Source organism: Lipophrys pholis, assembly GCF_963383615.2.
Source record: "Lipophrys pholis genome assembly, chromosome: 19".
In the NCBI taxonomy this organism is placed as follows: domain Eukaryota; kingdom Metazoa; phylum Chordata; class Actinopteri; order Blenniiformes; family Blenniidae; genus Lipophrys; species Lipophrys pholis.
The window spans coordinates 2538517-2664160 of NC_137647.1; the positions used below are offsets into that span (position 1 = coordinate 2538517).

General features: G+C 44.3%; 10 protein-coding genes across 12 annotated transcripts; 6 read left to right on the forward strand and 4 right to left on the reverse strand.

Moving 5' to 3' along the window:
- Positions 1-2814: 2814 nt before the first annotated feature.
- On the forward strand, positions 2815-4239 carry LOC308124361 (somatostatin receptor 3; the record flags this gene model as incomplete). Its single annotated transcript, XM_080487286.1, has 1 exon — positions 2815-4239. One exon carries the CDS (start codon positions 2815-2817, stop codon positions 4237-4239), a length of 1425 nt encoding a protein of 474 aa, XP_080343412.1.
- A 3073-nt stretch (positions 4240-7312) lies between these two features.
- On the forward strand, positions 7313-15570 carry eif3d (eukaryotic translation initiation factor 3, subunit D). Its single transcript, XM_080487973.1, has 16 exons — positions 7313-7408; positions 8511-8636; positions 8885-8930; positions 9399-9535; positions 9619-9704; positions 11026-11098; positions 11781-11896; positions 12862-12994; positions 13094-13241; positions 13390-13520; positions 13598-13683; positions 13756-13885; positions 14399-14541; positions 14619-14811; positions 14907-15000; positions 15321-15570. The coding sequence occupies exons 2-16, from the start codon at positions 8514-8516 to the stop codon at positions 15332-15334; spliced, it is 1653 nt and encodes a 550-aa protein (XP_080344099.1). The 5' UTR covers positions 7313-7408; positions 8511-8513; the 3' UTR covers positions 15335-15570.
- A 1943-nt stretch (positions 15571-17513) lies between these two features.
- On the forward strand, positions 17514-42147 carry radil2a (Ras association and DIL domains 2a). The gene is made up of 16 exons (XM_080488564.1): positions 17514-17745; positions 20167-20472; positions 20550-20785; positions 22613-22944; positions 24820-25524; positions 25615-25652; positions 27010-27182; positions 27387-27499; positions 31343-31562; positions 32105-32277; positions 34544-34688; positions 35102-35268; positions 35353-35677; positions 39910-40031; positions 40108-40247; positions 40750-42147. Exons 1-16 carry the CDS (start codon positions 17621-17623, stop codon positions 40886-40888), a joined length of 3459 nt encoding a protein of 1152 aa, XP_080344690.1. The 5' UTR covers positions 17514-17620; the 3' UTR covers positions 40889-42147.
- Positions 42148-44371: 2224 nt separating this feature from the next.
- Positions 44372-53715, forward strand: LOC308124251 (serine/threonine-protein kinase SBK1-like). Its single transcript, XM_080487169.1, has 4 exons — positions 44372-44583; positions 48090-48316; positions 51065-51267; positions 51680-53715. The coding sequence occupies exons 2-4, from the start codon at positions 48145-48147 to the stop codon at positions 52502-52504; spliced, it is 1200 nt and encodes a 399-aa protein (XP_080343295.1). The 5' UTR covers positions 44372-44583; positions 48090-48144; the 3' UTR covers positions 52505-53715.
- A 2890-nt stretch (positions 53716-56605) lies between these two features.
- On the reverse strand, positions 56606-63985 carry LOC308124149 (uncharacterized protein). Its single transcript, XM_080486978.1, has 8 exons — positions 63660-63985; positions 62324-62811; positions 60008-61603; positions 59643-59736; positions 59299-59348; positions 58735-58794; positions 57928-58014; positions 56606-57786 (listed from the first exon to the last, which is right to left on the reverse strand). Exons 2-6 carry the CDS (start codon positions 62807-62809, stop codon positions 58762-58764), a joined length of 2259 nt encoding a protein of 752 aa, XP_080343104.1. The 5' UTR covers positions 62810-62811; positions 63660-63985; the 3' UTR covers positions 56606-57786; positions 57928-58014; positions 58735-58761.
- Positions 63986-65118: 1133 nt separating this feature from the next.
- Positions 65119-90404, reverse strand: LOC308124611 (uncharacterized protein). Of its 2 annotated transcripts, none has more exons than XM_080487706.1 (22): positions 90047-90404; positions 88319-88396; positions 87749-87814; positions 86158-86309; positions 85993-86077; positions 85103-85232; positions 82279-82372; positions 77480-77585; positions 74524-74622; positions 73908-73964; positions 72471-72539; positions 72227-72316; positions 71711-71820; positions 70668-71154; positions 70269-70361; positions 68062-70191; positions 67832-67979; positions 67368-67476; positions 67005-67164; positions 66820-66921; positions 66120-66206; positions 65119-65527 (listed from the first exon to the last, which is right to left on the reverse strand). In XM_080487706.1, exons 1-22 carry the CDS (start codon positions 90170-90172, stop codon positions 65387-65389), a joined length of 4719 nt encoding a protein of 1572 aa, XP_080343832.1. In that variant the 5' UTR covers positions 90173-90404; the 3' UTR covers positions 65119-65386. The 2 variants fall into 2 exon arrangements, with proteins under 2 accessions (XP_080343832.1, XP_080343831.1); XM_080487705.1 differs by having other exon boundaries at positions 77480-77588.
- Positions 90405-93367: 2963 nt separating this feature from the next.
- LOC308125213 (splicing factor U2AF 65 kDa subunit-like) lies at positions 93368-104421 on the reverse strand. Its single transcript, XM_080488776.1, is given in 11 exon segments — positions 93368-93594; positions 94118-94360; positions 95109-95232; positions 95234-95391; positions 98701-98780; positions 99504-99642; positions 99835-99951; positions 100101-100252; positions 101349-101452; positions 102747-103008; positions 104364-104421. Coding segments are annotated over 11 exon segments (1560 nt in total). The 5' UTR covers positions 104413-104421; the 3' UTR covers positions 93368-93462.
- Positions 104422-105403: 982 nt separating this feature from the next.
- On the forward strand, positions 105404-110283 carry LOC308125214 (dehydrogenase/reductase SDR family member 7C-B-like). Of its 2 annotated transcripts, XM_080488777.1 has the most exons (8): positions 105452-105573; positions 106929-107016; positions 107399-107564; positions 108333-108445; positions 108568-108778; positions 108864-108956; positions 109529-109684; positions 109765-110283. In XM_080488777.1, exons 2-8 carry the CDS (start codon positions 106963-106965, stop codon positions 109977-109979), a joined length of 1008 nt encoding a protein of 335 aa, XP_080344903.1. In that variant the 5' UTR covers positions 105452-105573; positions 106929-106962; the 3' UTR covers positions 109980-110283. The 2 variants fall into 2 exon arrangements, with proteins under 2 accessions (XP_080344904.1, XP_080344903.1); XM_080488778.1 differs by lacking the exon at positions 106929-107016 and having other exon boundaries at positions 105404-105573.
- Positions 110284-110796: 513 nt separating this feature from the next.
- LOC308124150 (protein NATD1-like) lies at positions 110797-112327 on the forward strand. The gene is made up of 3 exons (XM_080486979.1): positions 110797-111007; positions 111516-111634; positions 111926-112327. The coding sequence occupies exons 1-3, from the start codon at positions 110848-110850 to the stop codon at positions 112052-112054; spliced, it is 408 nt and encodes a 135-aa protein (XP_080343105.1). The 5' UTR covers positions 110797-110847; the 3' UTR covers positions 112055-112327.
- A 3755-nt stretch (positions 112328-116082) lies between these two features.
- LOC308125139 (germ cell-specific gene 1-like protein) lies at positions 116083-123934 on the reverse strand (the record flags this gene model as incomplete). The annotated part of the gene is made up of 5 exons (XM_080488661.1): positions 123401-123934; positions 121907-121954; positions 120147-120299; positions 117363-117474; positions 116083-116386 (listed from the first exon to the last, which is right to left on the reverse strand). The coding sequence occupies exons 1-5, from the start codon at positions 123702-123704 to the stop codon at positions 116083-116085; spliced, it is 921 nt and encodes a 306-aa protein (XP_080344787.1). The 5' UTR covers positions 123705-123934.
- Between the last annotated feature and the right edge of the window lie 1710 nt (positions 123935-125644).

The following is a 125644-nucleotide window of genomic DNA, read 5'->3' on the forward strand; positions in this document are numbered from 1 at the left end:
ATCGATTAGAGCGACGTGGGAACTCTTCCTGTTTGACCTGCTGCAAGCCGTCCGTCCTAAAGTGTGAGTCATGGTCTGTCCTCCGTCGCTCTGACTGTTTGTGCTGGACGCCCGGAGGATTAACCTCCAACTGGCATTTTCACTCTTTGCGCGTTAAAATACCTCCTTCATATTTCCAGACGCTCATTCTGCCATGTCGGGAGTTATCATGACACGTAACAGGATGCAGACGGGAGACTGGAGCTTTCTGGGTCACATGCGGACGTTTGCCCGACACTTTGCCGCTCCGCTGGACGATTCCCAAAAGTTAATAAACAATAGCTTCCACGGGCCAGATGTCCTGTTTTACTTTATCCTGAAGAAAAAATATCAAGTATCAAAAGCATGTTGAGTAAAATTAGAGATGTACATTTCGTTCATTTTAGTAAATTTGTGTAGAGTCAGAAAATGTACTTAATTGCTGACAGTCATGTTTTGTTTGTTTGTTTTGTTTGTTTGGTTGGTTGGTTGGTTGCTTCGTTGGTTTGCTGGTTGGTTTGTTGTTTAAAAATTTAGGATTTTAAACAACAAATGTCACCAGAAATACCATGAGTTGTCTGAGGAAGCCCAAAATAATGAAAGTAAAAGAGGTTTTGTAGTTTTGCTGTAACACTGAGGAGATCACCAGAAAATGTCTCCAGAAGTTCGGGGCTTTTGGTGAACGTGAGAACATTCTCCTGACTTCCTGTTATCCCTTCATAGAGAGCGCCTCCACACCTCCACCTTCATGGAGAGACACTCCATCTTCTCCACCCACTGCTGATTCCACTGTCTTTGCACCTGTATATATTTGTGTGTTTTATTTAAAGTTTGTTTTATTCATCCCCATTTGTTTTCATTTAGGTTACTTCCCAGTAGACATGTGTCTGTGGGCCCAGCATGGTTAATGGCTGGAGTACCAGGGGACCAAGTGGGCAGCCTACATGGGACCCTAATGGACAAACCGAGGCCCCATATAGGTTCACGTATGTGGGCTTCCTGTCTGGGTCCCAGTTGGGTCCATAATGGGAAATGTTTGCCGACATGGGGCCATTATGGAAGCCGAGGGCAAACCAACATGGCACCTGTATTTTTAATTGCCCCCTGTGGACAATTAAGGTTTTCTGAAATCTGAACTCACCCAGTTTATAGCCGCTGTCGTTTTCAGGCTGTTCCACTTCTCATCCCACCGTAAACCTCAGATATCGACGGTGGAGTCCAACTGTTGGATTGATGCTTTTTGTAAAGTTGGATAGATGCAACGCTAGAATTTGATCGTTTTCTCAAGGTGCTATTAACAAGAATAAAGTCAGAAGTCCTGCAAACACACACAAAGAAAGAATGAACGTACGTAGGTGGCAAGTTTGCTCTTCACCATTAAACAGGCTTTTTTACACCAGAGTTGTTGAACAAAACGTGAATAAAAAAAAGAGAAAAAGTTTTGCATTGGAATCTTTTTTTTCTCTCAGCCTTGAGGGAGAGAACGACTGTTTCTGTGAGGAAGCTGCTCGAGCAGAGGTCTGCAGCCTTCATGACCAAAAGAGCCGTTTTCACGATTTACCACCAAAATAAAATTGGTCTGCAGCTGCAAAACATGCTATTAATCTAAGAAAAACTAATCAAAAATAAATTGTCATACATAGAAAAATACATCAATGAAGTGTCACGGGCACAATTCAAATGTATTTTAAATTTCTTTTTTGCTTTTGTGGCCATTTTTAAATGTTTTTCTTTAATGCTTTAGTCTTTTTATACATCTTGGCTATTTTCTTTTTTTCCTCTTTAGCTTTTCAGCTGTTCTTAGCCGCTGCACCTTTCCTAATGATGTAGTTTTATATCATGGATGGTTTTATAAAGCAGTTTAATACAAGCAATGATTTTCTTTTTTCCTTTTTGTCTTCATTTGTCTTTCTTTTTCTTCTATTTCTTGTTATTTGTTTTCCTTTTTCTTCTCTTTCCCCTTTTCTTTTTTCTTCTTTTTTCTTCTTTATACCTTTTTGTCTTCTTTTCTTTTTCTTCAATTTCCTTTGATTTGTTTTCCTTTCTCTCTTTTCTACCCAATTTGCTTATTTTTTCCTTTTTATCTTCTTTAATCTTTTTTCAAATTTCTTTTCCTTTTTTTTCTTTTTTCTCCCTTCTTTCCTTTTTTTAATTTTAATTTTAATTTTCCTCACAGCTATAGCTGTCATTGATGTCTTACCTTATTTATCTGTATCTATACTGGAGATTTGACCATTTTTGAACGTCACTGTGGAATTCAAGTGAAATAAACGTGAAAATAAAATGTTTTCTTACAAATAAAGTGCTTGAAAGCTTCCTGGAGCCGCTACAGAGCACCTGAAGAGCCACTGTGGCTCCAGAGCTGCAGGTTCTAGAGGTTCCGCACTATTTTCTAGCACATTCTGTGGACTGCCGGTACTTTTTATTTGGCTCGAGACTGAACTTATTTCGAGCACGGTGTGTTTTGTTGGTTCCTTTGACCTTGACGTCTTTACTTCTCCCCTTGTGTTGGTTGTTAATCGTTTATTTGGTAATTACCGCTCCACCTTCAGGGTTCTATCCTTTCATGATTTTCACTTTGAGATGAAGCTTTCAGCGCACGTGTTCAGACATTTCCATTAGACAAAGACATTTTAAGTGACGTCTTTAGATTTCCTCAGAGAGCAAGTGAATGCGGACTCTTTCAGCCCCGTGACGTTTTCTTTTTTTTTCTTCTCCGTGTTGCAGAACAGATGGGCGGGAGCTGAGGCGGCAGAAGGACGAAGCGTCGGGAAGAGCTCATCCCCGCTTGACAAGATGACGGCTGAGACGTGGGAGAACGGCAGCTCTGCCAGCCCCTCGACGGACCTCCCTCTGCTCCTGCTCATGTTTAACGACAGCGATCTGAACACGACGCTCCTCAGCACCGCCAACGCCACCGTCCCCGACGCCGCCTCCGGCCCCAGCGTGGAGGGCGTCCTCATCCCGCTCATATACATCATCGTGTGCATCATTGGCCTGGGCGGCAACACGCTGGTGATCCACATCGTCCTCCACTACTCCAAGATCGAGTCGGTTACCAACATCTACATCCTGAACTTGGCCATCGCCGACGAGCTCTTCATGCTCGGCCTGCCGTTCCTGGCGGTCCAGAACACGCTCCAGTCCTGGCCCTTCGGCTCCTTCATGTGCCGCCTGGTCATGACCGTCGACTCTATCAACCAGTTCACCAGCATCTTCTGCCTGACCGTGATGAGCATCGACCGCTACCTCGCCGTCGTGCACCCCATACGCTCCTCAAAATGGCGGCGCCCTCAGGTGGCCAAGGTGGTGAATGGCACGGTGTGGGCTCTGTCCTTCCTGGTCGTCCTGCCGGTGGTCGTCTTCTCCAACATCCAGAAGGTGGGAGGCACCTGCAACATCGCCTGGCCTCAGCCCGCCAACATCTGGAGCGCCGCGTTCATCATCTACACCTCCACGGTGGGCTTCTTCTGCCCGCTGCTCATCATCTGCCTCTGCTACCTGCTCATCGTCTTCAAGATACGCAGCTCGGGCAAGAAGGTCCACGCCACGTCCACCAAGCGCAGGAAGTCGGAGCGCAAGGCCACGCGAATGGTCGTGATTGTCGTGGCCGTCTTTGTCTTCTGCTGGCTGCCTTTCTACGCCCTGAACATCATCAACGTGCTCCAGTCGCTGCCGCCGGAGTACCAGGGTCTCTACTACTTTGTCGTGGTTCTCGGATATGCCAACAGCTGTGCCAACCCCATCGTCTACGGCTTCCTGTCGGACAACTTCAAGAGGGGGTTCCGAAAAGCTCTGTGCCGCTCCACCCGCAAGGTGGAGAACCACGAGCCCCTGGAGCACCAGCAGCCACAGGACGAGGGGCGGCGGGCGCTCATGCCCAGGGAGAGCCTGAGGCGGACCATCAGGGATGAGGAGGAGGACGACGAGGACGCCTCGGAGATGACAGAGATTTACAGGATCGCCCAGAACGGAAACGGCGGCTTCCAGCCGCAGAGTTCGCAGCCGCCATTCTCGGAGAAAGGTCCGACACCGGGAGCCACCGAGCTTCCGTCCTCGGACAGTAAGGACGGCGGCGCGGACGCCAGGGACAAAGACCCCGTCAGCAGGCCATCGCTGACCGTCCCTCTGCTCCTCAACGGAGCCAAAAATGGCAGCGTTAAAACTCTGCCCGAGGAAAACCCGGAGCAAAACAGCTCGCTGGAGATCAGCTATTTATAGTGCGAACAGGAGACTCCAGGCGAATCCACAAAGAAAAAAACAAATCCTCACCGAACACTTTAAAAACAAACTCAAACGAGCCTTAAAGTGGATTTTTCTGATCAATTGAATTGGTGACTACTTATAAATGTACATACCTGTTGATACTTGCGTGTGTGAATGTACAGATCTGTGCCTTTATTTAGTCCAATCGCTTTTTCTTTGTTGTATCGTGACCCTGTGTGACCCATAATGTGACGATCGTTTGCTCAGGTTTCGCTGTATTTACGCTTGAGTCTGACCTCAGCTGAGGACGACGCAGCCGCTCAATGTGGAAAACAGAAATTCTCTCTATGTACCAGTAACGTTTTGTCCATTAACATCGCAACACAACTCTGCAGAATGCTGGTTCAGTCAATAAACGTGTCTGTAAAGCAGCTCTCAGATTGTAAAGACAGAAACAAATGAAACATTGAATTATTGGTAATAGCCTGATCAGCTGCTTCTCTTTGAACCGAGTCGTCTGAGAAACTCAGTGCGGACTGACTCACCAGGTGGTTTTTATTCTGGATGCTCCTTCTGCCTGCGATTCAAGCTGGATTTCAAACATGGCAAAAAATAAATACTTTTAATTTTGCACCTAAATGTAGAGAAGAGCATAAGTAAATAAAAACTATTTGAGTTCAGCGATGTGACACAAATACAGTTTGTTATAACTTGAAATTCTGCTATTAAACTGATGTTAAGGCAGCGTTTACACGACAACGCGAAACACAAATTGTTGAAAATGCCTCCATGGAAAAGGGTGAACATGCAACTTTTGGTAAATGCACTGTCTCCCTGGATAGGGGGGGAATTTTACTCTTTGAGAAGGCTCCATCTCTGTGGAAACGAGGGCAAATCCATCTTTATGAAAACATTCCAACTCCGTCTCTGTGGAAACGGGTGAAAACACAACTTTTTGTAAACACACCATCTCCGTGAAAAAACGGGTGGAAATGCAACTTTTGGTAAAAGCTCCATCTACGCAGAAATGGGAGTAAATGCAACTTTATGTAAACGTTCCAACTCTGCCTCTGTGGAAACGGGTGAAATCAAGTTTTTGAAAAAAAAACTCCCACTTCGTGTAAAACGACGAAAACGCAACTGAAAAATGCAAACTCTGAATTCCTGCTCCTGGTCACCACATTGGTAGTAACTAGTCCTTCTGCACATGCTCAGTAGAGACCATCAGATCAAAGTTTCCTCCGTGGTTTCATCACTCCCAGTCCATGTTCTCCTGGGACTTGGTTCTTTTATTTTGACAGTCACCATAATAACAATCAAACTTGGTGTTCTGTCCACTAGAATGTCCGTGTTCTCCCGTTGTTAATGTTTAGAACTCATTGTTCTCTGCTGCATGTGTGTGTGTGTGTGTGTGTGTGTGTGTGTGTGTGTGTGTGTGTGTGTGTGTGTGTGTGTGTGTGTGTGTGTGTGTGTGTGTGTGTGTGCTTTCCTTACTAAAACAGCAGCACCAACTAGTGGCCCAATGTGTTAACTACATCGTTTTCAGTGTTTCTTCAGTTTCTGTGTAAGCTGACATCGTTTTCTTAACGATGCCGCGTAAAAGCCAAACTTTTCTGAAACTAAACCCACCTACAATGAGTTTCTATTTGTTATGTGTAAACAGGCCTCAGCTCAGTTATTGATCGCGTCCTGCTGAGGTTCATTGAGGAGTCGGGAGCCCCGGTGTGTCTGCTGTGGGTGGGCCGGTTTATATTTAGCATCCTGTAAACACAAAGCTCAGCCTGCTGCTCTCGTGTCTGCTGCCGCTCTTCAGCCATCACGCCCACGCACCCACCGAGGAGCTGCTGGCTCTCATTACAGACACATTAAAGGGGGATTTGCCCGTATCATAGCTTATTTGCCCGGCCCCTGGGGCAGGTGGAGATTGTCTCGGGCTGAGAGGAGCCTGAGGGGAGTGTGCTACGTCTCTTTTCTACAGTTAGAGCGTGGCTCTGCTTCTAATTGTGGCTCTCGCTGCTTCTCGGAGAGGTGATAAGTCAGCAGACCTGCAGGTGGCTTCGCTCTGCCTGCAGACGGTCACCCACGAACAACATGGAGCAGGACTCAACTTTTCTCTAATTGCCTATTAGTCACTTTTATTTAGGCAGGAGAAACTATGGAAACCCACAGAAATCCATTCAAACACACACACACACACACACACACACACACACACACACACACACACACACACACACACACACACACACACACACACACACACACACACACACACACACACATTACAAAGCTCACTCTAACAGCCTTCATTATCCCGTTGCTCATTTGAAAGTGCTTTATTATTAGTGCTTTATCAGCCTCTAATTCAGTTCTGATGGGCCCCTGTCCTGCATGTTTTAGCTGTCTCCCTGCTTCAGCATACCTGAATCTAATGATGATGTCATCACCAAGGTTAGGAAAATGCCCAATAACAAGCCCTTCATTGCATTCAGGAGAGAGCTAAAACATTCAGGACAGGGGCCCTCGAGGACCGCGTTTGGACACCCCTGGTGTAAATGTTGGTGTTAACGCAGCAATCAGCTTCCTGATGAAGACTGTTTCAGCCTCAATTGGATTGGGTGGAGAAATGCAAGTTAATCTCATCTCAACGTCACATTAACACTGATTTTTGTTGCAAAGGGGTAAATAAAGGCACTAAACTGCAGCTGGGGAATGAAAATAAACAATATAAAGGCTTGATATCCAAGGAAGCAAAAGATGAGAAAAGAAATAATCCAAAGAATATCGGAAAGAAAAAGACAACAAGAAACTCCAAAATAAGGACAATTCTTCATCATATACAGCAGAGAAGAGAGAGAGGATAGAGAGAGAGAGAAAAAGAGATGAGAGAGAGAAAAAGACAATTATCTCTAATAATAATAATAATAATAATAATAATAATAATAATAATAATAATAATAATAATAATAACAATAATAATAATAGTCCATAGTTTTAAATAAAGTATTTTATGTGATTATTTTAACCCTTTCGTCGCCGGACTGTATTTCTCGCCGTACTGCTCCTTTAACGTGACGTCAGTTCCGCCCTCCTCTTCCTCTCTGACCGGCGCCTCGTCGGATCTTCACGCCTTTTGAGAACCGGATTAAAAACCGAAGAAAAGAAGAGTTTCCCCCCTCTCACGGTAAGTCCGTGGCGATGTGTGCACGGGGACGTTGAGCGCGTGTGTTTTCAGTCGGACTTTGAGATACAAAGGAGATAAAAACGTGTTTGTGTGGACACGTCCTCCCGGTTAGCCTCGTTAGCTCAGCATGCTCACTCGACCACCTGGTTTGGTGGATGGTGTTAGCATTAGCCGTCAGCAGACCGAGTCACGGGGAATGTAAAGTAACATAAAAGACGAATAATTCTACGGAAATCTGAGCTTCTCTTCTTTTAGATGACACGTTTCACCCGATAGGAATGCGGTTACCTTAGATCCTTGTTTGGAAATGTTTTTTATAGGGCGCATCTGTTAGTTTGAGCTCAGTGATCGGGCGTAATAGACCCAGGGCCCTGGGCCCAGAACCAGGGGATCTTATCAGACCCTGGGCCCAGAACCAGGTGACCTTATCAGACCCTGGGCCCAGAACTGTTCTGCAAAATCAATTTTAATCTGTTCTGATATTTTCTTTTTGGCGAAATGTGATGAAATTGTAAAAACACACCAGCGTATTATGTCAAAATAATAAAATTTCAATTACTATGAACCACTACTTTCCTCCCGTATTTTAGTTTTTTTCTGTGCAAATGTTTTGCTCATATAGTTCTTCTCCCTGAATTCAAATAGTCTTTTAGAGTTCATTCAGAGCCAAGTGACCGCATTTGGTCATTCCTTACTTTAATCTCTTTCCATTCTTACTTGTAGTACACACTAAGAGTTTTTGATTTTCAGTTTTTCCTCTCTGAAGTAGTAAAGTGTGGCGTTGCTCAACGTGTCACCAAACTAAAAGGATTCAACTGCAGTAAATCCGATGGAGTTCTCGGAAGCAAAAGTCTCAAAGACGTGTCAATAAGTGTTTTCTATCTGCCACAGTTGGGGGGGGGGGGGGGGGGGGGTCGATGATGACTAGCCCACTGCGCAAACTGATCAGTGCCTCGTCTTTGTCGTGGTTCACTGCTGGAGAGATCAGTGCTGCTCCTTGTCTGAGACCTGCTCTCTGTGCTACTCTTTACACGACCTGTGAAAACTCCCAGTGAATCTGTACGTTTTGATTAATGGTTCTTTTCTGGCGTTTTGGCTTCAGGTCATGGCAAAGTTCCACGCCCCGGTGATCCAGGACAACCCGTCCGGGTGGGGTCCGTGTGCGGTCCCGGAGAAGTTCAAGGACATGCCCTACCAGCCGTTCAGCAAAGGAGACCGTCTGGGAAAGGTCTGCTTTTGATTCTAATAGGAGCTAGAAAAGCAAGAATTTCTACGGTTTCGTGCCACGTTTACACGACAACATTTTCACGTGAAAACTTAAAACGTTCGGTCTCCTTGAAACGGGAATCAGAACAACGTTTCCTACGTCGTGTGGTGACTCCCAGCCCATATCCTCCTGGGACTTGGTCGTTCTATTGTCGACGTATTTCTCTCTAAGAAATAAATATATGAATGAACGTGTCGCATGTGTTTCAGGTGGCTGACTGGACCGGAGCCACGTATCAAGACAAGAGATACACCAGTGAGTTCAAGAGCCGTTTTTCTTTTCTTTTCTTTAAGCTGCTGCTGAAATGTTGGAGCGATAATGAAGGTTTGAGATGTTTACCAGTAGACTGTTCATGATATCAACAGAAATGTGTCTTTCTACGCCCTGAACATCAAAAGTGTCTCCTGCAGTGCAACAATCCAGTCACAGACCAGCTCTCCAGAGCGTCACGCAGTGTTGGATCACATTAGATAATCCTTGATCTGTCCCACCATCTGAGCTTTACAGCAGCCAGCGAGTACATAGAAGAGTGGCATAAGATGATAATATGAGCAGTGAATAAGTATGTTTAAAAAAAAAAAAGGAAAAATTTGTCTTAGAAAGAAAAACAAACAGAATATCTCATTTAGTTTTTTTTCTACAGCAGTTATAAAAACTTGATTATACTTCGTCATGAAACCGTACAGACGTTGTCCTGAGCGCGTTCCGTTTTGTTTCCCTCAGATAAATACTCCTCCCAGTTCGGCGGCGGCAGTCAGTACGCGTACTTCCACGAGGAGGACGAGACGAGCTTCCAGCTGGTCGACACGGCCAAGACTCAGAAGACGGCCTACCAGAGGAACCGCATGAGGTTTGCTCAGGTACGGACCGACTCCGAACGCTCCTCCGGGTTCCGCCCGTCGTCCTCGCACCCGGTGACTGGACTGTTTTCTGTTCCCCGCAGAGGAACCTGCGTCGGGACAAGGACCGCAGGAACCTGACCCAGTTCAACATGCAGACGCTCCCCAAGAGCGCCAAGCAGAAGGAGAGGTCAGAACGCCGCCGCTCGCGCTTTAGGAGGACTTTCTGAGTCTGAGAGGAACAATTCAACTCTCTGTCAAATCCAACTGACCTGCTAACCCAATAATCCTGATCTCCACAAGTGTGAACTTCTTAATGCTCAGAAATGCTTAATTAACGTGTGTTTAAAGACTCCGGCTGAGAGATTTGTCACCCCAAAAAAAATTTTAAAATCTATATGAAGAAAAATTCCATTTCGATTTTTTCCCTCTTCCCTGCAGACATCATTCAAAAGTGTGACTGCACTGCTGTGGTTGTCCTCAGTTAAAATGCATATAAACAATCCAAAAATAAAAAGTAAGTGAAGCTGTTGTCGTCCAACAAATTCAAACTTTAATCCAGGTTTTAAGCAAACGTGCTACAGAAACCCACAAGGAATAGAAGAACGGGACGATGAAAAATGACGGAAAATACTCAAATTTGCAAAATAAGAATCGTTTTTAGCTACAAATTCGATTAAATCTTTTTTTTTTTTCTTTTTTTTTTTGCCCAGCCCCAATAAGGCCTCGTTAACATGACGGTATAAACAGAACAAGGTTTGAGTTTGAAATGTTTATTTCAGACATTTGAGAAACAAAGGAAATTATTCAAAACAAAATAAAAACCCAAGAAAGCAAAGCAAAATAAGCATATCTAAAAAGGAGTATGAGGAAGCATAAGCTTCTGTCTTCCCACCGCTTCTCTATCTCATCCATCAGTCACTCAGTTTCCTCGTCACATAGTTATTATGTACAGATTTACAAACTGAATATACATGTCCATATTTACGAGCAAAATAGCAAATATTTAATACAAATAAACAGGAAACGGTTTGCAGAACTATGTGTGTTCACTTGAAACGTGTGAACAGGATGTAAAATATTGCGTATGTTTCAACTCAGCGCTGCTCCAGTCCTTTACGTTTGTGTGGTTGTTACTCAGTGCATCCAGCAGGGGGCGGTGCAGCGTCGTCGGTTTGATTTGGGACAAAGTTTCTGATCTAAACGTCCACGAAACATCTTCAAACTGTTAATATAAGTATTAATGTGTTTAGTGGGAGTTATAATCTGTTACTTTATGTTTCGAACTTTGCTCCTGGTGGAGTTTCTTGAACTTTATTTTACAGAAAAGCTCCATATAGAGCTACGTGGTATTTACAGTTTTTAGTGCTAATTTAACCACAATGAACTCACAGATGAACATTTTCCACAGTTTGAACAATAAAATAATAAACAATCAAAGATTAATCTGGAATCTGATTGTTACTCAGTTCCCGCAGAATTGAAAGATTAAAATTTTTCTGTGTTTTCAGGGATCGAATGCGTCTGCAGAAGAAGTTCCAGAAGCAGTTTGGTGTCCGTCAGAAGTGGGACCAGAAGTCTCAGGTTATTTTCCTCTTAAGTTTTTACTGCGTCGTCACACATGTCACAATATTCTGAAGTTTATCATCTTCATCTCCAGCTGATTGAACTCTCTGCAGTACTTTTAATACTTCAAAGTAAACTAATAATTCAGTGGATTATAAACTTCTGGACGGGTGGAGGTTTCCCTCTGAACCAGTCGGTTCCCAGATGTAAACAATAGGGTCCTCGGGGAGAGTCCACAGATTAAGAGAAATTAAACTTTTGGGGGGGGGGGGGGGGGGGGGGTGAAGTTTGACCTTGTAAGACGTTATTTAAATAATAAAAAAAAAAAGACTTAATCAAACAAAATTGGATTAGTCAGACTTCAGGGTGTGTAGGTGTTGGTAGATCACATGTTATTTAATGTCCAGATGTTTGTTTTTAGCTGTAGAGAGTTTTAGATTAGATCAGACTGTTAATCTCTGAGGAAATCCGGTCAACACAGCAGCTCCATATTGGACAATTAGTTAAAGACACTTAGGATAGTTGCACACAAGAGAATAAACTTTGTGTGTGTGTGTATATATATATATATATATATATATATATATATATATACACACACACACACACATAGAAGTCCAGGAGACCCAGATACACATAATAGCAGTGATGTTTATTGAATTTGCTGGGAACGTCCCTGATTTCTTCCTGGTGTGCTCAGCTGAAACCTCGGGACTCATCAGTAGAGGTCCGGAGCGACTGGGAGGTGAAGGAGGAGATGGACTTCCCCCGTCTGATGAAGATGAGATACATGGAGGTGGCCGACCCCGTCGACATGTGAGTGGAAACCGGCTTGTTTTGGTTTGTTCGGTGTTCACTTGTTTTACCATATTTGAGTTTCTGTCTAGAAGTTTGGGGAAATAAATAGAAGTAACACAACAACCGTTACTCGTAATGCAAAAAGGAGCCGTCGGGCTGATATATAACAGATTACAGAGAACTCAGAAATGGATTGTTCTTAAAAACACCAGATTTAAAACTCCCAGATCTCATCCGGCTCCAAACTGTCCAGATGATGTAAGAAGCAAACAAAGGTTCACTTCTAAAGGGTCTCAGAAAAGATTTTTAGAGCGAGAAGGGGAATGTATTTTAAGAGCAAAATGAAATATGCTAAAACAACCCTGAACAGGATGAGTACAACAATAGCAGTGGTCAAATTATGGAAGTGCTTAAAGGATGAAATAAAACGTGAACCAGTTTAAAAAGCTTTTTAAATCATATATCATTACAAAGTATAAGAAAGAGCAACAACTTTACCAAGGACAGCAATAATATATAATATGTATATAATGGTATAAAATACATTAATACTTAATAAACAGAAAATGTTTTATACATTGTGATAGAGAATATTACTAATTTAAATATTTCCACATCATATTTTGTATTTAAAATGCAATTGATGACATTTAAAATGTGTATTATTAATATTTATTTTCATGTGTATATATATTTGATGTGCTTCTATAAACTGTGTGTGTGTATATATATGTATAATATATATATATATAACTTGTGTTAGTATATATTGAATGTGTATTGTAAAAATAGTAATACTAGTTAAAAAAGTAATTTCTGTGACCTTATCTAGAGCCTTGTTTTGTATTGGAAGGTGTGAATAAGGTTTTGCTTCAGCCGTCACCCTTTGGACGGATTAGTTGGACAATTGAGTTTCGTTTGTTCCGTTTTGTTTTTCTAAAGACTCAAAATAAAATAAATAAAGGTAATATTCTGTCCCGCAGCGAGTGCTGCGGCGCGCTGGAGTACTACGACAAGGCCTTCGACCGGATCACCACCCGCAACGAGAGGCAGCTGAAGAGCATCAAGAGGATCTTCCACACGGTGACCACCACCGACGACCCCGTCATCCGCAAGGTACGGCAAGGCAGGGCAAGGCACGTCTCCAGCTCGCGATCAATGGAAAACCTGCTTTTGGTATTAACGGCTCTGCCTCTCCCGTCTCCCGTCTCTCAGCTGGCCAAGACTCAGGGCAACGTGTTTGCCACCGACGCCATCCTGGCCACGCTCATGTGCTGCACGCGCTCCGTCAACTCCTGGGACATCATCGTGCAGAGAGTCGGCAACAAGCTCTTCTTCGACAAGAGGGACAACTCCGACTTCGGTGAGGCTTCGACTCGTCCCAGAGAACGGCAGCGTGTCGTCTGCATATAGAGTCGACTTCTCGGTCCAGAGGATTTCTTTCTCTCTGCCTTCGTTCGATACGATTCTGTTGATTTTTAAAAATCAATCCGTCGGCGTTTTCCTCTCAGATTTGCTGACCGTGAGCGAGACGGCCAACGAGCCTCCTCAGGACGAAGGAAACTCCTTCAACTCTCCCCGTAACCTGGCCATGGAGGCCACGTACATCAACCACAACTTCAGCCAGCAGTGTTTACGCTTGGTGAGCGTCAGAACCCGGCCGCGGCCCGACGAGCCCCTCCAGGGCCGTAGTTCACCTCGGTGTTGTTCTTTCTGCAGGGCGGCGATCGGCACAAGTTCCCCAACTCCAACCCGTTTGTGGAGGAGGACATGGACAAGAGCGAGGTGGCCTCGGTGGCCTACAGGTACGAGTCGAGCCACCGTACGTACCATCACCCGGTGCAGACAGTCGGGTTTTAACTGGCGCCGTGCTTCAGGTACCGCCACTGGAAGCTCGGGGAAGACATCGACCTGATCGTCCGCTGCGAGCACGACGGCGTGATGACCGGGACCAACGGCGAGGTCTCCTTCGTCAACATCAAGACCCTCAACGAGTGGGACTCCAGGGTGAGACGACCGCCTTCGGCCTGAAAACAAAATATGAAGGATTCTCCTCAAAAATACAACCGAAGCATCCTGATCTTTGCTCAGAATGAATACCGTAATTCCCAGACTATAAGCTGCTACTTTTTTTTCCACACGCTTTGAACTCTGCGGCTTAAACGACGACGGGGTTATTTTATGTATTTTTACGGGTTAACGAGCTTCGTGCCGCTGACACCGGAGTGATGCTTTCAGGTGCATCACGTAACTCCGACCTTCCGTTTTTAAATTTGGCGGGTGCGGCTCATATTCGGGTGTCAGTAGTCTGGAAATTACGGTAACGTAAATACGTCAATCTGCAGATTGTTTCCAGGCGTCAAGACGATGAATCACTTTGCAAAGCAGAATCTACTAAACACAGAAGTTAACTCGGGAGACCTGGACTGCAGTGCATTGTGGGATGTGGCTCGTGTCCTTTGAAGGCACAAGTTAAACTGACCTGGACCGGAGTGTAACCGCTGTTTTGAATGTCCTCAGTACTGCAACGGGGTGGACTGGCGTCAGAAGCTGGACTCCCAGCGAGGAGCCGTCCTGGCCACCGAGCTGAAGAACAACAGCTACAAGCTGGCCCGCTGGACCTGCTGCGCCATGCTGGCCGGGTCCGAGTACCTCAAGCTGGGGTGAGTGGGGCGCCGAGCCGGGGTTTGTGGGCGGAGCTGAGCCGAGCCGAATGTACAGTAACGCCTCCGGTCCCCAGGTACGTGTCCCGCTACCACGTGAAGGACTCGGCCCGCCACGTCATCCTGGGAACGCAGCACTTCAAACCCAACGAGTTCGCCAGCCAGATCAACCTGAGCATGGAGAACGCCTGGGGCATCCTGCGCTGCGTCATCGACATCTGCCGCAAGCTGGACGAGGGCAAGTACCTCATCCTCAAGGACCCCAACAAGGTGAGGACGGACACACACACACACACACACACACACACACACACACACACACACACACACAGTCGGTGTGTGACCACTGCGTTTCTCCTCCACAGCAAGTGATCCGGGTCTACAGCTTGCCCGACGGCACCTTCAGCTCCGACGAGGAGGAGGAGGAAGAGGAGGATGAAGAGGACGAGGAGGAAGAAGGTGGGCCTCAGTTTCTTCTGAACACGTAGGATGAAAGAGTCGCATCAGTTTGAAACTCGAGTTCTGATATGAAAATAAGATAAGAAGTACAATCGTGTTAGTATTTTAGATTTTCTTGATATTCCTGTAAAATATGTTACAGCTGATGTTTAACTGGGTTTTTTATTTTTTTATTATTAAATTCTGGGCAAAACACTGTTGTAATCATATTTTCTGTGCATGTTTAATTGTATTGTAACTTGTAAATGCCTGAATATTTCCAAACCTATCTGCCTGTAAACTCTGTAATTTGTCAATTTATTTCCTCTCGTTATTTTCAGATGAAGAGAATTGAAGTGTGGATTTCCTCCAGTGACCAAAAACAGCCTTCATCAAACGTACAGAAACAAGAAGTTAATTCTCTGTTACATTCAATAAAGTCAACAGATTCTAAGTCTGCTTTCCGTGATCATTTGATGAGGTGGTCGGGGTGGGGGGAGGGGCAGAAACACCCAATGATTGATCACTCAGTGATCACGTTTAATCTTGTTGTTGGTTCGACAAATAAAATACAAATGTGGTTTTAATGTGAAAAGTTAAAAGGGATCAATAATTTTTTAAGCCACTGAATGTACGCACCCAGTATAAGATGATAAATACCCAACATAGGATAGAATTTATTTTAAAGGTGTACACGGTATAGTGTCCGACCAATCGATCATATATGTATAATATAGAACTTCGTAATGTTTAATAGAATAAAATTCTGGTTTAAAAAAAAAAAAGATTTAATCTGTGCAGCATATTAGACAAAAATTATATATAAGCCATATGAATGTTAATATAAATAAAGCAAATAAAACAAGTCTAGTTAACAAGGCCACAGTAATGAAATACGGTATGAATTAAAACAAAGCTGTGGAACAATGTTCTACCACTAGATGGCGCCCACTGCATTGCGTATTTTCATTGTTTGACGGGTTAAAAGGAAGTTTTTAATATATATTACTATTCATTAGTGTATTCCAAAAAGTGTCCAGCAAGTAAATTATGTAAAGGCGCATATATACATTTGAGTGTTCACTATTTTAGCGGTAGATAAAATTTCATGTATTAAAGTGATTGTAAGCAGTATAACATCAAATGATTGGAATGGATCTAATCTACTTAATTACAGTTTTTTTTACTGTTACCAAGGCAGATTTAACAGACAGTAGTGAAAGTGACAGTTGAATCTCTGGATTAAGGATTGACTGTAACAAATAAACAGAATTTTAAGACAAATCTGCTGTTTATATCTAATAGTATACTTGTTATTAAAAAGATTAAATTCCATCAAGTAAAACTGAAACTACATTATTTTCAATTTATTTAAACTTAACTGAAGTTTTCATGTTTAGCTTTGTCTGATTTTGATGCTTCTTTGTCATTTTATTATGGTTATATATATATGTGTATGTGTGTGAATATAGATAGATAGATAGATAGATACATATATATACTGTATATATATATATATATTGTATATAGATAGATTGATGATAGATAGAATAAAATTCATCTGGTTAATTTTTTGTGTTGTAGAGGTGAACTCCACTTTTCACATATACCTTGTTTTTCTCCTGTTTTTGTTGATTTAAGGAGTAAGGTTCAAATTACATTCTTTGGTTTGACTCATTTTGTGAGCAGGGTTGGTTAGTGGTTTTGAGAAAGATATTTTTGGTTTGTTTGTTGTTTTGGCTTTCGCCTTGGTGTGTTTGAGTTTTTGCTTTAATTTGATCTCCATCAGAAGAGGCATGTTTTCAATGCTGTACGTTTGTTAATTTTTAGCAGATAAACAGTGGGTAGAGTTTGTTTTAATCTAATTTAATAAAAAAAATTTTTTTAAAGAAAGGTCAGGCTAACAGATCATGGGAAAAGGAAGAACTAATTAAAATTTTGGTGAGATACAAATCATATTCTGGATCCAGAAGTTAAAAAATTGTACAGAAAAAAAAAACTCTCCAGAAAATGTATTCATTATATTTAGGAGCGATCTGGGTAGGATTCTAATAACTCGGCGAGTGTCCGCATAAAGAGCTCGATTGTCCTCATAAGTGTAGATTTACAGGTTTGTGTGCGTGTTACAGTGGGCCCGCCTCCTGAGCGTGACGTCACGGCGCGGTCCTGGGGCATGCAGCAGGTTGTTTGATTCATTCTGCCGGTGCTCCCGGTGCGGCGGTGTGGCTCCCTCCTCCCGGCGGCTCCCAGCATGGACCGAGCGCCACTTTCAGCCGTTTTCCTGCCGCTGCCTCCCGCACACGGACCGCTCAGTCTCCCCTCGCTCTCCGCGGAGCTTCCCCTCCGGGCCGGACTGTTTTAGCTCCGGGGAAGTTTGATTTCAGGAGTTTGAAGAAAGTAACGGCGCTGCTCCGGTTCTCCTCCGGAGCGCGAGAAGTTTCTTCTCCGCGGGATAACGTCTCCAGCAGCCGGCACAGCGGCCACCGAGGGTCCGCTGGAGGATTTACACACTTCCCCGTCACCTTTTGGGATTAACTTCTGGAATTTAAGTGGGAATAAACCACCGTTAGCCGGCGAGCCGCGGAGGATGCTCCGTTCGCGGTAGTTTTTCCCCCAATTGTTTTGCGTTAAAAGTGGATAAATGATGATTTCCGAGGAGAGAAGTGGCCCGAAACAAGCCCTGAACTTCCCGGTGGGTTTACTGATCCGCTCCCCGAAGAGACGCCTCGCCAAGCTGGGCAGGAAACCCAGCAATGGATCCGTGCAGTGAGTCGCTCCCATCTTCTGCTTTTACCCCAAATACCCCATAAACACCTCCACAACACCTGCTTTTACCCTCCAAATACCCACACAACCCTGCTTTTTCCCTAAATACCCCACACCACCTCCTTTACCTCCACACAAATACCCACCATCACCTGCTTTTACCCCACAAATACCCCGACAACACCTCCATATACCCCACAACACCTGCTTTTACTTGAAATACCCCCACAACTCCTGTTTGTACCCTCCAAATACCCCTACATCACTGGTTTCACCCCCACAAAAACCCCACAACACCTCATTTCACCCTCCTAAATACCCCCAAATATACTCTACAAATACCCAACATTTGCTTTTACCCTAAATACCCCTCATCTCTTCCCTTTACCCTCCTAAATACCCCCATTTGTCCTACATCGCCTCCTTTTACCCCAAATAACCCACCTTGCCTGCTTTTACTTAAAAAACTGCACATCATTTGCTTTTACTACAAATACCTCATACCACCCACATTTACCCCCTGAAATACCACACTTCACCTGCTTTTACCCCAATTACACCACATCACCTCCAAATGCCCATCATGCCCAAATGCCCCAAATGGCATCACCTGTTTTTACCCAAATACCTCCCAACAATGCCCCCGTCTCAGTTTAAGCTGATCAACTATAAGTCCGTTATAATGAGACTTTTTTCTATTTTTACACCAGAACTCATTTCTGACAAACTTCATTTGCAGGCATCATGTTTGTTTCCCTCGTGTTCATATTGCAATAATTTATGTGCAGTTTTAATCAACAGTCAAGAGCGAAAAGATGAAATGTAATCGGCCAATCAGGTGGCAGCGCCGCTGCAGTCACCATGGCGATGAGCCTCAGGATGTTTCCGACACATTCAGGGACTTTACGCTAAAGTCTCGGGTCGTCCGTCAGCCTCAAACATTCCCTTCTTTTTCCTTTCTTGGGCCTCGATTCCAAAACATTTCAAGTCAAAACGCATCGTTTTGGTGTATTTATTTCAGAAATGTTTGGCCACTAGTTGGTGCTGTTGTTTATTTTAGTACGGACAGCACACACACACAAACACATCTGCAGCAGAGAACAATGAGCTCTAAACATTAGCAATGGGAGAACACAGACATTCTAGTGGACCGATGACCAAGTTGGATTGTTATTACGGTGACTGTCAAAATAAAAGTACCAAGTCCCAGGAGAATATGAACTGGGAGTCATGACGCCACGGAGGAGTGTCTAAAAGTTCCTCCTGGAGAGACTTTTTTCAAAAAGTCGTGTTGTCTGTGTCCCCAAGGACAGTTGCCATGTCGATGAACATCCAAAACGCTATAAAAGTTTTCCGTTTCTACTCGAAAAGCTCACGTAAACGGGGCCTAAGACCCTTTTTGGCAGATGCTGACGTCTATTAATCGTCAACGTCCCACAAGAGCTGCGGGTTTGGAGAAACGACCGGGTTCAAGCTTCACGCAACAAATTCCCTTCAGCACAGATCTTGTCCTGATGATGTCGGGAAGTTTGTTTCCTCCTGCAGTTTTGATCTCAACCTTCAGCCTTTATTTCTGAACTCACAGAATGTTCCTTTTCAAAAAGGCTTCGGGAGAAGAAATACTGTTGCAGACTGTTGGCAACATTCAGGCCTGTGTTCGGTCTTTGTAACTTTCAGTTCGATCTTTTTAAAGTTTCCATGTTTCATTAACCACTTCTTCTCTTTTTGATGTGTCATGTGCAGTAACACCAGATGAACTCGTGTTTTTTTAGAATATGTTTTCACTTCGCTGATCCCACACGAAGGGAGTTCACCGTAAAACTTTGGGTAAATAAAGTCCAAGAGCAGATTGAGCCCAGAACAGGTTGTTTCTCAATGGCCGTTTGTGTTTTTTGGGACATTTCTCAGGTTTTCATGACAGAATTTATTATTTTCACGCAAGTAAATTCACAGGCTTTAATCACCCCACTGGAACTTTATTAGAACACCCTTCTGCCCCCAGAACACTGACTATTTGACCCCCAGAACACTGACAGTTTACCCCCAGAACACTGACTATTTGACCCCCAGAACACTGACTGTTTGACCCCTAGAATACTGACTGTTTACCCCCACAACACTGACGGTTTGCCCTCCTGAGCCACTTTATTAGATATACCTTGCTAATTCTTGGTGTCACAGATTGAAGAACGTTCTGGAAACGTTCCTCGGAGGATCTAGTCCATATTGACGAGGTAACTTCTCACAGTCTTGCAGATGGTTTGAGCTGGAACGCTCCATCTGAAGATGGAAGTCTGTGGTCCTAAACAGATGAGCATCATCAATAGACTGGAGTGTGGAGAGTCATCAGGTCTTCTCTGGTCCAGTTCTTGGGTGGAGAACCGCAGAACTTCTCTTCTCATGTTTCTCTTCCTCCCTCAGGTCCAACAAGTCGGACAGCACTGTCCGATCCTCGGAGAGCGTCGGAGTCCGCCAGCCGGCCAAGAGCAAGATCCGCCGCCACAACAACCGGCTGTCCACCGTCTTCCACCACAGCCCCAACCTGCGGGACGGCCCGTCCAGAGACCCGCAAGCCACCGACGACCCGGCAGAGCTGTCCAGCCAGAAGTCCGTGCCCGGCATCCTGAAGATTTTCGGCAGTGACATCTGTCAGGGGACCAACTACAAGAGCGTGCTGGCAACCACTCAGTCCAATGCCAAGGAGCTGGTGAAGGAGGCTCTGGAGAGGTGAGGGGGAGGAGGAACCGAGGAGTGGAGTCTCACAGTATCCTGGGGTCTCCTCAACATCTGCTTTGGTCCTCCAGGTACTGTCTGGAGAAAGAAGACGCCAAAGACTATGTACTGTGTGACGTGATTGGGCAGACGGGCGCAGACAACCAGTGGAGGAGGGAATGCTTCCGGGTGGTGGGAGACGGCGAACGTCCCCTAGTGCTGCAGTCGCTCTGGAAGCCCAAGGAGGGCTTCTCCAGACGCTTCGAGATCCAGCGGCGAGCCAGCGTGGAGGAGCAGAGCCTGAGGGACCGGGACACGGTGACGGCAGGTAAACCTTCGTGGAGTCCCACCAGGTCCCTGTGAAGGGCCTCTCCACCTTGTTGTTTCTGTCAGAGCTCACTTCCTGCACGCGCTCCGCAGCCATGTTGACTTTGGAAAGGGTTTGTTTTGGTCCTGAACTGTTCCACGCCGCCTTTTTAATCAGGACCTGCCAGAACACAGAGGCTTCCTCTGCTGGCCGGCTGCACAGTCATGATACCAAACCAGCACGCTGAGGAATCTCTGCCCCATTACGAGCTACATTCACTTTTTTTTTTCTACCTTATTACAAGTTAAATGTGATATTTTCTAAATTATTACAAGTTAAATGTGTTATTTTATACAAAACATTTATTATTTTCTACCTTATTACAAGCTTAAATGTATTATTTTCTAACCTTAGTATGAGAAGTTTATTTTCTAACTTATTACAACCTAAATGTAATATTTTCTACTTTATTACTAGATACATTTTTTTTTTCTACCTCAGTATGGACTACATTTAATCTTTTCTCCCTCAATGCGAGCTAAATTCATTATTTCCTATCTATTATTATCCATCACAAGCTAAAATTTACATTTTCTACCTCATTACTCACTGAATTTCACATTTTGTCTGTCGGTGAGCTGCACCGCGCGGAGGGTTTTGTGTTTGATTGCGTTGGTTGTGGCAAACATGAAATCTGCAGGAAGCTCCCAGCATGAAGTGACGGATACAGTTAGTAGTTTTCCTCCCCCTCTTCCTCCTCTTCCTCCTCTTCACCTCGCTGGGTGTGGGGCGCTCCGCCCAGTCTGTCACAGTGTGACTGAACAATGTGGGAAACGCCCACTTCCACAGCTGATAGGAGCCGGTGAGTTCGCGGTGGGAAGCCGGGGCCGCACATTCCAGCGTTCGGCGCTCGGACGGCGTTTGCGTTGCGTCAGTTCGTCCGAGCTGCTGGTGGAATCAGAACGTCGTCGTCCTCGGTTCTTCTCTGGTCAGGATGCATGTGGAGCGTCAAGCAGGACTCCGGGAGCAAAGTTATGACCCTCGTCAGCGGAGTTTCTCCTCGGATCAAACATCCTGCAGCTTCACACCATTTAGAAGGATTCAAACACAAAACTCTCAAATATCACAGAATAACTACTTATGAAAGTTATTGTGAAAAGGATCAAACTTAAAGGACCTCAAATGCTCAAGATAAAGTATTAAAATGACAAGAACCAAGTGAAAGTGATTTTAAAATGGAATTCAAACCAGAAATATTAAATAAAAAGCAGAAATGAGGAGAAAATGTAGAAGGAAAGTAAATCTAATAAAAAAAAAAAAGATCTATACATTTGAATTAAAAGCCAAATTACTACTGATTTAAACATTAAAATGTCTTTTTCTAAAATATATTCAGACCGTTTTATCATATGTGGTCGTCAGGAAGTTTTCATTCATACATTAAATTACACGACAACCGTTCAAGTGAAAACGCGTTGTTTTACTGTTTCCGTGTCAGGAAAGTGGTTTGGAGCGCCGTTGTCGTGGAAACAAAGACGGCCAAAAGTGTGACATTTTCATTTGAAATGGTTGCCGTGTAACCGGACCCTGAATGTCGCCGCGCTCTGGAAAAAAGTAATTCAACACTAAGAAATAAATGTAAAGATTAAAACCACAACACTTCTTAATGCAGTGAAACACACACCTCTTCCAGCCACGCTTTGGAATTTAATTTGATTAATGTTTTTTTTTTTTTTTTTTTTTCAAATTCACAGTTTAACTCTAACAGGGGTGGCGTCCCACAGGGTTTGCGTCTGGGTCCCCTTTTCTTCCAGAAATTTTCTATTTATTTATTTAAATTATTTCCAGGCATCAACGCTCAGGCCCGGAAGCTGCAGAAGAGCCGCTCCAGAGTGACGTCGCTGTTTGTGGACGGCAGCGGCGGTGGCGACGACGACATGAACGGACTTGGGATCTGGAGGAGCCTGAGCGAGATGGACATGTCAGCCATGGGGAAGGAGGCGAGCCTGGCGCGCCAGCAGGGGGCGCTCCGGGCGGACCCCGACACCGACAAGGAGGCGCTGCGACTGGGCATGGAGAAGGAGGAGACGGAGAGCAGCGACGACACCACGCAGTACGCCATCCACCCGCCGTTCGACTTCCCCTACTTCCTGCTGCTGCAGGGCTACAGCCACCGACAGGTCAGAGGTCAAGCTCCTCAAAATCACTCTTTAAATAGAGTTCTTTTCTTTCTGAACTTCACCGATGTTTCATCATTCGTTTTCTCATATTTAACTATTTTATTGAGACAAAGAATTTTGTGTTTTTTTGCCTCTTTTTTGTATAATTCTTTATTTTGTTGTTGGGGTTAATAATGGATGCTCCTACCCTGCCTGGGGTATCTTCCTAATCAGGTGTATTGATAGTTTTCCCCGTAGAGTGACTAAGACTCCATTCGTGGAGCGCGATAAAGAGATTACGTGACGCTTTTAGCGTCTTTTAAACGACCGGTTCGTCCGAGGAGGTGGAAACTCCTCGCCAGATCCTTGAGCCGGCAGCGTGTAAACACGAGCTTAGACGAGACGGGCGGGAACACCAGCGTCAGATCCAACGCATTACGTTAAGAACCTGGAGGCGTCGGTCCCTCCGTCCTGCAGAGGGAAACCTGCTCAGTACGAGCAGATCACCCTGATTAAAGTCGCACCGCGGGGGGTTGAACGCCCACCATGCTCTCAGCCGGGGGTTTTAAAACACGCCCCGCCCTGTGGATGTGTTTACAGCCTCCTTTTCCCACATATAAACTCAAGAAGTCGGGCTGTGGCGTCGGCCCGTTCCCAGGAACAGGAAGCTCTCTGTGGGTGTTTTTGCTGACTGTGCAGGAGCTGGGCGGCTCTGCGGTGCATCAACATCCGTCAGACGGGAACTGAAAGAGTTATGAAGACGTTGGGATGCTTGCTGTCATGGAATAAAACAAGAAAAAAGGTTTCTACTTCCTGTCCGGTGGAAAAAAGCTTCTGAAACGGGCCCAACTGATAAAATATTAAATCAGCTTCTCCGTTCAGAATTATTTATTCCATTCAAAATGAGATTAACAAATGTTAAAGTCGGAGGACAGGTTCAGATATATTCATGCTACAAGAGAACGTTTCTACAGTAATGATTTATTTTATTTTTAATTAACGTTTATTTAAAAAACCTGTTCAGATGGAGCTCTCTTTTACGTCCTCAGATTTAACACATTTAACAGTCCACAATAGTTAAAATCATCAAATTCACGTTACCGTAAACAAATTTAATAGATAAAGTGCATTAGTTGACTTTAAAAACACAAACACTGGTTAATCGAGCCTCAGACTTTGATGCATAATTCTAACAATAGAATGATTAATAATGAAACTGCACTTAATTCAGACCTCAAGCTTTCTGTCGGCAGTCGTGGGAAAATGTCAAATCCACTAAATGTCCTTACCGGTGTTACCAGTCGCCACTGTGAGCAAGTTGTTGCTGTTACTGAACAGACCAACTACCAACCACCACTGAAGAAGAAACCATGCACTGACCTGAACTGGCTGTGGCTGTGTTGCATTGTGGGTAATGTCGCCGAGGAGGAGAGATGACAGTTCATCCTCAGGCAGCCAGATGATACGCTATCAGCCACTAATACTCTTAATGTGGAGACCATGAGGTCGCGGACATCGCCGACGTCTCACCCGTAAGCCCTTCCATTCCTGTCGGTGCGGCGTGTGACCGGCTGATCGCACTCTGCTGCTGGTTGGCGTCCAACACGTTACGCAAGGAAGAAGGAAGTCCGACCCACCAGAGCCTGAACAGCTCCGGGATCTCAGATCACTGCTCCAGGAGAACAAACACACAACTGCTCATGACGCTCAACACATCAAAGTCAACTCTGTGTGTGTGTGTGTGTGTGTTCAATCTGCCCTCAAACAGATTTTGAAGGTGTTTTTCTGGGTTTGTAGTTGTTGGGTGGGCGACTGTTGGTTGCTTGTCGACTGTTGGTTGTTGATTGTTGGTTGCTTGCTCAGTGTCTTCAGCTGACTGTTGCTGTCCTCCCGCAGGACTTCGTCATCTACCTGATGAGTGGGACCACCACGATCTTCGGCTGCTGCCGGGAGCACCGCAGCGGTGAGGATGAGGAGAGGCTGAAGGTGGACATCCTACTGTTTGCCCCCGACGTGCTGCCGCAGCACTGCTGCGTCCGCCGCCTGGACCCCCCGGGCCCGACCCCCCTGGGCCAGACCCCCCCGGGGGAGCACAGAAAGACCCTGACCGTGCTGAAGCCCCTCCACGGGGCTCCGGTCACCCGGAACGGCCTCCTCCTCCAGGAGGAAGTGGAACTGAACCCGGGGGACTTGGTGGGTTTGGGGAAACACTATTTGTTCATGTTCAAGGACCCCACCAGCGTGTCCGGACCCCCCCACACGCCCCCCTGGATGTCCAGACTCTGGCCCAACTCGGACCCCAAGGCGTCTTGCTCGTCTTGCGGCTCCGCCGTGGCCGCGAGGAGGCTGCGGGGGCGGACCTCCCCTCCTCGCTGGAGGGACCTGGAGGGCGGCGAGGCGTCGCTGAGCTACGAGCCGGAGCAGGAGGACCTGGTCCTGCAGGAGATCCTGGACACGGCGGACCCCGGCGGCAACGAACCCAAGCTGACGCCTGCGTTCCTGCTCAGCCTCTGCATCCAGCGCTCGGCCGCCACCTTCCAGCTGGCACACTTGAGGCGGCTGCTGCTCCGGATCGCCTCGCAGATCCAGCTGGTTACGTGGGTGAGGACGGAACTCGACGCCGCTCCGAGTTCAATCTCTGATGACGCGTGCGTAATCTGGATTTCTCACTCAGGTGTTTTGCCTTTTCAGGAGAAGACAAAGGAGCTCGCAGCCGTCCAGCCCGAAACGTGAGTACACCAAATGTCCCAGAAAAGCACGAGAATGACCTGCCGCCGATTTACAAGACGTCACCAAACACCACAAACATCTCCGAGCTCCGCCACTTCCTGGAGAAGCTCTCCAGTTTCCTCTTTTCTATAAAAGCAGCCCAGAGATATTTTTATATCCTCAGACTGGCGTATTAAAGGTCGACTCGCTCCGGATCGAAGTTCAGAGCCGCAAACCAAGTGAACAACTCGACACTTTGAGCAAAGTCAAGTGCAGACTGACTCTGTGGTCAGAAAAAATCTTCACCAGCGCCTCGAACACAAAAGCGTCTGGTACTGAAGCTCTCCGGTAGAAAAAAGGTACAGAAAAGGAAAAAGCAGCTTTTGAAACTGCAGTGAAATGGAGAATTCAGACTCGGTGACTCTCGTTCAAGAGATATTTTGACTTGTTAGAATAAAAAAAGAAACCACTTTGGTTCACGATCTGCCCAGGAAACACCAACTACATCAATGAAATACCTCTTATGGTACCATAAGTCCCTGTTCGAGTACCACCAAGACCAAATGGACACACATTTGTTCATATTATCCTCGAATATTTTGTTCTCAATCATCTCTTATATGGATGTGATGAAACGACCAGATGTTAACCTCCTTGTAATGTTGAGTATGAGACAAATCACAAAATTCCGTTGAGGTTCTTTTAAATTGGGGGAGAAAAATTGGCGTGTAAAGATTCTGCGTTATGTTTTGACACGACGGCTCAATGTGTGTGGCTCCGCCCCCTTCTCAGTAGTACCATTTTTATTTATGAAGCGGAGACGGAGAGTAAGATTTGAAACTAAATAATGAAATATGACCATAAAGTACCACTAAAACCGAAATAAAGAGACTAAACACGAGTAAAACCAGTAAAATGAGATCAACATTTCATGCTGGGTGGAAAGCCAGTGAGTAAGAAGATGTTTGAAGACGTTTATGATGAAAATATACTGAATAAAACTGACAATGATTGAATACATTTTTTGACAGTTTTGTTAGAAAACACAGTTTTACAAATTATACATGCAAATAGACAAGTTATGGTGTTTATGCCACTTTACCATGTCGACAAATTAAATTTAACGTGGCAGGACGAGAACAAACCTTTACTCAGTAAAGTCCCCGGTTTGAGTTCCAGCTTGGAGGTCTCCCCGTGGACAGTTTGCACGTTCTCCCCGTGGACAGTTTGCACGTTCTCCCCGTGGACAGTTTGCACGTTCTCCCCGTGGACAGTTTGCACGTTCTCCCCGTGGACAGTTTGCACGTTCTCCCTGTGGACTTCAGTCTGAGATGTAAGTAAAGTCCAGAGGACGGATCACTGTTCCTGTTCCTGCAGGATCCCCGGTGACGTTCAGCCTGACGACGTCCAGCTGCTCCGACTGGACGAGCTGATGTCGGCGCTGCAGCCGCTGGTTCTGTGGATGTCCAACTCCATCGAGCTGCTGCACTTCATCCAGCACCAAGTCCCCCAGCTGCTGCCCTGGAGGCAGGACCAGGACCAGGACCACGGTGGGTGTCTTAAGTCCGTCTTAAGTCTGTCTCTGTCCTAAGTCTTTCTCTGCGTTTTAAATCTTTGTGTGTGTCTCAAGTCTCTCTTTCTTAAATCTGTCTGTCTTAAGCCTTTGTGTGTGTTAAGCCTTTGTGTGTGTCTTTAGTCTGTGTGTCTTACGTCTGTGTGTGTGTGTGTGTGTGTGTGTGTGTGTGTCTTCTCAGACCTGCTGGACTCTGAGATGTTGTCCACTCGTGCTGCCTGTGAAGAAGCCATGACAGTCCTGGAGGAGGTCATCATGTTCACCTTCCAGCAGTCTGTGTACTACCTAACAAAGGTCTGCACACGCGCGCGCACACACACACACACACACACACACACACACACACACACACACACACACTGTTTCTGACCTGTGAAATCTGCCTGTCGCTCGCATGTGAATCAGGAAAGTGGACTGAATAAACACTTGGACTGTTTTTACTGAATGTGTTCCAGACAGAAAACTCAATAACAGAATGGAAACACAAGCTGTGTCAGGAAAAGCCCTGAGATACCGAGCGAGGCGTCTTTTCCACTGCCTGCAACATAAACAGACCGTCTTGTCTCTAAAGAAGCGCGAGCTGCAGCAGATTGACCTCGATGCCATGGGAAGGCTTTCTTTCTCGCCAAACCAAGTCCTGAATCCTGACAAGTAAAAAAATGGAGAAAATACTGAGCCACTGAGTTTTCTTAATCGAAGCCAGCTTCTTATTTACTTTATGTATAAAACCAGAACCACTTAGTGTAAATTCAATATAAAAGAACATTAATGTGGAGCCACATCAGAGCCTCTCAGGGTTTCTTTAGAAAACTGGAAAAAAAGCGAAATAAAAGATCTTAAAACTCCAGAGCGAACTGTTCTTTAATATAACAGAGCAAATAAGAAGTATTTTGTTTACAAAACAGAGCCATGCAGGTTTTCTTCTGAACCTACAGATTGCTGAAATATAATAAAAAACGAAATAATAGCATCTTTTTGAGTTTGAAAAGAGAATTTTTAGAAGAGAATAATAACTGTAAGAATATAAGAAATAAAATATATGTTCTGTATAATCTGTACAAATCTGAGCCCGATAAAAAATAGTTTTTCTTTCCTGAAAGAGCAAAACAAATTTCTGTAAATATATCTTGGTAATGTGGAAAAACTTCAAACATAAGTGTAATTTTGTTGTAAATACACAAGTCTGTTTCATACATTTACCATTTGTCTTGTTTTATCAGAGCGAGTGTCCCGTGGGATTGATAAACAGATATTGTTGTTGATTCTTAAAATACTATCCACCTCGTTTTCTCCGTGGAGTTGCTTCTAATGTTTAGTCGCAAATATTTTTTTACATCCTCCTTCATATCAGCTTAAAATGTTAATGTGTTAATTTTTCATGCACCACTGGAAGAGTCTGTAAATGGAATAAAAATGGGCCCACGTTGGAGCCCTGAGGAACACCGCAGGGGGGGAAAATAGCAATAGCAGAAGAAGAGAACAAGAAAATGCTCCTAGTTTTGTTTGTTGTGAGGCAACAAAAAGCCCGAATGCTCTTCAGTCTGGACTCAAGCTTTGGTGTCGACTTTATAAAGGCGTCTCAGTGCGTCTGCGTTTGCTTCGGCTGGTTTTACTGCCCGGCAGGACGACTTTATGTGGCTGTTCCCAAGCTGCAGTCACTCGTTAAGGACCGCCTGGTTCACATCACGGCAGAGACTTCTGAAGTCCTCGTCTCCTCCAACATGTTGGTGGCTTATTGTTTCTCCACTTTGAAGTTTGACCTTTATATTCTGGAGAAATATGACACAATAAAGTCGAGGGCGGAAGGCTTGCTGGAGTTCATTTTGAATCCCAGTTAAAGATGGAAGGTGTGTTTCACTGTGGATCTGGAAAAACTGACATTTTGGGCGAGGCATTAGCGTGTATACATGTATATATATATATATTTATTTACTTATTTATTTTTAACAAGTTTTTCAAATGTCTGCTGGTTGTTTTTTTCCAGCAGAATTTGTAGAAACAGCAACAGCTTGTGCAGGAAGGCGGGAAGGAAGCAGGAAGAGTCTGTTGTTTTGACCAGTCAGACACAGAGAGAAAAGAACAACACCTCTAAACACAAGTTTCAGTTCTTCGGTTGTTTATTTGTCACTTGGCTTTAGACAGAATATTAACACATGATGCGACTCCTTCATGATTTATCATGCATTTGGTAGTTTTCTTTTTCTCTGAGCTGCGATCTGTTTCCTGCAGAGGAAGACAAACTGTCATCAGAGAAACACCCAAAAGAGGAAAAGAAGAGAGGAAGAGGAGGAACTGCTCTTAATTTCCTGTGTTACATGACTTCATGTTCAAAATGAGCTGTCCGCATTCTTTTCCTTTCTCTTTCTATTAGTAATAAGTTATTAATAAATGAGTTGCAGAAGCAGAAGAAACTCTGACAGGAGGTGTTTTGAAGCCTGGAGTTGCTCAGGAAGCCAGTCAGCGTCGCCAGAAGCTGCCGGCTGACCTTTCACCTCGGCCACGCAGCGTTTATTGTGGCCTGGCGGCTCCTTCGGGGGCTCCGGGGTGTGAGGGGAGCCGCTGGCCGACGTCATGGCCGAGGAGCGGAGATAAGAGCGGACAGCAAAACAAAGAGTGAGGTGATTCTGCAGAGTTTGCAGGAGCTGCTCCTCTTTATCTCCACTCGCTTGGTTTCTCATCTCAGACTGCAGGCTGGGTGATTCTCAAGTGGGCCCAGAGTGGGGCTCTGAGGAACACCACAGAATCTGAATTTAGTGGAAGTTGCAGCAGTTATAATTTCTTGTACCGTCAGGCTCTTCTTAAATACTCTAAATACTCTTGGATCTGGACTTTGGTGTCGACTTTGCATCTTCATCTCGGTGCGTCTTCATTTGCTTCGGCTGGTTTTACTGCCCGGCAGGACGACTTTATGTGGCTGTTTCCAAGCTGCAGTCACTCGTTAAGGACCGCCTGGTTCACATCACGGCAGAGATTTCTGAAGTCCTCGTCTCCTCCAACATGTTGGTGGCTTATCGTTTCTCGACTTTCAAAGTTCATAAAAGATTTTTTCAGCATCCATCTCCTGTACCGTTATATCTAGTGAAAGTGTGCACTTTAAACTGATGTGGGCCTGAGATATAGCCCTGGGGAACACCATAGACCAAACGGTCAGACAAGGATAAGAAAGAGATGTTGATTATTAACGGACTACAGGACAGAGAGAGACATTAGGTAAAATGTCTGGATGTGTGAGGAGAAAGTCGAGACGCTTTGAAACAAGCGATTCCAGCAGTATTAACCTGCAGAAGCTCAGCTAAGAAAGTAGCTCAAACTAAAACCTCTTAAAACAAGAGTATTAATTCTCATCTTATTTGTGAAGACAATGTTAGACTCCTGAACTGAGACTAGCAGTAATCTATTACTAGTAGTAATCAATCATCATAATTTCGCTAAAGTTAGCCTGCATTTTAACTTGAGGTACCTTTGATTCTTTACGCGGTTGTTAATCTGTGGTCAGTCCTGTGCTTGTTAATGTGTGAGGAAGGCTAACTAGTGACTCTCCAGGAGGAAATGACTGTTAATAAAAGTTAATACCACCTTAACACACAGATTCAGAAAACTTTAGAGGGATTTTCTTCTCCGTGTGGACGAGAGTTTGTAGAAGTCGAGTGTTTTGTGTCATGGCTCATGTTGTGGAACTTTGTGAGACGGGGCCAGCGGCGGGGACTCGGGGTTTGGACGTAGTCGTGAGGTTTTTATTTAGGATTGCAGTTTGGCCTGAAAAGGCATTTTACCAGATTTTGTTGGTCAGACTCCACGTCTGCCCTGAAGCCTGGCAGCAGACTGCAGCCTCGCCGGGTCGGGGAGGTGGTTTCTGAAATGAGTCAGGCTGCAGTGTGAATGTTGGGTGTCTTCAGCGGTTTTGCCTCCGCTGCCCTTTGTTCTTGTTGCTGCATGTTTTCCTGTGCGCTCTGTGAAAGCCTTCCTGTCTTTGAGTCATTATGTCATTACCTTTCAGTGCTCTAAAGCAGACAAAGACAACTCTGTCCTGCTCAGCTGTCCTCTGTGAAATGTCTCCCGATGAGTTGAAACCTCCGCAGTGGCAGTGATGTTTGCGTTCCACGAGGTGACGATTGACGTTCCGTCCTCTCTCCTCAGAGCATGTACTCGACGCTGCCCAGCCTGCTGGACGGGAACCCGTTCTCGGAGAGCGGCCAGCTGCGGGTGCCAGACGGCCTCGGGGGCATCCTGGAGGTGCTGAAGGAGGCGCTGAAGCTGCTCACGGCCTTCCAGGTGCATCCGGACATCTCCTTACAGCTGTGCGCCTACCTGTTCTTCTTCATCAACGCGTCCTTGTTCAACGCCCTCATGGAGAGAGGTGAGACATCTGCAGAGGGGCTTAATTGTGGGAGGAGTCAAAGGGAGGGCTTACCTTGATTGGGATTGGCTAAACCCCCGATGACACTATATAGGGTTCGATTTCTCATTGGCTGGTTGGGGCAACACACTATTTAAAACTGCAAGCCAGGGAGAGAGAGGACAGACTTTCTTCTCTTCTGGGGCGTCATTCCAGGTATTGGGACGTTTATTACTGTTGGAAAAACCATCAGAAAGTGACTCTTGCATATTGCAATGTATTTTCCATTTTCAGCGACTGCAAGCACTGTTGTCGTATAAACGCGTTTTCATTTGAAAACGTTGTGTAAACGTAGACTGAGACGGTGAAGCCAAACATGGGTGGACAAGCTGCCTGTCAGGTGGATACAGAGCCCTTCGCCCAGGTCTTACAAGGTGTCACACATTGGATTTGGGCCCGTTGGCGTCCTCACTGACACCTTATCAGGCTGGTGGTCATAATGTTTTGGCTGGTCCTTGTACAGTAGCTTCACATCTCTGATCCATATCTTTGTTCTGGTTCAGGGTCCGTCCCCGGCTTCTACCAGTGGTCCCGGGGCGTGCAGATCCGGGCCAACCTGGACCTTCTGATGGACTGGATCCAGAGCGTCGGTCTGAGCGACCTGGCCGCCGACTTCTTCCAGAAACTCTCCGCTGCCGTCAACCTGCTGGCTACGCCTAAAGAAACCCTCCTGCAGGTCAGAGGACATCCGTCTTCTCCGTTTCCTGTTTGTCTCGCCGCCGTGCAGGACGGGTGGGCGGAGCCTCCACGGCCGTGTTTACTGCAGAAGGTCCTCGTCGGGTCACCTCGGCTCGTTCGGTCTTTATTTACGTAGGAAGTGCAAAACTTCCCTGACCCTTCACCCTCTCCCTCCGCAGCGTCTCACTGCTGCCAAACACGACGGTAACAGTGAAGAATCACACCATAAACTCTGAGCAGCGAAGAACGACTTTATGGTTATAGCGCCCTCCAGCCCCGTGCTGCCACTCGCTTCGATCAGATAGCAGGAAACACACACAGTAAAACCATCCTGGGATCATTAATACGTAACGTTTCGTCATTTCACAGCCTCACCAGCTCATTGTTCCTTCTGTTTGCTGTGCCAGCTCACCACTTAATCCCTCCCATCCCCTGGTTACCCTTCAACGTCTCGTGTAGCCTGTCATTACCCCGCTGAGTCAGTCCCTGTGAAAGCAGCTGCTGGCACTTCCCAGGTGTGACGAAGCAGCAGGAAGAATCAGGACTAAGAAACTTTGATTGATTCACAGGTTTACAGCTGAATGTTTGTGTGTCGACGTCATGATGAGCTGCTCTCGACTGTCTGATCTCCAAAACATTACAGAAGCTTCTAGGCTCAACTTCTTTAAGTCAGTTTAGTTGGATTGTTATGGGGTGTGTAAGACTGGACTCCTCATTCTTGATGTGGATCACAAAACTTCTACAAATATGATGGAAAACTGCCCCTTCTAAGGTCTCTGTCTTTTCTGAGTCTGTTTGACTTTATGACCCATCCTCTCCTATATTGTTTTCTTTTGTTCCATATTCAGATTCATTTACTGTGGCGACCCAATGGGATTAAAGTTATCAAACAAAATGAGTCTATATAGAATAGAATAGAACTTTGTCACTCTGTAGCAATGTTAAAACAGTGTTGGCAGCAGTGGCATTTCATTACAGCTCGAATAAAATACAAAACTGGTGGTGAATCACGGAGCGAAACGTGAAGTCGTACCTCTGCTCTTCTTCAACCAGCTTCTATTTATGTACTATGTGCCCCCTCAATACTTCACACTCAGTACTTCACCCTCAGTACTTCACCCTCAGTTATTCGCAGCTGAACCTCTTGGTCTCTTGTACGTAGAAGAAGTAGGTTAATATGGCGGCCTGGTTTTTCTCGTCATCTGAGGTCGACACCTGTTTTCTGGCTTATTGACTCGCAGCTCGTCAGACTCTCGGCTGTCCACAGCTCCCTCCCCCTCCCCCTCCCCCTCCCCCTCACCCTCCCTGCGGCCGCTGCAGAGCGGCACACACCCTCCCCTGACTTGTTTTTCCATGTGCAGTTCTGGGCTCTTGAGAAGTGAAGTGGCTCTCTGGCACGGGGGTAAATTACAGCGCGGGGATGTGGCGTGGCCCGCTCTGCCAGCAGTTTGAAAAACACGACATTTCTGGTGTTATTTTTAGCTGCCGAACGTTAAATCTCAGACATAACAGCCGGGGACGTTTTTACCGTGTTGGTTGGTGTGCAGCTCAGTGTTGTGGGAGCAGAGCAGAAAGGTTTAGGTTACAGTTTCCATTGTGGCCCCGGCGTGTCTGGGCAACGTCGCACTTCCACCAATTCAACTGGCAGCAGCTTGAAGGAGCCGACTGCTGAACACAGGCTTCCTGCTGCTGTGATGAATGAATGAATGAATGAATGAATGAATGAATGAATGAATGAATGAAGAGTGACTCACCTGGTCAATGCTGCAACCACAGTCCATCCACACAACAAATCACAACCACCCTCCGATCCCTCCTAATAACCCCCAATTACCACCACCCCCTCATCACCACCACCCTATCAACCCCCAAACCTCCACCCAATTATGTGGAACAATTGGGTGGATGGAGCTGATGGATGAATGGATGGAGTAAACAGGTGGAAAGACTGATCATTTTTTTAATAATTTAATCCTAGATAATGGCGGTAATAAATAACTTCTGGTTGAATACCAAGAAACACAAAGATTTCAGTATTTGAAAACCGTTTGGGTGTTTCTGTGCAGAGTTTCCATCTCCAGGTTTTTTCCTCCGACAGTCCAAGAAAAGCAGTTTCAAGTTAATGAGTGACATTAAATTTCCCGTGGGTGTGAATCTGATGGCGTCTCTGGCCTCCAGTGTCCCTGCAGACTGTTTACACATCATGTGAATGAGAGGCGTAGAGCGTGTGGTCATTCTCTGTGTTCCTCTCTGCTGGCCTGCAGGCGTCCTGGACTTCTCTCAGGACGGAGTTTGCGGCTCTGAAACCCGCCCAGCTCCACCACATGTTGAGGGAGTACAGCTGTGGGCGGGGCTGCCCGGCCGGGTGGAGCCCCACGGCGGAGGACACCGAGGACGCCGTCAGGACGGGTGAGCGGTCCGGCGGGTCATTAAACGTCACGTGTGGAGGGTTTCAGCGTGGCCTCTTATTCATGCTCACATAAAAACACTCTGTCTTCTTCTATGGTGGTAAATCTGTTTCCCATTAAGAAGAGGTAAACAAACGGCAGTTTCTGAAATATAAAAGCCCTTTAAGAGCTGAAACAGACGGCCTGTTGTGGACGTCTACTCCAATCAGGAACCCCCCCCCACACACACACACACACACACACCTAGTTATACACACACACACACTGATCCAGTAGCTCCGGCTGAGCTTCACTGATCTCAACGAGGTATTAACCCGAAAACTTCACTCAAACTGATGGAAGCAGAAAGAAAGTGAACTCCTGTCTGATGGACGATAACAGACTCTTCTTCTTCCTGCTCCTCTTCTTCCTCAGCCGACATCCTGGAGAGCTTTGACAGCCACCCCCCCCTCATCCTGCCCAGCAGCTCCTTCCAGTTGGAGTTGGGTAAATCCGTGGATCCGTCTCTGTTCCAGCAGCTGGCTCAGCTGCAGGACTTCATCCTCCATGAAACCCGATCGGGAGGCGAGTCGCAGCAGCAGGTAACGAGCCGCCCGACACCGCAGGCAGGAGGCAGGAGGCAGGAGGCTTCTGCTTTTCATTAACCTCCTGCATCCCAAACTCAGGCCCCCGACGGTCAGTCTGCGACCTCGCCCTCCACCACAGTGCCACAGGCCCCGGCCCAGCAGGGGGCCGCCGAGTCCCCGGAGCCCGAACCGGCGCCGGGTCGTGGCTTCCACGGGAACCTGAGCAGCTGCGAGGCCGTCCTCACCCAGAAGCTGAAGAGCCTGGAGCTGCAGAGCGCCCTGCCGGGACAGGCCGACCTGGGCTACCACAAGAGCCTGGCTCTGGACCCGTCCTGCCTGCTCACGCCGCCCAACACGCCGCAGGGCATGGAGCTGTCGGAGCTGGAGGCCGACCTGCAGGAGGGCGCCCGCCAGCTGCAGAGAGGTAACCGGACACCTGCCCCACATGGCAGCATCACTTCCTGTCAGCGTCACTTCCTGTCAGCATCACTTCCTGTCAGTATACACAGACACCAATCTGGACGCTTCGTGGTGTAAATTCTCAGATTGACTCCTTTCAGGGCTCGTTATGTTTCGGGTCCTGAAAGTATCAGGTTTCTTTTCTTTGAGGTGAAAAAAGCCGCAAAGTACTACAGAAATGGTTTTAAAGCTTCGTCTCAAGATGAAAACGTGATTCAGGCTTTAACTGTTAACAGACTTCACCTGAAACACGACAGGAAACGAGTCATGGCGTCGGCTTCACACAGCCGGTTCAGATCCAGACCAAACGACTCGTTCTGATCCAGACCAAATGACTCGTTCAGATCCAGACCAAACGACTCGTTCTGATCCAGACCAAACGACTCGTTCAGATCCAGACCAAACGACTCGTTCTCAGCCGGCTCCTGACCTCGGCCTCGTCATACTGACTCGACTCTTTAAAGAAAGTATTTAGTGAGTTGACCTCGAGGACCGGCTGCATATTTGTCCCCACGTCCACATGAAGGTTGCCCGACATGAAAGAGTCCCCCTCCTCTTCCTCCTCCTTCATCCTTTACTGACTCGAGAGCTCAGGAATGTGCAGCGCAGGGCGGCTTCATTCTGCAGAGGAAGGAGCTCTTCCTCTCCCACCTCCATTGTTCAGCCTCCATCATGAGGTCATGTGCAGGAGTCACAGGGAGTCTCCACAAAACCATCACTTCTCATTTCATTTAAGGTTTTGTGTCGGCGACTGAAAAATTAAGCACAAAATATGTTTTTAATGACGGTCGATTTTAAAACTCCTAAAACATTTCCATGCTTTATTTAATTCAGCCCTATGCTAGTAAATGGTAGAAGAAAAAAACTAAAATGATGCGATTACAAAATATAAATATAAAAATATTAAATTCTTTCAAATCGAGGACGTATTTATATATTGCATTAGCATTTATCTCTCCTGTTATCCTGTGGTGTTCCTCAGGGTTTCATCATGGGCCCGTCTGCCTTTTATTCTTTCACTGGAGAACACTTATATATAAAAGGAAATCCTCATTTATGTTTTTATCCAGCAATAAGCTCAATTATCACACGGCCGACTGAATGGTCCAGTGGATCCGCCTGTACCATCAGAATTACTAGATATTTTAATTATCAGTAGCATTAATTTTCGATGTTCCATCTTTGATCTGAATCATCCAGAAAGTTTCTCTGCAGAGTTTCTGCGGTTCGGACGTTCAGGTCTGCGTGTCGGATTTAAGTAATAAAGCGTCACTCTTTTGGCATTCCTCAAGGTTTTGTAACGGGCCCATTTGTATTTCACTTACTGGGGTCTTTAACACAAATCAATTTATTTTTCTCTTGAGGATCGAGGATCGAGGCGTCCGCCAGCTTTTCTTCTCGGAAACAGGAAGTCTGCTCCGTTCAGTCAGAGTAGAACGAAGTAGATCAACTCCGTTTTCATTTTAACCTTTTGCATTGATTTGTTGTGTCTTAGTTGAAATGTTCTCCTCCGCCCACCTCATGATCACGTTTAGTGAACTCCCTCGGATCTGAGGCGCACCTTCAGAAACACTCTCAATCTACCCTAATGCCCCCACCACCACCACCACCACCACCCCACCCCTCCACCGAAGGATTTTAAGCTGCTCTTAATCAGACTTCTTTCTCTCCGAATGCTTTTAACAGAAGTCATTTACTGAAACACTGTGAGGAGGATTACTGCCACTTGGGGCCATCTGCCCCGCTCTCTGCAGGTCTGCCCCCTAATGCCCCAAAAGCCCCAACCTGCACTCTTAATTAATCGGTTTGGTTTTCAAAGGTAATCGCGATCCGAAACGTTTAAGGGTGAGCATGATAAATTAAAAACTATTTAAAAAAAAAAATGTTTTTTTAGGCTTTTTTTTTAAACATCAAATATAAAAAAAAGGGACAGATTTAAGATGTTTTGTTAAACTTTCACATTTTAATCATCAGTAGTGTTCAAATATCACTTTATGAACAGATCTGGGGGTTAAAGATGAAAAAGCCGCATTGTTTATTATATTTATTCTCGATAGATTTTTAAAAGTCATTTTGATTCATTTCAACTGGTATCTGATCAATATGTGCTGAAAACTCCCAGAATGAGAGGATTACCTTTTAGGAAGTCTTTTAATGTTAGAGCTCATGTCTGTAAGAAAATACTGAAACCCACAAGAAAAGTCTGTTTTCTTGGACAAACAATCACAGAAAACTGAATTATTCAAGTTAATTACAAAGAATGAAAAGAAAGAAATTGCAAATTCTCTCATTTCAGAGTGAAAACTACTATTTTTCAGATTTTCATGACAAATAAATCTGTTAAAAAAAATCTCTTGGAGGGGCGGGCGGAGTCGTCTGAGCTTTAACTGGTCGTGCCAAAGTCGTCATCCCCGATAGAATCTTCTGGTAGATCTGTAGATCTGTGATGGTAGATCTTTCTCTCCGTCAAGCCTCCGTCGTCTGAACCTGCAGCTCCTGACGTCATTGCGCTCATGTGCAATGTTGTGTTCAAGTCCGGCTCAGAAAATGGCCGACTCTTCTACTTCCTCACTCACAGGGATGCGTTTAGGTACTCAGAAGTACCGACGGAATTCGGTCGGTGCCTACAAAAGTACCGGATTCGGTTCCCATTCCTACGGGGTCATATCCTCTGCACCTCGTCGTCGCCCCACAGGGTAGATTTCTCTGCCTCCGTCTCCGTTCCTGAACGTTCGTGTTCTTGCTGCGTTTTAAAAATGGCGCATTAACGCTTATGAACGAGTGACGTCATGCCCCGGCCGATCAGCGGCCTGCTGTCTGCACGTGTCACTTTTTTGACTTAACTCGGCTCCAATGGAAAAGCGTAGAAACCGAGTTGAGCCCATTAGGTACCAGTGTGAAGACCTCCGTGTTAGAGACAGGAAGTCCTGAAACTTTCAACAATTGGACATTAAGAACTTCCTAGAAGGTCAAATCCAGTTCACCTGTGAAGGTCAGAGTTCATTCCAGGTGTCGTCGTCCGGCTCGGACTCACTGGGCTCTTTTTGGGGGGGGGGTGTTGGGTGTGTTTGGGTGTTACCCCCCCACCTCCCTGTTATTTTCCCAGTTTGCTAATCCTTTAATCTGAGCAGAGGAGCTGCAGCGAGGTGCTGATGTCAGGAGAGAAAAGAGCAGCGGCCGGTCCGTCATGGGAATTTCCAGCCGGGTTGCTGTGTGGAATCTTAATCGGCCGCTCATTGTTCGGGGCCGGTCCTGCGTGGGGGGCAACAGGCTGCATGCTGGGAAACCGGCCCGGGGTGGGAACTGGTTCCATTGATTATTATTAATGCTACTGTTTCAGGTCGGACCAAGTACGCCTTAGTTATGCTCGGCTAAGCTACATTCATCATCCTAAACTCCGTTTACTGAACTTTGATGATGCGCTAAGCTAAGCTGACCTTCCTCCGCGAGGCTAACCTTCCTCCGCGAGGCTAACTTTTACAGGCGAGGCTAACTTTCCTCCGCGAGGCTAACCTTCCTCCACAAGACTAACTTTTACATGCTAGGCTAACCTTCCTCCGCGAGGCTAACTTTTACATGCTAGGCTAACTTTCCTCCGCGAGGCTAACCTTCCTCCACAAGACTAACTTTTACATGCTAGGCTAACCTTCCTCCGCGAGGCTAACTTTTACAGGCTAGGCTAACTTTCCTCCGCGAGGCTTACCTTCCTCCACAAGACTAACTTTTACATGCTAGGCTAACCTACCTCCCTCCACAAGACTAACTTTTACATGCTAGGCTAACCTTCCTCCGCGAGGCTAACTTTTACATGCTAGGCTAACTTTCCTCTGCGAGACTAACCTTCCTCCACAAGACTAACTTTTATATGCTAGGCTAACCTACCTCCGCGAGGCTAACCTTCCTCCACAAGACTAACTTTTACATGCTAGGCTAACCTTCCTCCGCGAGGCTAACCTTCCTCCGCGAGGCTAACTTTTACATGCTAGGCTAACTTTCCTCCGCGAGGCTAACTTTTACATGCTAGGCTAACTTTCCTCCGCGAGGCTAACCTTTACATGCTCGGCTGAAGTAATGTCGTCAAACGCAGGTCGAGTATCACCGCGTTGACTGAGCTTCGGTTTTCCTGGAAGTTCCGATGTATTTTTGTGACTGAAGACGACGCAGACGTTGAGCTGGATGTTTTGTTTCTGTGTTGAGCTGGAGGACCTGCAGACCGGAGGACTAGAGTCGCGGAGGAAACGGCAGAAGAAGACGAAGTGTTTACGGTGGAGCTTCATCGAGGACCTCACGGCCTCGGCCTGGCGCTGGTCGACGGAACGGTAGGAGAAAGAAATCCGTCGGTACCTTCTGAAGGTTTCACAGCTCGGTGATCCGGGAATCTTGCTGCTGTTGTAGAAAACGGCGGTGAGGATGAGCGGGATCTTCGTGAAGTCGGTGGTTCCCGACTCTCCGGCCGCTCGCTGTCGGAAGCTCCAGACGGGTCACCGGATTCTGGCCGTTAACGGAATCAGCCTGGTGGGGATGGACTACAGCACGTGAGTCTGCAGAACTCAGAATCTATTCAAACGGACTGGATCTAGCTGTGCTCCACTTACAGTCAACAAACTCTTCAGTCTGGTTCTATTCTGTATTTTCACCTAAAATACAGAAAATGTTTCTAATTGTTGAAAGAAATTTAAATCCTAATTAGCTCAGAACTTTTTGAATAATAAAAAAAGAATCTAAATGTCATATTCCATCATGTCAGTGAATTCTTTTAATGGAATATAACATTTTAAATCTTTTCACGTCACACTTCTCCGAATATATTTAGAACCATGAAAAAAGAAAAATTCAACTGTTTAACTCCCCGAGGTCAAAAACAAACAAATTTTTACTTTTGAATATATGAATTGTTTTAATTTAACCCTTTGAGGTCAATCACATCCACATTTTTAAATCTTAATGTCAAATATGTAAAAATTATAGAAATGATTTTAAAAGAATAAAAACAACATTTTAACTAACACCCTGACCTCCCTGCCGTCTCCTCCTCAGCGGGCGGGAGCTGATCCGGGCGTCCGCAGACTGTCTGAAGCTGCTGGTGGCCAACATGGAGTCCTCCGGCCCCCAGATGGCGCCGTCCTCGCAGGAGGTCCGTGGTACCCGAGTCGCCCCACCACAGAAGAAGAACTGAGGACGGTTTTCTCTGACCCGGAAACAAACTCACCAACCAGGAGTTTTTAAAAAAAAAAACAAAAAAAACTGTGATCAAGGTTTTCACTTCCCCTTTAAATATTGTTTTTCATGTTTGTGCGTCTCAACTTTTCTGGTTTGTTCATAAAAACAAAGTTTGCTGCTTCAAAGCTTCAGTCCAAAGAAAAACTGCAGACTGATCTCATCGTTACACCAGTGGAGGATCTCATCGTTACACCAGTGGAGGATCTCATCGTTTCACTGGCAGCAAATCTCATCGTAACACCAGTGGTGGATCTCACCCTGGCACTGTTGACAGATCTCATCGTTACACCAGCGTTACAGATGTCATCGTTACACCGGTGTTACAGATCTCATCGTTACTCTGGTGACAAACCTCACCATTACACCGGTGTTACAGCCAAACATTTTCCTCTTTAAATCTGGTTTACAAAGCTGCGCAAAACATCTAATGTCTATTTTAAAGCGTTTCAAAAGTTTAAATGTTTAAAACCAAAGAAAAAAGTTTCACTTAAATCTCTTTAGTTTTTCTTCTTTGAAATCAGAATCAAATGAGTGACGACCAGAATGTTGCAGAGGAATCTAAAGCTAAGGAGGCTAACTCTGCCTAGCTCAGTCTAACTGATGCTAACTAAGGCTAGCTTCCAATGCTAGCGTCAGTTAACCTGAATAATGTGAAGCTAGCCTCAGTTAGCCTAGCCTCAGTTAGCCGAGCTTCAGTTAGCCGAGCTTCAGTTAGCCTAGCCTCAGTTAGCCTAGCTTCAAGATTCCATAACTCCGACCGTTTATCTTCAAAGACGTAACAAATAGTCACTTTTCAGACCTGCAATCACATCCTGTTAAAAACGTTTAATTTCGCTTCCTGTTTGTCCCTGATGGTGCGTTCATGAAAGTAGGAATTTGGAAAGTTACCAGTTGGATTCTACCGAGTTGCAAACCAACTCCGACAGTTCAATTCCGATTTGTCTTCAACAGATGAAGGAAACTTGAAATTCCCAGTTTCCCCTGAACGCACCGCGGGCCTCTTCTTCCCAGTTTGTGATATTTAATGTTTTAAAACTGATTAATGTCGAAAAAAACCTGGGAAAAAAAACTGTGTTGAAGGTTTATGAGAAATGTTGAGGAATGTAACTTGTAAAGTTTTCTGATCCAAAGTGAGTTTCCACAGTTTGTGGAGTTTTGTGTCGTGTTGTATTTATACCGCTCAGTATTTTGGAATAAAAGTTGTTTTCACTCTGACGTTCTGAAGCTGTTTTCCAGCTGGGTGGAGATCTTTTAATACTTTAATATTTACACAAAATAAAATCCATTTTATGAACAGATGATAATAGATATGTATTATAATCATTATTAGCTTTTAAATGTGAATATTTGAAAAACAAATTTTTAGTCATTTTATAAAGTAGGAGCCTCGTTTGTTTGTTTTTCTATTCAGACTCGAAGTCTGTGTTGAGATGGAGTTGAGTTGGAGCTCCCTCTGCTGGCCAACAGTGAGAACTACAGCTACATTCAAGCCGATGATGACAATTAAAACTGTTTCTATAAATGTATTGGATATTTGTCACATTATCATGAATCTAAACGGTTTAACACATTTTTTTAAAAGAAAAATTATTTTTTGATTCAATGTGTTTAAATCTTTTTAATATTTAATTTTTCTGACTTTTCCATGGTTAAACTATATTTTAAATATTTTTGTAAAAGCAAACCAACAGCAAATAACTATATATTGTTAGAAGCTTAAATCTACCAATTTAAAAAATGTTTTATTCATTTATTTCTAATTCTTCTATTTCTCATTATCTTTGTCACCATTTTTAGATTTTGCTGCTTTTCTGCTGTGAAGAGTTCAATAGATTTATTTATTTATTTTATGAATATTTCAGAATCCACTGAAAAAGAAGAAAACACTTAAATGAGTTAATTAAGAATGAAAATGTAATCAAGTCATTAAAATCTCACATTTTTTAAAATCTTTTTTATAAACTTTATAGTTATTCAGGTATGGATATAATTAAACTATCATAAATTAAACATGAAATGAGAAATCAAAGACGGTTATCTTTATGTTGAAATGTTTTAACAGTTTTTCTATCATTTAAAACAAGACATTAATACAAACAAAATAATAGGAAATATTCTGAAATATTCTGCTTTTTAAAATTTATGTGGAGGATTTCTTCCTTAAAATATGATTTTAATTCTTTTTTTTAGAAAAACAAAGTCTCGGTTTGAAATGCAAAGTATTTCATCTATTTAAAGTAATAATTCATTCATAAGTCATTATGACACGTGGACATGATGATGACGGGTTACCATGGTAACCGGATTCTAAGGAAGCGCTTCCTTGGAAACCAAAAACTTTTTATTTCTGAGAGGAAAAATAGCCTCATTTATCCAGCAGAGGTCAGAAATCTGCTTTTACAGACTGAAATGATGCTTTAAACTCTCCGGACTGTGTGTGTGTGTGTGTGTGTGTGTGTGTGTGTGTGTGTGTGTGTGTGTGTGTGTGTGTGTGTGTGTGTGTGTGTGTGTGTGTGTGTGTGTGTGTGTGTGTGTGTGTGTGTGTCTTCTCTCCTCTCCTCTCTTCTCCAGCAGAATTTAATCATTAATTCTCTCCATCTTGACAGTTTGACACGTAAACAAACCGTCGTTCTTTCAACATTTGATGATGATGATGATGATGATGATGATGATGATGATGATGATGATGATGTTAGTTCACATTAGTCGCATTTTAATCACAACTTTAATGTCAAAATATTGGATAAAAACAAAACCTTTAATGAAAAAAGACACTGAATAACTGAGGCTCATTTCAAATTAAAAATTCCTGTTTCAAATTAAAAGCCTTCACTCGTCAAACTAGTGGGTCAGTTTTGTTGAATTATTTAAACCCATAATAGAGAAAACCATGAATATTTTCCCCACATAAAACAAATGTTTAACCGAGTCACAGCGTCAGTTTTTCCAGTTTATTGATATAAATAAGGAGAAATCACATAATAACTTTATTTTGATGAATAAGGATAAAATGTAAACGCGACTGTACAAACACGAGAAATGACGGATTCACAGTAAGGGTCATTTATATATTTTATAAACATACACATACACACATTTTGTGATCTGAGTTGTTGTGAAAAGTGTTATAGTGTGTGGAGTGAACATTGTAAAGGTTTTCCCTCTGGGATTAATAAAGTATTCTATTCTATTCTATTCTCTTCTATTCTATTCTATTCCAGTGCCGTTTTTTGTTAAAGCAGAGCAATTTGGGTCTGCTGGAGAACCTAGACAAGAAGTTATGATGCAATTATGAAAAAAAAAAAGTATAAAAAAAGGACAAAAATTACAGATGTTATAATGGGATAATGTAAATTCCCACAGACCTTGAATGCGTCCCAGCCTCAGAGGCGCGCACCGCCGCTCTGCGCTCTGATTGGCTTGCCTGCAGCCGGTGGGCGGGGCCTCCTGGCGAGTGCGGAGACAATAGCGCGAGCGGCTCGGCGGAGAGACGCAGGCCGAGCAGAGCGCACCGATCCCGGCCACACTCCGGCCCCTGCTACGGAGGGGGAACCGCCCGGAGCAGGTAGCGACATTCCCCGGCGGGACGGAGCCGCAGCGGAGGGCCGCCGGTCCGCGGGGGACCGACTGACAGCTGCCGCCGAGCGGAAGGTGCGTTTTATCCCCTCGATTCTCTCATGTTCGTCCAATAAACTGCAGATTTGAACCTTTTAAAAACACGTTTGAAGCGTTGATTTGATGAAAGTGTCAGGAGAGAGAAGCTGCTGTGGAGCTTTGTGTTGAAGCAGTGCAGGAGGATGATGAAGATGATGATGGTGATGAGGAGGAGGAGGAGGAGGAGGAGGATGGTGATGAAGATGCGGTGTGTGTGTTCTCGGACCTGCTCGCACGTGCAGCGCAGGTCTCTGCTTTGTGTCTGCAGCTCAGCTCTTTGTTGACATCCGATCAGATCGGATCAATAAACGTCCTCTTCCCCTGCAGAGGATCCGACGTGACGCGTCTCAGGCTGATTCCTTCCGTTTCAATCTTTGCTGGATATTTTACTCTTAAAATCAAATAAATCATTAAAAAACGAAATGTTTTCGTCTAAAATAAAATGTTTCACAAAGACGTGCAGCGATTTATTCAGTCCAACTCGATTTTGCGTGAAAAATTAATGTTTCTTTCATTTAAGTGAAGAAAAAAAAAAAACCCAGCAAATGAATCATTAAGTTGGTTTAAGTTAATATATTAACGTATTAATGTCTTCTAAAGTCTGCTGGGACTGAAGCTTCCTGTCAAATCACCGTACCACTTAAAAGATGAAGAAAAAAAACCTCAAGTTGAAAACAAAAAAAGTTGCTTCTGTTTCATAAAACTGTGCAGAAGAACCGACTTCCTTCTTCTTTCTGCTCCGGAAACGCAAATGTAGAGAAAAATAACCTCGAACGTTTCGTCTTTAAAGTTTCAACGGAGGAAAAAAATCTTCGTCTGTAAGTTAATAATTCACTGCGCAAGACATCAAATGTGTCTTTTATTCAAAGCAAAAGACAGAATATTTCTGCAGTAAAGATTTTTCACGAGGAAAAGCTGATTTGAAGATATTTAATAGTTTTATTTTCCTTTAAAAATGAAAGTTTGAATTACACCCACGTTGCATTCAAAACCACCTAAAACTAAAATCATCCGTTTAAGTTTGTTCAACATGGTAGGAAATCTATAAATTAAGATTTAAGATTACACTGTGGGATTAAGGATTAAAGAAAACAACTTTTAAAACAAGCCAGATTATCTATCATCTCTAAAAACAAGATTTTGAATTAAGTCCTCGATGCTGTCGTGTCGCTCGTGACTCACGGTTCATGACCGGGTGAGGGTGGAGGTGATCCACAGTGTATTTCTGTTACAGCGCCACCTACAGGCCTGGCGTACGACCGACATCGTGGGGACTAGTTTTCATGGCGTCACGTTGACCCTGGGGGGGTGGGGGGGTGATTGGGTGGGGGGTTTGTTTGTTCAGGTCTCAGTCATGTGCTGCCGAGCGAAAACAAAACTGTCGGTCTGGGACGCTTTGATGTGAGCCAGAGAAAGTCTCTTCTTCTACAAACATCCAGAGGACGGAGCGGCGGCGGCGGCGGCGGCGGCGGCGGCGGCGGGCTGGAAGCAACGTGACACGAAGAGACGACGGTTCCACACAGGAAGTGTTGCAGTGGCAGAGGAAGGCCACCAGGTGGAGGCGGTTTTTTGACTGAACCCAGTTGGTTTGTTTTGTTGTCGCAGTGAGTCGGGTTCTGGTTCCTTCTTTGGTCAATAATACAAAGTTCTGCTCGATAGCAGGTGATCAATCCAGAGAGAAGTCAGTGGGAAGAGTTCCTGTACCGATACCAGTACCGATACCGGTACCGATACCAGTACCGATACCAGTACCTATACTGCATGGAGTACTAGTGAAAACTCCCTAGTACAAACTGAAGGTTTTGTTTGGTAGTTTGGTGGTTTGGTAGTTTGATGGTTTGGTAGTTTCTCTGGTAGTTTGGTGGTTTTCTCTGGTAGTTTGATGGTTTTCTCTGGTAGTTTGATGGTTTGGTAGTTTGGTGGGTTTCTCTGGTAGTTTGACGGTTTTGTTTGGTGGTTTGATGGTTTGGTAGTTTGATGGTTTTCTCTGGTAGTTTGACGGTTTTCTCTGGTAGTTTGATGGTTTTGTTTGGTAGTTTTACAGTTGAATATCTTGGTGGTTTGGTAGTTTGGTGGTTTGGTAGTTTGATGGTTTTCTCTGGTAGTTTGATGGTTTGGTAGTTTCTCTGGTAGTTTGATGGTTTTCTCTGGTAGTTTGATGGTTTGGTAGTTTGATGGTTTTCTCTGGTAGTTTGGTAGTTTGGTGGTTTGGTAGTTTGATGGTTTGGTAGTTTCATGGTTTTCTCTGGTAGTTTGATGGTTTGGTAGTTTGATGGTTTTCTCTGGTAGTTTGTTGGTTTTCTCTGGTAGTTTGATGGTTTGGTAGTTTGATGGTTTTCTCTGGTAGTTTGATGGGTTTCTCTGGTAGTTTGATGGTTTTCTCTGGTAGTTTGGTGGTTTTCTCTGGTAGTTTGTTGGTTTTCTCTGGTAGTTTGATGGTTTGGTAGTCTGATGGTTTTCTCTGGTAGTTTGATGGGTTTCTCTGGTAGTTTGATGGTTTTCTCTGGTAGTTTGGTGGTTTTCTCTGGTAGTTTGACGGTTTTCTCTGATAGTTTGATGGTTTGGTAGTCTGATGGTTTTCTCTGGTAGTTTGATGGTTTTCTCTGGTAGTTTGGTGGTTTTCTCTGGTAGTTTGATGGTTTTCTCTGGTAGTTTGGTGGTTTTCTCTGGTAGTTTGACGGTTTTCTCTGGTAGTTTGATGGGTTTTTTTGGTAGTTTTACAGTTGAATATCTTGGCGGTTTGATTCCCACAGAGTCGGTGTGATCAGGCGTCTCTGGCCTCGTCCTGTCGCTGCTCCGTGGAGGACGACTGGACGGCAGCTCAGTGGACTCGTTCTTCATCTGCTCCTTGTAGTTTAAAAGGTTTTAGTTTCCACCGTCACAGAGGAGCCCAGGGAATGTTTCATGTGCTCATCCGGTTACCGGAGTGTCGATACGGGAGAGGAAGAGTCAGAGTGAAGAACTCTTCTGTCCTCGCTGCGACAGTCGGTGTCCTTTGGTCTCATTGTCTCTCGCTGGTCTGAGACCTCGTCCATGTGTGAAGCCCTGAGGCGCAAATGGACGAGGAGGCTGGACTTCCTGCGACGCTTCCTGGTGCTCGTGGCAGATCTGCTGCACCGCCGGGCCTGTGAAGTGTGTGTGTGTGTGTCAAGTGTGTGTGAAGTGTGTGTGTGAAGTGTGTGTGTTTGTGAAATGTGTGTGTGAAGCAGACGGCGCAGGAGGGCGAGACGATCTGCTGAGACGAGAAGAAAAAACCTAAACATCGTCATCATTAATCAGCAGCTCTGTGTGTGTGTGTGTGTGTGTGTGTGTGTGTGTGTGTGTGTGTGTGTGTGTGTGTGTGTGTGTGTGTGTGTGTGTGTGTGTGTGTGTGTCTCTTCTGTTGAGTCGGGTGTTTTCAGTCAGTCCCCAAACAGATTTTGAAGGTGGGTTTACGGTTGTTGTTGTTTGGAATCTGTTCTTCACCTCCAGTCTCACTTTCTCCTTCCTCCTCCTGTTTCCAGGAACGTCCATCTCCAGACCTCCACCTTCACCTCCTCCATCTCCTCCTCCTCCAGCATGTCGTCGGTGCTCCACCCCCCCCGGGCCTCCCTGGACATCCTGGAGGAGCTGCAGCTGATCGCCGCTCAGAACCTGGAGAAGCTGGACGTCAACAAACACTACGAGGTCGTCCGGGAGCTCGGCAAGGGGACGTACGGGAAGGTGGACCTGGTGGTGCACCGGATCCGAGGTCAGGGTCAGAGGTCACGCTCCTCCCATCCACACCGGAACAACAACTACGTCACTTTTAGCTTTTTAATCTTTTTCTTCCCGCAAGAAAGTGTATTTATTTATTTATTTATTTATTATTTTTAACATTTATCTGTCAGAACACAAACAATCAGTCCAGAATACATTTTTTTATTTCCCCACAGTTTAACCCATTTCAGTTCGAAGGTAAAAGCTTTTAAAAAAGGCACAACTAAAAGGGGAAAAATAGCTAAAACCACAAGAAATGGAGGGAAAAAACTGCTTCAGCGGTTTTAGAAAAAAACCTAAAATTGTGAATTTCTAAAAGAAAATGAAGCTTAAATAATTCCGGGGAAAAAACACATAAAACTGCTTAAAAAAAAGGTGAAATGTCTGGTCGCCGTGGCGATCAGGCCGACCTGACTTGTTAACGTGGCCACAGGAGAGAAAACTGAACATTTGTTTGTTTAATCTGTCGACTGCAGAGAATTTAAGGACATTAAATCTGACATACAAACACAAGCTCGTTTTTTTAAAATTTATTTATTTATTTTTATTCACCGAACGACCAGAAGCGGCATTAAAACCTGACGTGAGGCCATCTGCCGCCTCCAGCCGCTTATCGGAAACGTTCCAAATCCCAGAACACAAATCCAGAGTTTTTCCAGCTGCTGGACGACGCGGGAAACATCGCAGACACAACGAGCGCCTCTTTTTTTTTAACCTCCTTCGGACGAGTCCCGAGTCGGACCAGTGGGTTTATGAAGTAAATTTGTCTTTGTGTTTCGGATGTTTTTAAACCTTTAGATCTAAAACCGTTTTCAAATCTGAATAAACTGAAGCTTAAAAGAAAAAAAAAAAGAGGAATTATCATTTTAGTCATTCGAATGGCTTTTATGTTAATCTGCTTTTGTTTGCTCAGATTATCACTATCAAATACTTTATTTTTAATACCTAATAATATTATGTATTAATATTTACTGAATAATACTTGTTTATATTGTTAACTATAAACATTATTATTATTAATAATAATAATAATATTAATAATACCTAATAATATTATGTATTAATATTTACTGAATAATTGTTTATATTGTTAACTATAAACATTATTATTAATAATAAGAATATTATTAATATTAATAATAATAATACCTAATAATATTATGTATTAATATTTACTGAATAATTATTTATATTGTTAACTATAAACATTATTATTATTACTATTATTATTAATAATATTAATAATACCTAATAATATTGTGTATTAATATTTACTAAATAATTGTTTATATTGTTCACTATAAAGATTATTATTATTACTATTATTATTAATAATATTAATAATACCTAATAATATTGTGTATTAATATTTACTAAATAATTGTTTATATTGTTAACTATAAACATCATTATTATTAATATTAATAATAATAATACCTAATAATATTATGTATTAATATTTATTGAATAATAATTGTTTGTTTATATTCCCACTCGTAAAAATCGTGTGAAATCATCAAAAGTCTCTAAACGTTTGTTGCTAAGAAAAGCGTCTCTGGACGTTTCTGGGACGAGGCATTGAGACGCAGGAAGCTCAGCTGAGTCGGCGCTATTGGAGATGAGGAACCGGAGCCGCCTGTCCGGCGTTTTTTACACTCGTCCACGTAATTTGTTCCCGTCTCTCAAGCCGAAGGCAACGTTCTGTTTCCTTTCTCCGTCAAATCACTTCCCACCGGGACAGACGCCTCCTTCTAGAAACATCCACACCTTCACTGACATTATATCACGTTTTGGAGGGAAAATTTACCGAAACCGTCAAAAACATCAAGAATTTGGGACGTGAAAGAATCAAAACGAGCAAAAAAATAGCGTGAAAACTCGACTTCACAGGTTTACCAAAATAAAATGAAAGAGTCAAAGCCACAATTAAAACATAGAAATGAATCTGATTAAATACGACGCTGAGCCACATTTACTCAGAATCTTGGTTTTACTCCAGATCCTCTCGGTAGAGCGCACCTCCTTCGCCAGCGCCACGTTTGTCACCATGGAAACCGATTGATCACAAGGTGATTTGATCCACCAAACCAACTCCTTCCGTCATCTGTCATCAAGGCCGTTCGACTTGCTTCCTGTTGTCACTGTTTGACACTGATGTACACACATTTTACAATTTCCATGTGACCCCCCCCCCCCTCGACCTTTGACCTCCAACCAGGGTAATGACGTCACTGAATCATGTGACATATCAGAAGATAGGGAATTGAAAATGGAATATTTTGGCGTTAGTTTGACATCGATCGGATTTAAACTGACCGCTTTGTGAAGACAATACATTTTTGACCTTTTTTTGTGACCCTGACCTTTGACCCAATCGCTCTCAAAATTTAATGGAACCACAAAGACGAATCATCCCTGAAAATGTGATGCAATTTGGGTCAATAGTATTTGCAAAAAGTTGGTAACATACATACATTCAAACCAGTAAATAAATAAATAAAGGAGCTGTAATGTTTCACATCTTCGCTGGTCGGACTCGGGATTTAAAGAGTCAACACTTAAAATAAATAAATAAATAAATAAACACATCTGGCTTTTAATCCAGCGCGGAGGAGCCTTTTAATTATTCATCACGTCTTAATTAAGTTTCCTGCCAGCGATTAGGCAGCGGCGTATTAAATCCCCGAGTGGAGCTGAGCGCTGGAGAACTTACGTAACGCCGCTGTTTTGCTCCTGTCAGGCACTAAAATGGCCCTGAAGTTCCTGAGGAAGAAGACGACGAAGCTGAAGAGCTTCCTGAGGGAGTACAGCGTCTCGCTCTACCTGTCGCCCTGCCCCTTCATCATCAACATGTACGGCATCGCCTTCGAGACCGACCAGTACTACATCTTCGCCCAGGAGTTCGCCGTGGCCGGAGACCTGTTCGACATCATCCCGCCGCAGGTGAGCGACGAGTACCGGTACTAAATTTCAGACACTGAGTACTTTTTAAATGCCATGAAGCCTAATTTATACTCCATATGCAACCGATACGCTAAGGCTACGTGTTTGGTCTGCATTAGCATAGCGCAGAGCGTAGCGTCTCTCTCCGCTCGTTCCTGAACAGATGTGATCCACACGAGATGAACGCACGGTGCCGAGTCAGCAAATTCAAGCTTTTCAAGTGGCACCAAAATAAAAGTTCTATTACTGGACGAATGTTACGGTTGCTCGGCGACTGACGGCCGGGAATTCGATTTGTTAGCTTAACGCCACAGATTAGCTCCCGTTTAAAGAATGCGTCCCATGTGTAAAACCTTTGAGACAAACCCGTGACAGTTTCCTAATTTGACTGGGTTTGTGTTTCCTGGTCCAGGTGGGACTCCCCGAGTCGGTGGCGAAGCGATGCGTCCACCAGGTGGCGATCGCCCTGGACTACCTGCACGGCAAGAAGCTGGTGCACCGCGACATCAAGCCCGAGAACGTCCTCATCTTCGACAGGGAGTGCAGGAAGGTCAAGCTGTCGGACTTCGGCATGACGCGCCGCGCCGGCTCGCCGGTGAAGCGCGTCAGCGGCACCATCCCGTACACGGCGCCCGAGGTGTGCGACGCCTCGCGGCAGGACGGCTTCTGCGTGGACTCTAGCACCGACGTGTGGGCGTTCGGCGTGCTGCTGTTCTGCATGCTGACCGGGAACTTCCCCTGGGAGAAGGCCATGCCCAACGACGCCTTCTACGAGGAGTTCGCGCGCTGGCAGCGGCGCAGGGCGGGCACGGCGCCGTCGCAGTGGCGCCGCTTCACAGACGAGGCCCTGCGGATGTTCCGCCGGCTGCTGTCGGTGGAGCGGGATCACCGCTGCTCCGTCAAGGAAGTCTTCAGCTACTTCAGCCAGAGCTGGATGCTCGACACGGAGAGCGGGAACGGCGGCGCCTTGACGAGCGGCGCTCTGCCGCCGCCGCCGCCGCCGCTGGACATCGCCTCGTCCTCGTCTGAGGAGGACGTGCTCGTGGACAGATTGAAGCACCAGAGTCTGTCGCCTGCCTGCGTGGCGGCGGCGGCAAAGGGAGGCATCATGATGGACACCCACTACTCCTCCGCGTCCTCCGGCGGCTCGCCGTCATCCACCGGCGGCTACGTCAACAGAGACGGCAGCAAGCGGGGACGCATCCTGCTGGCCACGCCCATCGAGATCTGTGTGTAGAGGCTCCAGGCTAACCGCACACACGCTGGACGGCGAGGACGACTTGCCCTCACGAGGAAGACGAAGCTCTGAGAGGAGACGTGGCGATCGGCGCTCGCTAACCGCCGGCGGTCCGACACGCGTCTCAGCTTCACGGCGGATTCACGCGTTTCTCATGAAGACGAGTTCTGAGGAAAACGAGCCGCGAGTCGTTACCGCGCCGACGCGTCCTTCCTGTACGCCATTTGTACGAACTGGCGGGAAAACAGGGAAACGCCGACGAGACGAAAAACGACGAAGCAAAATATGGGGGAAAAACGTAAAACGCGATCGGCTTTGACTTTCGTCTATTGTTCATGTTTCTGTAACAAGTATTTTAATTTATTTATTTAAACCCGATTACTATGTTCTCTTCACTGTGTGATCGATTATTTAACTGTAAACACTTATACTGTCTTGATGTCGTGGAGAAGTAGATGGTTTTACTTTACGAAAAATTGCTTTTCATGTTTTCTTCTGTGGAATTTATTCATCTGGAGCAATCGACCTTCGAGCTAAATCTGTGAAATTAAACTACAGTCAATACAGACACTGATAGAAATTAAATAAACTCACAAGCAATGAAAACCTTTACTAATAACTTTACTTACATCATCTACCAATTACTCAATGTACTTTACTTGAACTGCTATTAATACATTAGATGTAATGAAGCAAATATTCTTGATGTTGACTACAATTAATGCAGTACGTCTTACAAGGTACAGGATGTATCGATTCATTTAAGAAATATTCAAAACTGAATAGGGCCACACAAACTTGCAGTACCGTTTCATACCACCAGGCGGTGCAGCGAGTCCCTCAGCCACATTTTTCCTACATTCAGTGCAAGAACGGGAGAAACATCAAAACTCCAAACAATAAAAAAACGTGAAATTCGTCGCAACAAAATGAACTTTGACTCAGTACTGCCACCCAGTGCACAAAAGTGGTATTACCTGAATCTTGCGTACTGTAACTTTAACAGTTTATTATTCATTAGCGGACTTTTGTTTATAATTTAAAGATTCTTAAATCCTGAAAAATGTTGTGAAATGCAGGAATGAACGGGAGGATTTGACGTTGTGGACGTTGTTTTTAAGTTAAATATTGCATGTTGTATCGTTGCTGTTGTGAAAATTATAAATCAAATTGAATCTCATGAAAGAAACCTCATGGATTTTATCGATGTGACGTGTGGAATCATTGACTTTGTGTTTCGTTTGCGAAAAATGTTACATACATTTAACTTCTTAATTATTGCCTCTCTTAAAGGGTTCTCTGAGAAGAGTTTGACTTTAGGAAAGCTAAACTCTTAGCATGTAGCCAAAGCTAAGTGCTGTTAGCCACGCTAAGTGCTGTTAGCCATGCTCACTCCGAAGCTAATGGTTTGTTTTGTGACAGTCGGTACTTATTTGAAGATTGTAGTATTTAGTTTCTCTGTATCAGCAGATAAATGAGAGAAAACTAAATGTAACATATATTTCTGGTAAGGACAGAGGAGGTAAGGCTCTCGTCTGTATGTAAGTGGTCGAGTGGTTCGGGTTCGGTGCTCACACCGCTCTCACCGCTGTTGCCCGGTTCGATTCCCGGTCAGGGAATACAAGTTTAAGGAGTTCCTCCCAGGTATTCATGAAGTATTTTGCTCAAAATTGAGAAAATACCAATAAAGTTGTAGTAAGACCTCCGAATTGAGGAAACTCTTGTTGACGACAAATAACAGAGGTAAGGCCTTCAAATCAGGAAAATATAGTAGTAATAGTAACCTTCAGTAATGCAGTAGTTCTGTCCCAAAAAACAAAAAATAAAACAAGTCAATTAATGAATTGAGAGAAAGACTGGTGAGGCTACATACCAGTAAGACCTCCCAGTTGTGAGTATTGGCTTAAAATAAAACCTAAATACTTTGATTAAGAATTGAGGTAACATGAGTGACAGAATACCAAAAATGACGCGGCGACTCACTTGTTGGTCTGTTACTTCAAAGCACAAACTCAACGGGAACAGAAATGATATGATCCTGGTCAGTTTCTCCTCAAAGCTTCAGTCTGATACCAGAGAACCCAGAAGAACCCAGAAGAAACCAGAAGAACCCAGAAGAACCCAGAAGAAACCAGAAGAAACCAGAAGAACCCAGAAGAAATCAGAAGAAACCAGAAGAACCAAGAAGAACCCAGAAGAAATCAGAAGAAACCAGAAGAACCCAGAAGAACCAGAAGAACCAGAAGAACCCAGAAGAACCCATCAGTCTTTCCTTCCTCCGCTGGATTCACGCGTCTTGTTAAAGCTCTGCTGTACGTCGCTCACATATTTCTGCCCCAGTAACCTGGCAGCGCAGTGAGGCGAGCGTCGGGCTGGATTACGTAACACCCCCACTGGTTCAAACCGGAGAAAAGCTTCCATGCGTCCGCGGCTCAGAACTCCAACGTCGCCAAGCTACGGGACCCATCTTCTCCCAGGAACACCCCCCCCCCCCCCCCCCCCGGAGCGCCGTGAGGCAGAAAATGCAGCAAAATCCTTAAAAATATCTAAGAATTTAACTCAAATCTGAACTGAATTTTTCTACGCTCCTGTCCACACGAGGCAAAACCTTTTTTCTCCCCGTCGTTTTTAAAAACGTCATTACAAACACAGCGACAAAAAATTAAAGTACGGCGAGTAAATCGAGAAAATAACAGTCAGGCTACATGCTGCGACCGCCAGACGGTGAAAAATGGGCAAAACATTTTTTACATTAAAAAAACACACATAAGATCTAAAAATCAATAAAAGAAACAGTCAGGCTACAGGAAGACCACTTAATTGTTCAATTATTTTTATTTTTATTTCATTGGACAACAGAGTATTCAACTGCAGCCGGATCTGCAGCAGGGAATCCGCCATTATCGTTGTGAGGTGACATCACCGAGAGGGAGGCGGGGTTATAGGTCGAGAGGCGGCGCCATGACATCATCGTTTTCAGTTAACGTGCGTCTTGTCCGTACACACGTAAGGAGCCGAGGTGGAGTTTTTAATTTCTTCACTCTGGAACCTGTTTTAAAAAAAACGCCACACCGTGTGGATGATCGGACAAAAACCAGTTACTGAAACGGCGGCGGCGGCGTGTGGGCGGGGCCTACATTTGTTAAGAAACTGTTTCTATCGCCTTCCACCTGAACAGACGGACCGTCCAATGTCGCTCTGTCAAATGTGGCTCCCGGGTTTTTACAAAACGCTGATATTTCTCTGCGTTTCTTGAATTTACACACAAACGCCGACTCACCACCAGCAATGATTCCTGAAAACTTCGCCCGCGGTGGAGATTTAGAGAAACTCTTGTCTGTTTAGGTCTAAAGAGGGGAGACAAAGAGATTTACGTCACAATTCATGACGTCAGGTTTTTTTTCCCAGGACTCTGATTGGCCATCATGGCTTCATGCTTCTCGTTACACTGCCCCCTGCAGGTCTGGCTGCTCATAGCAGCTCTGAACCAGGTGTACGTGTTGGTCCATGTCAATGATTTTATTTTTTGTCAACGTAGAGGGGGAAATATCAGTATTTGTAAGATTAAAAGATTAGACCCTGTCGCGCTGCATTATGTAATCATGTTGCAATATGTAATAATGTAATAAATGTTCAACTCATTATGTAATAACGCCTCATTTTGTAATAATCTGCTGAATTTTGTAATAAAATTCTTGAACGCATCTTCTAACAAACTTTGCCAGATTTAGTATTAACTTGTTACATATTGCAAAAGTTATTACAAAATGTGGGCGTTCCACTTATTTTTTCTTTTAAGAAAATGCAATAATTATGTAATAAGACCTTCACTTCCTGCTCCCCCAGGCGGTCATAATGTTTCGGCTGATCTGTGGAAATACTCATTTAGAAAAAGTAATTTAAGTTCCCTTTTAAACTGTGTATTGATCGCCGCTACACGTGTGTGGTTTCATTACAAAAAAAAAAAAAAAAACGACACCAACTAGTGGCCCGACGTGAGAACTACATTGTTTCTTGTGTTTCCGTGGAAACGGGAAACTCCGTGGCGTAAACGACTCCGAGAGGTTTTGATTGTTTGTATTGAAGAGAAACACAGAGGTTCAGTTTAAATAACTTTTATTAAATAACATTAAACTTAAAGGAGAGAAAGTGCGGCGAGAAACCAGGAGGAATGAGAACAGAAAGTTAAAAACATGTAACCAGAGTCAAACCAGCAGGTGATTTTTATTTTCGTGAGTTCAAACGTTCGATCGTCAGACGACCGGAAACTTTCGGCAGAAACACTTTTGACTGTGTGAAAGAAACACAAACAGAAGTTTGAGGATTTTCCCCCCCAAAACTCACGACTGTAAAAACTTTCATCCTATTTTTGCTCCTTTTCTAAATGTTTAGTAAAATCTGGAGCATTTTTTTATTACTTTATTTTTTACAACAAGCAAGAACAACTTAATTAATTTAAGAATTTGAACCATTTTCGTTGAATTAAACAAACTTTTCTGTCTCCAGCTCGTAACATTTCAGGTATTTTTGTTCGTCTCTTTCAAAGAATTCGAACAAAGAAACTCTTTAATTGGAAGTATTTCTGTTATGTTTTTTAATTTTGTGTATTATTCTATCACAGTTAATTAATAAAAAAAAATGTCTGCAAAATACTCAACAAATCTGTTTTAGAACTTTTGTGATTTACGGAACAAATTATTTAACAGCAGTTTTTTAAAAATTTCAAAATAAAAAAAATAAAAAATCCTGATATATTTTCCAAATTCTGCTGTATTTAATTTATTTAGATTATAAATCTCCTGGGAGCTGAGAAACATTCAAACCCGACGCCTAAAGTTAATTCAACTCTTTAAGAAAGTTTGTCTTAAAGTAACACGAGCCTCAGTGTGATGGACTGGAAATAACTCAAAGTGACGTGGCGGCAGAAATAAATTAGACCCGAAAGCAAAAAACAAGCAATAAAAAAGTAGAAAACAAACTGTATAAAAAAAAACAAAAAAAAACAAAAACAGAAAGAAAAACAAAAGTTCTCATAGAAATATTTCTATACAACGTCTTCATAAAGCTCATTTAAACTCTGAAGTATGAAAGTGGAGAATAAAGCATCTGTGGGGTGGTCCGGGAGGAGGAACGACACACACACACACACACACACACACACACACACACACACACACACACACACACACACACACACACACACACACACACACACACACACACACACACACACACACACACACACACACACACACACACGACTCAGTCCAACCGGGCTTCACCTGAGAGAGAGAAGACAGAGCAAAACTAAAGTCACATCAGAGTGTGTGGGTGTATGTGTGTGTGTGTGTGTGTGTGTGTGTGTGTGTGTGTGTGTGTGTGTGTGTGTGTGTGTGTGTGTGTGTGTGTGTGTGTGATCTTACCAGGAGGTTCGCCTGCTGCTCGAGCGAGTGTGTTAACCAGCATCAGACAAACAGCCGAGTGGAGGGCAGGTCGCTGCACGAGGAGGCCTGATACTGATACACACACACACACACACACACACACACACACACACACCATTACGACTTCATGCGTTGTTGTGGCTGTTTACACTTCCCCTCCACTGGGGGGCAGCTCTGAGTCGCCATGGCGACAGGGTGGAACACTTGTGTTGACGACGACACGTCGAGTCGTTTTGAGAAACGATGGATGAAGATATATTTCTTGCGATCACACAAATAAAACACTTTGTATCAGCTGACAGTGGCACAAATCGACTTTTCTTCTATTTTAAACTTTATTTTTCTTGAAAACGTTAAAGAAATACATCTTATTGTTAATAACTGGTGTGGAAGAATTCGGATTCAACAGTAATAAAATGATTCCTCCAACTTCTTAATAAAGAGGTGCAACTTCTAGTCCAGAAAATACGGTAATTATTATTATTATTATTATTAAAGCCTTGAATGTTAAGCAGTTCTAATATTCTGTATAGTTTCCATTTACACTGACCCCATTACTTTATCATTCATGACTACCCGCGACTTTCACCAAGTTATTTGCAGTTCATAACCAGAAGATACCGTAGTATTAAGAATATAGGTCACACAGTTTTTGGTTGGGACTTTTCTTTGAAAATGTTTCCAGAATGAAACAGCAGATTAAATTACTCAGACTGGCGGTGGAGACAGGAAGTGGACCAATCGGGAGTTTCTGTAACATTTAAAAAAAAAAGATGGTGGCCGAACCTCCAGCGTTCCCCCTCGTCCTCCGGGTCACCTCTGCTGCTGCTTGGTGGACGGTTTGTTCTGCCAGAGAGAAACATGAAATCCACAATTTTAACAAACGGTCTGACAAATTTCCAAATCTACTAAATACACTTCAAGGATGTGTTATTAAGATAAAACTTTTACTATTTAAGTGCTTATTAGGAAACATTCAGACTCATTTTAATCATATTTAGCCGGGAGAAATGTTGTTTCTGGTCAAAATTTTTTAATATTATATGAAAAATTAAACTTTCAAACATGGAAAATAAGGTGATTCAAAAACCTTTCCACAACCAAATTAGTATTTCAGGTTTTTTTGGGGTTAAAATCAGTTAAAAGTACAAACTGCATTGCTTGAAGACAGAAAATAGAAAAGTAACTCTCATGATTTAATCTGATTTTATTGTTTGAATTATTAATAATGTGAAAAAAAGCCTCTTCAATCATCGTATAATGACAGAAATATTTTCCCTGATCGTTCTGGTACTGAATGAGGTGATGAAAGTGTGCTGGCGCCCCCTGGAGGCCACTTCCTGTGGTTACCTTGTGCTCGGGACACCTCATGGAGAAGTTTTCCTCGTTTAAGATGCAGCCTGAAAACGAAAAACACTGAATCAGAAAGCAGCTTTATTCTCCTCAATGTGAACGAGATTAAAAAGCTGCAGGTTTATTTATTCATCATTTCCAGAAGATGCAGGTTTTTTTCTCTCCATTGGGAAAGTTTTAGGTTCCTTTTGGACGATACTTTATTCCAATGTAATCCCACTTTAAGACCTCAAGGTTAACCTTCTTTAAGTTTAGAATCTGAGCTCGTCATTCATCAAGTGTATGATGTATTGAAATGTGTCCGATCAATAAAGGCTTTTAATTTGGCGGGATGTACGAACCGGCCTGGATGGCACATCTGTAGTGATAATTCCTGCTGCAGCTCTTCTGGAAGCATCCCAGGATCGCTCCCGTCTGCTGGCAGCTGGAACAAACCTGGAACGCAAGAGTCAAATCATCATCATCATCATCATCATCAGACGGTAATATATTACACATGCTCGGGACCACAGGGTCAAGTCACACCTCTGGTCCCAATTCTATCAGTTAAAATCTTTTACATCTTGGTCGTCTCCTCTGGTGTCCCTCAGGGTTCTGTCCTGGGCCCCATCCTCATCATTATCTACCCCCCCCGCCATCTTTTGCCTGGAATCCTACTAATAAATAAAATGTTTAATGATGATGAGTCAGTAAAGAGAATCCTTACCGCCTCCTGGGCGAGCCGGGCCGCCTCCTCCAGCCCGTAGAGCCGCCCCCGGACCAGGAAGACTCCGGCAGACCAGATCCCGCAGTCCTCGTGGATCCAGCGCTCGTCCAGACGGAGCGGCGCCTTCAGACAGGGGCGCACGGCGCCATCGAGGGGGCTTCTAGTACCAGTGGGGGGGCTTCTGATACCATCGGGGGGGCTCCCAGTGTGGTCAGGACTCTTGGCGCCATCTTGAGGGCTCCCGGTGCCGTTACGTCGGCTGTTGGCGCAGAAGTCAGGGCGCCCAGCGCCGTCGGGGTGGACCTTGGCGCCGTCTTCATCCGACAAGTTGACCAAGCAGCTGTTGGAGCGGCGGTGTGACTCCTCCTCATGCCCGCCGCTGGGGGGGCTCCCTGCTCCGTCTTCGTCCGAGTGGACCGGGCAGCGGCGCGACTCCAGCTCGCGCTCGCCGTTGAGGGTCCTGGTGAGGCAGTACGGTCCGTGGAGGTCCCCCAGGCCCATGGCGTTGGCCGTGTAGCCGCACAGGCAGCAGAGCGGGGAGGCGGGGCTCCGGCTCTCCGAGCCCAGCCGGCCCAGCCGGAAGCAGGAAGTGTTCGGGACGAAGCCGGACAGTGAGCCGGCCGGCCGGCGCCCCCTGCTGGCGTCGGCCTCGTCCTCCTGGTAGTTCACCACCACGCAGGTCCTCCGCTCCATCCGGACGAACGGGCAGAAATCCTCCACCTTCTTCTTCCTCTCCTCCTTCGGTTTGGCAAATTTGAGCATGATTTCCGGCTCTCGGTGGCCGAATGGTCCCGAGGCGGCGGTCTGGCGGCGCCGCTTGGCCCTGCGGCGTGCGGCGGGTTTCTTCTTGGCTGGTGAGGACTTCTGCTGCGTCTGTGCGACTCTGCTGGTCGGCTTCTGCTCGCTCCTTCTGGGTTTTTTAGCCTCAGGGACGCAGTCCTCAGTGTGATGGACGCTCTTCCCGCACGAAGCTCTGCTGCGAGTCCGCGGCGGCGTTAGCGGGGCGTCGTCGTCGGAGACGCTGCTCGCCCTCCGAGCTAGCCTGGCGCGCGGGAGCGACTCGTCCGAGCTGGACGCCCGCACCACAAACTCCATCAAGTCGTCCGAGTCACCGCTCTCGTTGTAAATGCCCACAGCGTCGTTCTTGGCCCGCCGCCTCAGGCTGTGCCGCGTCCCGCCGTGCCGCGTCCTGCCGCGGCAGAGCGGCGGCGTGTCGGAGGACGACTTCCTGATCCGGCTGCTGCGCCGCACTTCTCTGGGCGTGGCGTGGTTCTCCGCCTTCCCGCAGCCCCGCTTCGTGTTGCCGTTGTCGCTGACGGCCACCTCCACCACGTCGCTGTCGTCCTCGCTGGACACGTCGGCCGCCGCCGTCGCCGCCGCCACCGGGGCGGCGTACATGGCGGCGAGGTCGGAGACGAGCACGACGGGCCTGGCGTGGTGCACGGGGATGTCCACCGAGCTGTCCGACGAGTCCTCCGAGTACGAGCTGTCGGCGCTGGGCGAGCTGAGCGGCTGAGGCAGGTGGTAGCAGCTCCTGTCCTCGTCCAGCGACGACACGGCCGGAGACAGAGGCTCCACCATGTGCCGCACGCCGTCCTGGACACACAGTGACCCCCGTCAGAGCACCGACACAAACAACTTTACCAAAACAAAAAGAGCTGAAGGAGAAACGTCAAAAAAAAAAAACTTTGTCACCACGACGACTCGTGACGAGAAGATTCATCAACTACCAGGAAACAACTTCAAATAAAAATACCAGTCGAAGTGAATAAACGGATCATTTTTGTCTTTATTATATAGCATATAGCATTTTATAGCATTTTCAGAAAGTTGTGTTTTCAGTGACTCTGAGCTCCGTTGTCGTGTGAACGGATCCCCGAAACACAACTAAACGAAAACGTAGCTGAGGATTTCATGTTTTGTGTTCTTTTCTGAAACGACGTTGAAAAACAAAACAAAACATTGTTTTAGTGGATCGTTGTGGGAATCATGTAAACGAGGCTGCAGAGGCTCCTGGATCAATTTAAGCTCAGGAATTAGTTTGTTGAATGCTAAAATCTGAATTCCTTCCGTATGAGACTGTAAATACATGGTAATAAATACAAGCGATATTCCAATGAAATATAGATTAAATCGTCAATTAGAACTTAAATTAGTGATGAAATTCAAATGACTGACGGCGGTAAAACAAATCCGCTGTAAACAGCAAAACATTCATCCATCTTTTTTTCAAATGTGTTATAACGATATTTAATTCCCACAGATACAAAGCAGTAAACTGGTCTGAGTAGATAAAGTAGTTCCGCGGTCTGTTACCTGGATGAAGGAGCCGCACAGCAGCGGCTCTTTGGTCGACGACACCAGGAAGATGACGTCCGAGCCGCTGTCGCTCTCCTCGCCGCCGCTGCTCTCGGGCACGGGGCTGCCGCCCTCCTCGGCCCGGTAGAAGCCCGGGTGCCACAGGTTCCCGTGCACGCCGTCCCGGTAGAGGTCGAGGCGCGGCGCCAGCGTGGAGTTCATGTACCCGCCCAGCGGCTCCGCGTCCGGCTCCAGGTCCCGGCAGCGCCCGGTGGCGGCGGCGGCGGCGGGCTGCGAGGACGACAGGGTGGCGTATGAGGACGAGGCGCGGGTTCGGTAGGAGGAGGCGGGGGAGGGGTCAGCGCCGCAGCCCGCCGGGCGGCGGTGGTACCACTCGGGCTTCTTGGCCAGGTCGACGGCGGCGGAGCGGCTTCGGGTCCGCGTGTTGTAGGTCTTTGACAGGTCCATCGCCGTGAGGGGGGGGTCCGGGGGGGACACGTCCATCACTGGAACACACAGACGCTTCGTCAGCAAATAAACAATAAATCCACAGAAATTGTTCAATCAAAACTGAACTAAATCTGTCATTACTCTCCAGAATTGTTTAAAATGGTGCGCCTGGACATCTCGAACCCAAACCTGGTTTATATCCTTCCACTTGCTGGTAACTGCAAGTCTGAGCTGAATAAATCTGCATGCGGAGTTCCCCAGGGTTCCGTCCTCGGCCCACTAATGTCTAATGTCGACATGCTTCCACTGATGTACAAACTAAGCTCCCTTTGAGTTATTTTAAACTGCAATAAACTTGCATTGCAATAACTTTTTTAATTCCTTTTAATGTCGGTTTAGTGCCATTTTGTTTTTATTTTCACGCCTCTTGATTATTTGCCGTTATTTGTTTGAACAGCGTCGGTGCTGAAACGTGCTATGAAAATTAAATATCATTGCCAAATAAACAGAATTAGATTAAATTCACTGTTTGCTTTAGGAACCTGGAGATTCCATTAATATTTTTCTTCAGTCTTAGTTAAATAGTATAGTAATAGGAGTAAGTATTAAATAGTAATAAAGCATATTCTTTAGGTTAATTCTAATACATACATATGAAGACTAGTTATCATTAATTGAATCAATATATCATAATTACTTAGAATCACACCAGCAGCTCGGAATAATAAAAATGCTGTTATCATCAGCATATATGAGATATATAATAATAATAATAATAATGATGAGCATTTGCAGTACTTTCTATTAGGTTCACCTGATTAATATTTATGGGAACAAGTTAAAATAATTTTTCTTACAGATGATGTAACAGGTTAAATGACATAAAGAAGCTGTTGTAACTGACGTTTAGTCGATTAATCGATGGATAGGTTGATTGATCCTCTAACAGGTAGGCCTGTCACCCTCCATCCCCACATCCGGAGCTGAGCCGCGGGGCTGAAGGCGGGGTTCCCCCTCCGGAGGCTGCGGTTGCCCTTCCGGAGGCTGCGGTTGACGGAGAGTGTCGCGCGGTGACTCCTCGCCCGGGGAGCGACTCTCGTAGCGGGTTAGCTCACACGCCTGTCCGGGCCCCTCATCACCGGGACGGGATGTAAACAGCCGCGGCGTCCCGGCTCATGTTAGCCGCCTGCTAGCGGCCGTGAGCCCGCAGCGGTGACGCGGCGGCTGCATGTCGGCTGAAGTGAACCAGCAGGTCGAGCCGAGGTCCGGAGGAGACAGTGAGGCGGTTTAAAGTGTTTTTAAAGTCATCATGGACTCCTGCTTCTCCCCCAAGCATGCCCGGACCAACATGGCGGCGCCGGAAGAGACACGGGCGCCTTCACAGTAAAAGAGTCAACAGCGTGAAGCACAGACGTTTATTGCACGAAGTAAAATAAAATAATTATTTTTAAAAGATTTTATTAAAATGACATAAAACAAAACAAAAACTAAAATATGACAAAACAATAAAATCAAAAATACAGAAACAAAATCAAAAAATTACATAAAATGAAAAAATAAAACAAAACTAAAAATAATAAAATAAAATAAAAACGAATACAATATGAAAACAAAATACACCTAAATATAAATGACTAAATCAAAGACAAAATTTGAAGAAATAAAAATAAAGAAATATGTGGCTGTAAAAACGTTAAAAGTTCAAAATGTGGAAAAATAAAGAAACTGGAATAATAAAAGCTAAAATGGGGAAATTAGGATCGTTAGAGCAGCAAGTGGACAGTAAATAGAACAGCAGTAAAAGAATATGAACAATTGTATTAAATATGAACAATAACAGTGACAATAATATATACAGTCAAGATAATAACCTGGCAATATTTTACATTCTTACAAGATCATGTTGGTAGTTGAATTGAAGTGGAATTTTAAAAAGGCAATGGAAATATATGAATGACGAAACAAATAAATGTATCACTTAAAATAATTATCACATAATTAAACATGGAAGGAATTTCCCTCCGGGATTAAAAGTAATTCTATTCTGTGTTTACAAAATAATAAACAATAAAATAAAAACCCGGACACACTTTATAAAAAAAACAAAAACTGGAAGCTACTAAAATGCAAACAAGGAAAATTAATTTTATTGACAAAAAAAGTGCTGAAAAATAACACAAAATATAAATAAAAGATTTGATAACAAGTACATGAATAATGAACTCTTATTTTGTTATCTGTGTCTTTCAGGTAACTTCTTGAGCCTCGATACTTCCTGTAGCACCTTTTCAAAATAACAATGATGACAGTTTCCTTTTGTATTATTTTTCCTCTTCTTCACTGGACAATAAAAGACATTGCATCCGGTTTATTAAGCCAATTCAATTTATTAAAAATCACACATTTATATCACAAACACTATTACATAAATATAAATTACAGTAGATTGTAGAGATCTGAAGGGAAATCTGTAACACTTTAAATATCTTACCGCTTAAAAAACAACAACACACGAACGTGTGGAAAATATCTTACAAAACAACAACAGGAGAGAAAAGGAAACAGAAGCAGGAGGTGCAGTAGAGTCAGTAGAGTCAGTAGAGTCAGTAGAACCAGTAGAACCAGTAGAGGTCAGGGGGAACTTTGACCCAGAGCCTGATGAGCCAGCCGCAGGTTTTCTCTCAGCTCGTCGGCGTCCTGCTGGGCTTTGGCCCTGACGATGCTCAGCTCTGTGTACATGTCCTTGTACTTCTTGGTGGCGTTTCTCTTGTCCTGAGGCAGAGAGCAAATTCCCTCAGACTGCTGCTGCTTCACGGCCGTTTACACAAGAAAGAACTGATAAGTCAACCAGTCTGGGCCTTTTGTTGACACATAAACGAAGCTACAAGTCACCTGACAACTCCGGCCAGAGTGGAGATTTAGAGAAACTCAGTCCTTCTGTTGGCATGTCGACACTCAGGAGGCGGAGTTTAACGTCACCATACGTGTGCGAGTGTTTACACTTTGTGATAACAACGGATGCTGTTAGAGCTTTGCTTGTTTTCACGTCTGTGCTTTTGGCTTGTTTGTATTAACAGTCACACACGTGCAGTGTTATGTCGGTCCAAACCAACGATCTTCACTGCATCGCTGCTGGAGGAACAGGAAGTAGTTTGTGCCATTTGTTGTTGTGTGATTCTGATTGGCTGGCATGGCTTGATGCTTCCTGCCACACTGCCCCCTAGAGGCTTATATGCATGTTGGGGTAAAATAAAAATGTTTTTGAATCTGGTGTGAACAAAGGTATTATTATTTTATTATTATAATTGTTATTATTTTGAGAGGAAAATATAAATTTCTCTTTAAACATCCGAGAAGCACTGACCTTCTGGGCCGACTGCATCTCGTCCTTCAGAGACGTGATCTCCTGCTTCAGGCACTGGACCTCCGACTCCTTCACCCGCAGCGTGATCTGAAACACAGGGAGCCATTTTCAGCTCATTTCAACCAGGTATCGACACAACAACAGATTACTAACGTCACATCTCGGTGTGTTGGTTAAAATAAAGACTATTAATGGATTTGTTTCATTTAATTAGCTGCCATAGTCCAAACTCTCGGTATTCAATGTCACACTTTGGCCTTTCAGTCGCGGCAGTGAAGTCTTTGTGACAGTTTAACCTCTTAAAGAGGAAATCACATCTAGGATCTTCTAGTTTCTTGTGACGTGTATAAGAAGTGTGTAAGTGAACCCTAACACGGTATAATGTGAAAATTATGAAAGCCCCTGGAATACTGGGTCAGTAGAACCACACTGTCCCCTTGGGGAGGACGGTCATCAAGGGGTTAAACTTTTTATATTTACAATAAAATCTAAAGTAAAAAGTGGGTCCAGTTGCAGACGGTGTAAATTAGGGTGCTGGAGAGCACTGTAAAGAAGAAGAAGAAATCCCAAAGCACAAAGACGTGAACTTCATCTAAGGCCTCGTTCACATGACGACATCTCAAGAAGGAAAATTCATTGTTTTTGCTCTTTTGTTTAGGAACCGCTTCCTGTTCCCACGGCCGTCCCTCCTGGGCCTCACCTCCATCTCGTACAGGTCCATCCCCTGGCTGAGCGGCAGAGCGTCCTGCTTGGCCAGCGAGCACAGGCGGGTGATCTCCGCCGCGAGGTGTCCACTCAGCTCCTGAAACAGAAACGGGACCAGCATTAATTAAACCAGAACCAGTACAAGAGCCAGAACCAGAACCGGACTCATGCGGGTCTCACCTGGTTCCTGGTCCTCAGGTCCTGGTTCTCCTGCTGACACTGACACAGGGCCTTCCTCTCGGCGTCCACCGCCTGGACCAGGTGGCCGTTCTCCAGACACTTCAGGCAGAACTGCTGGGACAGAACCTCCAGCTCGCGCTGGTACGAAGCCAGCTCCTCGCTTCAGACAGAAATAATCCAGTTCAGAAAAACACGACATGAAAAACTGCAGAGGTGGAAGATGCTCTATAATCTGGATGTTAGTGGAGGAAGATGCTCTATAATCTGGATGTTAGAGGAAGAAGATGTTCTATAATTTGGATGTTAGAGGAAGAAGATGTTCTATAATCTAATGTTAGAGGAGGAAGATGCTCTATGTGATACCTGTGCTGCCTATAAACATCCTCCAGGTGAGTTCCTCCGCTGCTCCTCTCCCTCCTCTCCAGTTCCCTCTGCAGCTCCAGGCGGTGAGCGTTCTTTATGGCTTCGATGGCTGCAATCAGAGCAAACACACAGAAACACGTCACGGTGGTGTAACATTGAGATCCCGGTGTTACGGTGAGTTTTCACCCCTCAGAAAGAAGGGGAGTCAGCTGGATGTCAGACTGAGAGCTGGTGAAGGGAGCAGAGTGAAGAGGAGAAGGACGTAGTTAAGAAATTTATCGTTTAAAGTTACAGAGACTCAGAAAAGAGAAGAACGACACTGTTGGACAATTTGAAACAGAGAGAAAGAAAGAAAGAAAGAAAGAAAGAAAGAAAGAAAGAGTGTAAAGTGTGTCAGTGAGAACTTTGAGATGTGAGGTGTCGCCTCCTCTCTCTCTCTCTCTCTTTCTCCTCCCCCTCCTCACCCGTGGCGGTGGCTGTGCTCTCCTCCTCCAGCAGTCTGTCTCTCTCCAGCAGGAGGCGCTCCACCTCCAGTTGGTGTCTGCGCTGCAGCTCCACCACCACCTTCGCCTGGGCGTCCTCCATGGAGGAGAATCCTCGTTCACACGTGGCCTGAAGACAGAGAGGAATCGAGTTTTTACCCTCCTGAGACGCCAGGACTCCTCCTGGGGGACGGAAGGAGTCACACACTGACCTTCAGCTTGTCCGTCTCCTTCTGGTGCTCCGTCCTCAGTCGACTCAGCTCCGCCTCAAACTCCTGCTTCAGCTCGCTCATCTGCTCCTGCAGCTCTGCCAGCCGCTCCGTCAGCTCCGAAATCAGGATGTTTGGATCCAGTTCCAGGGCCTCCATCCCGCTGAGCTCAGGCTCCACCTCCTGCTTGACCTTCTGATCGACCTCCTGCAGATTCTCCTGCTGGTCCACATGAAGATTCTCCTGCTCGTCTTCTTGCAGCTCCGTCAGCTTCTCCGTCAGCTCCGAAACCAGGACGTTAGGATCCCTTTCATCACATTCCTCAAAGTTCTGCTGGGTTTCCATCCTGCTGACCTCAGGCTCCACCTCCTGCAGATCTTCCTGCTTGTCCTCCACTTCCTGCTGCTCATCCTCCATGTCTTTCCGTTCATCCTCCATGTCTTTCTGTTCATCCTCCACGTCTTTCTGCTTGTCCTCCACCTCCTCCTGCTCGTCCTCCATGTCTTTCTGCTCGTTCTCCACCTCCACCTGCTTGTCCTCCATGTCTTTCTGATCGTTCTCCTTCTCCTCCTGCTCGTCCACCACCTCCTCTTGCTCATCTTTCACCCCCTCCTGCTCGTCCTTTGCCTCCTCCTGCTCGTCCTCCACCTCCTCCTGCTCATCCTCCACCTCCTCGGTCTGACAGGAAGCGTCTAATGAAGCCGGTACAAGGCGTCCACGGTGCTCCGGTCTGGACTGAAGCTCCATGAGCCAGCAGCAGTACAGAGCTTCGGTGGCTGCAGAGTGGAGTACAGAGGTGGAGGGAAGCTGCTGTGGAGGACAAGAGTCGTGGAGCCGGTCAACAGCGAGCTGCAGCTGGTGGAGGTGAGAGGACCTGGTGGAAGATATGACGGAGGAGCCGATCCGGCTCAGCAGGGAGATCTTCATCTGTGTGACACACTGAAGTTGCTTCTTCTCCAGGGCGAAGGCGCAGCGTTCACTTTGAGGGGCGGAGACGCTCTCGCTGCTCCAGACCATGTCCTGGAAATCGTCTCGGTCCGACAGGAGAAGCAGCATCTGCCGCTCCAGCATCATCTGCTGCGTCACCTCGCTGAGCAGCTGGTCTGCAGGATCCTTCACTTTGTGTAGCACCAGACTCCAGAACTGCTCCTCACGCTTCAGCTGACTCTCCTCCTCAGTGACGAAGTCCAGCCGGTCGATGACCTCCAACAGCCTCCCCAAAGCCCTCCGCCTGGCAGCCATGGCCTCCATCACCTGCTGGATCTTCTCCTCTCCACTTACTCCTCTGTTTCCCTCTCTGTGTCTCGTCCTCTCCTGCTCCAGCTCTTCGCTCAGCCGCCGGACGTCGGCGGCCGCCTCTGAGGCTCTGTGGCGGTGGAGCTGCTCCGCCTCCTTCAGCTGGACGTTCTGTTGCTTCGACTGCCGGAGCTGCGTCTCCAGCTCCGTCAGCTTGGCCTCAGTGGCTTCGAAACATCGCAGCAGGTATCCCTCGGCTTTGTCCGCTCCATCCTCCACGTCCTCCGCCTGCTGCAGCAGCGCCTCCGCCTCCCTCAGGTTGTCCTCCAGGGAGGCGACGAGGGCCTGGGCCTCCAGCAGCTCCTGGTTCCTCAGGTTCAGCTCCACCTCCAGGTCCTCCAGCCGGCTCTTCTCCTGCTGCTCGGCCTCGGGGAGGAGGCGGGGCTCCGTGTACCTGCTGCTCAGCTCCGCCTTCAGCCTCTCGATCTCGCGGTCTGCCTCCGTCAGCTGGTTCAGCATCTCCTGGTTGCGCTGGTTGAGCGCCTCGTTCTGGCCGGTGAGCAGCTCCACCTCCTTGGAGAGCCGCTTCACCTCCACCTGGTGGGAGGAGTCGTCGAACACCTCCTGGACCTCGGTTTGCTGGAGGTCGTCTTCATCCAGATGAGCCTGGAGGTCAGAGTTCAGTCGGTGTTGGTCGTCCGAGGCCGGGGACAGGAGCGGAGTCTCCTGCAGCTCCAGCAGGTTCCCTTGCGTGTCCTGCAACCAGATGCTAGGTAGCTGTGGAGGTGATGGAGGTGATGGAGGCTCCTCCGGCTGCTCCGGGCTGACCAGACCTCTGGACTCCGTCAGGCTCTGCTGTTTGATGGAGTCGGAGAGGCAGAAGTCAGGACGGTCAAGCTGAAGGAAGAAGAGAAGTTAGAGCCGGTTGAATCACGGTGAACATATGAAACCTAAAAGCGACGTCGTCCACAGACCTGCTGCTGGTAGAATCCCGCTGCGCTCAGCTGAGCCTCCAGCTTCAGTCTGCAGCGCTGCGACTCCGCCAGCTGCTCCTTCAGGTCCTCCACCTGCAGTGAGCGTGAGTGTCCGATAACCAGAGAATCAATCATCATCGTCATCATCATCATCACAAGTCACGAGATTTATTTTTATTACTATTTATCTCTACAGATTCATTGACTCATAGAGGACATGTTTCATCAATTTAAAGGAAGTTGGTGAATGGCGGGGAATTGAACTGACACACAGAGTCGAATCGAAGTGTTTACTGCAGATGTGTCTTGTCAGCATTAACAGATTCTTAACAGAAGTGTGACAGTGAAGCGCTGCAGCATGAATCACTCTGAGGTTCTGGGTGTGACGCTCTGACTCACGGCCTGCCGGTAGCTGTGCAGCATCGTCTCCGTCTCCGCCGAGTCTCTGCGCTCGGTGATCAGCGGGATCGTCTTCTCCGGTCTGAACATGATCTTCTCCACCAGCCTCCAGCACTCCTCCATCTCCTCCTCCACCCTCAGCGCCTGCACGCCGCCGGTGCCACCCGTCTCCTGGTGTCCCAGAGAGATGCCCAGCATGTTCTCGTACCTCCTCCTCCGCTCCTCCCTCCTCTTCCTCCTCTCCACGTCCAGCAGCTCCAGGGGGCGGTGGGGGGAGCCGGGAGGGTCGGGCGGGGGCGGGGGCGGGGGCTCGCTCTGAGGCCTGAACTCCGCCCAGTCGAAGGTCCGGTAGCGACCGTCTCGACGCTTGTCCGCCACGCTGCGGGGGTGGGGCTCCGCAGGGGGGGCCGCGCAGGGCGAGTCCTGGGTCACGTCCGGTCTGGGGAGGACCTCAGGGGTCCTGGAGGAGACGTGGTGACCCGGTGAACTGAGCGGAGGAGGACAGGTCAAACACACAGGAAGGACGGTTCAATGGCCTTTTGACACATTTTCAAAACTGTAAATCTAAAGAAACACATAAATACACTGCAGAGAGAAATGATAAATGTCTGGGTTCTTACTTTGAGCTATTGAGCCAAACACCTTTATGGGACTCAAACAGGGGTCAATGTATTTAGTATAATATATCAATATGTCTATATGTCGATGATATATTTCTCTACATTTCTACAATCTGGTGGAAAAACTCAGACGTCCAGTTTCATGATGACGATGATCACATTTTCTAACTGTCTTTTTTTACGTCGTGTTTCTATAATTTCATTATTTATTAACAGTTTTTAGGCAACAGAGTTTTGCGTTTATGATTCAGTTTATTAAAACCCCGTTTCCACGACAACGTTGATATCGTTTCAGAAAGTTTTTATATTCACATGACAACATTCTGAAAACGATTTTCTTTCATTCTTAATGAGTACTTTGGATAACTTTTACTTGGGGTTTACTTTTGTTTTTTCCCGCCTCGTGAGCCTGAACGTGGTTACCTGGTGACATCCGGGGCTTTGGCCGGGTGGACGTTCTTCATCAGCGCCTGGATCCAGTTCTTACGTATTCCCGCCGTCATGGCCGACAGCGTGAAGACGCCACTCTGGGTCTGAGACACGCAGACATTTGAAATGACGCGACAGAGAAACCAAAGCGACGGCAGGTAAATAACAGGTCGTGTGAAAATGTTTTCTATTACGATGAAAAAGAAAACAAGATGAATGAAGAAGAATGAGAAGAATGTAGGAGAAGGAAAAGAGAGGAGGAGGAGAACTAAACATCGAAATGAAGACGTCCATAATAAGATATATTGTAGTATCTGTTTACATTTACATTAAATACAAACACATTGTCTATATACAGAACCAACACACATCGATTCACACACTCACAGACAGAAGAGCGTCTTTATGTATTTATATGCTCATATCGGGTGTATTTTTAAAGTGTGTGTTGTAGTTTTTCCTGCTCTGGGAAAGTTTCTGGGAGTTTTTTGTGTTTCTCTGGAGCCTCACGTGGATCTGGAAGCCGTAGTTTCTCTGCACCTGATACTCGGAAACACCGAAACACTTTGTCAGGTCGATTTCTCCTTCGAGGTCTGAAGCCTGAGAGGAGACGACAGGAGGCTTCGTCAGGAGAGGGACACACACCCACGCACACGCACACACACACACACACACACACACACACACACACACACACACACACACACACACACACACACACACACACACACACACACACACACACACTCTTCACCTCCTCAGCCACAGAGTCCCGGTAGTATCTCAGGCTGTCGGTGGACAGAACGAACCAGGATTTCTTCCACTAGAGGGAAGCAGACGACGACACGTCGGAGGGTAAACAAACAAGTCCGTGATGAATAATCCTTTAAATCTGGTTTTACAGTCTGAGTCTGGAGGTCGACGACTTGGACAAAGTCTACAGGACGGAGCTGCGTCCCTCCTCCGTTTTCCCCTGGTTTCGCTCCTGAATACCGGCGGGATCGGAATCCGCTCATTTTAATCCAAAGACGCTCAGAAGCTGAGCCACAACGGCCTCTTTCTGCAGTTTGTACAAGTTCAGGAGGAATTAATCAGGTTTCAAACTGGAGAAAAATAGAAGGGAAGCAACTGAAGTGCCCCTGTGAGCCTGAGATGCTTCTCAGATGTTGGTTTGACTGGTTCTGAAGTGGAGATGATGAAACGGCTCACCTGAGATCACGTTTCACTATTTACTTCACAATGTTCCATTAAAAAATATTTTATTAGCTGTTTTATTCTCTTACTCCTCCTGAAAACGTATTTTACTATATTTTATTACATCTAAAGCCCCGTTTACAAGTGGAAACAGAAAACCTTAGTAGTGTTTTGGATGTCTGTTTACGTGACGACTGAAAATGCAATTTTAAAAAGAGCTCCCAAGGTGGAACTTTTTAAAAATGCTCCGTCTCCATGGAAACGGAATAACCTTTCTGCAGAGGTGCTCCTGGTCACCAGGTTGGTCGTAAAAAGCTCTTCTGCACATGCTCAGTAGAGTCAATCAGAACAAAGTTTCCTCCGTGGTGTCATGGCTCCCAGTAAATATTCTCCTGGGACTTGGTAGTTTTATTTTGAAAGTCACCGTAATAACAATCCAACTTGGTGGTCTGTCCACTAGAATGTCTGTGTTCTCCCATTGTTAATGTTTAGAGCTCATTGTTCTCTGCTGCATGTGTTTGTAGTTTCATTACAATAACAAACAACAGCACCAACTAGTGGCGCAACATTAAAACTACATTGATTCCACGTAAACAAACACTGTTTTCACAATGTTGCTGTGTAAATGTGAAACTTTTCTGAAATGATGCCTTTTCACTTGAAACAATGTTCACGGGGTCTAATAAATACAATTTCATTCAATACATGAGTTCCAATTATTTTAATATAATCTATACAATCAATTTTGATGATATAACATTTATACGAAATAATATTTATACTTTTCATTGAATTTTGCTTTAAATTTAGTTCAACTTTTTAACATTAGATTTTTAAAATAATTGTAATGATCAATCTTAGAATTCTTTTAAATTCTTCCTGTACTTATTATGAGTGTATAAACTGTGTGAAGCACGGAGCAGAATGACGAGCGCAGGATCAATAAAGTTTGACATTTGGATGAAAGACTCGTGTGTTAGGGTTCGGGTTAATTTACCTGATCATCTTCATCCAGTTTGACCATCCAGCCTTTCTTGAAGTTCAGTAGATCTGGCTGTAAACACATCCACACACACACACACACACACACACACACACACACACACACACACACACACACACACACACACACACACACACACACACACACACACACACACACACACACACACACACACACACACACACACACACACACACACACACACACACACACACACACACACACACACACACACACACACACACACACACACACACACACACACACACACAGTGAATCACTGACCTTGTTTGTTTTTAAAGCTGTTTCTACTTTATCACTTTGCTGTGGACTTCTAGTAAACAGAGAGATTTGCTCTTCAGTCTTTAGCTTTTTAAAGGAGACAATATTAAGATACTGATTCCTGCTGAAACAAGAGTCACTATATTGTTGTATTCACTACACTCGTCTGCTAAATCCCTAAATGTAATCTTTTTTTTCTCCAAACTCCTGCAGCCTGGACGCACAGAAAGAGATTTTCTGCAGTTAAAAATCCCACCACAGTAATCCAACAAACATGGGATTAAGCCGTGCGGGTGCAGAGTGAAGCGGTGGTGTGATGAGGACTGACCGTCATGATGGTGTCGGAGGTCCTGCGGTCCAGAGACTTGGACCTCCGGGGAGGAGGGGCGGCAGTCAGCTGACTCACGTCGCCACAGGATTGAAGCTTCTGCACAGAACAACACAACACGTCGGATTTCTTTAGTCTCACAGAACCATGAAGTTAAAACGACCCAGTGAAGACAGTAAAGCTTTCAAGAGTTTCCTCTTCCGATGTACATACAGTACATTTATTTTCATCATATCAATTCCACCTTGTTTCAGATATCATTTTGATCAAATGTTGTTAGATTCTGTGTTATTTTTCTTACTGTGAAGCACAAATAAAGATCCTCAAGATCAGTGGTTCTGGTGGGTCCGTTTTCCAGTGGGTCGTGGGCCTCACCATGACCTCAGAGTTGCTTTGTCAACTATACTGCCAGATATTTACAGAGACTCCTGTAAAGGCCCAAAACATCCCCAGCTTTCCCATTAAGAACCGGCTTCATGTGAATGTTAATTGTCTCAAAGCACTAATTTCTTTCAGTTTTAACAACTGAGAAACTTGATTCTTTTGCTTCAAAGCACAATGATGTTCCTTGTTTTATGTTGGTCTGATCTGAGCACTTACTTGACAATTTATCTAATATAATTTAGCATATGACCCCTTCAGAGTTTGATTTGAAACGTTATTATGGCAGGATGGACTGTATGTGATCCCTGAACTAAAACATGTTTCTCCGATCCGAACGGTCCAGATTAAAGGAGTGAACCGACTCGAGACGTGACGAGTTTTCTGAGAGTAACCGGAGTAACGGCGGCCTGTGTGCTTGGCAGAGCGGTGAGGATTAGTGCGGCGGGGAGCCGAGCGGCGCCCGTCACAGCTGCACTCGCAACGCTGGATCCGGTCCAGGAATGCATGGAGCGGCTTTTCCAGGCCAGATAATCCCTGATGCTCTGTCAGGCTTTTTGTCTTCCATCTGAACGTGACACTCTGGACCCGAGCGCCAGGCTCCTGCACACCGCCGGCCGTCAGATTGCTCTGACTTAACCCGACGGGGCCCGAGTCCCGTTTGTTTCAGCCTCAAATCAAAAGATTCATTCTTCTCTCTTATGCAACCGATTTAACGGGAAAACAGGAACCTGCAGTCACCACTAGATGTTCTGGGCTTTTACTGTGGCCTTCAGATCGAAAACCACCAAGGACACCGGAGCATCAGGAGGAGGAGGAGGAGGAATAGGAAGAGAAGGGAGAGGAGGAAGAGGAAAAGGAAAAGGAAAAGGAGGAAATTTAGGAAAAGGTAGAGGAGGAAGAAGAGGCTTTAATGACTCCAGTCGGCTCTTAAATTAAATGAATCCTGGTCTGGGTCTCTGGACCTGGTCTCTGCTCCTAGTCTCTGGACCTGGTCTCTGACCTCCTCATGGCTCCTGGATCAGTTTGTGGTTTCAGACGAGCTTCTGGTGCAATAAGAAGGAAAATCCTCTGAAACAAGGGAGTGTGTTTAATGAAAGATTATGATGAACCATCTGTGTGTGTGTGTGTGTGTGTGTGTGTGTGTGTGTGTGTGTGTGTGTGTGTGTGTGTGTGTGTGTGTGTGCGTGTGTGTGTGTCGTCTGATTACAACTGTACAATGTTTTATTCTACAAAATCCTCTGAAAGTAAAACGGACAAAAAAAAACGATGCGTTTTCACTCGAAGCGTTGCCGTGGAAACGGGGCCAAAGTCTCCAAAAGCCCGTTTGACGACAGAACCCGGATTAGATGCATCAGAAGAAGAGTTCGGGGCTCGTCTTCTGCTTCGTGACGTCTCCGTGACGGAGTGAGTCACTGATTCATTTCAACACGATGATACAGGGTGAAATGTTTCCTCCGTCACACTCAGACTGAAACCGGCTGGACTTTTCTCGCCGCCTGAATCACCGGCTCCGTCACTGTCGCTCACTAACAGATGTGCGGCGAAGCTGTAAACAGAGACGCCTGGTACACTGTGTGTGAAGTGGGCGGGGCCTGGATGAACGCCGCAGCTTCAGAACCGGTTCTGCCCCCACATGTCTGGACATGGCAGCCGGACCGGGAGGGGGGGGGGGGGGGGGGGGGGGGGGGGGGGGGGGGGGGGAGGGGGGGGGGGGGGGGGGGGCTTCAGTCAGCGACGTCTCTGTTTCACCTGGACGACCGCGTCGTGTCTGAACTCGACATGACAAACACTCCTCAGGATTACCGATTACTCTGGTGCCGGGTCACACGACAGAGCCGCTTCTCTGGAAAAACGATTTGAACCAGCGCTTCCTCTACAAATCTTTTGTTTAAGCTTTTGGGAAACATTCTCGTTCTTTTCTTGTGTTTGATCTGAAATCTTCAAGCTGAATACAAATCAAATCCTTTAAGATCTTTGCTCGTGTGGAAGTTCGTGTGGACTTTGACTCTGAAATCCACAAGTTTTTATATATTTTGTATATTTACCTTCGCCAACGAAAGCTGGGAGAGAAGGTTATGTTCTTGTCTGTCTGTGTGTATTTATTTAATTATCTATTCATTGGTTTGTATGTATGCTTTTTACCAATTTTTCGCAAAAACTCTGTTCCCGAATTGCATGAAATCTTCAGGGATGATTTGTCATCATCCAAAGACCAATCAGTTAGATTTTAGGACGTTAACGACTAACCGTTCCCAAAAAAAAAAAAAAAAGAATTGCAAAGAACTATCCCATGCAAAGCGGTTGGGAGAACAGACATGCAGCTGCCTGCACGAATCCCGTGATTGAGCTGGAAAAAGACGCGGAGCGGGCGGGGAGGGCCGCATGTCATCACCGCCTAATGAAACACTGACGTGTCGCCACTGTTCAGGAGCTCCTCCGAGGCTCTAACAGGAATGCGAGTGTGAAAATGGCCGACGTGTTTTTTGTGTTTCCAGGAAGAAGCGCAGAAGCTGTGATTGAGCAGAAAACACCTTCCTGAGTGTCACATGTGATGACTGAGTGGCGTTGGTACCTCCCGCGTGCTGCTGCAAGCCTCGCTCCTGCCCTTCCTGCAGCCGGCGGCGTCCCCGGCCTGATCCTTCCTGGAGGCCTTGGATCCCTGCAGCCGCTCCGCCGAGCTGCTGGGAAACACAAAGTCCTGATCAGCCACAACTCACCGAATTAACGGGGAAGGCCTTGATGAAATGTGGATGAAATCAGGGCTTCTCCTTTATTTGAGTGTGTTTTTAACAGCCAGATATACAGTATATGAGGTGACCCAGAAGTGCCGTTGGTAAAATGCAACGGCGAAGAGCAACAACATAACAGCAAAAAAACACAACGCAACAACAAAAAACTGCAATACAACAGCAAATAAATGTAACACAACAGCTAAAAACCTCAAGATACATGAAAAAGCCGTGACGCAAATGAAATACAAATGTGGCTTTTGGCTGTTGTGTTGTGCCGTTGGCCCCTCTGGGCCCCTCTGGGCCCCTCTGGGCCACCGTACAGACAAACAGGAAACCCCCTGCTGAGACGTTCTGCTGGCGTTTGGTGGATTAGCAGCAGCATTTCAATCTGTGTCCACCCAGGAGGCGTTAAGACTCCCACAATCTGACAGCAACAGCCACAGGACGGAAAACAGGAACAATGTGAAGTCAGTCTGAAGATGTGACTGGACATTTCTGCTGCTGGGAATGTTACCTGCTGGGAATGTCCCATTTCCCACTTGGGAGCGTTCACATATTGATCAGTCAGCATCGTCGCAGGAGGACATTTGGAAACCCTGAATTTAAGTGGATGACGGTACATTTCTATCAGAGATTTCAGTACGAGGATATTTTGTGGAATAATCGGCTGCTGAAGAGACTCAGTTCAAATGTTGACGGACAAATGAGGACGTTTCACCTGGAAGTCTCTCAGTGGAGGTTTGAGGGGGATTAAAGCTTGTGTGTGTTTGCTGCTGACACACAGGTGGGATCACATGACGTCAGCCTGCACAGCTTCATAATGAACCACAAACAAACCAGAGGAGCTCAGAGCGACCCGGATGTCCCTGCAGCTGCTGAACACTCTGAAACGACACTGAAACATCCCTGAAAGATGGCAGATACAACCCTGAAACATCTCTAAAGCAACACTGAAGCATCCCTGAAACATTCCTAAAACACTCCTAAAACAACCTGAAGCATCCCTGAAACATGGACGTTAAAATCCTGAAACATCCCTGAAAGATGGCACATACAACCCTGAAACATCTCTAAAGCAACACTGAAGCATCCCTGAAACATTCCTAAAACACCCCTAAAACAACCTGAAGCATCCCTGAAACATGGACGTTAAAATCCTGAAACATCCCTGAAAGATGGCACATACAACCCTGAAACATCTCTAAAGCAACACTGAAGCATCCCTGAAACATTCCTAAAACACCCCTAAAACATCCTGAAGCATCCCTGAAACATGGCCGTTAAAATCCTGAAACCAACCTGGACCAACCCTGAAACCACATTCAAACATCCCTAAAACAACCTGAAACACCCCTGAAAGTCTCTGAAACATTTCTGAAACATGACCCATGCAAACCCAAACAAGTCTAAAAATGTGTGACTTTGCTGAGTTTCTTTTCATTTCTACATTATTTGACATCTTGCAAATAAAAACGACACACCTGTAAAATCCATCTGAATAATTTACATGCGAGGCGTTTGGGAGATGCGAGCAGATTTCTGCATCTTTCGTGAAACATCTGGAAAATGTTCCAGGTGTTTAGACGAGTATAAATGATAGCATCTTTTGGTCTTTTTTTATTTAAATTTCCCCCTTTCTCCTTTATTCTCTCCTTTTCTTCTTTTGTCCTCCTTTGTTAATTTTTTTTCCTTTTCTCCCCCTTTTAGGGACCGAGCAGAAAGACCGAGGCTTCTAAAGGAGGCCTGGGCCTGGAGGCCAGGACCTTATTGCTTTTGTAATGTTTCTTCTTCTTCTTCTTCTTTATTTATTTTTTGCAGCAAACTTGCATATAAACTCACCAAATTTGGCACGCTCATAAAGACTGGCGATAGAGGCGTTAAGCAAAGGGGAAAAGGCCCAGTGAGGAGACAGAAGGATAACATGCAAGTAAGTAGAAAGAAATACACGTACACAGTGGATTCACGTTTACAAAATGCCACAGTTTTTGTGTTGGTCGTGTCATTTTATTTTGTTGTATTTATCCGCCACAGCTTAAAGGCCGGTCCGTGAAAATATCGTCTGACATTAAGCCGGTCCGTGGCGCAAAAAAGGTTGGGGTCCACTGTCGTAGAGAGATCAAACCAAAACAGTAGGGGTCTGCAAGGTCTCCTTCTCTTCCTGCAGGGTCTCCTTCTCTTCCTGCAGGGTCTCCTTCTCCTCCTGCAGGGTCTCCTTCTCTTCCTGCAGGGCTCCTTCTCCTCCTGCAGGGTCTCCTTCTCCTCCTGCAGGGTCTCCTTCTCTTCCTGCAGGGTCTCCTTCTCTTCCTGCAGGGTCTCCTTCTCCTCCTGCAGGGTCTCCTCCTTCTCCTCCTGCGGGGTCTCCTTCTTCTCCTGCAGGGTCTCCTTCTCCTTCTCCTCCTGCAGGGTCTCCTCCTTCTCCTCCTGCAGGGTCTCCTTCTTCTCCTGCAGGGTCTCCTTCTCCTCCTGCGGGGTCTCCTTCTCCTCCTGCAGGGTCTCCTTCTCCTCCTGCAGGGTCTCCTTCTCCTCCTGCAGGGTCTCCTTCTCTTCCTGCAGGGTCTCCTTCTCTTCCTGCAGGGTCTCCTTCTCCTCCTGCAGGGTCTCCTCCTTCTCCTCCTGCGGGGTCTCCTTCTTCTCCTGCAGGGTCTCCTTCTCCTTCTCCTCCTGCGGGGTCTCCTTCTCCTCCTGCAGGGTCTCCTTCTCCTCCTGCAGGGTCTCCTTCTTCTCCTGCAGAGTCTCCTTCTCCTTCTTCTCCTGCAGGGTCTCCTTCTCCTTCTCCTCCTGCAGGGTCTCCTTCTCCTCCTGCAGGGTCTCCTCACACATCGCAGAGAGACTCTCATTTTCCTTCTGGAGTTCAGTGTTGGCTTCTTCACCACCAGCGAGCTTTGCCTTCAGCTGGTTGACTTCCTGTTCCAAGTCCCTCGTCGCTGTGTGAGGAGGACTCGGCCCCCCTCTGTCCTTCTTCCTCCAACAGTTCAGAATTCATCTGGAGATGCTCCCGTCTGGATTTTTTTCATCTTCAGCTCCTCTTCAATTTACACTAATTCCGGTCGCTTCAAAGGATTTTTCAGCTGGAAAAATTTCCTGACGTTCGTCCTCGAGTTTATCGATACGGCACCGCAGCTTCACTATCTCATGAGCAATGTTAGGCTTTGGAGTCACGGGACGGCCCCGTCTAAAACCTTCTCTGCCTCTTTCAGCCATTCGGAAAACTGTTTAAGAAAAACACTATCAATGTGGTGGCTACTGTGCCAGCTGGTGCTTAAAGAAAGCATGTATGCATGTTCTTTCATGCCCAGTTCTGCTTTCATAAATGAAAAATACTCCTCAAATATGTGCCATTTGTGTATTTGAATATGTGTTGAAGCTGGCAAAGATGCAGACACATTTTACTCACATGCCTCGTTATTATTTGATGAATTTCAGCGTCACATCAGTAAGATAAGGGTGGACAGCAGATCCAGACATATTGCTAAAATAAATCTACAAGCAGCCTTGAACGGTTCCTCACTGCTTGTGAGACTCCGACCGAGAAAGTCAGTCGGCCTCTAATGAAACCCGTGAAGTTTGGGGCCAGTCGAGCATGGACAGGTTATGAAGACCTTACTTTCTGCTCCCAGCAGGGGGCCTAATGGCCGATGGTTGTAATTGTTGTATGGCTGTGATGAGGACAGAGCCCCGAGGCTTTCAAAATAAAAGCCCCACACATTTTTTCAAAATAAAAGTACATTTTTGTTCAAACCTTTAAAATTGATATTTGATCAATATTCAAATGGGCCAGAGGCTGTGATTGGGCCGACCCCGAGGGGCCAGAGGCCAGAGTGCGAGGTCCCGATCAAGGCTGCTTGCCGCTTTAATTATCCTTATTTTTCTTACTTTAGCTGTTCTACCTTAATTAGCTGTTTTTCACCTTGAGATTCGACCATTTTTGAAAATCAGTGTTTAATACAAACCAACTAGAAATGAAAACAAACGTTTATTTAGATGATATACATTTTCCTGAAAGTTTCCTGGAGCCGCGACAGAGGAGCTGAAGAACCACATGAGGCTCCAGAGCCGCAGGTTTCAGACCTCTGGACTGTGGTGAAATGGTTTATGTGGTGATTGTCAGTGTTCTGTTTTTTGTTTTTTTGCAGTGAATTTTATTCCGTCAGCTCCGAGCGCTGGAAGTGAAGCTTTGCCTCTGAGCGGCGGCGCCGAGGTCCTGAGAAACAATGCTGCACGGATCTAATTACAGCAGCGTTTTGGAATTTCTGGCCTTATTTGGAGGGGAGGGGGGATTTTTGTGTTTTTTGACTCCCAAAAAGGCAACAAGAGTGCGGAGCTGACATGTTTGCGGAGGGTCATGTGACCACTCTACAAGCTGCTGGGGCACAAACCGGGAGGCTGAACGAAGAAAGCAGCAGTGGGATGTCTAATGGGGGGGGTGGGGGTGGGGGTGGGGGTGGTGGGGGCTTTGATGTGCAGTTTGGCGGCGTATGACGGCTTCACGCCGGGGAGCCGCTGCATGTCCTCTGTGCTAATTGCTTCCACATTTCCCTGAGCGGGCGCTCTTCAAACTACCGTCAGCCACAGATTACACACAAACACAAACGGGGGGAGAGACATGCATGATCCGAAAAAGACATCCATCATTTCCAACCTCCTGTCCGGCCTCCGGCTCCCGTTGGCCCTCGGGTCTGCGGATCCCATCGGGCCGGCGTTACTGGCAGCGGCGTCCGAGGGTCGAGAGTCTCCTGCAGACAGAACGACACAACCGCGTTTCAGAACGTTGGACTCCACGTTTTAAGTCCTCCCGGCTCCACGTGAACCCCGAAGCCTCCTCGACGCTGCAGCCGCCAACCGACTGGATGAAATCATCTTTTTTTCTATTAATCACAGCAGACCGAAGCTTCCACACAAATCCACTTTAAACAAAACCAACACAAACAAACCTTTTTTTTTTTTTTTTGGGCCGCGTGCTTCACCTTTTATTGCATTTCTTGCCGGTTTTTACGAGACCAACTTTCAGCTGAAATATCACTCCTACTTATTTATAATCATCCCCATCGTTCATTTAGTAAATTGGTTCCCCATTCGGGGTTGAGAACCATGTTGAGGCGGCGCCGGGGGTTTACGGGGGGGGGTCTGGAGCTCAGTCTGCTCTCTGGCTATCAACTTCAGGTTCTACATGACGGAGGAAAGCAGGAAAAACACCAAGTTTACGCGACAACGTTTCAAGTGAGAACATGTCGTTTTCACGTTTTTCGTTTCAGGAAAGTTCTGTCGTTTACACGGCAACGCTCTGAAAACAATGTCAGTTTACACGGAAACGGCAGAAACGCTGAAAAATATGTAGTTAGCATGTCGGGCCATGAGCAGAAGGTTCTTTTTTTAATGAAGCAGGAAGGTAAAAACATTCCTGCTTCACTTGTCATTAAAAAAATAAAAATCTGTACGATATGATCCTGCCCTCTTCATCCTGCTCAGTGCTTCACACACTCTTTGTACACTCATAATAAGATGAAACAATACAAGAAGCGTTTAAAAGTATTCTAAGATTGATCATTACAATTATTTAAAATCATATAACTAATGTTAAAAAGTTGAACTGAATTTAAAAGTAAATTAAAATGATAAATATTAATTATAAGTATAAATGTTGTCCACTAGTTGGTGCTGCTGTTTGTTTTAGTTCTGAAACCACACACACACACACACACACACACACACACACACACACACACACACACACACACACACACACACACACACACACACACACACACACACACACACACACACACACACACACACACACACACACAGCAGAGAACAATGAGCTCTAAATATTAACATTCTGGTGGACAGACCATCAAGTTGGATTGTTATTATGGTGACTGTCAAAACAAAACTACCAAGTCCCAGGAGAAAATGGACTGGGAGTCATGACACCATGGAAGAAGCTCTGTTCTGAGCATGTGCAGAAGAACTAGTTACTATGGTGACCAGGACCGAGATCAATATTCTGCCATCTAAACGGCGATGGAGTCGCAGCGTTTTCAGAAAGTTGTGTTTTTTATTGGCAAACTCAAAAAACCGCTGCCATGTAAACGGATCCCTAAAACACAACTTAAATTTAGAATTTCCACTTGGAAAATCTGGTGTCAACGTAGCCGACGAGGCCAGAATTTAACCTTTCGTGCTCTTTTGTGAAACGAAAATGAAAAAAAAAAAAAACAGTGTTTCAGTGGATCAGGGTGTAAATCGTTTAAACGAGGCTGCAGAGGCTCCAGGATCAGTTTGAGTTAATGAAATATTTTCTTAAACGCCAACATTTTAATTCATGAGACTGTAAACACATGGTAATAACTATTTAAAATTTGATTAAATAAATCAAATAGCCGATGAAATTCAAATGACTGACGGCAATAAAACAAATCCTCTCTGAACAGTCTGACATTCTTCCATAAGGTTTTTAGTGCTTTTTGCAGTTTATTTAGAAAAACTTTTTTTTTTTTTGAAAAATCCAAATACGAATGATAAATGTGAAACTAGAGCTACACTCGGTAGAGTGCAGACCTTCGCCAACACCACATTTGTTTGCGGAACCGAGTTAGCATTGCTAGCATGATAGCTGTTAGCTCATATCAATGCTCACTCGCTAGGTCATGTAGCTACATCAATGAGAAACACTGAGCAGGGTGCGTCTCCATGGCAACAGACACTGATCTCCTTTGATCTCCTCCATTAGGTGCCTCTCTCATTCGCTTTGTATGGGACAGTTTTTTCTCATTTTGTTTAGGATTTATTCGGAAACGGTTAGCCGTTAACATCCCAAAATGTAACTGTTTGGTCCTTGGATGAGGACAAATCGTCCCAGACGATTTCATGCAATTCGGTTGAGTAGTTTTTGCAAAAAGTTGGCAAAATACATACAAACAAACCAATAATAAATAAATACATGCAGATGAACGCATAACCTTCTTTGCCAACGTTGTTGGCGAAGGTAAAAATCCATCCATCCATCCAACTAATGATAAATGTAAAGTCAATGATTAAACGTCTCCCATGTGGAGGCGGAGGGACGTTTGTGCCTTTAAGCAGCAGCTCATCCAGACCTTCATTACCGGAGCTGCCGACTCTGGGCTCTGGGTACCAGCACCGGCCCTCAGCTCAACATCAAGCCCATTAGGACGTGTTTAAGAGCTCTTTTATGGATTCATGTGAGCTGCGCAGCGTTTATGATGCCTGAAGGTCAGACACGCCGCTTCCTGCACATCTCTCGGCGTGTTTGTACAACTCCACATCCTGCCGGGGCAGAAACTCCTCCGCCTGGTTCCCACGGCTGCGAGTCAGCGCTCGGTCAAGCCGCAGTCAAACGAACAAATAAAACAAGCGTGCGAACATCTGCAGCGTGTTAGGACAGGAAGTGGCTGCGATTGGCCGAGGGGCCTCAGGGTGTGTGCGTGGTGTCCGTGCTGCACCTCGGGGATCGGTGACCGTCCAGACGGGGGTCTCATCCGGTCTGCCGTCCTGCTCGGCCGACTCGCCACGGCCGACAGCCGAAGACGGAAAACCTGAATTGGTGGCGGAAATCTTCGCCGGGCTCGGTTCCTGACATTCAATTCAAGAAAAGTCAGTTTTACTCCTATTTGAACGCACATATAGAAGATTTATAACAAGGTATCATCTGCATATAGGGGATAAAGAGCTTCTATAGACCATCACTGATCTTCATCACTGATAAATGCTGCATTCTTTCAAAATTAAATAAACACAAATAAACCCAACATGACAACATTTTCATTAAATACAAACATGACCAATGAGCCAACATAATAACTTTAAATTAAAATATTTTGTAGTATAAATAAAAGTGGGATTAATGGAAATAGCCATAAGCATAAGCAAGTTTTCACATTTAAAAGTCAAACAGTTGTCATTTCTGTTTGACCTGAAGCTCAATAAGTTCCTATCCGCTGTGTGTTTGGTAGTTTTTTTCTAATTATGTTTGGTTTTAACACTCCGGACTCTCAGCAGTTTGCCATTCCTCAAATCTAACCATAATTCAACGTTTTGGACCAGAGGCTCGTGGGAAATGTCAGCTTTTAACAGCAGAATCCTGGGAAAATTCACCAAAAATGTTTTCATTTTGCTGCCGTCATCCTGATGTTTGGCCTTTTTTGATGTTCAGTTTGATTGTAGTCCAGGAAATTACATTTACAAGACAATGACATTTCTATTATGAAGGTAAATGTCCCACGGTAGATCCCAGGGGAACTTCATTTCTATATTTTCGATCTGTGGGAGATGTTTGTCTTCATCTGAGAGATTAGAAAATGTTTTTACATGTGGCTGTTAGAAAGCGACTCACCTGACTGGTGACAGCCTCCACTTTGCGTTTCTTCTTCTGACTCAGCCTGTTTGTCTGCAGGTAGACGACGAGCTGCTCGCTCCACCTGTTGGACCAAGAAGAGAAGCGTCAGCCGTCTGTCTTCGCTCCTGAAGATACGGTGAAACTTCTCGCCGATGATCGAACCCGTTGATGATCTCCTTGTTGTCCCCGCGGATGAAGATTTCCTGCTCGGGGGTGACGAGGAACAGGGCGTTCCTCTGACCCGTCCGGGGCTCGGCGTCGGCGATGTCGGTGCACAGCGTCATACTGACCGTGCCCTGAGGCAGAGTGCTGGGCTGTGGACCACACAGAGACACAGGACTTTCTCAGAGGACATGATCTTTCAGCACCATCAAGTCATCAGAGTTTGGAACTTCCACTTGTGTTTCAGTGTTTTACTTTGTTCAAACGTCTCTTACTCCACCTGTTCTTGCACCGGATTAATGGTTTCAACATGAAACTGAGGGCCTGTTCACCGTTTGGTCGGGACCAGAGTCTCTTCAGCGGAAAAAAAAAACGTTTCGTTTGGGGGACGTGAAAACTCCCACCAACTCTGAACCGGCGCTGACAAGCAATCTCTGGTCACCTTGACATGCTGGGTCTCACTTCGTCTACAAACGATCTATCCAGCGGACGGCAGGAGAGGATGTGACGTAGAGCGCAATGCATTCTGGGTAAATGACAAACAAAGCTAACCGCCCGAATCAGAAGAAGCAGATGCAGAAAGAACAATTTAGAAAATATTTTGTGTGCAAATGTGGAGTAGTGAGGAAGACGTAGAGAGGAAGAAGTAATGAGGAAGAAGTAGTGAGGAAGAGTCGTTGATATCTGGTCTGAAGACTATATATCTCGGTTGTTTGTGACTACCCATTAGCCATGAGCTAACTAGCCTAGCCACCACGGGCTAAAGCGGCGGGACTTCTGCTTTCGGTCTGGACCAATCAATGAGCCGTGTTTCTTCTTCACTTCCTCTCTGGTCAGTGTTTGTTTCAGGCTAGTGAACGTGAACGCCACACGGAACAAACGAAGGGGAGAAAACTACATTGTTCACAGCATTTCTGCTGGTTCCGTGGAAACGGACATGGTTTTCAGAACATTGCCGTGTGAACGAGAAGTAAGTTAATCGGGTAAAAACAGCTCCTTCAATCGCAGCTATTACAGAACTGGTGTAACATATGAGCTGCTGATATGGACTCTGAACACCACCTTGTGGTACAAAGTGGTACTACAACGGTAGGAAACCTGGGACGACTTGGTTAGCTCGATATCTCAAGTCTCTGTTTCAATGGAAACAGACATGGTTTTCAGAACGTTGCCATGTAAACAAGAAACTTTTCTGAAACAAAAACTTAATGTTCACCTGCTCTAAAATCAGAAAACAACACTTTCTTCACGTGCAGCTGGGAACAGCTGGAAGCTCCTGCACACAAATGAGATGTTGGGAATCGGTGATGAGAGACACGACCGGGCTGAGTGTTGGTTAAAAATGTGAAATGTCGCTGCAGCGTGCGGCGGGAGGGAGGAGGGGAGGAGATTTGAGGGGATCACAGAGAGACGAGGGGGGGGTGTGGGTGTGTGTGTGTGTGTGTGTGTGTGTGTGTGTGTGTGTGTGTGTGTGTGTGTGTGTGTGTGTGTGTGTGTGTGTGTGTGTGTGTGTGTGCATTAAAAGGACAGGATAAGCTGTGGTTCAGCACATCTGGCCTAAAGATGCCGGCGTCCTCCATGTTTGTCTCACCAGCTCGTCCAGGGCGAAGCTCAGGCTGCCGTCCTCGTACAGGATGAAGAAGCGCCGCTGCCATTTCTACCACATGAGAACCAAAACACACATTGATGAACAGTCGGTGTCACACCGTGACCCGGTTTAATATGTTTGAAGCTTTTCAGCAGGTTATAAATGAACAGTCTGAACTTTCTTTAAATATATATTATTATAGACAGGAAGTAAACAACAGGGATAGATAGATAGATAGATAGATAGATAGATAGATAGATAGATAGATAGATAGATAGATAGATAGATAGATAGATAGATAGATAGATAGATAGATAGATAGATAGATAGATAGATAGATAGATAGATAGATAGATAGATAGATAGATAGATAGATAGATAGATAGATAGATAGATAGATAGATAGATAGATAGATAGATAGATAGATTCCATGTTTCTTGTCCAGCATCAGCCTCTGTAACGCTGCATTGGATGAAGACAGATGGGTGTGTGTGTGTGCGTGTGTGTGTGTGTGTGTGTGTGTGTGTGTGTGTGTGCGTGTGTGTGTGTGTGTGTGTGTGTGTGTGTCCCACCCTGGATCTCTGGATGGGGTTGTCAAAGTCTGTCCCCTCGGGAGCCAAGCACAGCCAGCCTCCGTAGATCGGCTTTGCCTGGGAGGAGAGAGTCAAGAGTCAAGAGTCAAGAGTCAAGAATCAAGAATCAAGAATAAAGAATAAAGAATCAAGAATCAAGAATCGACTGTAATTCTGTCAGGGTCGGACTCGTGTTCGGGTCTGAACCTCCTTCATGTTTTCAGAAGCGGATCGCAGTCAAAGGGACGTTTGGTCTCGTCTCACAAGAAGAAGAAAAACGGAGGGAATTTGATGGGGAAGTGCTTTTTCTCGAAGCTGCTTTCCTTTCCAAAATAAAAGAGTCTAAATCTTCTTTTCACCTGTTGAAGTTCTGCGTGTCAGACGTGGGGAGAAATTACAGGGCGGTGAACGAGGGAGGGGCAACAATGTGGGGCAACAATGTGGGGCATGCAGGAGGCCGTCGCCATGGTTCTCCTTACGTCACCTGATGTTCTCACATCTTCTCTCCGTCTTCATGATTCCCGTCACACTGAGGTTTTGTTGCCCGGGGCTTCGGGATCAGAGAGGCGTTTGTCTTATGTAACACAATGATTCATGATGGTTGAGTCACGGAAACAGCAGGAGAAACACCTCCTGAACCTTTCTCACATTTTCATTGGTGTTTCTCCTTCTTCTCCAAGTGTTCGGAAACCAAAGGTTTATACGAGTTGCAGTGCGAAGAGAACAACAACAACAACAACAACAACAACATCTCACTACATCGATGATTGTTCTTAGAACTCAGTGAAACAGCAGAGCAATAAAGTATATAAGAGGCCAAATACCAGCAGGAGCACAGCAAAGTACGGCAACGACAACAACTTCACAAAAATGGCAATGGCAACAACTTCAACAACCATAACTTTGACCAAGACGACAACAACAGCAACGACAACATCTTCGACAACAACGACAATAACTTCAATGACATCAACTTCAACAGCAATGACAGCAACTTTAACGACAACAACTTCAACAGAAACGACAGCAACTTCAATGAGAGCAACTTCAGCAATAGCACTAACAACTACTTCAACAGCAGCAACAGCAACAATAATGATAGCAACTTCAATGACAGCAACTTCAATGACAGCAACTTCAACGACAACAACTTCAACGACAACAACTTCAACAGCAACGACAGCAACTTCAATGACAGCAACTTCAACAGCAGCGACAGCAACTTCAGTGACACCAACTTCAACGACAGCAACGACATCAACTTCTACAACGACTACAACAACTTCGACAAGAGCAATTACAACAAAAACAACGACAACAAAATAACAACAGCGACAGCAACAACATTGACCAAATCAGCAGTCAGAGCAGAAACAAGGTGGACTAATGTTGATCAGATTAAAGTCGATGTGATGTAAAGATTCATCCAAACATCTTTCTGCAGTGGCTGAACTCAAATGTTCATGTTCAACTGAAGATTCAGAAACATTTACTTCAAACGGAGGAGAATCCAGTGACTGGTTTTAAACTCGGTATTGAAATAAAAGGAAAAACCAGGTTAAAACCCGGTCAGGATTAAATAACCCGGGTTTGAGCCGGGTTAGGAAGAAAAAGGCTGGGTTAATGATGCTGGGTTAAAGAAGCTGGGATGGGATTCAATAAACCGGGTTGGGATTAAATAAACCCTCGTTAAAGAATCTGGATTAGGATTAAATAATCCGGGTTTACCTGCTCCAGGTCCCGCTCGCTCAGCAGATGTAGTTCCCGGGATTTGAAGCAGTTCTGACATTTACTCTTGTTGAAAATGTTCGCCTGAAACTTCCCGCACGGGCTGGAAGCTTTTTCCCCGGACATTGTGCCTTCAGCCCCGCGCTGCTGCTGCTGCTGCTGCTCCGCGGGGGAAAAAATAGCCGAACCCCGGCTGTCGTGTCCCGGTGCTCCGCTCCGCTCCCCCGGTCCTCGGTCCCGCTGCTCCGCGGGGAAAAACAAGCAAACTTCGGCTGCCCCTCCGCCTCCCGGTGCTCCGCTGCTTCGTCCCGGTGCTCCGCTGGTCCCCCGCCCCGCCTCTCGGCTGCTCCGCTCCGGGTTGAATGAAGCGGCGCCTCCTGAACCAACATCTGTCAAACGCGGTGGATTCAACGCTGTCGTCATGGTGATGTGCGCGTGACGTCATGACGTAAAGAAAGAAAGAGAGCGCGAGAGAAAGAAAGATATTTTCCTTTTTTTTTTCTGATAAACGGGAAATGAAAACTACCCCGCAGAAATCATTATATAAGCTAACCTTGTTTATTTACTAAGTTTCGATTACAAATGTCACGTGCGAATAAAATATTCTGTAACCAGCAACCAAATTAATCTGATTAATCTGTACCTCGATAGTTTTAAATATTAAGCCACTTGAATACTAATGTTACTGATTCAAATGGACAAAATCAACATAAATGTATTGTTTCTGTGTTTAGTTTCACAATCCAGATATTAATTTTCTATAGAAAAACTGTTTTCTAATATGTATTCTTTATTTAAATTCAAGGTTTTTATGTTTTATTTCAGTGAAAATAAAATTTTGACTGCAAAACAAAAATTATTTTAATCAAATATGCTCCTACCTGAGCTTTGAGAAGGAAAAAAAAGTTGTAATCGGAAGAACAAATTCAAATTAAGTATTTCTGTAACAAATTAAGTTAGAAATATAATGTTCAACCTCCCTGAACGTTCAACAAAAATATTACATTTTGCATGTTTTTCTTCTTTCTTTCCAGATTTAGGATCCATGTTTCTTGATATTTTATGAGAAAAAGTGAAATTCACTTGTAGATTTGAATATTTCCTTGGTAAAAAAACAATAATTCCTTTATGATGTAGCACAATAAAGAAAAAAGCGTAAGAGACTTTTAAATAAGTTTGAGTTCATATTCATGTGGACTATAATTAATAGCTGTAAATTAAACACATTAATTCTGACTATGTATTATATAAATCCCCTTGTTGAATTAATTAATTCTCACAATATTTAAAAAATAACTTCCCATGATACTGAGTTTAAATAAAGATAAAACAACGTATTCACATTAACTAATCAGACAAAAAAGAGTGGACACAAGCGTTTATTCAAGGCAATGGCAGTGGCAGGGAGTGTACAAACTCAAAGTGCTCTCAAAATGTTTTTGGCATGTCTGAAAATGTAGAAAACCGTCGCCACGTCGTCCTCGTCGCTCTGGAATGAGGCCGACTCAGCTCCAGCGACGTTTCAAACCCGTTTCCTTTCTGTTCAGACAAGAAACCGAAGCGTCTCGCTCCTTTTAGCAGGAAACTCATTGCAACTCATCTCTCGTGCAAAATAACATTTAGAAAACTTAAAGGTGCTTTTCTCAACATGTGCGGATGACAGACGACCATTAGTTCAATTTAGCTTCATATTAAGTTCATTTATAAGTATTCCCTTTTCTTCCATTTGGGAAAAACGCCTTCTTTTTTAGTTTTTTGAAGTGAAAACAGTGCGACACGCTGGTGAATAAAACCTGAAATAATCAGCCGAATGAGACAAAACTACGCTTTCCATGTCCTCTAAAACATATCTTGGTGATTTGTTGCTTTTAGTTCTGCTGAAGTCAGCAGCTTTCCCCGTCTGGTTTTTTAGTCTTGTAATACATGTTTGGACCACCAGGTGGTGTGTTGAGTCGCTCAAGGACGTTGACGCAGAGTCTATGTTAATAGAAAGTAACGTATTGACTGGACCATAAAGCCTCTGCCACAAGTAGACCTAAGTCTCGATAAATAATTTCACTGATGGAAAGAAGAACTTTAGTGGCCCCAGTAGCGATCCCTGTGGAACACCACCCATTGAAATGGATGCATTTTTAGGCAGAATAACAATTTTGTGGTGATTTTAAAACATGTCCGGATGTAAGTGTAGGTGATCCTGGTTCCTCAGCAGCCATTCCAGAACCTTCTGTGAATTTGTTCCTCAGCTTTTAGTCCACAATTAGCCTTCGTCATGGTCACACTTCCTTTTCTCCTCACAAGTTTGTCACCCTGAACGTGTCTTTTTTTATCCTATAATTCTGCTGTGGACATTTTTTATTTTGGAGACGATTCTGGTGGTTTTTTTTTTAACACATTTTTGGTTTGGAAGACATTTTTCTTGCTCTGTCAGTCAAATACACCAGTAATGGAATCTGTTTCTGTGGTACAGTAGCATCGTTCTGTTGTCATATGGTGACATCTAGTGGTCATTGATGGTACGTTCCATAAATCTCACTCTATAAGGTGCTTCTTTATAATCTTTATACACGTCACTTGACATATATAAATACTTCTGATGTATGTTTTTGTACTGTGGAGGGAACTGGAGTACCTGGAGTAACCCTGAAAACCGACAGGCCAGGCACGGACTTGAACCTTCAACCCTCTGTGGGAGATTGCTCACGATGCAGCACTGACATTTCCATTTATTTGTACAAGGAGGAGCTGAATAACAGATTTTCAGTTATTAAACCTTAGAAATATTTTATATCATTATTAATACTCAGATATTATTACTCAGCTGTGATTGGTCAATGCTGCTCTGGAGGCGGGACTTAAGAATTGGTCTGATTGTTAAAATCTTTTTTTTCCCCCATTTTACTCACAATTAAAGCATCTGTAGTGATTTCTTTATTTAAAATGTAAGAATCTTCTAGCTTCACCTCCAGATTTTCTTGAGATATTTCATATTTACAACTTTTTGAAAGCTTTTATATTAGACACGATAAAAGATGCAAATGACTTTGAGTACATAAATAATGTAAAAATAAATACCTAAATAAATAAAACCCTGTTTTACCCCCCCCCCCCCCCCCCCCTTCTCTTTTCATCGCCACAATAGAAAATTTAAGACATTTTTCAAATGTGAAAACAGAAGTTTGTGCTCAGGACGGAGATCTAAACAATTTGACTGTTTGTTTTTCTCTGCATACTCAACGCACGGCTAAAGTGGCTTGGTCAGGCAGTATTAGTTTGGGTTAAGATATAAGTCACATTCACTCTACTGCAGATGGATTATATTACGTCTTTTAGTCCGGTCGCTTTCAGGCTGAAGCTGCGGAGTCCGCGTGGTGGAGCGCTTCTTCTGGGTCTCCAGGACGAGCCGGTGGCTCTGTGCTTTAGAACTCGTGTCTGTGATACATGTCGGGGTCGTAGTACTTGGTGACGACCACTCGGTTGGCGAACTTGCGTCCAGTGAGGGCCTGCATGGCTTTCTGACAGTCTGCAGCCGAGACGTACTCCACGAAGATCTGGGAGGAGAAAAACAAGGCGTCAACATACAAACTCACATCTTTGGGTCACTTTCAGATCTAATCCCAGACGGATTCAGAGTATTTTTTTTAATTTTTTGCTCTTTTCATATATGGGCTACAAGCGATTTCTTCACCCACAAAATCACATTTTATTATATTTCTACTCACGTGACTTTATTTTACTTTCTTCTCACTCACCAAGATGGAGGCGTGGCTGTGTTTCTATTGAAGGCATGATAGCAATTATAATAATAGTAATAATAATAGTAATAAACATTTTGACAATAAGGAGGACCCGGGTCGACATTCCCCACTTCCACTGTTCATCCAATCAGAGTTGATATTTTTTCCATTGTTCTTCATCAAAATGAAGAAAATCTAAATTTTTGTAAAAAAGTGCTCCCAAAGTGGAAATTTTTGAAAACACTCTGACTCCGTCTCCATGGGAACCGCAGCTTCTCTGAAACGCTGCCGCGGCGGTAATAAGCGGTAGTTGTGCACACGGCGAGGGCTGCATCACCTTCCCACAGCCGGGGACTTCCACGCCGTCCACGGGCCGGGGGATCTCGATGGAGCGCACGCTGCCGTACTTGCAGCACTCCTCGCGGATGTCCTCCAGGATCTCCTCGTAGTCCTCGTCGTCCACCAGCTCCTCGGGCATCACCATGTTGAGGAGGCACAGCACCTCAGTGGGCAGGCCGGAGTTCTGCAGCTGCTGCAGCCCGGGAACCTGCAGCGTCACCGGGGTCTCCACGATGGAGGTCTGCGGAGGGGGCGGGGTTTAAGATTTAATATCTTCTGGCTTCAGTAATGATGCGTTTTACCAACGTCCCCTGAACGCACCACAGGAAGACGGGAAGGTTTTCACTCCACCTTTTCACTTTTGGTCAATAGAGAATTTTACTGACATTCCCTGAACGCCTCACGTGGAGATTCTATTCTGCCGTTTAGTTTTTGTGCTGCAAATCGCTCCAGTTTGACTTCACACAACTTAGGCCCCGCCCACATGATAACACCGTTTCGCGTAACTGTCGTTTTTGTCCGATCATCTACACGGCGTTTAGCAGCCTGAAAATTGGGGGGGGAATATGTTCCAGAGTGGAGAAATTTGAAAACGCCACGTCGATGGACAAGACGCACGTTATCTGAAAACGATGTCATCGCCCCGCCTCTCGACCTGATAACCCCGCCGAAAGAAATACAAACCCCATCACTAACAACATGGCGGACGACCTCCTCCAGGTGGCGCCGCAGAAACTACTGATAAGGTCAGATGTTGGATTTGTCCATTTCTCTATTTGGTGTATTTCTGTGGCGCCACCTATAGGCCCGGCATATCTACTACATGATTTTGAGTAGTTTTCATGTTCGACGGGAAACTTTTTTAAGAACGACGGGTAGAGACAAAGATGGTTCTGGTTGTTGTGGGCGGAGCCTGGAACAGCTTGAAGCCAGTGGAGAGGAAGAGCAGCCGGGCAGGACAGGAAGAGCAGGACTGATCTTCCACTCACAGGGTTTGCGTTCTTGGCTCCCACGCTGGCCCTCTGGACGATGAGCTTCTTGTCGCCCAGCTGCATCCCGTTGAGCCCGGCCACCGCCTGCCCGACACAAACCGGCCCTCCGTCATCACACGCCCAAGCACACGGGAGACAGCGGGGCGGCGGGCCTTACCTGATCGGTGGCGCCAATGTCCACGTACTCGCAGAAGGCGTAACCTTTAGACAGTGACGTGGCACTGTCCTTCACCAGGTTGAACGCTTTGAGAGGCCCGAAGGACGTCAGCAGCTCCTTGACCTGCGGACAGCAGGAGACGGCGGCGGCGTGAGGCCGGCGAGGCCAGCCCAACAGCAGAGTGCTTCTCTACCGACTGAATTCTAAATGTCCATTTGATACTCAAGAGTCATGATCAATGGAAAAGTGAATGAGAGTGGGCAGAAAGAGATCCTCCTCTCCGAGGGAGCAGTTTATCATTTATGGAGTTTATGTGAAGGGAAACAGGCCGAGATGTTTTATATCATTCGGCCTGAAAGTTCTTTATGTTTTTTTTAACTCTCGACTCTACAAACCCATCAAAACTACATCCTCACTTCTTGCTCGAGTGACAAAAATAATGCAACAAAAAAGAATTGCTAACAACATGTCTGTAATGTTTATTATTACTTTAAAGTCTGTAAACCATCACAGTTTAGGTTTAAGTTAATAATTTTGTTGAATTGTTGCCCTTTTTTTTTTCTATTAATTGATTTGAATATGGACTATAAAATGTGTCACCATTGCATCAAGCTTAAGTTAATAATCTGCTGAATTGATTATTGGGACAAACTTAAAAATATGAAGAAAAAAAAAATCCAAAGTATCAGTAAAATCAGAATTTTTGTATATTTTGTCTGTTAATAAATCACAGAGTGTGAAAACAGTTCAAGCTGTAAGTTTTATGGCAGTTTTTTTCCTCAAAGATCCAAAACTTCAAGCCTGTAAATTATGAAAGAAAAATCAAATTTTTTATGACTTTTTCCAGATTAATTATTCTTTATTTTTCGTGAGTTCATGAAATCATCAAAAAACAAGATTGGACTAATTGGACCAAGTTATTTAGTTAATTTCACAAGTTGACATCATGAAAAGTGTTATTTACGAGCAAATTTTTAAAAGTTTAGAATGTAAAATCATCAAAAAGTGGAGCTCAGTCACTATTTCCGACCCATAAATAATTCCACTGTTGGATTTGAGAACTTTACCGGCTCCAGAGGTGATCCCTGTGGAACACCACCCATTGAATTAGATGCGTTTTTAAGTAGAATACATTTTTTTTTTTGATAATTTAGAAACAAATTTGAAAATCTCAAAGATAACTGACAAACTAAATTATAGATAAATCAGAACCTTGGAGTGTTTTCTGTAGTTTTAGGCTCATGAGACTGAAGACTGAGCACAACTACGAAAACTTTTGCATTTCAATCGCATCACATTCTCTATTTCTAAAATGAAAAGTTGGAAAAAGTCACAAAAGATAAAACATAAAATGGAAATTTTGTGGGTTTTTGACCACACAGTGTAAATTAGTGACGTGTTGAGCTCAGATTCAAACAGATTTTTGAATTTGTACTCCAACCCGAGCAGTAAATCCTCTTACCTTTAACTTAACAAACCCGGCACCTACGTTAACAAACCCTACGCCTACGTCCAGAGATCTCCGCCACGGGATCTCCGGCTCCTAAACGAGCTCCAAGAGCATGATGGGAGAGAGACAGTAGCCAGTGAGGGAGCCTGCGGGCTCGCAGTGTATCCGTGTGAGCACCACAATGTCTTACTTGCCTTGTGTTACATGTTGGCATGGCAGCAGTAGATGAGTACTACTGAACAAATTATGAGCGCAGACTTAACGATCTTACAGGCCCCTAGCTGGGGACAAAGTGGGGGAACAAAAATGAAAGAGCTGTGAGTATCAACGCAGTGGCAAGCGACTGCAAGAAGTCAAAAAGAAATAATAATAATAATAATAATAATAATAATAATAATAATATGAAGTCAGTGAATCATAGACATCAGGCTGCACGTGCTCTGTAAACTCATGAAGGCGTTAATGAGACAGAATGGACAGTTAGAATTAAAATCACTGCAGGACAAAGATTAAAAACCACCTGATAAACTGATGCTGCAGATTTGTCAAAGGAAAAGTCCAGCGTTTGATTTTTTTTGACTGATTCTCCCTGTAAAAGACTTTAGCGCTCATTTTATTTATTTATTTATTTTTTTAAATTTCATGTTTGTTAAAGGGTGAAAACTTCTGCCTTTTTCTCCTCAACGTCACTTCAACTTTCAGTATCTGACGGTTCTTTAGTATCACGGCGTGTTTTGATGCTCATGTCATATACGTGTGATTCTTGTCTGTGATTGGACGGTGGGACTGCAGACGTCTGCTGTGTTGATCAGTTAAGACTCACAAAGCTTTGTCTCTCTTGGAGTTTTCTCGATATCCCAAACCGTTTAGGACGTGTGCAACAGGGTTAACGGTACGCAAGATTGATGTAATTCCACTCGTGAGCAGTGGGTGGCAGCACTGAGTTGATCATGTTCTGTCCTAAATTGCCCCTTTCAGCATTTTAGTTGTCTTTTTTATGTGCCTGTCAGAATCAGAACTGACGGAATATTATTTTCAGATGATTAAAACTCCTCCAAAATTAATCTTAATTAATCTCTGGGCGATGGTGCGTTCACCGCTGCTCTGTTAAACCGGCCGCTCATCCAGGAGGAAGCTTTAAAGTGATTCTGAGGAGGTTGTGTCGCCCTCTAGGGGTGAGTTCTAGTTACATTTTTTAAAACTGCTATGATTTTATATATTTATTTAAAAGTAATTTCAAGTTAATAAAACAGGAAATGAATGATAAAAGCCTACATTTGTTGGAAAATGTTTCTATTTTTATATACATCTTTATCTATATGCCATTTTGGAATTAATATTTTACAGGTTTTCTTGGACAAATTACTGATTGATCATGAATAAAAGAGTAAATTCTTGAGTAGACAGACTGGAGGCGTGTATTTTTGATCTTTGTAGGCTTTAAGGAGTGACTAAGCGTTAACAGGGAGAAGTTATTCATGTCCTTGAACGCCTCATGTGTGAGTTTTAGCTCAACAGACTCCGAGCAGACGATTATTTCTCATCACACCATGGTCATCTATGTGATTTTCTCAATTGAACGGAAACTGCAGTCGATTTGTCTGGAGAATATTTCCCACGCTGAACCCTGCTCCTGAACGCCTCGCGTGGAAACTCGTACCTGTATTTAAAATACAGTGTCGTCAGCCTGACGTGGACTTTTCCCTCGACAATATCGACTCAAATGAATAAAAAAAAAAAACTAAACAAAACACATACACACACAGAAATTTGACTTTATCAGCCTTCCTCTGTAAATACACATCTTACCTTTGTTAAATCAAGACATGTTTATCTAACAGATTCATCATTTGGTGTTTAATATCTGACATTCATTCTCATACGATTCGGAAACGTGAAGTTAGTGGATCTGCGCCCTGCGGTCACGCTGCTTCCTATCAGACAAGCTGAGGACACGCGGGAGTGTCTGTGGCGTCAGATACCTGGTCGTCGTTTAGGTAGTTGGGCAAACCGCCGATGAACAGTTTGTGGGGGGAGTCTGGGACGACCGTGGAGACGACGCCTGCGCAGAGAGAAGACACTCGTTTTCTTTTTTTGTTTTTAAGCCATTAAATCATCCATCAGGCTTGTTTTTAGAGGCTAAAATACCGTATTTTCTGTAGTGTTAGTCCTGAACTCAGTGAAGCAGAAGAAAACATGTTTAAAAAGGGGCATTATTGCAAATGCTGCACATAAAATGCTTAAAAATATCTGTAAATATTCAGAATGTTGCACATCAACAGGCTGACGTAAAGTGATTGAAGGGGAACTAAGGGGCAGATCATTTAAGAGTGATCTTCTCTTCTGCTCCTTTTCATTCAAAATGTGTGGAATTGGAAGTTTTGCTGCGAAGGCTGTTTATTTCTATTCTATTTTTTACTTTTGAATGAAATGAAGAATTTAAACATCAACATGTCTCATTTGAGTCATACTTCTGTTGTACACCAGGGGGCAGTGTTGGTTTCACAGTTATAAAGAGATGACTAGTTGTTGACCATATGTTCCAGACTATGAGTCACATTTAAAAATAGAAAAAAAATCTTGGCTGCTTACTTGACTCCTACATTATTATCAAATAAAAAAGTTAAATGTTTTTTCAGGAAAAATTTGGTGAACGCGTCATGGAGCCACTACAGAGGATCTGAAGAGCTGCAGGATGCAGACCCCTGGACGTAACAGCCTCCATTACACTTTAGTAATTAATACAATATAATAATAAAAAGCGTGGTGTTGGGTGAACGCTGACCCGGGACGTGGAAGGCCGGCTGCTCGGAGATCCCGGGGAGCGGCCGGTAGTCGTGAGGCCGTCGGATCTTCAGAGACTGACCCTGGAAAATGATCCCGTCGAAGGCCATGGCCTGCGTGGTCTCGTCCACAGACCGGAACTGCAGACAGTCACATGACTCAGTGGGTCAGCAGGTTTTAGTTTGTTTTTTAATAAAAAAAAAAAGTTAACTCTCGAACTGAAAACAACTAATTGATTTAATTCCAGCAGCGCTTTAGGAACTCCTGTCCTGTGAAGCTTCACTTTAGCTGGTCAGTCGTTTCCAGACGTTTCAGAACTGAAAGTCTCTCACCTCCAGGAAAGCGAAGTTCTTGTCCTGGTTGATCTGCACGGCGAGGACGGGGTTACTGGGAGCTTGTGAGAGGCCGGCGAGACGCATCTGAGCATTGAAGAACTCCGCCATGGACTCCTGAGGAGGGAGGGAGGGAGGGAGGGAGGGAGGGAGGGAGGGAGGGAGGGAGGGAGGGAGGATGTGACTGGATCCTCTGAAGTGTGACGCTCTGAACGTGAAACTCTAAACGTGAAGCTCTTCAGCGTGGCGAGGACGTGACGACTCACCTCGGTGACGCCGAACGGGATGTTTCCCACGTAGAGGCGTCGGGCCTGTCGCGTCATCTGGCTGCCGACGATGGGCACCTGTGTCGGAGCCGCCGCCACGCCGGTGGAGGCGGCCGTGGCCAGCAGGGCAATCGTCGGGATCTGCCCGGCCGCTGGAGAGACGGGAAGGAAAACGTTTTAGTCCAGTCAGCATTAATTACACAAACGTTTCAATCATGGCTCAATAAGTCATGAAAGTCTCGAAGCCTGTCAAATGTATTTCTTCAATTCAGTTTCAGTCACTGATATTGAAATTTTTTTTCCAATAATGTTTGTTCTACTAAACATTGTTGTAAAATCTGTGTTGTCCTATATTCAGACCATTACGGTAATTATGCCGAAGTTATAAACGTATTTTGAGATATGTCGCACCTGCGTAAAAATTCTCATCTATCAACAAAATGCACCAGGAAGAGGAAAAACAGACTTATACAATCCACTAAAAACATATTAATACGTATTCTAAACAAAACTTAAAACTACTAGAAACAACTGAAAACTTCCCGAGAAAACAATTACACAAAAATCTGTATTGTTACCGTTTGTTGCCTGAAATGAAACTGTTGTGACTTGTTGTTCAGATCCCTGAGGAAGTCCGGAACAATTAAAAAGTTGTAAAACTACTAAAAACTTCTAACAATACTTAAAACTACCAGAAAAACCTGAAAACTTCTTGAAACAACTACTTGAAACCATAAAAATCTACTTAAAACATGTAAAAAAATACTAAAAACATTTGGAAACAACTAAAACGTCATGAAAAAGCTACTTAAAACTTCTAAAAAAAGAAAATACTAAAACTACTAGAACTGGAAACTTCCTGAAAAAACTCCTTCAAACAAATAAAATTAAAAAAAAAAATACTATAAACTAACAGAAACTACTAAAAACATCTAAAAACTTCTAAATAATATATAAAACTACAAGAAACAACTGAAAACTTCTTCAGAAAACAATAAAAACAAAATCGGTATTGATATGGTTTGTCGCCCTGAAAATAAACTGTCAGGAACATTTCCAACGCCCTCTTGTGGTTGTAGCTGGTATGGCAGCAGCAAAGTAGTGAAGCTAAAAGTCTGGATGGATTCTGTGTTCCGTCCTGAAACTGAACTGGTTTATCATGTTTATCAGCCATTATGGCGCCCTCTGGTGGCTGTGTACTGCGACTAATCGCTAGACTAAAGGCTGCGGAGGAAGCAGTAGCTGCACCTTGCATAGCCTTGTACTGCATTGGTGTGATGTGTTCGAAGCCGGGGGGAGGAACGTCCCAGTATTTACACGTCCGTTTCTTCCTCGTTCGCCTCGGAGAGTGGCTGCAGGCGGGAAACATAAATACACAACGACGTCAAACGTCCGGTCGTCATCGTACACGTCGGACATGTTTTACACTGTCGCTACTGAGGGTACATGATGAGAGAAATATTACTAGACACTACTAGCAAGACCTACAAATCTCTAAAAATTACTATAAGGTAATAGAAAGTGCCAGAAACTGCAAAAAACTTCAAGGAAAAAATGTCTAAATAAATAAATAATTACTAAAATGAACAAAAAACTTGTAAAAGCTTCTTAAAAATACTAGAAACTACTGAAAGCTACTAGAAACAACTAAAAACTTCTTAAAACTACAAAAAATGTTACAAAAACTGCTATAAAAAACTAATAACAACTCAAATCTTTTAAAACTTACTAGAAACTTCTAAAAACTACTAGAAACATTGAAAAATAATTGGAAAAAAACTACTATAAGTTAATAGAAACTACCATAAACAAAAAACATCTAGAAAAAATGTCTTGAAACGAAAACAACTACAAACTGCCAAAAGCCAATAAAACACCGAGAAATTTCTCAAAACGAATGAGTAAATAGAAACTGCCAGAAAAAACTAAAAACTTTTTTGTTAAAGTAACAACAAAAAACTTAAAACTAATGTAACTAAGATAAAATCCCCCCCAAAAAAGTACTTACGACACTGCTAAAAATGACCTAAAAATACTAGAAACCTCTGAAAACAACTAAGAACTTCTTGAAACTACAAAAAACTTTTTCAAATTACTAAGAACTTCTAAAAACTTTTAAAAACTACAAATATCAAAAGACTAAAAACAAGTAAAAACTTCTTAAAACTAAACTATAAACATATATCTGGTTAATAGTCTTCAGTTCTGAACTAAACTATAAAAACGACTTTAGTCAAGTTAGCGGTTGTGAGAACTAAACGGGTTCCGAAGTACGCAGACCGGAGGGTTACTGGCGCCCTCCGGTGGACTGGCCACGTCTGGCAGAGGGTTTCTGGCGCCCTCCGGTGGACTGGCCACGTCTGGCAGAGGGTTTCTGGCGCCCTCTGGTGGACTGGCCACATCCGGCAGAGGGTTACTGACGCCCTCCGGTGGACTGGCCACGTCCGGCAGAGGGTTACTGACGCCCTCCGGTGGACTGGCCACGTCCGGCAGAGGGTTTCTGGCGCCCTCTGGTGGACTGGCCACGTCTGGCAGAGGGTTTCTGGCGCCCTCTGGTGGACTGGCCACGTCCAGCAGCAGCAGCAGCGTGAAGCTCCAGGAGACATGAAACCATCAGGAAGTGAAAACTGGCGGTTCCTTCCTGACCTGTGCTTCTTGTGGTCCCGGGATGAGCTGCGGCGGTCCCGGCTCTGGCGGTCCCGGCTCTGGCGGTCCCGGCTCTGGCGGTCCCGGCTCTGGCGGTCCCGGCTCTGGCGGTCCCGGCTCTGGCGGTCCCGGCTCTGGCGGTCCCGGCTCTGGCGGTTCTTGCGGTCCCGGCTGCTCCGGTCTTTGCTCCAGCTGCGGTGCTTGTCGGCTCGGCCGGCAGACGCACTGCGACTCCTGTTCTTGTGCCGCTCTCGTTCCCGCTCTGCGAAAGGAACAAAACACCTCAAGCACGTCCGTTTGTATTTAATAAATACTTCCTCGGCCATAACATTATGACCACTGCCAGGATGCATTGTGGGTAAAAAAAACTCTGCTGCAACTTCAGAAGTCTGAAGAGGAAACTAACACATTAAATTCATAATGTCATGGCTGACGACAGCGTCATCCTACTGCAAATTCTCATGTAGAAATAACTGAAATAAGCATCTATTTTTATTTAATTGCATTGAGAAATGAATTATGTAATCAAAAGTCATTAAAAAAATCCATCAAGATATATCATTTATTATATGATAAATTAAAAAATAAATGGAACTACAGAAATTTGATGAAGAGTACATTTATTAGATTTGCGGGAAGAAAAATATATTCGGGAACATTTTTTCTATTGAACTCCAATGTGAGAACATTCAATTAAATAAACTGTAGATTTAAGTATTTCAAGTGGATTTATATTAAGATTTCAATTATTATGACTGTGATTAGAATTCAATGAAATGGAATATATTATATATATATATATATATTACAATTATTATAATTATGAAATATCCAACAGAATATGAAAATATAGTTTTCTTACAAAAAACTAAAGGTAGCTATCAATTATATGAAATGATCGTGACTCAAATGCATTATTATTAGTATACATTATTATTGACACTGATTTTAATAAACAAATGTGTTGATGAAATGCCATAAAATAACTTAATGAAAGACTTAACAATATAGACCAATAACAATAATAATGTGTTGTTATATGCTTTGAATATTCTATATGGATAGTTTAAATAATCCTAATTTAAAAAAATAAGCGTTTACTTCTCAGGCTTTAGTGAAACTATAAGAAAATCACGTTAATTGTTCAATAAAGGCAGAGAATTGATCAATATTTGTATTGATAATGCCTTAGTAATTGATGCCGCACTGAAAGACGGATACTGGAGTATAAATGAACGTCTCATTAATTATTCAATGATTCGGGATTTTGTCAGTAGAAGATGATATTTGTTAAGTTGTGCGTATTTTGAACGGAGTCTGGCGGTTCGCTGCCTCACAGGTGACTGTCACCGGTCCGGTTCCAGGCTGCGTTCAGGGCCGCGTGGAAATCTGAGTTTCACGAGGCCGGTGATGGAGCTCAGTGCCGTTTGATCTAAACATGATATAAATAAACCCGCTGAGTCACTCGTACGTAAACCGGACCTCAATTCACCGTCAGCTCGTCGGATTCATTCATTCATAAAATCCTCCGGCGGGGGTCGAACGGGGAGCCCGCAGCGGAGCGCCGCGAGCCCCCGGAGCCCCGGAGCCCGGAGCACCGACACACCGGTAACTCACCTTGTCGGTTCTCACTCAGCTGCTTCTCAAACTCCTCAAAATCCGACATGACAGCGGGGGACGGAGGCGGGGAACCGGGCTAGGGAGGTCCGCCTGAGGGGGAAGAACAGCCGAGCGGTCCGCTGTGTCAGAGCCGCAGAAACACCAGCAAATCCCCGCAGACCTGAACGCACCACATCCGGTGACGCTTCATAATAAAATCCTACTGAAATTCAAACAAACAATAACGCTTTGACGTCAATTAAATATTTAATATTCATACAATGTATTCAACAAATATTATAAAACAAACAATCTAATTAATTGAAAAAAATCTGCAGCACGCTACTACTAAATACACTGGTGTTACTGAAACCTTTCATGCATTCTAACTCGGGTTGTTGCACTCCAGACCGGTCTTGGTCTTGTCCTGGTATTAGGATACTCTGGTCTGGGCCCCTTAAGGCGTCTTCACATTCTCCTGTTTGATCTGGACCAGAGTGCTGGTAAATCTGGAAAATCTGGAAAATCTGGAAAATCTGGAAACTCTGGAAAATCTGGAAACTCTGGAAAATCTGGAATCTGGAAAAAACCGTTTCTTTTGTGTGACATGAAACTCTGAACCGGAGCTGACAAGCGATCTCTGGTCACTTTGAAATTGTGGGTCTCGCTTCGTTTACCATCGCTCTTTCCAGCGGCAGAGGATGTGACGTAGATTAGCCAAGAACTAACTCGTCCAGCCATCACAGGCGAAAGAGGCGGGACTTCCTCTTTCGGTCCGGACCAATCAATGAGCCGTGTTTCTTCCTCACTTCCTCTCTGCTCAGTGTTTGTTTTGGGCGACAGCGCCCCCAGACCAGCGACTGTTGTAATTGCGTGAAGTTTTTCCAGGTTTGATCCGATCTCTAAAGTGAACGTGAACGCCACACGAACCAAATGAAGAAGTGAAAATTCAGAATGAACCAAGTCCCCAATGTGAAAGAAAGCCGCCTAATGCTGACTAACATGACCCCCCCCCCCCACCCCCACCCCCACCCCCACCTGTCATTTTAAACACACATGCAGACTCACTGACTCAGCTGTTGCCGTTGTTGCTATTAAAAGAGCACAAATCCCAAAGTGTTGCAGCGGCGGGTGGCGAGTCCGGCTGTCCGAGGCTTCGAGACTCGATTCGCTCCAGACCCTCAGGAAGGGGGGACCGACACAGACCACCGGCCAAGGCCCAGCAGCAGTAAGTAGCGGCCGCTCCGTCCACTCCAGGGGTCACTGAGGAGCGATTGCCTCAAAGACCGAAGACAAAGGGCACCAGGACGCTCTCATGCTGGGTCTTACTGAGACTCAGGAACCACAGGAAACCGTTTATGTGGAGACGCAGTTTAGGAATAACGTGGTTATCATTCATTGACATTGAGCCTTTGTGGGAGCGACAGCGTCTATTTAAAGTGGAGTTTATATTTAGAAGCCTCTTGCTGCACGCTGAGGCCAAACTGAAAGGTTATCTTCTCAGAATGCGAGTCGCTTTTACAATCAGAAAACGTGGTTCTGGTCCAGAAACACCCGGCGGAGGGTTCGATTTAGAGAAACTGGACGTCAGAATCATCGTCCCATTAATGATATTAAGCAAGTTTAACTGGAACCGTCCATTTGAGGCCACTTCCTGTCTCTCTGTAGCTTTTTGTCTGAACGGATTGAATTTTTTTGTCTTTTTAATGTTTAGATTCTATCTTTTTCAGCGCTCGTCTGTCTTTTTGTAGATAAAGTTTGTCTTTATGTTCCTGTTGTACCTCTTTGTAGCTGGTCTTCACCACTTTAAAATATGTCTTTATCGCCCCATCTGTGTTGCTCGTGTGTCTCTTTGTAGTTACCTTCGCCAATGAAAGTTGGGCAAGAAGGTTATGTTTTCGTCTGTGTGTATTTATATATTGGGTTTGTTTGTATGTATTTTACCAGCTTTTTGCAAAAACTACGCCACTTGAATGCATGGAATCTTCAGGGATGATTTGTCCTCATCGAAGAACCAAAACGATTAGATTTTGGGACGTTAGCGGCGAACCGTTTCAGAATGAATCCGAAAAAAACTGTGAAACAATGTCCCACACAAAGCGGATGAGAGAGGCACCTCATGGAAAAGTTCAAAGGAGATCAGCGTCCGTTGCCATGGAGACGCTCCCTGCTCAGTGTTTCACACGGTAGCTACCTGACCTCGCTACTTAGCATTGATATGAGCTAACGGCTATCATGCTAGTGATGCTAACTCGATTCCGCAAACAAATGTGGCGTCGGCAAAAACCCGCGCTCCACCGAGGGTAGCTACAGCTTCACGTGTAGTTCCCGTCATGGAGTTTTTCTTTCGTTCTGTTTTCTGAACGGATACTTCCTGCACACCTTTAGTTTTCACAATAAAAGCACAGAAAATGTGGAAGTTTAAAAAGATTCGGAAGCCTGAAAGGAATCCTGTGAGATGTCGACCGATAAACTCCAAACCTCCTGACGCACAGATCCGATGTTACCGACGTTTTGTTAACTGACTTCAGTTGTTTTTTTTAACTGCTCCTGGTTAAAATGTCTTTTCTGTTTGTGTTGCAGAATCGTATAAAATCAGTGCGATATTTTTTACAAAATGCTTGTAGGAAGTGAGACGGAGCAGAATGTTACCGAGCCGGAGAGCCTCTGGGTACGAAACGCCTGAATCGGCCTGTAGATCAGCAAACCATCACACCCCATCTCAATCACGCTCATCCTCCACGGACAAAGTGGGTTTTCAGTCAGAAAACACCAGAACCGGGACGCTAACCTCGATGACGTTTAAACAAGATGGCCGCCGCAGATTCATTCTTCATCACATTTCAGTGTTTTCATCACAAAATCCTCCCGCTGGCGCCTTTACTTTGATTGTTAAAGGTGCCGATTCATGGATTTTGTCCAAACGTGACTCGACTGTCGCTGTCTTTTATTCACGAAGCATGTTTTTTTTTTTAATCTTTAATGGAAGAAATTTGGAGCGTGGAAATGCTGATGAGGAAGGAGACGAAGCTCATTGTCGGTTCTTCCTGCAGAACATGGAGCCCACGTGGACGACCACGGTTCTCCTGGTGCCCTGCGTGGTCGTTCTGACCGCCGGCTTTTTCTACCTGTACGGCCTGATTGTTGGGATCTTGTCCAAAACGTGCGTACGGAACAAGGTGGTGGTTATTACCGACGCTTTATCTGGGCTCGGGAAAGGTAAGAACAAGGCGAATTGAATTGAATTGAATTCAACTCAACTCAGTTTAATTAAACTGTTTATTTCAATGTTGGTAATAATTAATATATAAAATATAATTAATAATTAATAATATATAATAATTGTTGGTAATATATATTAATATAAAAATTTTTGTATTGGGATTATTTCTTTCTTTCTTTAATTATTTCTTTCTTCATTTATATTTTATCATCATTTAATTCTCTTAATTTTTTTGTTGTTGTTTGAAGACATTTTTAAAATATTTTTTTTATCTTCAAAACAGCTTTAGCCTATTAAATTTAGATTAAAAAAAATAATAAATAAATATATATATATATGCTTTATAATATTTATTTCATTTGGGTCCAATGTCTCAATTTTGAATATTTGAAAAATATTCAAGAATATATCATTTATAGAAAAACGTGCCTTAAAAAAATTTGTTGATATATTTGAATATTTGATATTTATTATGTCACATTTTATTCTGTTGTTTGAAATTTGGTAGTTTTATTTATTTATTTATTTATTTATTTATTTATTTATTTATTTAGTTAGTTAGTTAGTTAGTTAGTTAGTTAGTTAGTTAGTTATTCATTTAGTTATTTATTTATTTCAAAATGTGAAGCACTGCGAGCTGCATTTTAAAAAATGAATTTGTATAAAATAGAGGAATTAAAGTTTGTATTCCTAAAAAAAAAAAACTAAAAAAAGTGAGAACGAGCTTCATGTGCGACTGGAAACTTCCCATTTGTGTTCTGAAGAATGTTCCAGCGTGTTCCACAAAGGCGGCGCGAGGCTGATCCTCTGCGGGAAGAGTTGGGAGAAGCTGGAGGAGCTGGCGGACGACCTGGCCAACGCCTCCGACCCCACAGTGGTGAGCAGGTCCAGACGTCTGGATCTCGCCGAGGACGGCGAACGTCTGATTGAGAAACAACCTGCAGGTGGTTTGATGCTCTGATGTCGGAGATCCAGCAGAGCCTGTTTCCTCCTCCGCAGACGTTCCCTCCCAAGCTGGTGCTGCTGGACTTTGGGGACATGGACGCCATGCCGGACGTCGTGGCGGAGATCCTGGAGTGCTACGGCTGCCTGGACGTCGTCATCTTCAACGGCGGCATGAAGGTCAGAGCTCCGGCTCAGCGTCTGTCCCTGGAGGTGGACAAGCTGCTGATGGACAACAACTACTTCGGGCCGGTGACGCTGGCTAAAGGTGGGGGTGCCGAGAGGCGGTGGAGGGGGCGTGGCCGGGCGTGGAGACCTGTTCTCACCCTGGCTGGATGTGGGCTGTGTTCCAGGCGTGCTGCCCTCCATGATCTCCAGGAGGGGCGGTCATCTGCTGCTGGTCAACAGCATCCAGGGGAAGCTGGCGGTGCCGTTCCGCACCGCATGTGAGTTCAAGCGTCGCATTTTCCGTCGTCCGTATTTAGCTTTGTTTGATTAGAGGTGCGTTCTGTTTTATTTGTTCCGTTTTCACTATAAAGTGGAAATATTTTCAGTCCAAATATGTTATATACAAAACTTCCTGTTTTGACTCTTCTGCTCCTGTCATATTCACTTGGGCCACCAGAGGTCAGCATACATACCTTTCTTCTTTATCCAGGCGGGCAATGGAACGTCAAGCATGCTGACATTGAGGCCTCGTTTATAAAACCACGTTTCAAGTGAAAACGCATCGTTTTTGTTTCGCAAAAACTTGACGTGTGTCGCCAATAAAACGAACTCAAATTCAAATATACTCATTATTTCTTTTTCAATTCACTTTGTGATTCAGTTTCTCCTTTGCTCCTGTGGATATCAAACTGACCACCAGAGGTCGCCCTGTTGATGTACTGTCGATAATAAACCACTAGAGGTCGCTCTGTTGATGTATGGTCGATAATAAACCACTAGAGGTCGCCCTGTTGATGTACTGTCAATAATAAACCACTAGAGGTCGCTCTGTTGACGGACTGTGTTACAGACGCAGCCTCCAAACACGCGGTCCAGGCGTTCTTCGACTGCCTGCGAGCTGAAGTGGAGGAATACGGCATCTCGGTGAGCACCATCCACCACACCTTCATCAGCGGCTCGGCGTGCGGCTCCGAGGGGGCGTCGCCCTCCAGGTCCATCTGGTCACGTGAGTCCCGGTCCAACGACGAAGCGCCACTTCTCGTATATCGTTCCGTCGCTTCACCTCCTCCTCTCCCGCCGTCGCAGTTCTCTACACCAAGAAGCCCCTCGGAGTTTCTCCGGACGAGGCGACCGTCGAGATTGTGAAGACTCTGAACAACAAGAGGAAGGAGGTGGTCATCGCGCCATCGCTCCCCAAGGCCGCCATCTACGCCCGATCCTTCTTCCCCAACGTCTTCTTCGCCGTGATGGCCGCAGGGGTGAACAACGCTGCCGCCGCCGTCGAGTCCGAGAAGATGTAGAACTTCGATGATCGTAAATGGGACAAGACAAACGATAGTGGCTTTCTCAATGCAGTGGGGCGGGGTGGGGGTGGGGTGGGGGGTGTTAACGTGTTCTTATTGACTGTCATCTCATGTATAACATTATTTTAGTCAAAAGTCCATTTTAGTAAAAAGTCAACATATACAAGTTCACATTACAGTTTTTAAAAAAACTGACTAACATGAATAATCTAAACAAAATGTGCAGTAAAAGCTGAATTATAAGGAAAATGTTGCATCTGTTGTATTTGTGGCAAACAAATAAATTTATGTGTAAAAATTCAAGTGTCATTGCATCTTTGTAATACTGTGAATATTTAAACATTTTTGATTGTTTTCAGTTTACACGACAACTTAGGTCCAAGATCAACTAGATTTTTTTAATGATAAAATTGTTATGAAAAATAATTTTATAATACTTTAATGCTCTATTTCTGTTATTTGAATAATCTTTAAATGGCATGTTATACATTGCCACAGTTCTGCTTTTATTGAATGTGAAGCAATTTGCAACTTTGATTTTAAAAGAGTTGTATTATTATTAATATTATTACTACTACTACTACTACTACTAATAATAATAATAATCATTTGCATTAATTTGTATTCACATATGGAGCATAATAATCAAGTCTAATCAAAATAAATAAAAAATAAATAAATACCTACAGGGTGGTGAAATGTGACGATATTTTCCTCCGTATTTTTTGTGACTCAAATTAAAATAAATAAACTTTGCAGATTAAATTGTTTACAATAATGATTAACGACATGTCGCCCTCTAGCGGCCGTACAGAAAACCGCAGCCGGCTCACACGCGGTCCACAGTCATTTCTTTTCATTTTCGATGGCTTTTAAAATCATTTCCAGACTTTCTCCGTTCACTTGCCGGCTGAAATCACCTCATGCCGCTTTCAGTGCTTCATGCTCCGGTTCCGGAGACCCGTTAACGGTGAAACACGACCGAGCGAACCGGCGCTTCACCGTCACTCCGGGCAGCGGCGCAGGTGAGCACCTCGATCCGACGAGCCAGCTGTGTAGCCCGCGAGGATCATGTACGAGAGGCCGGCGTCCAACTGTGGCCTGTGGAGAATCATTAAGTTTTTGTTGTATACCTTATCATTAAAGCGTTGAATTTGAGTCAATTTGTGGCCATTTGAAATATTCACTAATGTTTTTTATTTTAAATCAGGCTATTTTCAGGGCATGAGCACTTTGCAAAACTTCCCTTCAAAAATACAATATTATAAGATTTAGGTAGTTTAATAACAACTTCCATTAATTACTTGTATTTACTATAATATCTTTGACCAAAACTAATAAAACGGCATGGAGTTTATCATTGCCACGAACATTTTTAACTACTTTTTGGGTCCAAATATGCACACAGACACAGTAGTCACAGGCACTTCCTGGGGGTTTAAATTAGGTTATTTTAAATGGAGTCTGGCTTTAAGTGTTTTTTAAGTGTTTGCTACAATAAATTCCTAATCACATCAAATGTTTGCTTTCCAGAGGACAATGATTGTGCAGTTCTGAAGTACAAGTTAACCGGGGAGAAAGAGGTGGATCTGCTGTCCACCTTTGTACCTGAGACGTTCAGGGGTCGCGGGGTCGCAGCACTGCTGTCACAGGTGAGACTTTACAGTGTGACATGTAATATCTTATCGTATCTGTTTAGCACATACAAGATAATTCACAAAATGCAAGGAAACAATGATCATTGCACAATTTATTGATCTTTGATTTATTGCAAATTTCTCCACATGTGAGATAAATAAAGGGATATCTTATCTTAAAATATGACTATTTAGCAAGTGAGTACACTCGTGAGAGGATCCTTAACATTGGAAGTACTGGTGCCTCTTGGTGTATGAAACTGACATTTGTACCTTGTCATCTTCTATGTAATGCTCCTCTGACAGGCAGCCATGGACTTTCTTGTTGAAGAGGACTTGAAGGCTCGTGTTTCATGCTGGTACATAAAGAAATACGTTGAAGATCACCCTCAGCAGCAGTACAAAGACCTGCTGATCAATGATGACCAACTATAGGATTTAAAATCAGACTTCATGACGACATGATAAGTGAAAATGAATGGGCATTTTTAATTTCACCGTGTGATTGATGAAGATTTAATATATTGAAAGATTGTAAAATATATTTTAAGTACATTTCTGTAAAGTAAGTCCTGCTTTTGAATAAATCTATTGAACTTTTATTTTTTTAAATATCCAATGTAATTAAATTTTATTAATGTGTCTGCTTTAATTATCAGTAATGTAACTTTTTTTGTTGTTTCAATAAATTATATGAATTTTCTGAGCAAATGTCACTTGTAATTGATCAACTGTACCCCCTGAAGCCAGAGGGTACAAAGTGTGGCGCCCTCTAGTGGCTGAAGTAATTATGACAGCAGCAGACTCACTCAGCAGAGTCCGACCTGAGTTAGCTTCGAGATCGGTCTTTAAGGTTTATTTGAAACCAAAATGTTGTCATATTAAAAAAAAGTTAAAAGTAATTAATTTAGATTATTACCAGTCAGGCAAATTTATTTCTGGATTAGAGATTCGAGATATGAATCTAACTACATCTACTGGACCCAGAAGAAACAGGCGCCCTCTGCTGGCTTTAGTTAGTAATGACAGCAGCAATGTAGGAAGTCAGGTTGAAGCTAAAAGTTTACCCATCAAAAGTGTTTGGAAAGTGTCGTACTTTAATTTGAAAAAAAATCTACCTTCACTTTTGATTTCCTGTCTTTTTTTCTTTTTCTACATTCTACCTTCTACCCATCTATCTACTGTCATACTCACTGTGGCCACTCCAGGTCTCTGTAAAACTGATTGTCTCCAGAGGGAAGAGCTGGGACATAAAACCCCTGAGAATATTTTTTTTTTTTTTAAAAACAAAATGTTTTTTAATGTATATTTGGGATCACTCACCATTAACTTCTGCATTACGCACGTGAGTATCTATAATCCGGATAAATGCCTGAAGCAGTGAAAGATCTGAAATCACTGACAGTATTTTGAGATATTCGCCCATGTTTTCTTGGTTATAAAGAGAAAATGTTCACTTTCTGCATTGTGTCCATATAAATGTTGATCCGTGACACTATTAAGCAACACTTTGCTATTTACTTCAACTGTCAGTACTTTTTGAAACAGATTTCCACATGTCGAAACATTTTTTTGACAATCAGATTAGACCCAGGATGCAGAGTCTCCTGTATTAATAGAAATATAACACGCGTGACTTAAAGTCCGTCAGTGTTCGTACTTACTGCAGATAAACATCGGAGCAAAGGAGGCCAAAACATGAGAAACTGTAACGTTGCTTTTCGCCGCGCTCTCCCCACGAGCCTGGAGATGAAATCAGCATGTCGGAGTGCAGTATATCTTGGCCTCTCGCCACCTTAATGAGATTACTGCTGCCACCATGGCAGCGTCGCACAGCCGCCAACTTGTCTGCACAACCCGGCGCCCGGACAGCGACCAGGGTTCGGAGCTCGCCCGCCATTCCGAGGAGGTTGAAGGATCTGCCGAGGTTCGTTAAAGAGAAGCCGCACTGTGAAAGACACTCAGACTTCATTCAGTTTCCTCGCTGGACGATACAAACTCCCGGAGTCGGCTGGTTTCAGCTATACAGTCTTTAAAACGTGAACCGTTTCCCAACTTTGCAAACGACTCTCTTATCGATTCCAGTGGGCGCGAAGGAGGCCACCACGTACGTAGCGTAGCTTACGCAAGCTACGCTCATGGCGACGGCCAAGCGGCACAAACATTTGGTTCCATTTCAGGAGAAATGACGACAACATGACAACTTTGGAGTACGACCAATACGCAGAAGCGATAACTTTGAATGATTGTCAAAATCCGATGTTACGCGGCTAGCCTGAAACGCAGGATACAGAGTGTAAACAGTCGGGGCTCGCCATGTGGTGAGATCACCTGAAACGCTGGTTAACGCCACGTCTCAACGTGACCTCTGGCAGAGCTCTTCGTACAAATCCTGAAAGTAGTTTGAGTCCAAACTCGGAATTCACACATGAAGTGGGCGGAGCTTCTAAAAAACGCTCATTTATAAAAGTTGTAATTCCGGGTTTTGGAGACTCCTGAACCACAGATGATAATAGTTTTCACTTAATTTATGGATTATTGAGCACACCTGAATATAAGCCACAAATTTGAAAATGGAAAAAAAGGAACGGTCAGAGTTACGTGATGCACCTGAACGCATCACCAGTGTATCGGCAGCATGAAGCTGGTTAACCCGTAACAAATCCAGAAATTATCCACGTCATTTTTTAAGCTGCAGGGTTCAAAGTGTTTAAAAAAAAAAGAAAAAGAAAAAAGTAGCAGCTTATAGTCCGGTATGTCAGAGCTGAGCGAAATCCAGATGTTCAATGACGTCACTTCCTCTGCAACAACCAGGTGGTAGCGTTCCGGTTGGTCACAGCACTGCAACCTGGAAAAGTAATGTTCTGTTTCACGGTATGATTCAAAACATTAATTCACTCACAGGTTCATGAAAACTTCCTACCTTCAGACAAAAAACAGCTTTAAAATGCTACTCATGCCAACACTCGGCCACTCGGAATCCCAAACCTTCAGAATTCCCACTTCTGAGGACAACTGGAACGCGTCACAAGATTAGCAGCAGGTCTTGGGGGGGGGGAAAAAAACACGAGTTTGTAAATCGACACAGACCTGGGAACGTTCCCAGCGTTTTATTTTTAAAGACGCCTCCGTTTGGCTTCACTGGAATCGTCTTTGTGTTTCAGCTCCTGTTTATTTTACATGATAGTTTGAGTCATTTCAGTTCCAGGCTTCACAGTTTTCACAGTCTGTTTGGAAATTATTCAGCAAGTCTGTTTCATGAATTTCTCGCTTGATTTCTGTCAATCTGCAGCCATTTGTGCACATTTGTACCTGATAAACAGTCGTTTGGTGGAGTGACGCCCGAAGGCTCTTTCAGTGAGACGGCCGTCCACAAACCAGCTCATTTTCTGCTCCAGTGTCTCTCCGAGTCTCTCCGAGTCTCTCACTTCGTCTCGTTGTCCTTCAGACACCTTGTAGCATTATGTAATAACGGTGCAATATGTAATAATGCAACACATTTTCAACTCAATATGCAATAATGCCACATTTTGTAATAATCTGCTGCATTTGTTTAATAAACATTGTTGCATTTTGTAATAACTTGTTACATTTTGCAACAGTTGATACAAAATGCGGGTGCGTAGAGCTGCATTATGTAATAATGTAATAAATGTTTTATTTTTTTTATACTTTGTATCATATATAATAATTACATAACATAATGCAGATTGCTTGTGTTTATGTCTATGCTTGTGATGTGTCAGTAATAATTCATTAGTTTGGTTTTTGTTTCTCGCTAGTGAGCAAATTCTCCATTATAATGAAAACAGTTACTTTTCATTTAGACTTCAGCAATAAATCATCCTACTAGTTAAAAAAAAAAAAAAGAAAAGACAATTAAGCTGTAAAGCTTAATGTTATTCTAATGGTATGATGGCTTTTCAACTTAAGGTGTCAATTTTGATGATTTATTACATAATAATGCACCAAGTTATTTAAATTCCTTAAAAAAAAGTGGAGAACCCGCATTTTTTAAAAACTGTTGCAAATATGTAAGAACTTGTAAAAAAAAAATGCAACAACGTTTATTAAAAGATGAGTTGAAAATGTATTACATTATTACATATTACACTATTATAACTTAATGAGGCTCTACACACTTGCATTTTGTAATAACTGTAGCAATATTGAACACGGTATTACAAAATGCTGCAAAGTTTATTACATAATGCGACGTTATTACATATTGAGTTGAAAATGTATTACATTATTACATATCGCACCGTTATTCCATAATGCGGAGCTCCAAACCTTTGTTCCTCCAACATCCTCTCATGGAAGGTTTCCATTGAAACCGTTGAGTCAAAGCCGCTGGATCGTCTCTGGAGAACACAAATGTTTCTGAGAAAGATCGAAGAGGACGAGTGAAGACGGACGTCCAGGGGATCCAGGAAAGCTCCTCCGGATGGAGCAGTCGGTCTTCAGCAGTACGCCTCGCCCTGCTGCTCGGGTGTGTCGTCCATTTCCACCACGTAGGTGGTTCCCGTGGGCGGCTTGTGGCCGTTCGCGGGCAGTTCTGGCGGCGCCTCGGCGTCCGTCTGCACCGCCGTCAGGTACATGTCCCACATCTGCTCCGGCAGGTCCAACTCCAGCATCTTCTGCTTGATCATCAGGCTCTTCTCGATGTTCCGCCGCTTGTACTTGAACTCGATGATGGTCTTGGTGTAGCGGTTCAGCGCCGTCACCGCCGAGGCCATGCAGGTACCGAACGAACCCCAGGCCAACCTGCCGACAGGTGGAAAACAGGCTTAATGCTCCTTTTATCTCAACCTTCTTTCTTTGAACTTCTTTCATTGTTAGGGATACATCTGTTTTGAGGCAGAACACAAATAATTCACCCTTAAACGATGACATTTATGGGCTGATTTACTGCTAAACCACGGTCAAAACCTGGTAAACGGCTGATTTACTAAGAATAACACCTCGAGTGGGATCAAGGCCAAACAGGTGATTAAATGGAGGGTTTGCTTTTGTTATTTCCCATTTCCACTAAATAAATCAGTTATAAACAACACTGTTTTCTTCTTAGAATGAAGCATAGAAAGTTCAGGATTGCATGAAATTGTACAAAAAAGAGAAACACAATATCGAAGATTATTTGTATCTATAAAAGTTACACTTATTCATTTTCGTCACATGAATTATTTGGGGGCAAAAATGACTTCTTGAGCGGCTTGGTGCTCTATCATCCCGTTTAGGTCGTTGATAAATAAAATACATAAAAGAAAAAAAAATATTTTGTATAACAATTATATAATAATTTTAATAAAATTTATTTGATAATTAAAAATAAAAAAAATCTAATATATGTAATATTACATACATGTTAATATCAGAAAATATTAAATAATATTATTAATATTAATAACATATAAATATTATATAATACATATATAAATAGATACAATATGAATATATATTAGAAATTTAAAAAAATAAAACAATTTAATAAAAAAATATAAAGTTAATTAAAAATGTCACTTTTCACTGGTGGAAAATTTTACCTTTTTGAAATGTAATGAAAATCCACAATTTCTTTCAAGCTTTACTAAACTGTGTATTTTTACTTGCAAACGATCTTTTTCCACGATCTTCCCTTTGAACCTGACAGATCAGCCGACAGAAACATCTCTCATGACTTCGGGTGACATTTCATGTTCGATTCTGAACGAGCTGAGATGAAGTTGTGGGAGGTGCTCACACATATGACCAGCTGTAGTCCCAGGTCTTCGGTCTCCAGTCTTCTGGTCCCATGGCGACAGCCAGCTGGAAAATGGTGGTGAACATCATGTGGGCCACCATCCCACAAAGGCCTGAAACACCAGCACACACAGCAGGCTAATTCCAGGGAATGACATTTCACGCACCATAGATTTACATTTAATGCAACAGCTGGTCAAAATACGACAATTCAAGACTTCATGATATAAACTCAAACAAAAAAAATGTTTGTGTTGGGTTTACTGTAATTTCTTTGTGGTCATATAAATATTTGTTATATCTCTATGGATTTTTGTTTTTAAGACACAAACCTAAGAAGTGAGAGTAATACATTAAAACATTCAAAAACAGGCTATAAATGAAGAAACGATGAGCCCGACATCGTCAAAAAGTGCTGCAGAGACTAATGATAGCGAGACAACCAGGTTTTCTACTGTTGTAGTACCACTTTGTACCACAAGGTGGTGTTTAGTGTCAACATCAACAGGTGATATGTTAGACCAGGTCTGTAATATTTACGTTTCAAGTGAGAACGTTTTTACGTTTTCGTGGCAATGTTTTGAAAACGATGTCCGTTTCCACAGAAAAGGCAGAAACGGTGAAAACAGTGTAGTTAGCATGTTGGGCCACTAGTGGGTGCTGTCGCTTGTTGTAGTAATGAAGGGACACACACATGCAGCAGAGAACGATGGGTTCTAAATATTAACAATGAGGATTGGTTTGTTATTACGGTGACTGTCAAAATAAAAGTACCAAGTCTCAGGAGAATATGGACGAAGTCACGACACCACGGAGGAAACTTTGTTCATATTAAGACTGAGCGTTGACGAAAAAAGAGGAATGTTTTGAAAAAGGTGAGTTTTCAGTGTCATCGGGCACCGTTGTCATGGAAACAGGCAACGTTTCCATGATGAGAGGAATTACAAAGGAGTGATGGAGGGGTGAGAGGAGTTAGAGAGGAGTGATGGAGGGGTGAGAAGAGTTATAGAGGGGTGAGAGTAGTGATGGAGGGGTGAGAGGAGTGATGGAGGAGTGATGAAGGGGTGAGAGGAGTGATGGAGGAGTGAGAGGAGTGATGGAGGGGTGAGAGCAGTGATGAAGGGGTGAGCGAAGTGAAGGAGTAGTGGTGGAGGAGTGAGAGGAGTGATGAAGGGGTGATAGGAGTGAAGGAGGAGTGAGAGGAGTGATGAAAGGGTGGGAGGAGTGATGGAGGAGTGATGGAGGGGTGAGAGGAGTGATGGAGGGGTGAGAGGAGTGATGGAGGGGTGAGAGGAGTGATGGAGGAGTGATGAAGGGGTGAGAGGAGTGATGGAGAAGTGATGAAGGGGGTGAGAGGAGTGATGAAGGGGTGAGAGGAGTGAAGGAGGAGTGATGGAGGAGTGATGAAGGGGTGAGAGGAGTGATGGAGGGGTGATAGGAGTGAAGGAGTGAGAGGAGTGATGAAGGGGTGAGAGGAGTGATGAAGGGGTGAGAGGAGTCCTGTGAAGACATGATGAAGAGTGAACCAGGTTAAAATGTCTCTGCTGACATTAAAGCAGTTGGTGGCGCTGTTGTGCTTTTTTTTTGTAAACAGTGAAAGAAGAGAGTGACCTCTGCGTTCTTGCATGTCTGGGAAACACCCCCCCACCCCGCTGCAACACACATACACACACACACACACACACACACACACTGGAGCTGAGAACAATCCTGCATGTGCAGCGTTTGAATCGTGTGACTGTCGGCTGGCGTGGCGAGCCGGCCGGCCTGATCCAGCAGCCCGCCTCACCACAGCTGCTTTCCTCTGGATTAACGCAGAACAACAGGGGGGAGTGTGGGGGGGGGGGGGGGGGGGGGGGGGGGGGGGGGCTCCTCTGGGCAGGTCTTGGCTGGCACGGCCCAAAACCCGCAGCCTCCAATCCGATTAATCCACAAACCAGCAAATCCTCCCGAGGCAGCGAGGCGGCGTGAGCTGCTTGTGAGCGCTCGCCGTCCGCCGGCCTCCCCTCCGTCAGCCGCCATGACCCGCTGCCCTGCTCCTCTTCTCGCTCGTTTAACCTCCTGCAGGACGCCGCTTCACACGCCAGAGGCTCCGCAGTCTCTGGAGCTTCGAGCCGAAACGAATCAGAACGCAGGAAAATATCTGGAATGTAATCGATATGATCTGCATCCGGCTTGAACAGTCTCGTCTGAACAAACTACAAAAAGCGACTTTTTGAAAACGCCCGCCGTGTAGATGGTGAAAACACTGTTACCTGTCACCACAGCCATAGTGACTAGTAGTTCTGCACGCGCTCAGTAGAGCAATCAGATCATGTGGTGTCATGACTCCCAGTTCATATTCTCCTAGGACTTGATGCTTTTATTTTGACAGTCACCGTAAAAACGATCCAATTTGGTACTTTTATTTTGACAGTCACCGTAATAACAATCCAACTTGGTACTTGTATTTTGACAGTCATCGTAATAACAATCCAACTTGGTACTTTTATTTTGACAGTCACCATAATAACAATCCAACTTGGTACTTTTATTTTGACAGTCACTGTAATAATGATCCAACCACAATGTCCACGTTCTCCCATTGTTAATGTTTAGAGCCAATTGTTCTCTGCTACGTGTGTGTAGTTTCATTACTACAACAAACAATGGCGCCAACTGGAGGACCAACGTGAAAACTACATCCTTTTCAATGTTTGTACCGTTTCCGTTTTCAGAAGCAGATTTTAAATGACAAATAGCAAAAAGCGATCTGAGCTGTTTTGGCTTTTGGGTGTGTTTTTACCTGACAGGGCGGTGCACAAGGCAGCGAAGGCACTGAGCTTCAGCTTGTTCATGACGCTGAAGCAGGGGCATTGCTCCAGCATCATCAGGGCGCCCCCGGTGGACAGCAGGGTGAGGTACAGGCTCTCCGCCACGATGCACAGCCACAGGACCCCTGGGAGGACAAACAGCAGGATGAGAGACTGTCCTCACCACACCCCTCGTCGGTAATCCCACGGGTCTAAAGGCAGATGTGAGCGCAGGTCGACTCTGGATTTAATCACGACAGATGTTCATTTGTGCTGCGGGAAAGGAGAGATTGTTCCTACACCTCCAACTTTTACACTAAATCAACGTTTTTTGGCCAAAAATCTGATTTTTTTTTTCTCACAGCAAATCCTGATAAAAGTACACGTTCATTTCAACATAAGACACATTTATCACAAAGTTTAAAAAGAAACTCTCTGTGTGTAATTAGGCCCTGTATGAAAACACACCTTGTTGTTGTGGTTTTCATTTTGCAAAAGTTCCACGTTTACATGGCAACATTTTGAAAATGACACTGAAAGTGATGTAGTTTTCATGTTAGTCCACGAGTTGGAGCTGTGGGTTGTAAAGAAACCACACCTGGTAACACGTTACTCTCATATGGCCATTTTTTTTTCAGTTACTAGTAATCTAACGCGTTACTATTTCCAAGCAAATAATCAGATTACTATTGTAGCGTCCCGCAGGACGGTTGGAGAGGAAGACGAGTTTCTTGTCTGCAAAGCCTGTCAAAACCAAGTTGGATTGCTATTACGGAGACTGTCAAAATAAAAGTACCAAGTTGCATTGTTATTACGGTGACTGTCAAAATAAAAGTACCAAGTTGCATTGTTATTACGGTGACTGTCAAAATAAAAGTACCAAGTTGCATTGTTATTTCGGTGACTGTCAAAATAAAAGTACCAAGTTGCATTGTTATTTCGGTGACTGTCAAAATAAAAGTACCACGTTGGATTGTTATTACGATGACTGTCAAAATAAAAGTGCCAAGTTGGATTGTTATTACGGAGACTGTCAAAATAAAAGTACCAAGTTGCATTGTTATTACGGTGACTGTCAAAATAAAAGTGCCAAGTTGGATTGTTATTACGGTGACTGTCAAAATAAAAGTACCACATTGGATTGTTATTACGGTGACTGTCAAAATAAAAGTACCACGTTGGATTGTTATTACGGTGACTGTCAAAATAAAAGTGCCAAGTTGGATTGTTATTACGGTGACTGTCAAAATAAAAGTGCCAAGTTGGATTGTTATTACGGTGACTGTCAAAATAAAAGTACCACGTGGATTGTTATTACGGTGACTGTCAAAATAAAAGTACCATGTTGGATTGTTATTACGATGTTATTACGTTATTACGTTGATGTATTGATGAACACATATTAAAGTAGCATTGTTGTTTTTACCGAATCACTTAGTATCATCAGCAGAACATTTCAACAGGCTGGTCAAATTACAGACACCGTCGATATTGAAAGTAAAAGTTCTTGGGACCGATGACTGATCCCTGTGGTACTCCGCAGCTCATCCTCAAAGTTCCTGAGTCTTTCTGTCGGGTGAGTTTTTAACCAGAAGAGCACGATATTCTGCAACTTCAACTTTCATTTGTGAAACTTTCACTCGGACCGTCTCAGGAAATTCGCGGCACAACATTTGTGCTTTTCAAAGTAACTGTAATCAGGTACTATCGTCACACCACAGGTTAGAGTGTTAGTCAATCTGGTGTTACTGACCTCGTTCATGTTCAGGTGCTATTTCTGAGAAATCCCGACAGTCGAACCCTGAAAGAAAAGAAGGAAATAGATTTCTGTCAAGTCATTGGAATTAATTCATAATAGCTTGAATAGCAATTTATCTTCACATTTTTGACAAACTTATATATCTTCTCTGAAAGAAAAAAAAATCATATTTGTGGACATGAGATCCAAAAAGCATTTTATTTAAAACTTTAAGTCAGGAGACAAAAAATATTTTAAAATGTAAAATAAAAAAGTGAGGTAAACAGATGAAAATGTTTCTGGTGAAAAATCATGAACATTTTAATAATTTAACTATAAAAAATGGTCACGAGGAAACAAATTACAATTAAAAAAAAGTTGAAATAGGGTTTGTGTGTGTCTGTTATATTAGTTTTAATGGTGCCTCGATAAGTCTTTTTAAAAATATCTTAAAGTGTCACTTTGAGTGTGACGGAGAAGCGGCTCTACACTGTAAGAAATGTGGACAGAAAAGCAACTGAAAAGTGGCGGCGTTCATGTTGAGATATAACTTCTTTTTGTCAAATAAATTACATTTTCATTAGAAAAGTTGAATTTAGTACAATAAAGTTAAATAATGAAAAATTAAACACTATTATTGAAAAGCTCTTAAATATCACCAAGTAATTTTACAATATAAAAACGTCGTTTTGAAAGAAGTCGACGCAAAAACAGCTGGAAAATTGTTGGGAAACATCAGGAAACTCCTCAGACATCGATTACCTCCTCTTTCTAGATGGATAACTTGTGTTACACTTTATGATCAAGAATAATAATAATAATAATAATAATACATCAAACTTATATACAGCTTTTTTGTACACTCAAAGACACTCAATTTATCTGATTGATATTAAAAAGTCACGTTCCTTTGACTTTGAAGGTTTTACACTTTACTGGGCAAAAAATAGATTTAATCGATTCATCGAATCTGCTGCTATTTAGTTATATTCATGTTCCGTTCTACCATTCATTGTGGGTTTTCCATAGTTGCTGTTGCACTTTTGCTTAAAATCTGGATTAAAGCTTAAATTTGTTGAAGGACAAGAGCCTCACTTACGTTTTATTTTGGGATTGTATATATGCACTTTAACTCTTGAGGACAATCAAAACAATAAAGTTGCACTTTTGACATTATATCTGATGTCTGCAGGCATTTTTAAGTGCATTGAGAAAAAAAAAATAGAAAAATCAAATCGAAACCCAAATTTCTCTTTAAAGAAAATCGTCTTTTTTTCCCCCCGTACTTCATTCTTGACCATTTCACGAAAAATCGTGATCCAATCTTTAGATTAACTTCCTGAGATCCTTTTTTTTTTTTTTTTTTATGACACCTCCACCTCTTCAATTCAACTGACAACTGTTAGCATTGATGCTAAGCTACTATGAATTCTCAGCTTTCTTTCACACTTGAATGAGTTTTACTTCGAAACGGCGAAGGGTTTCAGTTTGCGGTTGTGTTTCTCTCACCGTTCATGTCGGCGGCCTGCTCGCAGGAGAAGAAAATCCCCGTGTGGAACTTCCGGAGCAGGAACTTCTCCTCGCCGGTCTCGAAGATGTACTGCACCAGGCGGCTGTCGTTGATGTTGGAGCTGTTGAAGCGGATGCAGAACGACTGCTTGGCCTTGGCCGGCGGCCCCGTGCAGAACGGCTTGGCCACCTTCCTGGTGCCCTCGCACCAGTAGCTGGTGGTCACCGCCGACACGGCGAACGCAAACGCCACCATGTTGAGGGTGAGCGCCAGGGAAGCCCGCCGCCCGTGCTCCAGCCTCATGGTCCAGGCCCGGCCGGAGGACACCCAACCAAGAGGCAACTAATCCCGGCTTCTGGATCTGCAGCCGCCGCGCTTCGCCGCACCTCCCCGCTCGTTCAAATCTTCATAATCTCGCTGCCTTTGGGGATCCTGTCGGTGGGAACCGTGTGCATCCCTCCGCTCGTTTTCCCGCCACTCGGATTCAGGGACTCGTTTCCTGGAGACAATGGAACGCCATGGCGGTCGCCACTTCATCTGAACTCGTCCGGCCGTCCGCCGCCCGCCCGAAACCTGTCGCTCCTCCCCTTCGGCAAATGTTCGCCCGCAATATCATCCATTACAAAAGGCAAATTACGACGCGGACTTCCTTTGAGCACATTAGGAAGAAAAGGAACGATTACTACGAGCTTAGATTATAATCCACAAAAAGGCTTTCCATGTGTACGTTTCCCCGCGTCTGCAAGAGACACAAGATCAGATGGCCGCTTTACAGCCGCTGACCCGTGACATAATGTGTGCCGTCTCATATGAAAATCCAAAGATAATATCAAGTGTGTGTGTGTGTGTGTGTGTGTGTGTGTGCCGGGTAAATCTCCTCCAGCCTGCTCATGCAAACGCAGATAAATTCCTCCACATATGTGAAGATCAAGCTGGAAAAAACATAAATATAATAAAAATATAAATTTTACTTTGTCGTTGTTGTTTTTTTTATAATCTCACGTCATTAAACACCAACTCTGGGATTTTTTTTATATTTATTTTTTATTCCCAGCTTAAAAAAGGTTGAATTCCTTCACAAAGGTCAGTTTGAGCTTCTCGGTGGATTTACAGCAGGTTGAGCCGCTGGTTCCTTCTGCGTCGACCAGTCGATTTTCAATTTCAGACATGTGAGAGCTTGTTAAGACGACTGACTCACTAAAATGGATCTGAAAACAAAAAAAGGGCTTACCATCTACCTTACAGACATCTGAATAGTTGCGTTACGTAACGGCTGCGCTGAGCTTTTGGATAACTCGGGTCTGTTCATGTTGCTGTGTTCAGCAGTCGTGTTTCTGTCGAGCTTCCGAACAGAGACGATCAGAACAACGGCTGCAGCACCGACCATTAGAAAGTCAACAGGAAGTACTCAGTCTTCTGGGTTTCTCTGTGAGAAGTTCGCATGTTTTTCCCTGCTCGCGATTACTGAAACACCAAGTCGGAGTTTCCATCGTCGGTCAAAGTCCGAATGGAAACACGACAATGCTTCACGTGAAAACGCAACGTCTTCCTTTCAGGGAGGTTTTGCGTTCACACGGCAACGTTTTGAAAACGACAGTCGTTTCGTTAGAAACGACAGAAACGGTGTCGTTAGCATGCCAGGCCACAAGTTGGCGCTGTAGTTTATTCCTGTCATGAAAAACCACACGCATCATGTGCAGAGAGAACAATGTGCCATAAGCTAGAGCTGTCAAACGGTGGCAATTTTTAAATCAGATTAATCACAGGGTTGCTGTAGATTAATTCACATTAATCTCGATTAAATATATTTTATTTCTAATCTGTAATAATCACGTTTTTTATTTTTACTTTTCAAGTTGTGTTTTCAGAGGCTCTGAGCACCGTCGTTGTGTAAACAGACCCCCAAAACGCAACAAAAGTTTTTTTTCTTTCACTTAAAAACGTCATTTTAGAATCTTTGAGATGAGGACCAGGGGCGTTAAGGCTCCTGCAGACGATTTTAACAATCTTATAAGTTCACAGCTAGCCGCACTGTACGACACGAATCGAATAAACTTTAAGCCATGACATAAAACTTTGCTGTGTACAGAGTCTACGATGAAAACAAGCCGTATCGTAGCCTACAACGACATGAGTTGAGGTGATTGCGCAATATGTGAACGTGAAAGAACAACGCGTCCTAAACGTGAACTTGAACGGAGCCTCGGCGTTGTGACGTTTATGTGTTTGGAGAGAAAACCTGA

Bases quoted from the DNA above. Each gene is read 5' to 3' on its own strand.
- LOC308124251 (XM_080487169.1), top strand. From the start codon at position 48,145: ATGTCGTCGGTGCTCCACCCCCCCCGGGCCTCCCTGGACATCCTGGAG. The intron at 48,317-51,064 runs GTCAGGGTCAGA...TGCTCCTGTCAG, and splicing joins GGTGGTGCACCGGATCCGAG to GCACTAAAATGGCCCTGAAG. The intron at 51,268-51,679 runs GTGAGCGACGAG...TTCCTGGTCCAG, and splicing joins TCGACATCATCCCGCCGCAG to GTGGGACTCCCCGAGTCGGT.
- eif3d (XM_080487973.1), top strand. From the start codon at position 8,514: ATGGCAAAGTTCCACGCCCCGGTGATCCAGGACAACCCGTCCGGGTGG. The intron at 11,897-12,861 runs GTGAGTGGAAAC...TCTGTCCCGCAG, and splicing joins GTGGCCGACCCCGTCGACAT to CGAGTGCTGCGGCGCGCTGG. The intron at 13,684-13,755 runs GTACGAGTCGAG...GCCGTGCTTCAG, and splicing joins GTGGCCTCGGTGGCCTACAG to GTACCGCCACTGGAAGCTCG.
- LOC308125214 (XM_080488777.1), top strand. From the start codon at position 106,963: ATGCTTGTAGGAAGTGAGACGGAGCAGAATGTTACCGAGCCGGAGAGC. The intron at 107,017-107,398 runs GTACGAAACGCC...TTCTTCCTGCAG, and splicing joins CCGAGCCGGAGAGCCTCTGG to AACATGGAGCCCACGTGGAC. The intron at 108,957-109,528 runs GTGAGTTCAAGC...ACTGTGTTACAG, and splicing joins GGTGCCGTTCCGCACCGCAT to ACGCAGCCTCCAAACACGCG.
- LOC308124150 (XM_080486979.1), top strand. From the start codon at position 110,848: ATGGCTTTTAAAATCATTTCCAGACTTTCTCCGTTCACTTGCCGGCTG. The intron at 111,008-111,515 runs GTGAGCACCTCG...TTTGCTTTCCAG, and splicing joins CACTCCGGGCAGCGGCGCAG to AGGACAATGATTGTGCAGTT. The intron at 111,635-111,925 runs GTGAGACTTTAC...CTCCTCTGACAG, and splicing joins TCGCAGCACTGCTGTCACAG to GCAGCCATGGACTTTCTTGT.
- radil2a (XM_080488564.1), top strand. From the start codon at position 17,621: ATGATGATTTCCGAGGAGAGAAGTGGCCCGAAACAAGCCCTGAACTTC. The intron at 25,653-27,009 runs GTGAGTACACCA...CTGTTCCTGCAG, and splicing joins GCAGCCGTCCAGCCCGAAAC to GATCCCCGGTGACGTTCAGC. The intron at 40,248-40,749 runs GTGAGTCTGCAG...TCTCCTCCTCAG, and splicing joins GTGGGGATGGACTACAGCAC to CGGGCGGGAGCTGATCCGGG.
- LOC308124611 (XM_080487705.1), bottom strand. From the start codon at position 90,172: ATGTCCGGGGAAAAAGCTTCCAGCCCGTGCGGGAAGTTTCAGGCGAAC. The intron at 72,540-73,907 runs GTAAATTAACCC...GCTTCCCTCTAG, and splicing joins AACTGGATGAAGATGATCAG to TGGAAGAAATCCTGGTTCGT. The intron at 66,207-66,819 runs GTGAGGCCCAGG...CCTGTGTTTCAG, and splicing joins TGGACCTGTACGAGATGGAG to ATCACGCTGCGGGTGAAGGA.
- LOC308124149 (XM_080486978.1), bottom strand. From the start codon at position 62,809: ATGGACGTGTCCCCCCCGGACCCCCCCCTCACGGCGATGGACCTGTCA. The intron at 61,604-62,323 runs GTAACAGACCGC...CTGTGTGTCCAG, and splicing joins TGTGCGGCTCCTTCATCCAG to GACGGCGTGCGGCACATGGT. The intron at 58,795-59,298 runs GTAACCACAGGA...TCTCTCTGGCAG, and splicing joins TGAGGTGTCCCGAGCACAAG to AACAAACCGTCCACCAAGCA.